Here is a 121,896-nt window from a genome sequence, read left to right on the forward strand (position 1 = left end):
CTATGAGGGAGAAGAAGAAGAAGGGTACCAGTAGAACAGAGATTGAAGACGCTGCCCATAGCATAAAGATAAGATAGGATAGCTTGGAGTGATAATCAGACTAATCTTTGCCACTTTGAAGTCAGGACTGAACAGGCCTCCTGAGAAACAATAAAAGCATGCTAGTAACAGAGATACAGTAAGTCTCCCATTGGGACAGAAATGTATACAGTATACTGTAGTGCTGACTTTATGTTGAGGTCTTTTTAAAGCATGCAGAGCCATTTTAGTGTAGCCTGTGTATTCATAGTGCCCTCACATGGTCATTCTGGGTCCTGCACTCTTAGCTGACTGATGCAGAGGTTTAATAACCAAAATAACAACACCATTAAAGAAATATTGTTTCTATTTCTGAACTGATATTTGGAATCACGCAAAATGAAAGTAATTTATTGCTTACAGTAACAGAACAGAACAGGATTTTTCTGCCTTTTTGTGGCTTGATGCAGAGTGCAGACCTATTTTTCAGGATTTGCTGATGAAGGGCTTTCTTAATGATACCAATTTGTCTTCTCCTCTCCAGCACCAAACCCCTGACAGATTTAGAAATTTGCTGGAGCAGAAAATGGAAGATGCCAGGATTGACACATCTGGTTCTCTGCACTCATTGATGGCCTTTGGACTAGAGACTTTATTAATGCAGCCTTAAAAGTTTTTGCTTCCAAATACATCCACATCACTTCATGTGCGTTTTAATATGGCACAGAGGGTAGCATAAAAATGACTGCTCACTGTTTAATTAGCGAGCGTCTCAAATAAAATCTGATGTGGAATGGTTTCAAGGCCAGAGGAAAAGAAGGGGAAATGTAGTAAGTCTGTGCAGATGGATCAGATAATTACTTACTGAACTCGTGTCCCTTCTGGCTTCTCTTTACTCAGAACTGCTCGGCCATGTTGCCCCAGATCTATGCAATTGGGGAACACATCCTTCATCGGTGGGGACATGTATTCCCTCCCTCTCTGTCTCTAAATGTCGCTCTCTCTCCCTCCCTTCTGCTCAATGAATGCACCAGTATCACCAGTCGGCCAGGCTATTTTCAGCACCCAGAGAATGAAGAGTGTGTGTAGTGTGTGTGTAGATGTACATACGTATGTTTGTTTGTTGGTTTCAATCCTAATGATGTGTACAATTGATCTATACTTGTGTTTATGGTGCAGAGAAAGGACCAGAGGGAAGGAAGAAGACAGAAGATCTTAGATAGAAAAGTGTTTGATTGGTTCAATCTGAGAAACCTTGAGAGGAAAAGCTTTTCTCTGATCACAATAGAGCGAGTCATCAGTCCATTCATAGTAAACACAAACTGGAAGGACAGCCACCGTCACACTGTCAACTCCAGAGAGGCAGATTTGTCATATTTGTGGCGTGAATGACAGAATATTTGCAGTCAAATGACTGTAATGCGGTACAGTTGTTCATACGGTTGAGCTACTAGGTGAATTAATGTTCCAATTTTTGTCATAGGCGAACATAAAGACATCGTCACACCTTGTCTTTTTCTTTGATGACGTGACTGTTTCAGTTACATTTGTCATGAGCGCACAGAAATGTCTGAAGGCATTATAGTTGCATTTATGCTGATGTCTGTGAATGAACACACAGGGGAAATTTAGTAGAAAAGATGTTATGCAGTTAATCACTTTTGTTAGTTTTACCCCTGTGGTTGGAATTTTCCACTTGTTTTATGATGGAAGAACATAGTACTATAGTATAGAAATTCACAATGGACAAGCAGGGAGACGTTTGGTTTGATGATTAATTGTTCGAAAGATGTATGTTCCCCAAGTAGTGTCTTCAAGATTAATTTCATATTCATATTTTCATAAATAATTTAAAATGTAGATTTTAACGGGACCTCCCCCCTATGTGGACAACCCTTATTAAGCTGCCCAAGAGGGGGTTGTCAGCTGTTGTATCTCCCCTGGTCACTCTTAGCTCACTTTGCATGCTCTTTTCTCAGTTTAACATGATTCAGCAGCAATTTTTACACATCCATACCATCGATTTCCTGTAACCGCTTATCTTTATCAGGGTTGTGAGGCGGCTGGAGCCTATCCCAGCCAGCACTGGGAAAGAAGTGGGGTACACCCTAGACAAGTTGGCAGTTCATAACAGACACATCTATCTATACATTTGTTTACATTGCTTATATCGATCTAACTCGACTGTTAAAACGAGTTACTTTTCAGAATGCTTTGCTTAATTGGCAGATCATAGAAGCCACTGAATGACACGCCAGGAGAACAATTTAAATGTGACAGCAGGAAAAGCACAAGTGTAAATAATGAGAGTAATGATGGCTGAGGTTAATTTAGCTGCATCAATTTTCAGAGCCCTGGTGGCTCACTGTCACACTGTCATGGTTTACTGGGACAAACAAAGTCATTGTTATATAACACCAATGCTTTTTCTACTATGACAGGTAAAAATGTGTGCTGTGTATCCCTGTTCAAATTTGGGCACACACACTTCATTGTCAGTGTAACTGGGTCCACGAGTAACTTTGCTGTGTGCTTTTCTTTCTGCCACATCATTATTTATTTTCATAATACAGTTATTATTATTATTATTATTTTCCCAGTGAGGGGCATCACATTCTCACATCTTCCACATATCAGCTTTAATAGATATTTTACATATAGTAGAGATATTCTGACATACTGCAGGAAAAGCACAGGTGTAATGTGTAATGTATGATCATTATAATGACTGCATACTTTTTAATTCAGCCAGTCACGATGGCTCCCAGTCATACACGTGCTTTCACCTGTGTTGCCTGATTAGATGCCTTCTCAGGACTGCGTCTACAGACAGTGCTTGATTTAAGTTTCTATCTCCTTACTGTCACTCTTGTTGCGACTGTTAGGGTGGGACAAATGAAACCTTCATCATTTTTATTAGAAAACGGAGCTTGTTGACAGCACAGCACATCCCAACTACAACCCGAACAGATGTCTGATCAGTCAGAATAAGTTACATCACCTCAAAATGAACCATCCACAATCGTATTAGTTCCACTTGTGCTTTTCCTGTTATGACAAATCGAAATGTTTGTTAGAAAAATAAAAACATCTAGTCCAGTTTCAGTGAAGCCATGTATAAAGGAATATAATTATGATAAATTATTGATTATTGATTTAATATACAACTTTAAGGGGTGCAATGGTGGTTTAGAGGTTTAAGGCTCTTATCAAGAACACCATCATGCCCAGAGTGAAAAGCTGCTGTCAACGCACAGGAGTTCTTCCGTGACAGCCATCAACACACTTCTTGGCCAATCCAAGCCAGTGTTTACAGGCACACATACACACATGGGCTGACACCGTCACCTTGTTGACCAACTGCTACTTCCATCCAAACACTGCAGCTGATGTACAGAGCCAACTCTGACCATATGGTGCTTTCTGTTTACTGTTGTTTACGCTGCAGTAATGATGGGCCAGAGTATGACCAGTGCTCTAAGTGTGCGTGTGTGACTGTGTAAGACATGCAGAGACAGAGATGGTAGGGAGACGGAAAGAATGTCAGGAGTAAAAGATAAAAGCAATGAGAAGAGGAAGAAGTGAGGCATGGCAGGAAATGGAGGAAGAGACTGAGCAGCTGACTGTTGGACTAACTGCCTCCTAGCTTCGTATTTCTCTGTTACACCCCTGCATTGCAGCACTCCCTGCAGGAGCTGAGAGGGTGCAGTCTTTTCCACATCCTCTCTGCTTTGCTGCCTCAGAGGAGACAAATCATTTTGCCCAAAACGTCCCAACACAGCTCAGCACGGATACACGTCAGCAGCAGCTGTTTTTTGCACATGTTTGTTATCTGGGGCTTTGATGGTTGTTGTGTTGCTGTTATTGACATCCCAACGCAGAACAGTCCTGAGGCCTGACTCATCCTTTCTAGACAGGGCAGCTAGCAGAGCGAGAGAGAAAGGGAGAGCTTTACTCATTCAGAGATGCTCTGAGGAAATGAGAGGGCCAGGGAAGGACTGGAGTATCCCACAATGCACTGGGAGTCCAAGTGAACCAATCCTACTGTACTACCACTGCTTCGGTTTATAATGCAGCTGCATTGTGACCTTGCACTAAACTCTGCCAGGCAACTAAGCTGCTGAGTCAGTCGTGAATTATCAAATCAGCTCAAGAACATTAGCTGATTACATCTAATGGCCACATCCAGAATAATGAAATATTATTTTTTCATTAATTTGTAAGATTACTTTTTTTTTTTTTAAAGGATTTGAAGAATTTAAACTTATTGTTTATGCTGCATTTCTTGTTAAACTTCAAGGCGGCTATTAAAATAAGGTTATATAACCTATACATTCATGAGCTATATGAACAAAAACGTATTAAAACATTTTAAATCCATTAAACACATCAGCATTGCAAGATTTTAAATAAGTTTTACATTTTGAAGGACAAAATTCATTTCCTGATTAAATATTGATGCTTTCTATTTTGTAATATATATATTTTATGTTGTTTTTTTAATTGTTTTATGTTAAAAACATGGTACAAAACCTAAATGCCACCCACATTTTTCTGAAGAGCTTTTGTGAAGCCCAGAATGTGGTGGCTCTGGCCGCCACCATCTTGGCAGTCCGTCCTCTTCTGGCTCCCCACTAATCCAAAAATGGGCAGAGATGTAGAGCGTGGTTTGTGCTGAGGAAGGCTGAATGAAGCCTGGGTGCTCAAGCAAGCCACCTGCAATGGCATCCAACTGTCAGTCAAAGCAGCCACGCTGTTAATTATGCATAACTTTAAGCCTTTATGTAATCTGAATGGTGAGTTATATAAAAATTCACCTTCAGTACAGTTGTCATGAACGGGGAAATTATCTAAAGAGATCAAAACTGTTTTTTGTACCAGGCTGTAAATATGTTTATTTCAGCTGTTAGGTTGGGCAATTTCACATGGGGGCTTATGGAGATTGACTTGTTTTGTAGTCAGGCTCAAGTGGCTGTTCAAGGAACTGCTTAATTTCACAGCCACAGAGGTTGGCGCTTGTTGAAGTGACACAAAGCCTCCTGTACACCCAGTGCTGAAACTTACAAGAGGTTTTCTGCTTTACATCGCTCTATGTGCATTAACAGAAATGGACTGAAATCTATTTTGCCAAAAAAATGTCATTCAGAATATTTGCTATTAAATACATCAGACATCTCTTGACTTTCTCTCTCTCTCTAGAATACTGCTATCCGGTTTGGCTCTCTTCCATTAACATTTTCACCATTCTTACTTTTCCCGTTTGCAATTTATTTCACAATGCAGTCTGGGTTTGTCGTGTCCTAAATCAGCTTTTGAGTGAATTAAGTCATTGTTGTTGCCAAATCTGCTCCTCTGACAATGCAGATTTACAGTGAGTGCTGCCACACTGAGCATTAAATGCCATTCTATAATTACTGACTGAAACTTTCCATTGAGACAGCACAATAGATCAGTGAGCAGGGATCGTGTCCTTTACCTCCTGAGCTACTCTGCTGTACTACAGCTGACCATAGCCTCTAAAGGTGGTCTCTAAAGATGCGGTTGATGGCCTAAGTAGTCATTCCACTTTTACGGCTTCCCGCTCTGCGTGTCATTCCTGGCTAACAAAATAAAAACATCTAGACATCAAGAAAGGTAAAATGTCTAGCTATGTCTAAAGGTAATAAAATCTCCCTTCCAGCACTCCATAATTTCACTTATTAACACAATTAACTTGAGTAAATCACTGAGAATGTGACACTGCAGCTACAAGATAACATACAATTGGTGTGGGCCTTAATTAGTGTTAGACTTGCTTGTAGTTTCTTACCTTCAGTTTCCACCTGTATGCAGTTTTCATGCTAGAGTTGCACGATACCCACGGTATACACGGTACTCCGCGGTTCGTACTATACTATAAATTCTACATGGTGGTACTACCATGGATTACGATACTACTGGTGCCAGTTTCCGCTACATAGTGGCCACCTCTACTTTAATCTCGGCTTCTCACTACATGCTACTCCCTTGTAAACAAACACACATGGCAACTACCGCAACCGAACTACACAGCTGCTACAAACAACAAGCTAAAGTTCTGTCTCGCGCACGGCTTACAGTCACAAATACGAGACAACACACTCATCATGGCAGAAGCACCGCGGCGTCGGCGTCAGTGGCACCACTAATTTTAACTCGTTGTTTCAAACTTGTTTCAGTCTAATTCTTACTTCACCAGTATTATGTTTATCATGCACCAAACAACATTATAAGTAACAAGTAATAAGTATAAGTATAAGTATAAGTAAGTATTTATAACTTGTACAAATTCATTGCAGTTCATAAAAATAATAATAATAATAATAATAACGATAATAATAAAAAAGCTGCAGTATCGCGATAATACCCAGAACCGTGATACTTTGTCTGGTATAGTATTGTGGTTAATCATTTTGGTATCGTGACAACTCTACTTCATGCTAAGCTAAGCTACAGTAAATGCCTCCAGGCTCTGGGTGGAAGAGACTTATTGTCAGTTTATATTCTTGTTAATAAAACTGCAGGGCAAAATATTAAAAAGCAGCAGAGAAGGAGGGACGATGCAGTGACAGCTGATACTTAAAGTCGATAAGAAACTATAAAAACGGACTACCTCATGTGGGCTGTTAGCTAGCGCCACAATTTATGTTTACGACCACCTCCACGTTATTATATATACTTTATGCTTTTTTTATTGCATCAGGTGAAACTCTCAGCAAGAAAGACAATTATTTTCCAAAATGTAAATGCATTTCTTCAAAGCACATCAAAGTTTCAGATGTGGTTTATGTTTTTTTTGTTTTTTTACTGTGACAGAAAGCTCCTTCAACTGAAAGCCAGCAACATTACCCTCCTATCTTCACCGTGCTGCTTTAGTTCTCCCTCTGTCTGCCTGTCATCCCTTTCACTCCCATGGTGTCTTCACCTTACTCACCTCAGTCTGTCAGAATTCACTCATTTCTAATTTGAGTTGTGTAGCTCGCAAGTCGATAGCAAGGTCACTCAACGCTCATGAAAATGCTTGGAGACTCTGATAAAAGAGAAAACCATTAAACACAGCCAAAAATGTATAATTAAGAAGCGAGTGAGATATCCAGTCTTAATGAAGCAAAAGTCCTTGGTGATCTTGAACAGATTTTGTTCAGAGTTGCAGCTATAAGTTATATTTGTGAGGAGAAGTCTTTGTCACTTTTATGTTTGGGGAAAAAAAATTGGAAGCATCATGTGTTCATAACTTTGCAGTATATTGTTAAAAAAGAAAAAAAGAGAAAAAGGGACTCTGTGATGCAGCAGTTTTGTGTGAGATCCCTGCCCCCCACTGGCAGAAGAAGCCCATTGCACTGTGAGTGAAGTGAGAGGAGCCACCTCACAGCGGCTCCTGACAGCTGCTAGCTGAACATGAGCACACAGAAAGGTATTTCCCCAAGGAGAGTGAGGAAGGGAAGAGGGTTTGATCAGCAAGCAGTGAATGCTGGAACTGAAAGGGGCTCAAATATGTGCAGAAGTAACACTTTCATGCGTTTGCTGATTTGAAACCAGTTTATCTTTTAGAATGATCATAACCACAGACTACGAGGGCATTGTCACATGCAAACCCTAATGCTTTTGTTTCTATGCGTGCAAACGTTTTTCGTTGACACGGCAGACGTTATGTGATGGAACGGTTTGAGTTCAACACCGTGGGCTGCATTTTTTGTTTGTGCTGTAATTGGAGAAGATGCTTTGCAATCTGCTCGCTTCTAATTATCATTGACAAGTCTCCTGAGGGATCAGTGAAAAGCAGACAAGTTGACCTAATCATTCTTGGTGTCAGTTTCTGAATGGCTTTAACAAGGAAGGGTCTCCTCGGAGGTGTATGTCACACTTCTGAGATCAGTTGTTGGGATCCGTTTAATTGCATGAGCTCAGTGAGATACCAATTGGAGCTGATGTGATGAAGTCAGCGCACCTTTAAGAGTTCAGTCAGCCATCCTACTACCCACCTTGCTTGTTCTCCATCTCTCGTCTGTGCAAACTGTGGCTTTATGCAAACACTCCCCCACCCTCTCCCTCACCCCAAAGCTTGTGAATATTGATCTTTTACAACTGCCCTCCTATGCTAGACCAAAGAGTGGCATGCTGCAATCATCTGTGTGAGCAGCATCACAAATGAGGCTGGGGAAAGAGAGAGAGAGAGAGAGAGACAGGGAGAGAGAGAGACACACACACATGCATGGAAAGAGGTAAAGAGGCTGTGTGCATGAGTACACTGAGGGAGAGACAGAGATGGAGTAGGGAGGTGTGTGATGGGAGGGTGGAAAATGGGGGAGATGGTGTGCATTGGAAGCGGAGGAGGAGGTGGAGGAGGAGGAGGAGGAGGAGGAGGAGGAGGAGGGTTGTAGTGCTGCAGTGGAGAGAAGTGAGAGGAGACTGCAGTCTCTGCTTATGGGAGAGATCGGACTATGTTACCACAGCTCTGAGGCACCGAAGCCCATACAGTTATTGATATTGGATGGGCCACCTCACAAAGGGGAACACTACATCTGACTGGTGAGTTTTGTTTCGTAGATCTTTATTTTTTTTAATTATTATTTTTTCCTTTAATGAAGCTGCAGTTATGATGTGACATGAATAAAATCAAAATGTACCACTAGCTATTTAGGATCTTCTCTGCATTTTTCAAACTAAGTGAGTCATGAAACTATTACACTGGAGGAGTGTTTTATCTGTACCTGTATATCGCCGTGAATCAGGATGTGTCCGAGCCTTTTTTTTTTTTTTTTTTTTTTTTTCTTTTGAGGCTGAGTGATGTTGGCCAGTGATGAGGTGCAGAAATCAGAGGCAGATAAGGACTGAGTGCTAATGGCACAGAGGTAAACACTAAGCTAAAACAAGCCGAACAGGGGCCAGCTATGGATGTGTGTTGGTGTATTTTGCATTCAGCCACAATCTTTGCTCATATGAATGCCAACTGAAGACATATGTTAAGTTATGAAAGTTGGTAGTTCCCGAGTTGGGTCAAAAATGCTCAAATTATCCAGAATTTTGTGTTTATCGCAGCTGCTGACATGTTTTATTAGAGGTGATGATTTCCTGAGTGATGAAACATAAGTGACTGTTATATTTTTGGGAGGGACCCCTGCTGCGGCTAAAACTTTAATTATAATCGTCATACATCATAGCAGAGTAGAGCAGTCGACATTCATAAGCATGTCCATTCCCACCGCTCAGACAATGACTTGACACTGGCCTTGAGCCAATTGGTTATTTGATTGGCTGGTCACCTCGACTATAGGCAGGTTGTGGGCAATTCTGGATAGCTGATAGACACTATCAGGATTGCTTAGCAACAATATTCTGCTGGCCCACAGCACACGGGCCTTTACACCGTACTGTATGTGCACACATTTGACCACAGATCCTACGTTACAACGAGACAAAGGGTGTGAGTCCGTGATAAAATACACATGTTGGGCTGCAATACTTATTGATCTGTGGCCTGTGAGTCAATGAAGATGAGGTTACATCATGATTGTGTTTGTCAGACGTTGACAGAGAGGTCTGATCTTTCCCTTTAATGTTATGATACTCACATGCACGGTGAGATTTTTTGACAAAAATGTCTCTACAGTTAAAAGAAATAAATTTAAAAAACTCACTGTATTATTCTTACTTGACACATAAAGATGTTTGTGTTTGTGTGAGTGTGTTTGTGTTTGCATCTGTGAAACCCTATACTCAGTTGTTGTCCTTGCTCATTTAAACAGTGGGTAGGAATTGTCTGTCTTTTAAACTGAGACAGATCATTTTCTTTTAGTGCTTTCAGAGGAAGATAAAAACAAAGATCCTCTGGGTAGCTCTGAACATTTGAGAGCTGTAATGATACACACACACACACACACAGTGCCACAGTCACACACTCAGGCACAGTGTTTTGTCCTTTTTTTATTTTATAGTTCCCTTTTCTCTTTTCATGCTGTATGCCTATGCTACCTCCACATGGCGCTTGCTTAAACAGTTGCAGCTGCGATATTTTTTCGATTCACGACCTTTCCTGCAAAACACTTTTCTCTCTTCACTCTTGCCCCTGAAGCAAAAAACAAACAAACATGGAGATGCTATAGCTGCAGAACAAGTAAATGGTTGCTAAGTTGCCAATTATTCTTTAACATAATGTTTGAGCTGGCAGTAGGCAGAAAAGCATGAAAGCAGCATCCAAATCACAGTAGATCTGAAAATAATACCAGCTTATCAGGCTAGTGACTCCCAAAAAATTATCATACTGCAGTAAAAAATATTCTTGCTGGTAGAATCGAAACCATTAAACTATTTTTGCTCTTATTACTGCCTGTTTTAAGTAATCTGATAAGTGACCGCAAAATGAAGGATTTCATTCCCTCTACACCAAATTAAAACACACTGATTCTAATGAAATCCAAAGCGAATTGATGCCACACTTGTCAAATGTGTCCAGTTATCTGCAACATATGTTTTTTTTCCTGTTTGGTGAAAAATAAAACACAGCATGCCTCATTTAGACCAGAACATCAACATGTTTGTGCAGTAAATGCTAATAGTATCCCGGTGCCACTCATAGTTAAGCCAGGAGAAAAAAAAGGTGAATAAATCATCTAATTCTCATTTGAGGCTGGGAAGTAAATTGATCTTTTCAGCTGTTTGCAGTGGATTGAATTTCCAAAGGATAAAAAAGGTGAACCATTGTGAAGGTGTCGCTTCATTCATTTTATTATTCTCTGATGGTGGTGACACCGAGATCAGCTGCAGCTTCATTATTTGTTTGTCAGCATTACAGTTTAGTTTATTCCTCTTAGGGCTAATGATTAATCTACAAATTAATTCCAAACCCTTAAAATATTTAATTTACAGTCAAAATAGGCAAAGAAAAGCTGAAAATCCTTATAAATGTGAAGCTGGAACCAGAAAATGTTTAAAATTTGTGTTTGTAAAATGACTTAAAAGATAAATCAACCCCTGATAAAATACATTTACCTGTCAGCTATTAAATCAAATTGAAGCATATTCTTTTTTTCATTTTTTGCACGCTTCAACTGCTTCTTCAACATTTCATTCACACACTCCATACCAGCTTATTCCTATTTACAGTCATGAATAAGTAACAACTGTCTATCCCAGAGCATGCACATTGTAGACGGCAGCAAGCAGGATTGAAACTCAAACACATCAAACATCAAACAGCCCAAAAAAATAAAAAAAATAAATCATTTTTCTTGCCTAAAGTTTGATAAGATGGATAACAGTCTCATGTCTGTAGGGAGAAGGGACAGGAGACGACCAAGGACACTCATGTTGTGAGGTGAGACAGTTAAAGGGGTAGTTTGACATTTTGAATCTGAATGAGAATATGAGAATAAAATGAGAATAAGGTGGGAAATATAAATTCGCTTCATGACAAAAGTTAAATCAGAAGATGGATACCAGTCTCGTGTCTGCAGGAGTCAGTTAGCTTGGCTTAACATAAAGACTGTAAAGGTGTTTGAAATATGAGCCAGGCTCTGTCCAGAAGTAACAATATCTGCCTACCAGCACCTCTACAGCTCACTAGTTGATACATCGATACATACATCTCATTAGTGTCATTTATATAAAAAACAACGACAACAAACAGGCTGTTAAATGTAGTTTGCTTTGGACAGAGCTATCCTAGAGTCTTTCCCCCTGTTTCCAGTTGTCAGACTTAGCTCAGCTGGCTGTCTTCTGACTTTAGTTTCATATTTAACAGACAGAAATGATGCCGTAAAGGTATCGACCATATCTACTATTCCCCTAACAACTGAGCCACCATCTACCTTGTTGTACCCGTTTAAGGGAGAACTCCTTTAAAGTAACACTGTGTCACTTCTCTACCATAAAATAACAGAAATAGAATCACGCTGAATTGTAATCAGGTGAATGTTGTCTCACACCATGTAACTCGCTTCGGTTACGATCATCTGCAAGAAGTACGTAACACTTCATGGCGCTAAGTCACACACCACCAGCTGTTTCACTTCATTTTGGTGAAACTGGATCATATGTAATGGAGGACAAATGTTTTTTTTCTGCTTTCACTCTGATACTCAACACTCAGTGATTTACAGAGTTTGTGAAGAAAACTGCTGCTCTCTTTGGGTCTCCTTCAGTTCTGGCAGATCACTGTGTTCAGATGGAGGGAGGTGGTGGTGGGGGTGTGGGGACACACTTTACTTTCTGCCCATCCTTCACACAGACAGTAAATTCTCACATCATCAGCATAATGGATGTGTTTAGTCCCAACTTTCACGGCTTTTATATCCTATGAGATTTTCTCAGTGGAGAATTTGCGATCATTCATGGGGACGATTTCTGTTTAAACCTTCACTAACGATGAACATCGTTGATTGTGATGACTCCCAGGCTGTATGTTTATACGCCCCTCCATCTTTCACACAGTTGAGGAGCTTCATTGCGGCTCTTGATCTCATCATCTCTCAAACAAATGGGAGCATATTTATCAATTAGCCACTTACTTAAGGAGCAGCAATACATCAGGAATGAGCGTACGCTTTTAAGTAGGACTCATTTTCTTTTTTCATCATTGGCTCATCTTTTTTGGTCAATTTTTTTGCATTTTTGCTTGAAGGAATAGTTTAGTGGTATTTGTGAAATATGTTTATTTGCTTAATTTCCAAGAGTTGGAGAAGATCACTCTCACCTCTTTTTAATTATGGAAATGAATTCGGGAGATGATTAATTTAGCATGAAGATTATAAACAGAAACAGCTAACCTCACTTTAAAGATGTGTTCACACAGTGAGTGAAGTTCATTTTCTCTTTACACTGTTCCAGTTTGACCCCTGGACTGTTTGTGCAGTCAGTGTGCCACCTGTCCAGACATTAGGTAACACAAAACGTTTCTTGTGCTCAAGTTAAAACATTTTTAACTCATGCAGACATATATCCACCCCAGTTTGCTGACTGAACACACCTGAAGGCTCACTAACAACTTAATGCTGTGTCTTCGGGTGTGGTTCGGAGGTAGAGTGGGTCGTCCACTAATCAGAAGATCGGCGGAAGTGTCCTTGGGCAAGATACTGAACCCCAAATTGCTCCCGAAGGCTGTGCCATCGGTGTGAATGTGTGCGAAGGGGTGAATGAGATACGTACTGTCAAACGCTTTGAGTGGTTGGAAGACTAGAAAGGTGCTATCTAAGTACAGTTCGTTTACCGTGTACCATCTTCATGGAGTCTTTCTGTCTTTGTGAGGTTGCCAGGTAACCAGTGCTATAGCCTGTAGATGATACACAGATGGATAAACTGCACGTAACTTATCTCTTTCACATTTTAGGTTGTTTGATGACGAAACAAATTTATTTGTGAGCTTTAAAAAGCTGGTAGACATATTCTTTCTCTCAGGAAAAAAACAGCTAGCTGTTTCCCCGTCTTTTTTCTTCTAGTATGTAACACTATGTTTAAGTTTAAATAATGACAATATGTTGTGTGTGTGTGTGTGGGTGTGTTTGAAGTTCAGTAAAATAAGGAGAAAGTATGTCCAAGAACTGAAAGTAAAATAATCCACACAGCGTCTAATCCACCCCTTTCTGTGTGTTCCTCAGGGACGCTGCATCTAGTCTTTAAGAATGAAGTTCAACCTGTTCAGAAGGCCACAGGCCGTGGCAGCCGCCGAGCCCACCGGTGCCACCACAATGACCATGGCTCCCACCCAGGGTGCCATCTCCACCTCCGCGCCGGAGATCTCTGGCTCTGGCAATAACACAGAGATCAGCAAGAATGACATGTTTGAGGAGATCAAGAGCAAATTCTTGAATGAAATTGATAAAATCCCATGTGAGTAATGTCACATTACAACCCCCACATTCTGCTGAGACAAAAATTACCTTTTTTTTGTGGGAAACACCAATGTAAATCTCAATTTTGTGTCTGTTTTTTGAAACTGGCAGTGCCTCCGTGGGCTCTGATTGCCATCGCTGTGGTGGCCGCCTTGCTCATGCTTACATGCTGCTTCTGCATAATCAAAAAATGCTGCTGCAAGAAGAAGAAGAACAAGAAAGGAAAGAAGGGAAAGGATGGCTTCAACATGAAGAACATGCAGGGTGGAGAGGTACGATGTTTTGTGCTACTTACATGCGTAACAGGATGTTATGGGTGATATTTTGCCTCTTCCTTTCAATAATAATTGATTATTCAAATGTTATTGTCCTTTATGCTATTTATTGCAGAGTTTTTATTCATTTAAAGATGTCTCTAGCTAACCAAATTTGATCTTTTACCAGCAGCTTTTATAGCCCAGGCTGTAGAGGACACAAGGAGAGCTCTCTTCCCCTCCATTTATTTGATGTTGTTGTGGTGATTGTTTAAATGTGTGACGTATTCCATTGTGGCCCATGGTGAAAAATGACACACTTTGCTACATGGTAGAGAAGAATAATGAGCACTATGAAGTGAAAAGAACAAAAAGCTGTTCTTTATAACTGAAGATAACAAATGAACTCCTGAGACCTGCAGAGATATTGGGAGATTTTGGAAGCAAAGCACAGTAAATCAGAGGAAGACTGTTGGTACCAATCAGCTAACATCACCATAGATTCCCCTGAGCGCCAGTTAATTAAAGCAATCAATTACTTGTGTCCACACCAGCCGAACACAAGCGCGTCATTTCTCATCATAACTGTGGTGGTGGTGGCGTTGACTGCCTCTCTTTTTGTAGTGTGTTTGGTGTCTTGTGAGTTGAATCTCTTCCTCTCTCTGCTCTCCTCCTTTTTTTTTCACGCTTTGTGTCTGTCTTGTGTGTGCCTCGTGTTTCTTGACTGTGGTGGACTCCTGCTCTACGGTAGGTGGATAGCTCACGTTGATGCCTCTGGCGGAGGGGGGTTTCATGGAATGAGAGTCGTAGCTTCCTTTGCTTATTTTTATTATTTTTTAAATTTTCTTTAGGCCCCCCCCCCCCCCCCACCACCTTTTTTATTTTTGTTATGACAGCTTGAGAATGTAACAATGGAAAGCTATGATGTTCTCCATAAACCCCCAGAGAGGAGAGTCTAACCATCTAACGCATTGTTCATGGGACAATGTAACAATAACTCACACCAATATGGAAAGTATTGGACTAAGAGATGTTATGCAAGACACTTTTTTAACACTATTAATCTATGCATGTGGTAAAGGGCATGGTTGGTTGTTTGGGAGACATGGAGACGGTGATGATAAAACTGCATGAAGAGCCAAACACTCGCAAATCTTTCCTTTTTGATTGTGACACTCGAGGAGGAGGTAGGATGTGGAGACACTGGATGGCCTGAAAAAACATGTCAAAGTCAAGGTCACCTTGGCTTTAATTTAACTACAATAATAACACTGCAGCAATAAGACTACATTATTCAAATAGCTGGCTGTGCCCTTTAATCCTGAACCATTTATTGTAATAATGGTGAGCTTTTTTTTTTTTCTGGTGCCACATAAATTTAGAAATGAGACGAGACATGCAGGTTACAAAAGTTTGGGATATATTATCTTGAGTAGGTTACTTGAAAGCCATTTCCTTGAACTGAATATTATGTCTTATTTGCCTGTTATCATTTGGCATTTGCTGTTGTGGGCTAATTCCTTAGGGGTTTTTAACACCTTTTTCCGAAGCCATTTGACAAACTAGAGTACCGGTAGTTGCTAATATCTGATTTCATTCGGAAACTGTTGCATTTGTTACCCCTCTTAGTGGAACTAAGCATGCAAAGCCTCCACTGACTCTGGCTGTCACTGTACTGCACAAGCATGTCGAAGGAATTGCCCAAAGATCCAAAAACTCAGAGGACAAGATGTGCAGAAAGAATAAACATGTATTTATGTGTTACCAATCAAGATTTCTCACTTTGTAAATGATAAATCTAAGGTTATTATCATCAGGTGCTGTACAGGTAAGCAGTAACCAAAACATGTATCTCCCACGTAAAAAAAAAAAAAAAAAAACTCCTGGAGCTCCAGTGTCTGTGGCATGCTGGCTGTTGTGGGGAGCCCTGTATTCTGATCCCTAATGCCCTGACCTTTAACACCATGTCTTGTCTTGTTACGTTCACACCACAGAAACACCAGGACGATGACGATGACGAGGGAGAGACTGGACTGACGGAGGAAGAGAAAGAGGAAGAGGAGAAAGAACAAGAGAAACTGGGGAAGCTGCAATATTCTATAGATTATGACTTTGAGAATACAAAGGTCTGTGCTCGCTTCTTATAAATACATGTTTTCATGCTTTAAAAGAAGTATTCGTATTTTTGAAGCATAATGAACAATTTCATACATGTAAAAAATATATTTCTTAGAGAATGTTGCACATTTTCCACTATTCTGATATATTATATCTCTTCTACAATACATTTTCCAATATTTGGAGAAAAAGATTGATACCACTATCGTGTTTATAGGCTGAAAATGAAGGTATGGCCAACAGCCAGGTATCTTATCTCAGCATAACGAAACATTTGGCCTGGCTCTGTCCAAGGCTAGCAAAAATCCACCTACCTGCACCTCTAAAGCTTAAAGCTTGAGATAATGTGTGAGCTTTAGAAGAGTTGGTAGTCAGATTTGTTTACCTTTGGATAGAGTCAGAGTAATTATTTCCCTCTTTGCCTTTATGTTAAGCTAAGCTACCTGGCTGTAGTTCCATTTTGCTATTGAGTAGTATTGACTTTGTCATCTAACTTTTGGAAAGAAAGCAAAAAAAGCCTATTTCCCCAAATGTTCAACTACTCCCTAATGGCCTGATCCTTGCAGATTTATAGTGAGCTTCTTTATTTATTTATTTATTTATTTTTTTGCAGAAAGGCTGAAAAAGACAGGAAATTTAAAAGGAAAGACTTTTACTTAATTTTTTGTTATAACTACCATGCTCTCAGCAGCACATGGGCACAGTCGCATAATTAAATTCTTGTTTAAATGACAGGAAAACTACTAAGTAAGTCAACATAAAACAGACCAGAGATTAGAATAAAGGTGCAAATACTTGTTTCTATTCTCTATGTCCCTAATATACTTACACTGAAACATATACACACATATATATATACTGTACAAAAAAAAATATTAAAGGGACAGAAAAAAAACAGTTTTCAGAAGTTATCACCCTCTGCCGAATGTGTGACATTGAAGAAAACCCTCTGATATTCAATTTGTCTTCCGTTGGGCGAGAAGTCTGTGGTGATTGATTGCCTGGCTTAAGTTGTCAGATGATGTTACATAACCAGTCTCTGCAGCAGTGACCCTGACACAAATAAACAATCTTATAAATGTTGGATTTTTTGGCTTGACAAAATTGTGTCTTTACTTCTCCTATCCCTTATATCATGCTCACATCTGCACACAGCTCACCGTGGGTATCCTTCAAGCTGCTGACCTCATGAGCATGGATTCAGGTGGTACCTCCGATCCATACGTTAAAGTCCTGCTCCTACCTGAGAAGAAGAAGAAGTATGACACCAAAGTCCATAAGAAAACACTGAACCCTGTCTTCAATGAGACATTCGTATTCAAGGTATGTCTTGTCAGTAGGTGTGTTGGTAAAATGTGTCGACTGTCGGAGAGTTTAGTGCAGCAGAGGTGTGCATCCTGCCTTAATATGAATTAATGCAGCTTTAAACACAAAGAGGCAGAATTCAAACATTTATGAATGATAGTGAGCAAGTCTGCATTTTTATATAAAATGAGCTGCACAAATAATCTGCTGCTGACTTGTCTCGTATAATGTGTGAATGTAATAGGACTGTGTCTTGTCAGGTTTCTCAGGATGTGTGTGTTCACTGGGTTGTGCAGTCTGCAGTACATGCTGCTCTTTCCTTTCCTGGCTAATAAAGCCCACAGAGACTGTACAAGCGGCTTAGGGTCACGCTGGAAGCTTTGCCTGTCTGCAAATTTGCAGCAGCAGAAAAACAAATCTAATTTAACAGAAGTGTTTTCTCCCACTTCATTGCATTACTTTTCTTTATTTGTTTATTTTTTCTATTGATTTCACATATCTTGATGGAATGTCTACAAAAGATTAATTGTCCTTACCATCATTTCAAAACATGTCAGTCAGCTGGATCCTGTTAATATCTTTCTTAGATATTCAAATCAGAGATTATCTGAGAAGAGAATTTGTATTTTTTTCCAACTTTGTTTTGTCTATTTCTTGTCAGCTTTTAAGTGTTTAATATCACCATTGGAATGAGGTATTGAGGTATGAAACAACCATGCATTGTTCCTGTCTGTCGATCAGGTGCCCTATGAGGAGCTCGGTGGAAAGACTCTGGTAATGTCGGTTTATGATTATGACCGATTTTCCAAACATGACGTCATTGGTGAGGTGAAGATTCCCATGAACACCATCGACCTCGGACGGCCGATTGAGGAGTGGCGGGATCTGGAGAGCGCCGATCAAGAGGAGGTGCTGTTAAGATACATAACTGATCGAGAATATATAGTTAAAAGAGATTTTTTTGTAAAAGTGTACATTAAAATTTTTTTAAAGTGATCAAAATCACAATTTTCTTATAGTCATATAAATATTTTGAAAACAATGCATAATATTACAGAAATCATCACGTCATCTCCTAAAAGCCTTGAGGTTCAAAATCATTCTTTATTCTCAAGAGCTTTTTGCTTCAGCCCATCATCATATCCTCAAACAAGCAATTCTGATGAAGTGAACTTGTGTGCTTGTCATTTTTGTCTCTTCCCTCTGTGCTGACCACTCAGCCGGAGAAACTCGGAGACATCTGCATCTCCCTCCGTTATGTCCCCACCGCTGGCAAACTTACCGTCTGCATTCTGGAGGCAAAGAACCTGAAGAAGATGGATGCCTGTGGATTATCTGGTAGAGAAATGCCAAAACCAGTTTTTAGTTACAAATACGTAGACAATTACAAGTACAACATAACCTCACAAAAATTGAGGATAAACCGGTATAGAAAAGAATCAGGAAATTGAAATGATGGACAGACATATCAGTATTTGATAAAAGGGATGTAAATATTGGGAAAATGAACAACATTACAAAACTTCCCATATTAATGCCCTTTTCAGATCCTTATGTAAAGATCCAGCTGCTGCAGGGGGGTAAGCGTCTGAAGAAAAAGAAGACTACAGTGAAGAAGAATACCCTGAACCCTTACTATAATGAATCCTTCAGTTTTGAAATCCCTCTGGAACAGATGCAGGTAAAGTACACGTCAAACCAAACTATTCCAGTAAGTTAATGATATATCTGTGAGTAAAACAATGTGTTGTTTCTCCACTTTGCAAGTAATTTATACTCATATTTTGATCAAATAACAACAATTTGTTGATGATCAATAACAGAAATGACACTCCTTCTCTTTTGGTCCCTTCTTAGAAAATCTTGGTAGCGGTCACAGTGTTTGATTATGACAAGATTGGTAAGAATGACGCCATTGGAAAGATCTTCGTGGGCAGTAAGGCGACTGGCCTAGGTCTGAAGCACTGGTCTGACATGCTGGCTAATCCTCGCCGTCCCATTGCCCAGTGGCATCCATTGCAGCCAGAGGAGGATATCGATGGTCAGCTGGCGTCCTTGGCTGCAAAGAAGTAACGTGCTCCACCAACCAGCTAACGCACTAACTCAGAAATCCAACCCCTATCCCTACTTTGCATGAAACCCATGACTTAACACATGACTACTTGTCATGAAACCTGCTCAGCAAAAAAGAGACATCTTAGAATATCCGCTCATTCATGGTTAAGTCGAAAAAACTCTTTTTAAGCATCACATTTCACACATTAGTGTATGCTGAGAAGAGTGGCATTGAGTTATCGGGTGACTGGTTCATGAAAGATCGACTTTTGGTCTTTCTTTCATTTGAAGAAACTTAGAAACTGATTCTTAGGGTGCTGACACTGAACGAAAGTCTTGGTGAAGACAATTCTGGAAATAAAGCTTTAGTTTAGTTTATAGCGCATGCTTTACTTACCTCCCCATTGCTCTGCATACACCATGCCCAGTATTGTATCTTGCTAATAAGTGTGCTATAACTTGCAATAGAAAGTACTGTAGTATTGGGTTATTTCCTGCATAGAGTCTGTTTAAGTCCATCAATGCAAAAAGATTTAATTGAGAATGAATGAGGCCAAGGTCACTGAACGCAGCAATCCATGTTCAAATATATTTTCAAGAGAAATCTACGTAAATGATTGCCTTTATTTTATGATCTCACATTTGAGAAGGAGGTACAGTACAGTATTATACAGTATGGCAGTGACACCGTTGTCTGATCTAAGTTGCTTGTTTTGTGTTGCCATGGAGGCACATCTATGCATTTAGGTTCAAAATACATTTCTGCATCTACAGACAGATCTAATATAGGACAGGAATATAAGGGTGCCTTTCCTGATGTGACACTTTGAGAAATACATTAAGGTTAATTGTTTTATTTCAAAGGAAAACTTTGACAGAGTGAATATTCAAAAGTCATCAGGGACTGAGAATGTGCCATTTGCAATCTGTCTTGAGCTGTGTTGACCACTTGGATGTAAAATCTTACTTATCTGTGGACAAAGTAAGGATACCAGAAGGCTTACCAATGATGTTCAAACCAATTATGACTATGCTTCTTTAAATTGCTTCCTGCAACAGTGCCATCTAAATCATTTTCTTTTGATATCCATTGAACAGATTATATGTCTTTCTTTGACAAATGTTGAACCAAACATACCTAGTGCACCTCTTCCTTTATTAGCTTCTGGTGAAACAACATGAGGATTTCTGTCAAAGACGAGATGTTTTTATAGAGAATCAGATTTGAAATGTGAGATGTAGCTGCACTTTTTAAGAGAACGTGAATTCAAGTACAAAATGCAGGTTTGTAAATCTCCACAGTGCTTCATGAGACATATAATACAATAAACATATCTGGGACCATTTGCTTGAACCGAACACAGCTGCAGAATCTAGCATGTATCATGCCTCACAGTATTTCATGTTGTTTGGATCGCCCACTCATCAGCCACACAAGCTTTGTAAACCTGGAGTGCTGCAACATGGTGATGTTACAACTTCATAACAGACATCCTGCTTTACTGTGATGTGCACAGGTACGGAGGCAAAAATATGCCATGAGGATTTGAATCGAAACCTAATTGTGAAGTTTAATCACTACTGAATACTTAATGCTGAAATTTTAATACCACTGAATTATACATGGAGAAATATTTAATCTTGATATTCATGTGGTGGATATGAAAATTCAGCAATAATCAATCAAGCCTGAACCAAATGATCAGACCTTTGTCATATAACAGTGAGTTTTAACCAGAGGTGTTTGTAACGCTGGGGTTACTGGTATGTTGAAAGACTGTGGAGTAGTGTAGCTATTATAAAAAAAGAGGGAGAGAGAGAGGAAGAGAGATAGAAAAACTATGATTTGATACAAAGAAAAATGAATAAATCCCCACACTGTGCATCTATGAGTAAAAAAAAACACCAGTAACAAAATAATGAATAGTAAGACAAGTAGTTTGTATAAGAAAATGACTGAAACGTGCAGCTTCTATTACTTCAAGTGATAATGACACTGATGAAACCAAACCTAATGAAAAAAAAAGAATATATTGAAACAGTATATACTTTAATATAACTAATACAATAAAAATAACAGCCAGTTTAAATGACCTAACCCTGAAGACTTATTGAGACAGATGAAACATAAAATTAATATTTTCAGTGGTATTTAAATGTCAACATTAAGTAGATTCAGTAGCGGTTGAATTTAATTTTTCAGAGTTAGGCGCTCCGTTGTGTATAAAATGAATTACAGCCTTTCTTTGCTTCAATAGGAGGCCATATTGTCACCAGAATTAAAATAATTCTGCAGGAGGGTGAACAGCAGCACACTGATTGGTCCATTCACAATACTACTTCTTCCTATTGTTAACATTATGCATCGCGCAAATTTGTTGACAGGCTACGGCATGTATTTACAAGATGATGTAAATAGTAGCATGTTTTAAAGAGGAACCATAATTATATTGTGTATGTGTGTTTGTGTTCTGTGTCATTTTTGATAATAAAACGGAGTAAAAAAGAGTATGCACTGACTGCAAAGTGTATGTATTTTTGCTGAATGGGACTGAATGTATGTCTGAATAATCTATGTTAAAGGTTCACAGGCTCCTTTAACGCCTTGAATTAAAGCAGGGTTGCTTTATGTATCATATGTAAAAATCCCACTTAGTTTGCCATAATGCTGCATGACCGTCTGGTTTTCTGTCATCGTTTGTATGTGTCCTCTGTGCTGAACTCAGTGTTACAGTAGCGTGTGCTACAAGTCATGTTCTGTCAATTATTGTTCATTCCTGCTTGCACTTGTTATACAGTGTGTCTCTTACCAGTAAACTGTATATATTTAAAAAAGAAAGAAAAAAAAAGAGGAGAACATTTGCTGGCTCCTTGATTTTCTATCTCAGTGTACCGTAAGTGTTTCCTTCATTTACTCCTGCCAGATGGGTGTCAAGTCTTAGTTTATTAAATGTAGATACAGTGGACGACTTAATCGACTTGTAGCCCCCTTTTTCCTTCCGTACTTAAGTGAATGGTACCTTCTCATCTTATTGCTATTCAAATAAACCTGCTCTCATATGTCTTTATGATTATGCTTTTTAACAAAAGAGTGTGAGAAGTCAGTAATTTCCATATTAAATAAAACTCTGTTTTTAATGTGAATATACATTTTTTTAAAATTATTATTTCTTTGATGAAGAAGATTATTTCTTTGCTGTGAAGTAAAATTACTGCATATTATTGTTGCAGTTCATATAACTAAGCAATCAATAATCCTATCATTACAAATGCCACTTCATGAATGAACAATTTAACTAATGGATGACAATGGGATGAGCAGGTGTTTGTGTCACTGCATGTTCTGAGATATCGATATATTGTGTCTACCATGACATTTCTAATGTGGGGATTTGTTTATCCCGTCTGTTCTTTTTGAGTCACTGTCACTTTTACTCTTGGATAACAGAGCATGAAGATGAACAATCCTAATCTTCATGACAATCCATCTTTTAGAGTAAAATGTAGATATCTCTCTATGTTCAAGGGGATGAGAGGACTACATATCAGACACATTTTCCATTTTTTAATATTGAGACTAATTTGAATTCATTCAGATTTTATTGTGGAGGAGCACCACGTTACATCCTTTTTCTACAATGTGTGTCAGGTCATCCTTCCCTGGGGTCACCCTCATCTACGTATATGAGCTGCCATCAGATTCTGTCTGCTATTATTATGTATTTTTGCAATAGGACCAACAGAGCCTGTATTTGTTTATTGGTGGTCTGTTAATGGACTATATGAGTCGGTCACATTTCTGCAATGCAGGCAACAAAATCCCCGTCTTCCTGGGTCTCATAAGCTATCTTGAACACAGAGCAGACCCAAACAGCGCAGAACAACATTCGCAATGCAATACTGCCAACCTGCTGCTTCAGTAATGGTTCCTCTTTAGTCCTCTTACGTGAACATAGCCATACAGAACACCCAAAGACTTCAGACATCATCGTTCTCCATCACGTATTCACTTTTCCAAGCAACACAGACAAGGGAAATGCTTGAACGTCTTTCTTGACTCTTCTTGTTTTTGTCTTGCTGTAGAGGTGTGTCAATAGTTGTGCCTTTTTGTGAACTGCATGATTTATTTCCGTACAAAATCCATGTTTTTCAGCAAAAGAGGAAAAAAAGGGAACAAAAAGACCAACAAACTTGTACTCATATATCACATCATATGTAGAACTGAATTACTCAAGGGAACCAAAGTACGGGATGTGGTCAGGACATAACTGTGTGTTGTCAAAATGTAATCATAGGAAATAAAGGCATTTTAAGTAGCCTTGTCCTGTGTGGTGTGTAAATAGAATCAGAAGATGCTTTCCCACTTCCGGTCAGTGGGTGGCATCATACACAGCATGTGAAAAGTGGGAAGCAGTGTTGAGTCGCCATTTGTCTGATGCAAGATAAATGCGACAACAAATCATGGATGAGAAACCTGCAGAGTGATGAACTGTGACGAAGTCTGAGTTTAACTGGATAGTACAGTGTCATTTTATTCGTCTCACTGATTTTTTGGGCCTCGAATTATTCATAATCGATGATAATCAAAATTAAATACAAAGAGAATTGAAAATGAAAGCTCAGTTTAGGATTGATCCTGTGAATGGAAGATTATAAATGTGACTCATTAAATCTTGTTATGTGAAAGTATGAGATAAATTTTAGCCAGCGTGATGCTTATTTGGTGGGTATTTGTGTTCAACTGTGATAATCATGAGATTATATTGAAATTATTGGGCTATTTTTTAACAATAGTTTAGATTTAAGTTAAAGTTTAATTTAAGTTCTATCTTTAAATGTAAAACAGCATTTGACAGAACAATCTCATGTCAAGGTTGATTGAGTAGCTGTTTTGGAGCTTTACATCTCCATGAGGACTTTTCATTTATGTTAGCTTTAAAATTGTGGTTCATTTTTTACCTTGGAAGCATGAGCTGACAAAACAATCCCATTTTCTCAACATCAGTTGATAAAGATCCCGATCTTTATGTGATGTAAGCTCCGGAGCAGCTAAACTGACCTTGAGTTGAGGTTGTTTTGTCAGTTATTAATACTTAATAATGAATACGTATTCATCCTAATTAAAGAGAGAATCTGAATCATCATGAATTCGTATTGATTCGAATTTTCTTTAATGCTGACAGTTATGAGGAAAAATAGGGGGTCTTTTCTTTACTCTTTGACCACCTTTTATGCATTTGATTGTTTTTATATTGCAGGTTAAGAGAGTCTGCCATTTGTGGCATCATAATTCAAGGCTAAAGCTCTTAAATCAGTGATGACACTCCCACGTTCCTGAGAAATGTAGCTCATCCATCATTCGCTGTCCCTAGTAACTCTGAGCCAGAGATTTTCAAGGTCTGCATATGGAGCAAACTAAATATTGCCGTTTCCATGGTAATACCTCAGTGGAAAATACCTGCAATAGTTTGTCCATTTATGTATTCGGAGATATTCTTGATGTGATTCCATAGTTTTATAAATCTTCCACTCCTGGACAATCTATCCATGGAAACACAGTAAGGAAAAAAAAGGTTCTGTTGCATTTTCCTTTATTTTTTATGTAGAAATATTAAACTGAATATACAATATGAATTTTAATGTTGTGTCTGGGAATGTGTCACTACCGTAGATCTAATACAGTAACAGAAAGCTTTCATAACTGATGTGAAATGTGTCTTTATCCCTGCAAATGTTTGTTAATCAATAGACAATGGGGGAAAAATGCTGAGGCAGGTTTCTGAAATGACTGGAAAACTATGTACAGTACATACATACATTCTTTCTGGAAAATTTCTGTTGATAAGATGAATGTAGGAAGAAAAACAGCTTCTGGAATCCGTCCCTCTTCTTCTCATCCTCCCTGTCTCACTTGGACAGTTTAGAGATGACCCGGATTAAAGCTCCATTCTCATCCTTCAGTCTCTGGTTCTCCATCTTAAGCTCTGCTTTAACCTGAAGAAAGAGCATGAGATAACTAAAGTGGGCACAGATATAAATTACATCCTGAAGGGCTCATTGTCCTGGGTGGAACATGTCTTATCTTTTACTTTAAACAGACACTACAGGTCAACGTACATGCTGTATGTTAATTTTTGCTACATGATAACTGTACAGGGTTTGGGTCATTTTGTGGATTGTGAGTTTTGAAGTTAATTTGTACTACTACTTGTAGTATTTCAAATGCTTGCTGTCTACAAATTGTTTTGATTCCTAGAAATTCATCTCATTTTTATCAAAATGAAGTTAACAGAGTTCATAACAAACGTGTTACACTACTACTTCAAAACAAAGGCATGCTTTTGCATACTTGGTTTAATCCAGTGGTGGGTGAAGTATTTAAGCATCTTTTACTTAAGTAAAAGAAGCAATACCACACTGAAAACCCGATCAACAAAATTTACAGAAGTATCAAAAGTAATAGAAATATGGCTCCTGTAGTGTTTCACTATACAATTATATTTGTTTCAGGATTAATATTATGTTTTAAAGGTATATTTCAACATTTCCTATGTATATTTTGTTTAACTATGTACTTCACATTATCTGAAATGTTTCTAATAAACCCTTGAGAAATGTTATCAAAGGTAGCGTAGGCAATACATAACAAAACAACGTCTCCCATGATCCCACACTTCTTCACAACGTGCCATTGTTATTGTTTAGACTTTAGAGATCCCCTAACAGCAGGACTTACATCCTGTATAAATCTGTATGTTGCATTTTACTGGCGCAGATGTTTAAGGTTGTGCGCCGTTAACTACTCTTTACTGAATACTGTTGGTAGTTTGATCTACAACAATGCTTCATATTCTGTAAGACATCATACGTTTGAAGCTTTGCTATATAATATCCTGCAAGAGCTCAGAAAAACAGCCCTGCTTCCAGCTTTGTGACAATGCATGTTCTATGTAAAAAGAACAAACTTTGCCCATGCAACGTCAAATTACGCAGTGATTTCCAAACTTAAATGCATGATGAAGTTCATTTGAAGCTTATATTGAGATTTATCAGTCCTAGACAGAAAAACTAAATGGGTATTTTCTAAGCGTTATGGATTTAGTTCCCCATCAATTACTGTACAGAAAACTTTTAGGAAAGGATCTGGTCATGGCATATGTAGACCAGAGGAATGGTTACAACTCGTAGCTCTTGGAATCAAATAAACATGTGAGTATATTCATTTAAATATATCAGTTGCAATGTGTGAATGTACTGTATATGACTGCACCTGATAAAGGGAAAGAAAAGAAGCTGCTTCTGTTGTAAATCAGTAAAGTTATTCCAACTTTACTGTTGTGGTCTTTAAAACATGTGTATGTGTATTTTTCTGTGTACTATAGAGGGTGAGGCGAAGGTGTTGGAATCCACTGAATCCTACACACTGGTGAAATTCTCCACAGGTACGTTGTTTTACATTCCCCCCCATCTGTTGACGACTCCAGAGAGGAAATCAGCTACACAAAAAACTCTGCTCTGATCTTTATGTATTACAATAAAACAACTGCATACACACAAACACACAGAATGTTGTACCATTGTATACAGTGACACACATCCACAACTGGACTTGTTCAGACTTGTTCATTTAAATACTTGTAACAGTGCCTCTCTGTCGTGAATGTCCATTTTTGGATCCCAGACTTGTTCAGAACGCTTATTCACAGATAACAGGGTTTTGTTTGTAACCTCTTAGAGATAATACAGCAGACATTTGTGAACATTATCCTGTCGATGAATACTGGTGGCTCACTCGCTGCAGCGTCAAAGTGTTCACACATACCACAGCCAACAGAGCATAATGGTGACAAATGATGTCAGCTAAAACCTCCGTAGACGGGGCAGCAAACACTGCGTCTCCAAGTCCCACAGACACTTTCCAGTGTTTGGATTTGATTGTTCATTGTTTTCCTCACATCATATGAGCTCAACTCTCTCCTTGGAGATCCTGCTATGTTGTTAACTATTGATTTTTTTTTTAAGGAGAAAATGGAAGTAAAAATAAGGTAAATAACAAAAAGGACTAATGTATCTGAATTACCTTCAACTGTTCTTCCATATCTGATATCCTCTTTTTTAGACTCCAACTTTCCTATAAGGAATAACATTTAATATAAAAAGAAATCAAGATAAAAAATAAAAAAAAAACATCTTTTGAGTGTAATTTGAGTTCATACCTTTTTTTCTGTCTCGAGCATGTTAGACGTACAATCTCCTGGCTTTCCTTTCTGCAACAACCAACGGTTATTATGAAAAGTATGAGTAGAAAACCTTGCATTTCATCATGCAACAGTGATCGCATATATATATATACATAGTTGAAATTCAGACCTGGAAACTAACATAAATTACATTGCAGACTCATTGTATAACTGCTATCATTCACCTCACATTTCTGTCACTTTACAGCATATCACCTGATGTCATCACAAGTTATATGGGAGACATTTCAATGTGTACTAACAAGAAAAATCAGAATGATTTAAATTATGACTTAAGGAAACTTTTAGATACTTTCTCATTTCCTCTTCAGCAACAGTTTCCTTCACTTCTTTCACTCTGGGCACATTAAGTGTTTACTCATGTGAATCCAGTACCTGTGCTCTCTGTAGCTGGTCCTGAATCATGGTGAGTTCCTGTTTACTTGTTTCCAGCCTGGACTTGAGTCTTTGATTGGTGGCCAGTGCCTTTTCATACATCTACAAAATGAGCATCTGTCAGGAGTGTTTGAATGGATTGACAGAAAATGCACGACATTCACGATCCCAGGATGAATTATAATCACTTTGGTGATCCTCTGGCTTCTTCTGTAGCGCCATCATGAGGCCATCTAATTCTAACATTCTCAGCTTAACTAAAATGGTGAACAGGATAAACATACCACAGGTGTTAAATGTCAGTATGTCATTATTATTGTTAGCATTTTGATGTTAGTATTCAGCCTCAAACATAAGCCTAAATAAAACCTCAGAGAGCTGCTAGTGGCTGTTAGTCTGTTTTGTAATTAGTCTTGTTTTGACTGACAAATGAATCATTTAGTATATAAAAAAAATTCAATTCAAATTCCAAGAAGGTGCCTTCAAATAGATATTTCTGTCCAAACAACCTGAAGATACTGAATTTACAAGCATATAAAACATAAAAAGGTACTGAAAATGAGCAATTTATCAAGAATCTTTCCCTCATATATTTTATACTTTAACAGATGTATTTTCTGTCGACCAACTACTGAAATTACTTTCCCAGTCTTTCCCACTCTATTGTTTAATAACATTTTGTTTTGTAATTTTCTTAATTTGTAATTTAAAAAAATGTCTGTGCATCCTATAGACGCCGACAATTGTGTCTAATTTTCATTGGATAATTAGCAAAGGTTCAGCCATCTTGTTATGTATAGGATGGGAGCTGAAAATGATTGCTTGAATGACGTGTAATGAAGTCTTTAAGTAGGTTTGTTAATTGTGTTTTTTGAACACCAAACAACAGTTGCTCTAATTCTTACCAACATGCAAAGTGCATCACCTGCCTTTTTATAGTCATTGTTTGCCGTCTCTTCTTCCGCCTTTTTCCTTGCAGACAGTCTGTTCTCCCTCCGTAAGAAGTAGGACTCAGCGTGGTTTGTCGACGTGTCATTGGAGGCATCAGTGGTTCCGGACGAGTTCAATCTGAAAGAGAGAGGTATTAGTTTGTCTACACTGAGGTCAGTTGCTGAGTTCATTCAAAGTTCATCATCAGAGTCTTTAATTCATTGATTCCTGTTTGTCATTCTCAAGAGATAATTGAATTTCTTTTGTATGTATTAATGCAGTGAATTAAATCAGAAGGTGCTTACCTAGACAGCCTTTCATGCTGAAATAGAGGAGAAATGTTTTAAAACTTGGAAAGCCAATGTGAGGTTTTTTATAAGGACATTCCTGATTGCCTTACATAAAGTTTCATTTGTACTTGTACACGGCATAAACAACTCATTCAACCCCTTCATGACCCATCCGTCTGTTTTACTAGATGCTCATTACTGGACAAAAATGACATCACACAGCTTGGCTTCACCAATTGCTTGACAGGCTATTTAGTCGTAATGAGAAATTTATGAGGTACAATATGGAATCAAATCCACAAAGGAGGTTATATTTTGTACCATGTTGACCATTTCCTCTGCATGGTATTGTAACCGTCCAGTTTATATGCACACAGGACATATTTTATTACATGTACAATGTCAGCACGTCCATTCATTACCACTACATCTACATGTAAGCAAAGTTCAGTGATCCTTCGAAATGACATAAGCAGAAATTCTTTATGAAAACCCTTTTTTTTTTTTTTTTCAGTTTTCCAAAGAAAAGATTTATGGCAGTCTGACATACCAAGCCAAGTTAAAGAAAGCGAGAGGAAATGATCCCTTAAATAAACTGACAAGCACACATAAGTAAACACATCCAAAAATGGTAATAGCTCTGGCAGTGGCTTTCACAATTTGTTCATTACGGCCTGCTGACGTTGGAAGGTTTATACGGTGTCCTTGATGAGAGATATTCGAGTGGCAGAGCAGAGTCAAAGGAAAGCTAAACAACAAAAGCTCACTCTCCTTTAAAAAGAGGAGCAGAGACAAAGGTTTAAATCCTACATCACCAGTAAGAGTAGGCCAATTATGAATCCCAAAGAAATACTTAGATACAGTTCATACAGTATGCAAGGCAACATTATTCATACAAACCTATCTATGTTTATCAATTTTATATATTATCATGGATTACATTGTATTCATTTAAGTGGGTCACAGCATACTGTAATTATTAGGGATAGCGGACTGAAATATCTCAACAACTATTTGATGGATTGACATGAAAATTTGTACAGACATCCATCGTCCCCAGAGGATGAATCCTAATGATTAATGTGATCCTCAGATTGTGTTCTCTTTGCACCACCATGAGGTTTATATTTGTGGTTTTGAATGAAGTATCTCAACTATTGAATGGATTCCTGGCCATTCTAGTTCCTCTCAGGATGAATTGTAAAACAATAATAACTCTTTCTAGCATCATCATCAGGTCAAATATTATTTTGTCCAATGCTTCATTGGTTTATGACTAAATACCTGCAAACTAATGTGCAGTGTTTTGTGTTTAGTACTTACTTAGCATCAGTATGTTATAGCATCGTTACTATGAACATGTCAGCAGGCTGGTGTTAGCATTTAGCTCAAAGCACCACTGTGCCCTGGTGCAGTCTCATAGAGACACCAGCATTACTGCAGACTTGTGTCTTTAGCACTTTTTTTTAGCAACAAGGGAATTCAAAGTGCTTTACATAAAATAAAAATGGCATTAAGGCAAGACATAAAACAGTACGCACAGTTGACAGAAATCCCAGAGATGCCATATATCCTCTCTGAACCTGCTGAGGCTGTGCTCTCCATGCTTAAATGCTCTTTCATCATATTCATCATAGGAAAAGCTAATATGACGCAGTTTGATTCACCTCACCAATGCAAACATTCAATATGTACCAACTAAGAGAGGATTATCTTGCCTATAGCAATTACTTTTGCGTATATCAGAGAAATATAGATTCACTGGACTGCCTGCTACTGACATGACTTCTACGAGTTCCATTTTGCATTGTACTTTATACTTGTAGCCATTTGAAGCAAAAAGGCAGACTGGTTAAACAGTTACACGTCTGACTAAATCATGAAGGGGATTCCTGTAAAGTTTAAGTTACAGACACTATGTGTAAACACAGTGATATGCCTCTGCTCAGACATTTACAAGATCTCTGGATCCACACCAGACTCTGATGTCAGCTCCTTCAAGGCTCTCTCTGGACACTTGGATGTGCTTGGTAAACAGTTATTAATGATATACAGTCTTATATATCAGACTTGGAAAAATCACTGGTTTAGGTTAAGCGACAGCACATGTAAACAGATGTGAATGGAAACATAGGCTTTTGTGACATTTTATCCCATGTATGTGAGCGTCTTTGTCACTAAGCTGTCCTCCAGCCTTTCTTGATCCCATGAGGAACGTCATGCCTGCTGACCAGCTATTCCCAAGTGGAAAATGTGAGCTTTCCGTAGGACTAGCAGAGAGATAAACATCCATAAATACTGCGTCTGAGTTCCCACAGGCCAGTCCTAAGTACTCTATCCCTCTTTCTCTCTGTTCCCTGTCATCCTGTCTTTGCCGCCTGTTTTCTTTCTCTCTCTCTCTCTCTCTCTCTCTCTCTCTCTCTCTTCGTACTCTCTTCCTGTATCCCTCTCTCTGTGTCTCTTCATTTATCCTTCCCAAGTGGATTCTTAGTTTACATAAACAGATATGACTAACTGATCATTACAACTTCGCCTCAGTTTCACTTGCAAGTTTTGTTCCTTCATGCTTATGCACGCCGTCATGCAGTTTTTGTGAGATTTTACAAGCCTTTATAAGCAAGTGTCGTGAGAGAAAAAAAACAACAACCTCTGATTAGCTGGGATGGCATAGTGGCCTAGGGGTTAAAGATGTATATAACATAGTAGTACTTTAGTACACTTTTAGGAACAAAGAATCAAACAAGAACAAATTCATTATCTAATAGATTAACATGTTTGTAAAGTTTAAAGTTGAAAAGGGTCTTCAAATAAGGAAGTATAGTGCATGATTTGATAAATAATGCCAAATGGAAACAACACCATCTGTACTTCTTTTTATAATATTCATTGGCTGTTAAAGTATCGAAATAAATGCAGAACATTATGTCATAGCTCAGCAGTAACATTTGAAGAGTCACTGATGACACTGTTTTTTGAGAAACTCTTTTTACATTCTCTTGATTCCTGTAAATTATAAAGGAGGAAAAACTTGCATTCCAACAGCTGTAATCTGTAAACAGTGTTTCCCCCAAAAGGGGACTCATTCCAAATGAGGCAGTATGAGCTCATGTATGGCTACACACAATTTTCCAGTGATCATAGAGGTTATAGCATAAGTGCAGATGTAATTATATATGGCACAAATTCAATGACAAAGTCTACAAACACACAGGAATATCTCTGTGGCTTGTTACATTTGTTTTACTGTGACTGAACTTTAATGTTAGTGTTTGAATCATGTCAGCCATGGCATTTCCTCTAACTAAACAGACAGAGGAAAGATTAAAAAAAAAATTAGACCTTACCCTCAGGCTCTTGGTGGTGGCACTGGGTGAAGTTGGAGAGGCATCAGAGAGCGACTTTCTAATGCGCAGCTGATCTTTGTTGTGAGAAAGTAGAGATGACATCGCTCCTGAGCTGATGTAGTCTGCATACAGCTGTAATGTGGTTTAAAGTGCTCCCAAAAAGTTTTTATAAAAGTTCTTCTTAAAACAGAAAAGAAGATGAAAGATGAGTACAAGAATGGTATAGATCATCCAATGATTCTGATGTGGCTTTCCTTAGTTAAAGTGAAAAACCATCATATGAAGTGTGATCTTCATATGATGGTGAGACATTGAATATCTGATGAGAGCAAAAGAGCTGCACAAGTGTGAGAGCAGTGGAGGAAGTGGTGGGACTGTGGAGTAGGCGGGCAGTAGTGTGTGTGTGTGTGGACACAAGGATATGACAGCAGTATTGTTCACAAGGGCTCTCAAGGGACTCTGCAAAAAAAAAGAAAAGAAGAAAAGCATCATTAGTCTCAATAATGGTGTTTTATGGGGTACATTCTAAAGATGTGAATTTAAAAAAATGTTTATTAATTTGGGTATCATTCTGTTTGAATGCAAAAGGAAGTATACTATACTACATATACAGTGGTGAGGATGAGATAAGAGTGTATAACAACAGATACAAAAAATACACAGAGGTGAGGGTGAGAGCTATCTCCAGTGTAATCAAGCTGGAGGCTGCATGTTGATGAGCTGAGACAAGCTTACATACCTTTCATTTATGATGTTAGCACAGGTCATTTGTTTGAATTTTGTTGTCCTAAAAAGGGAATCTAACCGGGTGCGATATTTCTGTGCTACTTATGTGGAATGCGACAAGTTTTAGCACAAAATATTTAGTAAAGGTTCAACACGCATCTGTGAATGTTGAAAAGAAAATGTTGGTGGTTTCAGGTGGCGATCCACATTTTATGTCTCAGTTTCAGAGATTTCAGAGATGGCTGTCAGAGCAAACCTCGCCCGAGCCTGCCTGTATTTGTGGATTTATTTAATGTTCTTGCTGTACAAACATGATTCTTGTTTTTTAAACCCATATCTTTAGCTAAACATGTAGCTTTTGTATGTACTAGTAAAATGTAAGCACTTCATCATATTAAAGATGTAACAATGACGCGTTTAACTTTAAACAGTTACACCTCCAATAAGATTTTGCTTTGGCAGCAACATTAAACATATACCTGGCCATCATGCACCCCTTTTGTTGTTTTGTCCTTAGGAATTCATGTAATTAAAAATTCTTCAAATTAAATGAAAAAGAAAATCGACATTAACAGGACCACTGGTCTCTAGGCTTTATTCAGCAATCTCATAGGAACTAAGAGTCATTTCAAATAAACGACATGTGGTTAATGTTGCTTTTCAATCAGTGTTGGTTCAGACGGGATGTCACAGAGGGTTAGGTCTGCACAACATGATAACATATGCAGCAAGTTGTTAGCTGAACTTCAATTTCTTCATAATTTCATAACCAAGACAAAAATCACGAGACATTAACACGTCTCCTGTTTAGAAAGAAAGTTCTTTTGGTTCCTCTAACACATTTGTTGGTTACTCTTCATCATTGTGGTGATAATCAGGCACCACCTGCTGGCAGAAAACAGTTTCACAAAGGGGCTTCATGACAAGAGAACAGGATGTACCAGTAGCAACACATGTACTTACATGTGCACAGCATGTTGGTGCCATAAATAACTTTACAGTGAGAGGCACTATATATGTACATGTGTCAGTCACAGTCATTTACTCTTTCATATAGTTTCAAATATGTTTTGTCATGCCAATTTTATAACAGAGTCATTGTGAGTTTGTTAAAATTACTTGATATGAACTGTCATTTCCATCAAACTCTCTGTAACCTGTTCATCTCGTGCACAGTTACAGTCTTTTTCAGGTCTGATAAAGGAAACTTTTTTCCCCCCAGTCTTTCCCATTTTTCTACTGACTGTACATTTCGTATTGAACAGCAATTATACCTTATGTCAATACTTGTTGTCAAGACTTAAATTCATAAAAGTAATTTCTAATGAGGCAATATATATGTTAAAGAGAAGAAAAACCCTAAAAATATGGAATTACATAGGTACTTATCAAAGTTTAAAATTCTTCATGCTTTTCAGTGACCAACAGCTCACTTGACAAAATCTGTGTCGGACAACCACACAAGTAGAATAAAACAAATACTACAAATCAGCAGCTGGTTAAAAGAAGTGTGCTGCATGGTTCCCATTTATCGAAATAAGACTTAAAATCACAGTCTTAAGTTGAGGAAATAGCGGTAGACATTATTGATTTACAGATGATCAACCTATTGAACAACTAGTTGCACAACTACTCGTCCTCTTCATTTTCATCAATGAAGACCTCACTGTTTAATTCAGCTGACTCTTCTGCTACAATCTCACCAACTTCTTCAGATATCTCCTCTTCCAAAGACTCCATAATGTCCATAACGTGACCATCTACAGTCTGCGGCTCACGCTGTCCTGTAATTTCCTCATCTTCTTGCTCTTCTGGCGTAATTTCCTCTTCCCCCTCCAGTTCTGCTTCAAGTGGCTCTTCTTCCTGCATTGCCTCCACTTCCTTTGCCTCCTCATCTGCTTCATCTTCAGCATCCTGCTGCTTGGCCTTTTCTTCAACATGTTTTAGCTTATCCTGAAGCTCAGTGGCATTCTGTCCTGTAGTGGAGAAGAACTCTTCTGCTGCTGCTGGATCGTCCTTGAGATAGATAGATAGTTTATTATCCCTAATGGAATTCAATAGCTGCATCTTTAAAAACAATGTGCTACCACAAGATACTTTAAATGATGAGGTATCTTCAAGAATAGTCTTATTAAAAGCAGCAGGGTTATACCTGGGTGTGGAAGGTCTGCGGCTGAACCATGGCACTGCTGTGGAGGGTCTGTGAGGTCAGAAACTGCTCGTCCAGACTCCTCTGCACTGAACTGAGCATCACTTCTAATGCCTGGGCACCCACAGCCTGCTCAGCCTCCTCAAGCCCACTGATAAACACACACACAACATAGATTTATGCCTTAATGCCTGTCTTTGGAAAGTCAGCAAGTTCAACAAAATAAGACACTGTATAGACGTGCAGATAAATTCAAACTGAGCTTACTTTACTGCAGCTGTCTTCTGGTTGTTTGTGTGAAGTGCAACATTATAAAGGTGCATTGACTCTTTGAGCTCATTCAGCTCTGAGACGTGTCCCTCTAACCGTGCATTAAGACCATCCATTGATGCAATCTGCTCGTCAACTCTGGAATATGCACTTGCCACAGCATTGGTTAGCCCAGTCACATTTTCAACCAACGCTGAGCTGGAGTTCAAACTGGCCACTACGCTCTCCTTAAAGACTTCAAACTCCTCACTCCGGCTCTTGAATATGTCCTGGAGAGTTGTGAAGGATAGGGAGACCTGCTTTATCTCAACCAATCTGGTGTCCATCTCATCGTGGAGGTCTGAAAGCTGCAAGTAGATGTCAGAGTTCATCAACTTCTCTGATGCTGCCAGAGAGACCGCAGCACTCTCCTGAGCCTGTTTTTGAGCCTCCTCCAGGGCAAAGATCCTCTCCTCCACATCCCAGTCTGTTTCAGTCTAAAGAGTGAGAGAAATTATAGAATAAAGGTGTTTATTATGTGGTTTGACTCAGTTGAAACATTTATGTCAGACTGAGCTGTCATACTGCTGTAGCAAATTGAGTTGTGAGATATGAAAAATACTGTAGCCTACCAAAAAAAGATATGAATTTATCAACTGTCAGCAAAATTCAAATATAGTTTATACTGTGGTAGCTATTATTTGAATATCTCTAGGTGAATTCGGCTGTTGTGAGCAGTGTTACAAATCACCCTATAGCAATACTAGATGTTTATATCATTTTTGTCACATATTTAATGTCCTAGATAAACCAGTTTCAAACTACTATAGTTTGCGATACAAAATAACCTACATGTATCATTTCACTAAAATTACTTTTTCATGATTATATGTGACAAATACATTGAATTGAATGACAGACTATAGTAGTAATAACTGCTTTTAATTAAAGCTATCTGGCATGATGCGTATTTCACAATGAGGGCCTGAGAATGTGAACATGAAGCTATTCACAGTCCTAAAAAAAACAACAGGTGTTACTATGTCAAGTCAGTCACTTTAACATGTCTTACAACGTAAGCTTTTCAAAATAACCTCCTGACTAAAACTTTCATTCATGTTACCCTACTGTATACATGGCACGAACTACAAATGAGGTCGGTTTGTTTCGTTATACACACACTAAATTGTTCATTCGTTCATGTTTACACACTCAACAAACTCACAACGTAGTTCATTGTTTTATTTTGAAGGAAAAATGCCAATTTCCGGTGCGTGACGTTCTCTTTAACTAGCTTACACACATTTTACCGCCCTCCCGTCCTGCAAGGCTGAAATTATGTACTCGAATGATATTAGATATCGACTCAATTTCACTTTATTACACGATAAGCCAACAGAAAAAGATATTTTTTTAATGAGTTTTCCAAACGAGCAGAAACCACAGGTGAGAAAGTTAAAGACTTACCTGTGCGTGCGTCATCACCATCACCTGCTGCAGGCTCGTGATTCTCTTTTGCATCGTTGTACAAGACTCTGACAGCTGGGCGAGGCTTTGCTGCTGTTGTACACAGAACCATCCCATTACAGAGGCCCCGACAGTAAAGATGATGAACAACAAAGCTGGAGAAGCATGGGAGTTCCTCTTTCTTCTGGACTTTGGTACCGATGAGTCCAACAAAATGGAAACGTCATCTTGTGGCGGCTTCTTGGACTTCCGCCTGGACATGACTTGAAGAGGTATGTGCCTTCACAGCAAAGTGTGGCTTCTGCTCTGGTTTTACTATCACGTTGTCTACAATGCCAGACCCTTTGACCTAGTCAGTCATTGGACCCCCACCCCATAATATTCAAAGCAACTGCTGGGGGTGAGGGGTGTGACAGCATATTATGTAACTGCAGTTATGGTGCTCAGACCCACTACTCAAATGAAATATCAGTGTAATAATACTTAATTGAATTGAAAAGTCCTGCATTCCTAACTCATATTTTGCTTTGTTTCATTTACATTTAAATAATTATCATTCGACACAAAAACTGGCAACATAACATGTTTTATTTCGCAGTGTATGTGATCACATCTCTAGTAAACACAAGCCAGATGATTTCATATCTCCAAAGTTTAATAATGCAGCATATAACCTTATTCCCAAAACACACAATTCATGGGGCGGGTGTGGCTCAGGAGGTAGTCATCCACTCATCAGAAGATCGGTGGTCCGATCCCTGGCTCTCCTAGTCCACATGCCCTGTTCTCGGGGAAGATTTATAAGCTTTCTAAAGTGTGTTACAGTAAGTGTTTAAATAGCCGTGCATCACACTAGTGGGAAATTAAGTAGCTTAAAATGAACATAAGTTGTCACCAAGTCAAGGTATAATTAATGGTTGGTTAATTTCTGGTCAGCAGCTGCATCTCTTCTTCACTCTGTAAAGGGACATATTGATACTCTCAGGTTGTTTTATCATCATACTGCACACTTGAATATTTCATTAGTTTCTTTACTGAAAAATGTGTAATTCTTAAAACTTAACCAGGCATAAATACCTCTGACATTCAGCATCATTGAAGACTCAGACGTCCCCAGTTTGTTCTCAAGCATGACTTTGTATTCCCCGATGTCTTTGGGTCCCACCTTTAGGATGAGCATAGAGCAGACTCCACACACATTGGTGATGTAGTAGTTTGCATTCACGTTCAGGCTGATGTTGTTGCGGTACCATGTCACACGTGGAGCTGGATTACCCTTAACCGCACAGGTCATGTAGCAGTCGTAACCCTCTGGAGGTGTACGCCTCTTCAGGCGGACGATAAATGATGGAGGTGACTCGAGGTCCAAGGGTTTTCTCTCTCGTGTGTTTAGTTTGAACTTTTCTGAAATGCAAAGAAATAAATGTATAAAGTTTAAGGTTTTACACAATTGCAACGACTGAGATTACAAAAGTGGACAACTTTCCCTAAATTAATGTAGAATCACTAACAATGCTTTTGAGAGTAGAAGTCATGTTAACGGTTGTTTCTCAGACTAAAAGTAAAAAGCGACTTTTGCCTCTCTCTCCGTTGCTTTTCAGAATTCATCACTGAACAACGTTTTAGTGAAAGTGATAATTGATTCAGATATAATTCAACCGGATGCACAAACCTCTTTGCTTCTTGGTTTCAAATGGAGGGGACACAGAAGGTGGTGAAAGACCCATATCATTTTTAGCAAATACTCTGAAGTTATACTCTCGTCCAGGCAAGATGTTGACAACTGTGAACTTATTGTTGAAGAGGTTGTCTCCCACTGTCCTCCAAGTGCGTTTGACGGCGTCCCGCTTGGATATCATGTAGTGCAGTCGGTCATCTCTCTTCTCATCTGGAGAGGAAGCCCAGGACAGAGTCACTGTCCCAGGGATGTTCTCATCCAGCTCAACTGGCCCTGGAGGCTTCGGATCATCTACAAGATTTAGAGTAACAGAGATGCAGGGTTAGTATGCTGATTTTCAATCTGAACCCTACCATTGTTATGTAGAAAGGACATGAAGGTTCTAGTCAGAACAATGATGTCCTTATATTAGCTCGAAACAGATGGCAACAATGTTATGGTAAATCATTTTTACTAAGATTTTAACTAACATAACCATGGAAACATATTTTTCATGGCATTTTTGATAATATAAAAAACTTTGTCATGTTATAGAAGAACCTAAAAGAAAACTGTCCTCTGTTATCTGTTGGCACTGAATGTGCTAGATTACTTGAGATTATATTTAACTGAACTCTTTCAGTCTACACAATGACAGTAGACTGATAGTTAACTGCATGAAAAATTACTTTTAACTGTGCATTTAAAAAAACAAAACAAACAGAATAATGATTTTGTTAAAAGTATAAAACAAAGGAAATCTAACCCAAAAGAATCTTTATTTAAATATGTAAATTCATCTTGAAATCAATATGTCTTAGAGCTTTTAACCAGAACATTTCTCATTTAGTGCTTAGTTTAAAGATCATCTTTCAACAGGGGTTACCACACGTATATGGGGGGTTCTGATGACAGAGATTGGTACCCTCCTTTCTTTTAGAAGCTTGTCTGTAGTTTATTTTTGTTGTTTCCTTTCTTGTCTTTTTGTGTGTTTTAGTAGGTTTCAAGATTGTTGAGAGAATGACGTACATGTCCTGTATAACCCCTATTAACCTCTCATGTCTAACCTCCGATTATGTCTATGTGAAACAATAAATACTTCTTATATCATACTTTTCATAAATTCATAACAATCATGTCTGTCCCTGAAAAAAGGCATTATTGTTTACTGCACTAAAATAGTGAGGAAGGAGGAAGGAAGGAATAGCTAATGAGGTGTGTCTGTGTGTAATATCTTTTTTTACCAGGTCATGAACATTAGTAGTTCATGGTCACACAGTGATATTTACCTGTAACTCTGACTTCAACATTGAAGCTCTCCTGGCCGACAATGTTCTTGACAGTAATGGTGTAAATGCCAGTGTCAGACCGTTCAGATGTGGGGATTAACATTTGAGAACCTTTATCAGAGTTGGTAATTGTCACATGTTTGGGCACAGGGACACCATCTTTTAGCCAAGTGATCTCTGGCAAGGGACAAGCCTGTTGACAAGAAGAACAGTATCAGAAATCAATCAAAAATCTGGTAATGGTAACTTGAAGGCATACACAATTAAAAAAAACAAAACAAAAAAAACATTCTCTGATGAATGAATTAGTAAGAACGTCTGGCACAGTACCTCAAAGATGATGTTCAGACGGACGGTGTTTCCAGATCTTACCACCACAAAGGTCTTCATGTTGTGATCTTTAAACTTTGGCCTGACTGTGAAGGTGAAATATAGAAACAAATGTTAAGGTTCTTATACAGTTTAACAAACTGTATGGTAGTTTTACTTATTCCTATTCCTATTATTCCTATTCCTAATTTGGCATAAGACATTTTAAAAATTGATCACAACAGTATCTGTATACAGTAAATCCAGATCAATTTCCGATTCTTTATTTTATGTTATCCATTGTCCTCTCCAGGTAGAGCAGCTATTCAAAATAACACAATGTGATCTGTTACTGGAACCTATTTCTATCCTACAGTGCTGCAAACGACTGAACTGCAGGGTGGCAAGACTAAATAAACAGTAGCCTGCAGTTTCAATACACACGTATACGCAGCCAGTATCAGTGATGTGCATGAAACTCCTTTGCTTAAAAAGAACAAAAACAAGTTGCTTTGCCTCTGTAGTGGTGTTTTCATGTTTTACTTTTTAATGAACACCTTTCCCATCATAACTGTCTTGTCACAATCCCACCCTTTAACTCGGAAGAAATGAAAGGAAAGCTATTGTGCAGGCTATTTTTTCTTGGTGCAGAGCTATGCAGTATTTTTCACAGCTGTAGGGCTATTTTAAGGCAGGGTGCAGTGTATAGATGTATCATGGAAAGAAAACTAATTTCCTATGCCTTTATGCAACATTTCTAACAGATTAAACTATTATTTCTTTACAGTTTACCAAGCTGTCATGTTCTTGATGTTAAATTTGAAATCTTCTCACCAGGAGGAGGCATGGCAATGATGTATTTGTCAAAGGCCTGAGGTTCTCCATCACCTCCATAATTGGTGGCAATTACTCTCACCCAGTATGTGGCCATTGCCTTCAAGCCAAGCACGGTGTGGGAAGTTCGAGTAATTGGCGTGGAATTACAGCGGGTCCATTCAAGGTTTTCTATTGGTCTGATCTCCACGTAGTACCCTTGGGCTTCACCCTCTTCCCCTTTCATGCCTTTAGGTTTACTCCAAGCCAGTGAAAATGAGGTGTAATCGGAGGATGTTAACTTCAGGTCTGTGACTTTGCCTGGAGGTTCTGAAATTAAGTAATGTGAGATTGTTGGCTCAGCATTGCTGTGCTTTTATATTTCACAGAGCTACATGCAGCATTACATTGCAGGTTCATTATAAAGGATAATTATCAGTGAAGACAACTGTAGTAAAATATAAAAGTGGACTGGCTTACTCATTGGATCTCTTGCGATGACTGTGTCACATGGCATACTAGGATCTCCGGCACCAGATAGGTTGATAGCAGACACTCTAAATTCATAGGCTGCTCCTTCAATAACATCTTTCACTGCACACTTTGTACCTGTGGAGAAAAACAGTTCACTCACTAGAAATATTCAGTGATGTAGGCGGTATTCCTGCAGCTTGTCATATGACTTGGATACCTGTAATAGGCCCTTCATGGTTTACAAGACTCCAGTAGTTAGTGCCTTTCTTTTTCTTTTCCAAATTGTATCCCACTATTTTGGTTCCTCCAGTGTCACATGGAGAAGACCATGCCAGAGTGATGCAATCTTTAAAGGCACTGACCACTTTAGGTGATGATGGTGCTCCAGGGTAACCTGTGGCAAACATGACATTATGTCTATTCTATGTTACTCTGTTCTCCTCATTATTACCTCTAAAATTCACCAAATCAAATGTAAGTCGGCCATTACATCAGACAGCAAAGCCTAAATTAGGCTCCAACTAAAGACTTACGTAATACACCAGCTGATATGTCCTCTGTCTGCAGGTAATCACTGATGCCTTCTGCGTTCCGGGCTCTGATCCGGTAGGAGTATCTCCTTCCAGGATCCACATCTGAATCTTTGTAACTGGGGTTGCTACCAGGGATCTCACCGAGTTTTGTCCATTTATTGCGCCCTACTTGTTGGCGTTCTATCATATAGTTTGTGACTGGGCATCCACCACTATCTTTTGGTGGTTTCCATTTGAACTCAACAGATGTTACAGCACTTTCCATAATATCCACAGGTCCTTGTGGAGGAGTGGGTTTGTCTGTTGAGGAAATAAAAATAATTCATACTAACAGCACATGCATTTATCTTTACATTACAGTGTAATGTGTAATACATGACCAACTTGAGACTCGTGTTGTCAACTCACCCAGTACAATAAGTTTGGAAATTGCCTCTGTTGTACCGAATTCATTTTTTAGTTTTATTTTGACCTCTCCACTATCTTTCCTTTGGCACTTAGTAAGGCGTAGTTTGCTCTCAGTATCTGATGTGTCAATCTTCACATTGGCAGCAGGGAAAAGCTCGTCATCATCCTTGTTCCACTGTATATTCATCGGTGCCCCGCCTGAGAATGGCAGCTTCCATTCGGCATTTTCACCTGCCTTTACAATGACTGGCTTTGTGAATTTTCCTAGTGCGTCGGCGTCGATTTTTGGTGGGTCTTCAATGTTAGAGAAAAAAACTGTTTATTTAAAATCTAAAGTCTGGGATAATTTATCAGTTGATACCTAATCATGTTATTAATTTTATTCTGACCTTGTATATTAAGTGTCGCTTCTGATTTACGGCCTTCAGCTTCAAAGCGGTACACAGCTGCATCATCTTCTTTACAGCAATCAATTATCAAGCTGTGACAGGCTCCATCTTTGATAACTGTTACCCCATCCTTGTTGGTTAACTTGTCAGATACAAATATTCAGTATTCATAAGATGAATTTGATAAATTAATGTGTTCAGTAATCTCTAAAATTGACCTTTAAAGTTTCACAAACTGAAAAACAACTATAATATATGCATGGTAGTACTCTATAATGTATAACTATAATGTAATCATAATTCTCCTTGAATAGTTGACTTACCAGCTTCCCATTTTTAAACCAACGTCCCTCAGATGTGTCACTGCTTAGTTTGCAAGACAGCTCTGCCCGTTGACCAACATTAGCATCCGTATCTGACAGCCCACTAACAAACTGAACACCACGATCTGCAACAGTGATAACAAAGTAAAAAATTAAGTAATAATCGAAATGACAGTGTGCGTTCACTGTCTCCAAACAAAGTCAGTGTAGCATTTTAGCTAAGTTTAGTTCATTTCTGTGTAGGGAAGAGCAAACAAAGAGAAAGCATGTGAGCATGCAAGTTTCTATTTTTTAAGCATAAGCAAATCAAGCGGCAAAAAGCAACAATATCCCTGTTCCTATCCTGCCTTAACAGGGTTTGTTTTCTTGTTTACAATATGTCCTCCTCTAGTGGTCAACATGCAGAACCACAGTGTTTGAGATGAACTCCATTATAATAGTACAAATGAACAGTTTTTGCTCTAAATATAGAAGGCCATAAAGTGCCCATTAAATTATACTGTGGGCACATTTTATTTATTGATTTTTTTTTTTGGTACTTAATGTGACTATGTACTGATTTCTGATGTTAGGACCTACTTTAACACAAAGAGCAGTTGTTTTTTGTAATGTAGGCCTAAATTATCTTCCAACTGAAACTGATAATACACATCTCTTTACTTTTACTTTTCTCTGGAATACAAAGCTTTCCACTGTAAGTACCTCTCATATTTTATTCTAGGTAGGGACCAACCTTATTTCTAGTCAAATTTGGATTAATTCTGAGGCACTTGGCAAATATGTGCCCAGATAGCAAAGCTGATACAGTATGCAGTAGCAGAGAAATATTATGGAACTAAGACCATTATCTTACTTCCAGATGATTCACACTTCACACAGTGCAAGTGGTTTTACCTTTAGCAGTGTCCGGTACCAAAGGGCCAGTTCGTGATCGCTTCTTTTTCTTATCAGCTGCATCATCCTTTTTATTTTCATCGTCTCCGTCTGTAAGGAGGTTCTTCTTGCCATCTCCTTCACCTTTGTCTCCATCTGTCTTACCATCAGTCCCATCACCTTTCCCGTCACCCTTGCCATCATCCTTCCCATCACCTTTCCCATCATCCTTCCCATCACCTTTCCCATCACCCTTCCCATCATCCTTCCCATCACCTTTCCCGTCACCCTTCCCATCACCTTTCCCGTCACCCTTTCCATCACCAGAATCATCACCAAAACCATCTTTTCCATCTTTACCATCTCCACCATCCCCTACAAGAGCTTTAGCTGCTGCATCTGCAGCGCCTTTTTCAGTCTGTCCTTCTCCGTCCGCCTCCAAGTCGTCTTTCTCTTTTTGAAGCTTGGCCTGCTTTTTAGCCAGATCATCTTCAGTTTTGGTGGCCTTACGACGTTTACGAGCATTTGGATCAGCTGAATTACAGTGAGCACATATAAGTAGTGTGAATAAATTATGTTTTTTGTTGAGACACTTTTTAAATAAGCAACAAGTAGTGTAAATGGTGTAAATATCCCACCTTTAACTGTGAGAGAGGCCTTGCTGGAAGTTATCCCGGCAATGGCATAGTATGCTCCATTATCTGCTACTTCACAGTCTTTAACTCTCAGTGTGTGAGTTAGTTTGTCCTCTGAGACAGTGATCTCATATTTGTCCTCATCATCAAGTGATGAGTCCTGTTTTGACCAGGTAATTCTGTTGAGAGGTGTTGACAAGACACACTGAAAGACGGCATCCTCACATTCACTGGTCTTGACATCCTTAATCTTGGATGTGAACTCCACAGCAGGCACTGAGAGATGAAGAAGTGTGGATGTGGGTTAAGTGGTGGATTGGCTGACACTTCTAAAACTACCTTGAATTGTCTTGCCAACTGACAATACAGTCACGTTGCACCTTACCGCTGAAGTCAGTTGTCAGGACATTCGCTTCTTCAACATCAACCTGGTAAAATCCAGCATCTTCTGGCCCAGGGTCTTTGATGCTGAAAACATACTTTGTCGCTGTTTTCTTAAGGCTGTGCTTTGAATTTGGATCATTAGTGTATGGAACCAATATTCCATCCTTTGGAGAAAAACAGACAGATTGGGTCAGATTAGGTTTTTTTGATTTCTTGTTTTTATTTGAGCAGCAGTTGATTATAAATTGTTTATCTTGGAATGCATGTTAACTTACCTTGTATAAGTTTATCGTACTGTTTGGATCCCACAGTGTCATGTCCATGCTAAATTCAGCTCTCCCGTGGGGCGTTACTTCTATTTGTTTGACATTGCTCAGGTTTTCCACGACCTACAAAAGATGTGTAGATTTTTTTTTTTCTGAACTTCACAGCTTAAGCCATGGCATTTTGAACTTAAATGGGCTTGGTTACAGCATGGATCTTTACTTGTTAAGATGCACTAGGCTAGCTAAGCCTCAGGCACAGCTAGCCTCCATGCACAGGAAAAAAAAAAAGTCTTGTAAATGCATCTGCATGTAAAAAGGAATTTAACACCCCCAGTTTTCATTTTTTATTTTTATTTTTTATCTCCAGTGGTTTAACTTGCTGCAGTGTTGCACAATTGTACTCCGGGACTATAGGGTATGGTCAAGTGCAACATAGCACACAACGTGCAGAGGTGAAACGTGTGAGACTTTTAACCAGAGGACACTACAGTACTATACAGACTAGTGCTGAGTTGCTCTTTAAAGTCAGACAAAAACAAGCAAAGCAGGTTGTTTTTGTTTAAAACCGGATCTGGTTTTCAAAAGTTATGTGTAATTGTTACAAACCTTTGCCTGCTCATCTTCCCTTTCCTTTTTCATCTGGTTGAGTCTCTTCAACATCCAGCGAAAGTCCGTAACACCAAAGTCAAAGCAGATTTTTTCATAGTCCTTCTTTGGTGCACTAATAAGCAGTTCCCAGAGCTTGGGATCAATTTCTCCTTCTTTCTTTGGGGGGAGTTGTCTTTTTCTGCTGACAATAACACTGAAAAAAGGAACAGAGTCATATATATTTTTGGGGATTTGCAGCAATATGTATTTATAACCTCAAAAAAAAAAGAACAAACTTTGAGCCTGAGCTTACGTTTTCTTGAGCATGGCCCTGAAATCCTGTGGTGGTTGTCCATTTGCTGAAAGAAAACAGGATGTAAATTGGAAGAAAAGTCATGAGATACTTTTCCTTAATGGCAAATAACACTTTGATTTGATGGTAGAATGAAAGACTTAATCTCCTTCATAGTCCTGTGGTAAATGTCATACCTTCCTTGCTTTTCTTCTTCAGGCCACCTGGAAAAAGCATGAAGACAATAGCAAACAAGAAATCACAATTGAATAGTCTAAGCCACATGTGATGAATTTACAGTGAACATATTGATTGTTTAAAATCAGTCTTTTACCTTCAAGAACTTTGAGAGTTGCAGTGCTCACAGCCTGTCCATATTCATTGGTGGCGAAGCATTTGTAGGTGTCAGCTTGATCTAGTTTTACATTGGCTATCTGGTAAAAGCGATATTGTCATAGTTAGATTGTATCAGAAGTGCTGAATATTAGGTTATGTCCTCAGGAGACAGAACATGGAGTGGATTGTGATATATTAGTATGATAGACTGCATGTTTGTGCTTTACAGATTGTGGAGGTTTTTATTTGAAGGTGGGGTCATAAAGGAAATATTATTGTTGAGTCTTATTCCTAGGTTGCCAGATGCAGGTGCTTTGAGTTGGTGGCTCAAAGCTAGTTGATAGTCCAAGCATGAATGCTATCTTCTGTGTCGTGTGGCTTGCTCCAGTACAGTATGACTGACCTGACCTTTAAATGTCTTTAAATATTCTTTTCTTACCTCAAGAACGTGCTCACGAGCTCTTTCATCAAATCTAGTTTTGTACTTTTCTGGGTCTTCGACATTGCCATTATTACGTGCCCATGTTACGGTCGGTGTTGGCTCTCCATTAACCACAGCTTTGAAAAAAGCTTTTTTACCTAATCAAAATAGAGGCACACAACAGTGATACAGTTGTTGATGTGTTTATAATCATACTTTTACTTTGTAGGTTTGTTAATTACCTTCTTGAACAGTCGTAGCCATTGGCTTTCGGGTGAAGTCAGGTGTTGACTTCCCAGGTGGGAGTTGCTCAACATACTGAGTGATTATAACACCAGGAACTCTGGACCTTTTCTTGATAGCCACTATTAGGACACGGACAAATGACAATAAAACTCAATTGAGTGTTTTTGTTAAAGCAATCACAGACAAAATAAACAGAAAACACGACTGTTAGGAATTCTTTTGTTTCAATAGATGTGCACTCAAACATGCCAGAGCAGAGCGTGGGTTTGGATATGGATATGGAAAATGTTTGAACAAGTTGAGCTGCATACTTTTTCCTTTAGATATTTCAAAAGTGATCACAGCATTTAAACATCCAGTTTGTGTTACAGCAATAATAATATTGTTGCCATCCATCATATCAGAGAGTTGTTAACATCTTCAGCAATGCTTTTGCTCCTGTTTGCAGTTACACTAGAATTTCACAAGAGGTCAGTGTTTCCTTTCTCTTTGTTAAAGCTTCTACAGTTGTTTAATCTATTTTGGATTCATTTTTCTATGAAGGCAAATATACATAGTAAAACATGGTTATTTAGATATTAATGGATTTTAATATACATCCCAATGGATTTGTGTCAGATGTTTAAATAACCAGATATTGGTTTTGCATTATATGAATAATATTTTTAGCCATGCCTTTGCAATTCATCGTTACAAATAACTTTACAAAAGGTCAGACAAGGCAATGTAAAATGCCCATGTAAAACAAACGTATATGAAAATGCTGTTCTCTGAGTAAAACTGCAGCACAACACAGTTGCAACAGTATCAAAAGAACTATCACTCTTTTCTCTTTTTAGCCCAGACCTTGAAGCCAGCAGCTGGGTGACACAGATTTTCAGCATTGTACCTCTCCTGCCTGGGACTTCAGCTGTAGGATGACTCAGTACACAGCTGTTCACCCAACAGCTGGTAAAATTACAAACTCAAAATGCTTCTCCTTTTCTGCACAAGCGTCATACTTCATAATGACTCAGAGCTGCTTCATTCACCCTGGAGCTTGAACCTTTCTGCTGCATAATATAGACAGGGCCAAATGAGTAATCACTGTGTAACTGTGTGCAGAATCAAATGTCTCCAACAATTACTGTAGTAAAATCAGGACTTAAGCCATATGGAATTATTGTAGTCTTGGGGATTCATTAAAATGTGCTATGTAGATAGCATACCAAAACTTAAATCACATTCTGATGTATTTAATAAGAAAACACTTATTGGCTGCAGTTTGATTTTTAAATGGATGTTGCAGACTTTGGTGACTGCCACAAAAGCTACTTTTATAGAAGATATTTAAACCAAATACCAACAAAAGCACAACTTAAATAACCTCAGGTTTGCTCTTCAAGCTGGTCTGTCCCAGCAGTTTGGAATGAGGGATGACCTCAAATTAATAATTCAAATGCAGCCCATGAAATTAAGTCAATCACAAAAAAAGTTGAACAATCTAAGATTCATTTTTAACGAACAGCACGCTTCATTTTTGTTCAATTTTAAATATGTTACCGACATTGAAGTATGAATCTGCCCTATGTATCTCACTGTATTTATCATGTTTCTGCAATAAGTTGTTTTAGGGCAATTCACACTTCAGGGCTAACCCAGGGCTAAACACATTCCTAGACCCTCCTTATCCCAGGCTAAGAAAGGTTTCACACTGGCACAATCCTGTCACATTCCAAAGTGGGCTAACTTGGACTAGCTCTGGAGCAGGGACAGTCCCAAGTTTGTGGAGGTTTCCCCTGAAAATCGAATAAACTAAACATCAGTGTAAACATTAGTCATGTTTAACCCTAAAGCAGTGCAGTGTGAATAGTATAGCCCTGGACTTCTGGTAGCCCTTGGTTAACAATGTGTGTGTATGTGTGTCAAAAGGGACTTTGAGACCGTCAATTCTGTGTATCCATCATCAGTTTTCAATTGTGTATATATATATGTTTGATTTCCCATAAACAGTTAGATTATACATTTTTCTATTGAATAGCACAACATGAATAAAAGTTACTTGGACAATAAAAGAATGCAGCTATGAAAAGAACTCACAAGTAGCTCCTCTACTGCACTGACATATACAGTAGTAAACTCAAGTGTTGGCTTATTCTTTTCACAACTTCCAATATGAGTTACTTTTAGATTACCAATTCTTCATCACCTTTCAGCAGCCCTGCTCCAGTTAGAGGGCATATATTGAATATTCATCAAACCACATGTGTCATATCTCAAGGGGTTGGTTTACGCACTTATATCATCTGAATGCAGGCAGGATTCTTGTACCCTTGTTCCGCAAACATTGATTCACACATAATTCAAGTCTGGTAGGACACAGCAAGTCATTTGCCTCTGCATACCAATCACTCCTACAAGAACCGTCAAATTGGACAACCAGCAGACTCCAGGAATGCCTTTAGTAGGAATTTGTTGGTTGTGCAAAGCTGATATCCCTTTTATAAACCACTCTGAGCCAAAATTACACAAGAATGGGTATGAATGGTTTCAGACATGATGGCATTTGTTGTATGTAGAAAATTAAATTGGTTCACTTGTTGTCCTTCATATATATCCATGATCAACTTTACTCTATTTCATGTACTGAAGAAGTGGTCAAAAAGTTACTTTCTTTCTTCAATGCCTTTTAAAAAGAATTAAAGAAAAACAGATTTTATTCATCTTGATAAAAGTGCAATGTTTGTCAATTCATGCCAATATATATTTAAACATTTGTGAAGTATTTTGTTTGTAAGATTTATGTTTATGTAATAATACAATATGGTATTTAAATTAATAACCACTCCATATTTCCACATACAATAAATCCAACAAAAAACACACACAATAGTTGTCCCTCATATTTTCCAAACTTACCTTTTGGGTCTTTGTTGGCTACCGAACTCATTGTGCCACTGTCAAGTGTTTGTTTTGATCACGTTGTGGCTGAAACATAAATAAAAACAGTCACAATTGTACATATCTACCATCATCCATGTGATTATATTTTTTTTTTTACTCAGGCTTAAGAAAGAAACATGAACAGTAGTGTGCAAAAATCAACTAGGTTTTGTTCGTTTGCGGTTACTTTTGGAAGACAACAGTTAAAGGTGAGCTATGCAATTCTAGATAACTTGACTGTAATCCGAATTATTTTTTTTCTAATCGACCCAATCCCTCATCACAGTCTGCTAGCTTTCCGCTCTGTGTATGTACGGAAAAAATGTGGGGTTTGTACAAAGACCTGGCTCAAGTCGATGGGCCACACAACACTCACTTGTTATTCCAGCCAGGATTTGTGTGATGTTGGACACGTAGCTAACTAACTAGTTTGCCAAGATATGTCGTGATGTTAGCTATAGTAGCAGATGAGTTGTGAGTATAGCTATGTGGAGCTGGTGTGCTGGCTCTGGGAAACCATCTCGTCCTTCCTGCATGTTGGCTTCACAGCCTCACCTTTAGCGGCAGTTTGCAAACCAACATCATAGCGTTACTTGCTCTATTGCACTATGTCATGGTATTGGTCATAGTATTATCTCAGAGTCGCTTACCACACATTTTAATGAGGGAATCATGGAAAGCAAAAGCAAACTTTGTTTTACTGCAGTGAATATTTTGAACAGATTTTACATTACCATATGGACCTCAGGGCATGTTTCTTAACCTTTTGAGCCATAACTCACGAGGGTCTATTAATATTAAATATTCTTCTTACTGTAAAGCAACTAAGCAAACCAAGGAGAAACAGAAAATGATACAAAAATAATGAGGTGGAAAAACAGAGCAAAAAAGTAACGAAGCATTTTACCACATAAATATTTCTAGAAAAAAATAACTTTAATAAGTATACAGTATAGATTTTCAAATAGTTATTTTCATTATGAATTATTCTGTGATTTTACTTGATTGAATGCTTGTTCGGTTCACAAAATGTAAAAAAGTAACAAAAATTCCCACTGTTTCCCAATTCAATTAAACTGTCACACATCATAGTGAACTCAGTTAATCAATTAATTAAGTAACTGTTTCAGCTAGAATATAGTGATTCTTTCTACAATTACTTGGAGCTCCTTCCACAGTGAAATATACCCAAAACCTCATGGCTCAGCTTCAGGACTCTATTCTGTAACTGCTGCTGTCATTTAAACTAGATGACCTACACATGAGGTTGTAGACCAGAAAAGGTTGAGAACCTCTCCCTTGGATGTTCTCCTCATGTGTCATCTCTGTTACCGTATGACATCAGTCTGTCAAAGGCAGGATGCCTTGACTTCTGCGTGACTCGTGCAGACATTTGGAGACATGCTGGGACACTGTAAAAGGGGAATGTGAAATCCCACCTACTGGCTGACTCTGCCTAACTGCCTGTGGAGTCAAATGGCTGTGCCAGCATTTTCACTGCTCAGGATCCAAACATAGACAGGGGCTGAATGTCTTGGAATCAAACTGTTGAAACCAATGCATGTATCTGTAAATCTATTTTGAGTGATTAGGTCAATTTGTTTTGTGTTGGAAAGCACAGACTGTGTACTCTGTTTGCTAATTTGAAAAACTAAACCTCTCCAGAGAGTTGATATAATATACAAAGACTTGTTTTATCCAAGTCGTCATCGTTCAGGCTGTAAACGGGAGATGACTTTGACCTACTTTGGCTGTTGCTCGTAAGAACTTTGAGTAGATTTTAATGACCCAAAAACTGCTAATGTATAATATTTCAAACCTAACAGTAATTTTTTTTAGTGTCTTCAGAGCTGAGAGGATTTTAATAAGAACAAAATGGGTTGTATATCAAGATTATGGCCATAAGGCTTTTTACAAGGCCCTTTTTAATTTTAAGGACCATAAGATCAACAGTGGAAAATGTGAAAAGGGGTATCTGACCTTGAACACAAAGTATTTTATGAAGGCTTTGATTTGTCACACAGTCCAAACTGATCATAGTCTCATGCTTAGTCTGTTGATAGGCATGGGAAGTCTGTTTGGAAGGTCACATTCCTCACTATAATATGGCACACAGTTGAGATCTTCAGTCGTCAGCATTACAGGCGGATCTCTAGAGGTCCATTCATAATTTTCACTTTCTTTTCTTTGACATGCAGGGTGTCAAGTCTTGAGACTCTTGTGGTATGAAAAAGAAAAAAAGGTTTTAGGTTTAAGGTTTACTCTTGGATACAGCACTCCTGGGCATGTGGCGTTCGTTTTGGCCCAGGTTAGTGAGGCTATGCTAACAAACCAGCCAGTAACATTTTAAACAGCTATATAAAATAGCAACATGTCTGCAGGTCATAAAATAAAAAAACATTTGTAAAAATGGTTCTCTGATTGTAGGTTTTACCTTTTTGTCAGGGTTAGTAGATTTCTGCAGGTTGACAACGTATAAACCCAGCCTAATGCTCGTCTATGGTAAATCCTAGTACTTAACTTGGATTTGGACTTTTGAATTGTGGACAAAAAGTATTACATTCATAACGGTGTCTTAAAATACACTAGGGTCATGAAGTTAACATTTATAGAGCTGGGGAATGTATTGCAGCTAACCTGTTTGCCAGCCTTAAAATTGGCATCTTTCAACAAATAATGCTTTTCTGTTGTCTCATATTTAAAGAACTGTCACTCGGACTTGTGCCACTTTTTGACTGAAACCATCTTACATGAGTTTCAGTCTTGTCATATGAAATGTCGCTTTGGGTTAGTACATTCATTCGGTGACGATTATTGACAATTGGCATACAAAACAAAAAAGACTTACTTTTAGTTCTTCAGTTCTACGTTCAGCTATCCTTCTTCAGCTTGCACTCTTCTCTCTATCTAATATTTCAAAGGAGACACCCCTTTTTGTTCGGTGATAAAATTTTGGAGCACGCGGAAATCCATACATGGGTGAAATGTAGTTGCTAAAAACCCATATTACAGCAGTGGTAAAGAGTGGAGGTCCTCTTACCCATCCCTCGCAAAGCGATCACTTTGCAGCTGGCTCTAAAATACATTATGACTGTAATTATAATCTGGTATTGGACATATCCAGCCAACACCAGTACTGTTGACAATATAAAAACACCAGGTGCATTATATACTACTATCAAATTCACATGCTTTCGGATTAACACTATGACATATTTGAGCTTATTTTTTTGTTTTTATTAGGTATAAATATTTCTCTACTTGATGTTCATGGTTGAGGTTTTATAATTCATTGATCCACCATGTACAGTATCTCGCCAAAAGCTTTCGATTGGCAGCTTCCCAAGGTCTCTGGTAATATGATCGCTGTACTGTGGTCTTTACTGGCCAATAAACACAAACATGAGACATTTTATTTAGTAAAACAATCTCTGGTTGAAATGAATTGGCCGTTCCAATTAGCCTCCAAAAGTATCAACGGAAATTCTCACAGCATGGCTGTGCTATGTGAGTCACACTGGAGCTACGGTGGCATTATAAAAAGACGGTGGCTCATAGTGTGGTGATGTGTTGGACTCACTGGGCGGTCTTTTGGGTTCACATTGTCAGAGGTTAAACAGGCCTGACTTATCCAGACAGTTTGAATAGTCAGCCCAGACTCATAAAACAGGCTGTGACATAACTGCGAGAAAATCCTGATCACACGTGTGCAGAATATACACAAATATCACCTCTGACCCGGTAGAAGAAGTGAAATAAACACTCTTACATAAGAAGAGCAATAATGCGTTATCTAAGTCTTATCAGTGGGTATAATGCAGTCACAGAAAATGAGTATCTTGGTGCTATGCATTTAGTCGAAAGGATATATTCAGTGGCTATTTGAGTTTATAGATGTCACAGTATGAATTTGACAGTAAAATATAATATGCAATGTGAAAGTATGTATTTCAGATCTATACCGCAGCTTAACATAGCTGTCTCACTGAAAGGTCTTCCTCTCATGGTTATTTGACTGTAGATACAGAAAAACTAATTAAAAGTTTGCAGCTGAGGATCTTCTTATAGAACATTTAATGTGGAGATCAGGTGTTTATGTATACTGTATATATGGAAATGCAATGAAAACAGGCACTCTGTTTATGGGGGCTTAATGTATGCACACTGCGATGCACATGGTCTCATGGCTTAGATATTGGAGCCATGTGCTACTGTACACATGTGTTGCTTTTACGATGGCCACTGAGTTTGTTTTTGTCAGTGAGGTTAGTGAAGAATATTTGCTGATAGTTACTGATGAACGCAGAATTCAGTGACAAAACAAAAGCACAGTTGTCAATTTGTTTATTTATTGCAGTTGTTACAGGGGCTTAAAAATTTGACAGATGTCTTTGTGCGATAGTTTGTCACTTCTCTCGTGCTTCATAGTTATTATTTATAACAATTGTAAATCATATGCATTTCAAATAAATTAAATAAGTTAGTATTTAGACCATTTTAGATGGGTTTAACCAGCACTTTACATAACTGTCACATGCTGTCTATGCAGTGAAACAAAACATTTATCTTCCTTATTTTCCAGAATATCTCAGTGAAAGGAAAAGCTGCATGGAGCCTCGTGTTGTTTTAATCTGGGGAGAGAAAAGCAGAAAGAAAATTAATCATTGTAAGAAACAACCAAAATGGGTTATTCTGAAGAATTCCAAGTCGTTCCTTAGTTAAACCTTACCTTTAACGACAAGTTTAGTCGAGCACTCTGCCTTGCCAAGACAGTTGACTGCAACAACTTTATATTCACCGCTGTCAATTGATCGGACTCTAAGAATGTACAGGGAGCACACACCAAATGAATTGGTGATGTAATAGTTGTTGTCCGAGTTGATGCAGACGCCATTTAGGTACCAGGATACAGTGGGCGTAGGGCATCCTCGGACAGCACATGTCATGTAGAGTTGGTAACCTTTTGGTGGTGTGTGCACCTTAAGAGGTACCAAGATGGATGGAGGCCTCTCAAAGGACACTCCCGTTGAATTAACTCCATTTGTGGTTACTGGAACTTGATGGGAGAAACCAAAGAGGGAAAGGATTGAACTGATCATTTAGGTCACATGATAATCTTACCGACAAGGATCCAGAAATGGCTTCAATAAAGACAAAAACAAAGCTGACACCTTGAGTGAGCAGTGTGTCTTATGCATAGCTGCAGCTGCGCTTCATCTAGAGATTTGGCATTTCACCTATTTTTCATGTGTGATTCACATGGTTCTCAGCAAAAATAGAAAGTGATAATGACCTGATGATAGTCATATTATTATAATACCAGCTAAATTACACCTTTGACTACAGTTTCAGTGTCTATAGCCTAGTTGTAGAATATGTCACAGACATTCATTTCGGCACAGTAGTCATCACACACAGGTAGAGGTAGGCAGTGTGGCCCAAGTTTAAGAGTCTATAGCTATTTCAGCAATGTTTGTTTATGTCAACATAGCAATATGCTCATAATTGACTGTAAATGCAAGACAACAAACAGCTGAGCATGATGGGAATGATCCTATTTTTTAAGGTATTTGGTTAAAAAAATAATAATAATGAATATTTTTATTGGGAAAGTTTTGGAAGTTTTGAACTGTTAATGGTGCTAGACTAAAAATCATACGATAACCAAAGTGTTCAGTATAGATCATCCAGAAATCAAATTTTGCACCAGTCCTGATAGTAGATGTGGAGATATTTCTTATGTTGGAAAACCTTGACCTGCAGGTGGTGCAAGATGAGAAGTCGAGGGATTACTAGTCATTAAGATTTATCTTCTGCGGATCAGGAATGTCTGTACAAAATTCAAGGCAACTCATCCAATATTTATATTTCAGTCTGAAACAGGGGTGTACTCATCGAGTTATAAACTGACCAACCATAGAACCACTATTTTTATTACATGGCCATCCTTTTTAACATACATTTATTCCAAATATGAACTGTAGCCAGCACTCTGATGTCTACCATCTTTTTTGGCACTCAATTTACACTGAGTGCAAATATATACACTGAGTGTATATATTTGCAAAAGTTGATCAGTTTGAACATTAAATATATTGTCTTTATTTTGTATTTAACTGGTTATAAGTGGAAATGATTTGTTAATCACATTGCATTTTCTATTTATTTATGTTTTACACAGCGTCCCAACTGTTTTGGAGGGGCTGTATAATAAGAGCTGTGGTGATGGTAGAGTTGCAGCATTACCATAACCATTTTGGGATATCATGTTATTATTAGTATTATTATACCATCAATTACAGTGACCCTTTAAAGGAATGAAACAGAAGGGGTTTGTTTTACAGTATATTATGTCCTGTATATTTTTAACAACACTAATATGTTGGAATTTAATGCCGCAGATAAGCCAGTGTACACAATATGATAACTGTGAATTTTCATACCACAGTATACTATGATATCAGTATACCGCTGCAACCTGTGATGTTCAGCAGTATAAATACGGTATCTATTTTGAGTATGTCATGGAAATGTATATGTCTGTGCCATATTTGTATGTCACATTTGTCTAAATAGATCCTGAAACCCTTGATGTTAGCTATTCTATAATGGAATCATACTTTACTACACAATCCATAGTCAGCCTACTTGAAACAGACTAGATCTAACCAACAAGTATGAACTGTACAGGTTACTTTAATTACATAATCAAACAACAAACAATCAAACTGAACTGTAATTGCCCACCTCTGTTGCTGTTGACGCCCCACGTTGGTGACTGAGATGGATCTGAGAGGCCCATATCATTCTTGGCATAGATCCGGAAATGGTACTCTATCCCAGGAAGGATGTTGTTGGCCGTGTATGTGTTTGTGAAGAGGCGGTCTGCTATGTTCTTCCACACTCTGGTGTTGGAGTCATATTGAGACACCACATAGTACAACCGGTCGTCAAGCTCCTGGTCTGGAGAGGGAGCCCATGATACCACCACTTTTCCCTGGACTGTTTGCTCCAGCTCAACTGGCCCTGGAATCTTTGGTTCATCTGGCAACAAATATAAAAAGATGCTCAGTATCTTATTCAGAGAGGAATAAATCAATTACTTAACATTGCTCCTACTTTCCTCCTTTTTTATGGAGGGATTTTCACTAATGTCTTTGTAATGAGGCTGCTTTGAAACTTTATACAATATTACCTTACTCAAGAGGCATTTCACTCCTATGTGGGTGTTTGCCAGGATTTCATTTGCATTTGACAGTTGTTATAAGTTAATCAAATCTTATCACTGCACGTTACACAGTAAGAACTGTGTTTCTGATTTCATTTAGAAGTTGTTCAAGCATTTGACATTGGGTTGCCAATATATGAGTGTGTCATTGGAGTTTAATTGGCTAAATATTACCCAATTAATGTTGTCCACTGTTGACATAAATTATATTTTCCTCTGGCCAGAGGAACACATTGCAAACAAGCAATCAAGTTAAAATCTGACAAATTATTTCCTTAGGACCTAAGACCTTGTCACATTAATATGCATTAATATCAACACAAAATTGCAACCAGTAGTTAGTAAAAAAACACACTACTTTTCTTTGCTATTCATTATTTAAAAGTCTGTTATTTGTCCTTACCTGTAACTCTAACCTCAATGTCGAATGAAGCTTCACCCACAGAGTTTTTGGCTACAATAGTGTAAATGGCTGAATCAGAGCGCTTTGATGAGGGGATAACAAGCTGAGACATTCCCTCTGTATTGATGATCTGAATCCACGGGGATATTGGCTCATCATCCTTCAGCCAAGTGATCTGAGGTGGAGGTTCAGCCTGGAGATATCAATATCCGATAAATGAGATAAGGTGTGAGGTTTACGCAGTCATGTCACGCTGTGGTAAACTCATCACTCAAGAATCTGACATGGCTTGAATTGAGGAATTAAATACAAAACACAGGATGGACTGACTAGAAAAGATAGATTTAGGCTCATACTATAGAAGAAAGGCTCAGAAACACATACCATCTTTTATTCATACCTCATAGCAAATTTTGACGCGTGCAGAATTTCCTGCTCTGATGACAATGAAGTCTTCTGGGTCTTTAAAACATGGTCTCACTGGATAAAACAATACACAAAACATGAAACAGACATCTGTACAAATCATGTATATGCACAATGAAAGAAGTAAAACACTTACTGTTGGGATTCTTTGCACACACCATTGCAGAGGGAGGGCTTAAATCTCCAGGTCCTGACTCATTGATTGCCGAAACCCTGAACTCATACTCTGTTCCCTCAGTCACATCCTTAACTGCATAGTTCACGTCTGAAAACATGATTTTTAGCATTGTACAGTATAATGAAAACAAAGCTTTAATCATACATAATAAGTATGTGCACATGTATTTCTGACAAACCTTCAATAGGTTCATTAACTGCATTCAGGGCAATCCACTGATTTGTGTCCTTCTTTCGTTTCTCCACTTGGTAACCGATGATCGGTACCCCTCTGTTGTCCTCGGGAGGTGTCCAGGTCAACTTGATGCAAGTCTTAGAGGCACTCACCACTTTTGGGGCACCAGGTGGACCGGAAAGTACTAAAAAATGAAAAGTATAATTAATCATGTAACCTCATTATTATTAATTAGGGTAGTAATTAAAGACATTGAATAAATTAAGTACATATATAGATGTTATTACTGCAGGATATTGCAGACTATTCCTCTTGGAGATGGAGAACTATTACAGCAAAGCTAAAAGGTGGGCATTTTACAGTGACTAAATAGTGCCAGTGATAAATGATTTGAAGCAATCACAAAACCTATCATCAGAGGCATTTTCATTTATTACAACCTGAGGGAGATTAACGTGGGATTTGCTGAGGAATGCTAAATGAGACTTTTTCTACACTCACTCATTATGCCAGCCATAATGCTATCAGCTGTCTCCAGGGCATCACTGAGGCCTTCAGGGTTCTCTGCGTAGATGCGGTAGTTGTATTTCTTTCCATGAGTCACATTTCTGTCTCTGATGGAGGTCTTGTCAGCTGAGACGTCCCCAAGTTTTGTCCACAGACCCTTTCCAACCTGCTCCGACTCTATGATATAGTTGGTGACTGCAGAGCCTCCATCGTCTTTTGGAGGTTTCCATTTAATCTCAATCATAGATGAGGTAGTTTCAACAGTCTCCACCGGACCCTCGGGTGGACCTGGCCGATCTGTTAAAAAAAAACATGGTGTCAAATACTAGTTCTGTAACGCTCAGTAAGGTGAAAAGTTGTGTTTATGTTTGGATGTGGTGGTGAAGGTAGAGGTAAACAAATACTAGAAATGCCATCTTTATATCTCACAGTATTACAGTGTTTTCTCATTAGATTTCTCTGTGTTTTTGTACCGAGCACAATAAGTCGAGATGTGGCCTCCACAGCCCCAAATGGGTTTTTGAGTTGGATCTTTATTTCCCCTGCGTCTGTCCGCAGGCAGTCTCTGAGAAGCAGCCGGCTGTGATTGGGCTCCCTCACTATCTTAACTCCTCCTCCATCTTTGATCTCAGTGCCATCCTTAAACCAACTGACAACCAAAGACTCCTGAGGAGGAAAGGGCATCTTGAAAGCAGCGTTCTGGCCCACTCTTACGATCACAGGTTTGGAGAACTTGTGAAGGTCATCTGGGTCAAATTCAGGTACATCTGTGAAAAACAGTTTAATTCAGTTTAAAACGCAGGAACTGTTTTATTAATTCATTCTACAACAGAAGGGAGTGAATTATACCTCCAACAGTGACCTTTCCTTGAGTACTTAGATCCCCTGACACAAAACGATAAACTCCATTGTCATCATCTTGGCAGCTTCGAATTGCCAGCGTATGAGAGGTTCCATCTTTGGTTATGGTGATTCCAGCACCTGATTTTAACTGAGCAAATCAAAAGTAAATGGGAGACTTACATTACCAAATTAGCATGAAGAACAAACTCCAATGAGACACAAGCACACCATTTGTTACTTTAATTCTTTACAGTGGATTGTGGGAAAAAGATTTTTTTTCTCTTGCTCTTACAATGGAGGATGTCAGATAAATTTTCCATTTGTAAAACATGCATATTGTAAGTACTGTACATAGAAAGTTTAATTCATGGGCTTTACTTTCTCTCCATCTTTGAACCAGGCACCATCGCTGTCTATGCTCATCTTCACAGTTAATTCTGCCGGCTTTCCACGAAGAGCATAAATATCAGAGAGTCCACAGGTAATTCCAGGCTCTGGGAAACATAAAACAAAGTTACTCTCCACTTTGCATTTTCATGTGCAGCACTTCTTCAACTTAGACTATATATATGTATGTGTGTGTGTGTGTGTGTGTGTGTGTGTGTGTGTTTTTTTTGTGTCTGTATGTATATATATCTGACCTATAGTATATACTATATATATATTATTATATGTATTCGTATGTAGTAGTATGTATGTATGGCTATGTATGTATTAGTATGTCTCGAATATATATCTATAATATATGTATATGTATATATATATATATATATATTATTATACTATCTATATATATATATATATATGTATGTGTATTGTGGTATATATGTGTGTGTGTGGTGGTGTGTGTCTATATATATATTATTATATATATATATATATATTATATATATATATAATTAGTATGTCTATATATATATCTTATATCATATATATATATACTATAATGTATATATCTATAGATATAAGAGCGAGGTATGGTTAATAAAATAATGCTCTGAAACACATGCTTTCTTATTTGTACTCATTAATATATTTGTTGAGATAAAAGATTCAATTGTTCATGAATATTAATGATTTCTTGTGAATAATGACATGAACAATGTGGTTAAAGAAAAAGGTTACAGTGAATGGTGCATATATTAGAAAAATAAATATAAACATATTAGATAAAAACAATATTAAATGTGGCCTGGTTAAAAGGTTATAATCAACATTAGTGACAAAGCAAGTTACGAACATTAAAAGGAAGCGCAATGACAAGCAGCAAACATAAACGTTAACAGAATCCCAGTGGGCTCACAAGACATTGTAAGAAGACATAAGCAAGTTTGCACAGTGAAAGTCAGAATCAGTAGTATGTTAAAATGCTCCCATACGCAGGTTGTGTTACACTATGCTGTTGTGTTATTTCACATCTTGCCATTTATTAGCTGTCATTTGTCTTAGGAGAAACTATGGAAACTAATATGTTAAAGAGATTATGATGAGTTGATTAGATATTGATTTATTAATTTAAAGCTCTTGTGTTTTAATGCAACTTAACAAGTTATTGTATTAGTCTTTCATTAGTCATTTAATATTGTGTTACCATTATACTTTTAGTATTCAATATCTGGCATAACACCTCCTGAATCTGCAAGTGGTTGATCAAGCCTTTCACCGCTGCCGGCCTCCTTAGCAGAGTGGCCTAATAGTAATGACAACAATAAGTCATGTAAACTTGATTTAGTAAATGGTTCCCAGTTTTATATGCTCCACTGTTGTCTCTCTTACCACTTCCCGAGTCTCCAGCTGCTGCTGCTACTGTGGATGTTTTGTCTGAATGACCTATCAGTGATCAGGCAGTATGAAGACCTTTTCGATTTTTGTCCATTTGCATAATGTGAGGTTTCGAGGGCTGCTGAAGTGTAAGAAAGCCATCTGGCTGGCTCAGAAGAAGTTTTAGCTTAGCTTTAACTGCAAACGTTACAGCCATTACCGTTATTGTAATTTCTTCCAGAATCATGCTGCTTTGCAGTCCAATAATTTTGTGGCTGTGTTGGCTAGTTTTCTTTTTCAAAACAGCCGTGATGGAGGGTGGGATACGGTTCGATTCACCTCCACATTATTATATTCATATATTCTCAAATGCTCAGTGAGGGAGGAGAGATGCTAATGCCTTTTCAGTTGTTTGAACATTTTTTTTCGTAGAAAAAGAAAACTGCACAGAATATTATTAATTATTAACTATTAATGTTTCTGGAGGGGAGTGTGAAAAACAGTACTGTAGGTGATCCATGTGAAGCTGTCTGTCTACTGCACCAATTGGTATGCACATACATGCATGCTGTGCAAAATGGTGTACGTGATTTGTATAAAAATGGGCTAAAATATGCAGAGCACTGGTACCTTCTTTGCAAATTACCTGTTGATGGACCTCAATAATGTGGCTTTGGAGAGTAAGGTATAGACAGGTGAAATATTCTGCATATATTCAATGAATTTTGAGCATATTTCAGGGCACGATATCAAGAAACAAAAGACAAAACAAACATTTAATCATCATGGCAACCTGTCTAGCGATCCTAAAAATATTGATTATACTAAATCTAAACTAAACTAAATCTGACATTAAACAGGCAATCACATATTAGGGACAACACAATAAAAACAAAACATTACAGTGACCTCGACAGCGATTTAAATGTTTGTGTCAGCATAAAGAAGTTTAGAACATGGGTGTTAGGTTTCTTACCAATACTTGCAACCTCCACAACTGGTGGAGCTTCTGGTTTACCTATCATCCATTAAAATGAGTTAGTGTTAGCCATATCAACAAATGATCATAGCAAAGTATTACATGCAAATTATGTTACAATTAATGAAGAAAAAAAAAACATTACCACAAATAAATATTAATGTCTAGAATATTACATTAGTATTAGTCTTATTTAAATTCAGCAGTTTGGATTAGGTTCTGCTGATGTGTCTCGTTATTTGTGAATTTACTACTGTGTTTCATAAACCTTGTAGCTGGCATTCTTACTTGGTTGGGGGTCTTTCGGTTCCTGAGGTTCAGCCACAGATGGAGCTGGAGGGGATTCAGGTGGAGGTGCAGCTGCTGCAGCTTCTTTCGCAGCTTTAATCTGTTCTTTCCTTTCCCCTCTCTCCTTCTCTAATTTTGCTTGTTGCTCTTGGGCAACTTTCTGCAGATCCACCCCAGATCCTCCCGCCCTTGTCGTCTTCCTTGCTGATTTCTTGCCCTTTTGGGCATCTTTATCAGCTGAATTAAAAAGGAAAAAAAAGAAAAAAGGATTTGCAGTGAGTGCGCACTTGGAAATGCCATATCATTACAAGAAAAGCAATTATTGGTAAGAAGAATCAGGCTTTGTATTCGTTCTCATTAGTATTACATTAGAAACCATTATCATGATCTATTATGGAATATTATGAGTCTCTTGGTGGAGTATAATATCTTACCTTCAACGACAAGCCATGCATTGCAAGATTTTATTCCTGCGCAGACAGAATAAATTCCTTTGTCTACTACCATGCAGTCTTTGACCACCAGCCTGTGAATAAGCTTGTCTTCAGAAACCTCGATATCATATTTTTCCCCTTGTTCCAACGGCAAATTCTTGCCAAACCACAAAGTCTTGGAGAACGGATTTGACAGAACACACTCAAAAACTGCATCTTCTCTCTCGATTGCCTTCACTTCCTGAATTTTCACCAAGAAATCCACCATGGGGACTGAAACATAAAAAGCAATTCATTTTAGATTAACATCAGCATGAATAATAATTATTAAAAACACAAATGATGTTATTTATTTTAATTAGGGTTATTTTTCTTCCTTTGATTTAATTAGAGCTACTAAATATCATGTGTGCAAGTGTAAACCTTACTTTTAAAATCAGTGGAAAACATAGTCACATCATTCACATCCAGCTGGTACAATCCAGCATCGTCTGGTAACAGGTCCCTCATACTGAAAGTATACTTTCTACCCACTTGTTTAAGGGTATGCTTCATTTTATCTCCCAGCTCCTTTGTATATGGAACCATTTCACCATCCTGTGGGGGAAATAAACGATGTAATTTCCTTTTGAGATGCTTCAAATTGTGCTTGCAAAACTGAGATGCAATATAATAACTGGAGAAATGCTATTTAAGTTAAAATGGAAAACATCATAGAAGGACTTCATCAAAACATTTTCAAACTCAAAGCCACGAGCTCTGTACTATACACAGAGATCTCTATGTATCTCCTGAGAAGGTATCTCGGAGGTATGATTTTACAATTTGATGTGCCCAATGATATTCGTCCATCTGTCCAGAACTTACTCTACCATATCTTGAGGGCCTGAGTACTAACCAGATTGCAATTAAATGGACTATGTTAGTTAAGGGAACCCAGAGGATCATTTCTGTTGGGAAAATTCCTGATCTGTTGTGTAAGTAGCACTGTTGTTGTTTTCACACTAACCTTGTACAGAAAAATGGTGCTGCTTGCGTCAATAAGGTCCATGTCAATCTCAAAGGATGCACTACCATCTGCATTAACCCGAATAGGCTTCAGGTTAGACAAATTTTTGACAAACTGTGGAAAAAAACAGAACAAGATCAGTGAATATTGGAAAGCAAATGAGCAGTATTTCAAATTAAGGGTTCTTATACCAAGTATGTCTGCATCAAATCTCCATGCAAATATCACAAACGACAAACCATAGCTTGTTCTTCCTCCCTTTCTTTCTTCATTTCATTCAGTTTCTTGAGCATCCAGCGAAAGTCAGTCACTCCAAACTCAGCACAGATACTCTCATAGTCTTTCTTGTCAGCGCTAAGTAAGAGTTCCCAAAATTTAGGATCAATCTCTCCCTCTTTTCTCTGAGGTTGTTCAGATTTCGGACGGATCTTGCTGGAAATTAAAAATAGGTAGATAGTTGAAGAACCACAGAATTGTGTGGAACACAGAAGTCCATCGACGTAATACAAACCTACCTTTTCCTTTTTAATACAGTCTTAAAATTCCCACCGATGGCTTCAGTTGCTTGTTGCGGGGGGTTCTTCTTTTTATAACCAACTGAAAGCAGCAGAGGGTGCTCCCATTATTATTATTATGATTATGTAATTAACATACAAGAGGGACTGCAGAGTGCTGTACTGAATGAGTGTAATAGACACAAGGGTATGAAGGGTAGTAAAGTGTCAAATTTGGATCCAAGTGTGCTCAATTTGAAGTAGATTTGACACTTGGCACATAACACTTGAGTCTTCATGCCAAGTGTGATTTAAATTACTGCATAATATCACTTACATTCATTTGTCATATTCATAGCAAACAAACAGACCTTACCTTCAATAACATTCAGGACAACTGTGACTGTGGCTTGTCCATATTCATTTATGGCAAAGCATTTATAGGTATCAGCTTGATCTGGCATAACATTTGGCATCTGGAAGATATAAGACATACTAAATATAATGACGTAGTTGGCTTTTATACTTTACAGCAGTGGTTCCCATCCTTTTTTTGTCTCATGTGACAGCCCTGTCAGACCAGCTCAAACACCCAGTGATTTAGATGATGAAAGTGGATATTGGATATTATATATTTATATATATGTATGTACAAACAAACGTATTCCAGTAACATCTTGGATATGACAGACCAATTTGATTGAAATAGTCTATAATTACAACTCTGCCCACTGTTTGATTAATAGATGGCCTTCTGATGTGTAACTGTGAGCCTTTTTATTTTTCATTTTTAATCTCAAACTGCAGTGAGTTGACAGGATATGGGGTTAGTCCAGCCCATTTCATCAAACTGACTTTGTTAAGTGTGCTCCTCTCCGGATGAATAAAAACCCTCATTGTAGAAAAAGTAATTGGCTGAGCAAACTGATGCGTCAGAAGACATTAATGTAATCAAATAGCAGCTTTCTCTCTCTCTCTCTCTCTCTTCTTTTCTTTCTATTTATCTATTTTTCCCTGTGCTATTTTTACCACTCCTTTACATCTGTACGTTGCTGTATAGTATCACTGCGATTTGATAGCCTGTATCACTTGCCTCAAATGTATGCTCATTGGAAATGGGATCATATTTAGTCTGGTATCTTGACGTATCAGACACATCTCCATTATTTCTGCTCCACGTTACGGTCGGCTGTGGGTCTCCAGTGACAATGGCTTTAAAAAAAGCAAATTTTCCTGTGAAAAAGACAGACAAGGTCATCTCAACAGAGGAAGTAGATGCAAATATATTTATTTAAATATTTTTGGTGTTTTGCATGATTCGCTTTTTTGTTATATACCCTAATTACATAAAATGAATGTACATTGAATGTACAAACAGTGGAGAATTTACTTTTTGCAAAATGATAACAACATAGAAATATGATAATCTTATCACTTTTCCTGGTTTTAAATTGAAGTCAGTGTGTTTAATTTTATCTGTCTGACACAGGAGTCTGGGTGTTGAATGGCAGGGCTCTGCTCCCACTGGCCCATTGTACAAAAGTCATGCATCTAATCCATTATATAGAATCATGCAGAAAGTCCACCTTGGAATATTTTGTGGTTATTAATGTTAAAAATTATTCTTATTCTATATCCTACCCTCTTGGATGGTCAAAGCAATCGGCTTGCGGGTGAAGTCTGGATGGCTCTTTCCGTCTGGCAGCGTCTCGATAAACTGTATAATCATCACCCCGGGGACCCGAGATTTTTTCTTGATCCCCACTGTCAGCATTGGAAAATGAAATGTCAGCGACAATACATTTGACACTTATGAAAGACTGTAAAAAGAAAAATCTGTAGCTGTTTTGAAATCAAATCATCATCCACATAAACCATGCTGAACCACATTCTAATACATGACGTATTAGAATGTTTAATGTCACGCACTGTATCAGTTTATTACTTCAGAGCTGTAAACACTGTGTGTGCTTCTGGTGTAGAAGGCTCTCTTATCGCATGTTCAATACATTTACATTTCAATAACTTTATCTTATCCTTAAGAATTCATGCCTAAAATTCAATAGGAGAACAGATATGTGGCGATGCACCTACATATCTACGCACAACATATATGTGCGCTCATACAGTATATTAAAAAATACATTGCATATCAGTTCTTCATGCCTTCATGAGCAGTCAGGGTAAAAAAAAAAGACAGCTGATGACGGCTTCTCTGTTGTCCCCTAAGCCTACCTTCTTTACCATTGCAATTCTCTGCATCAGGACCTGATAAGGCACATGTTAAAGAGCATATACAGCACATGTCAGCATGGCATCAGAATTGGATTCTCGGTTAGGCAGGAAAAAAAATACTAGAGCAGCAGTTGGTGGCTGAACGGCTACATTGTAAGATGTTGGCAGAAGTTAAACACATGGATGTATTACAAAACCCAAAGATGGTGCATATTCGAGAGAAGTCATCCCTACACGCATTCACCAAAAAAAGTTTTCTAGCTTCTGGTTTACTTCCTGGTTATATAGTCCACTAAAAGTATAAAAATCACAATAGATTTTTCTCAGTTTGTTTGCAGTTTGAGGTGTCTTGTCAACAGTTTCCGAGATGCCTTTTTTCATAATGGTGGTCTATATTTGGACCACATTGGATTTTTTTGCTGCAGTACTGCAAAAGACATCGGGGCAAGCAAGACTGTGTCTACATGCTGTTGTACAGTCAGTATTGCTGGTAATGGACAAATTGCAGGCTTGAACGTTCTGAATAAATTGATTTGAACTATATCACCAAGAAAGACAGCTGAAGTTTTTGTGGCTAATACGTAGCCCAGACAATAGCAAGTGATCGACCAATTTGAGGCATCAGACAGACACAGATTCTCACAACAGTATACACAGTTATCAGATATATTCATACATCTTCCTGTAGCTTCCTCAACCAATAAAGGAGCCACATCCTGAGTTTGCTCGATGATGGAGTACGGTACAAATAATGAACATTTTGTAGCTGTTTTCTAAACAAAGAGAAAAATATATTCGAGATGATGTTCCTTTAGATTGAAGAGTTGATAATATACACTAATCCTATCAGAGGATTCTCTGTTTTCTCTTTAGGTTCAGATTACTGGTTTTATTTGATTACTTGTCGCCTCTGTGTTGCAATAGATTTTCAGAATTTGGAATGAAAGAAGAAATATAAACCGTTGAGATGCAACTAACTTGATATTCTGCTAACAGCTTCTGTAGAAAATAAGATCACACTTCAGTGCTTACCTTGGCCAGTGGCTGTGCCATCAGTCACCACTGATTTTCTGAACATCTTGGATCCTTTGATTCCTGGTTTGATTCAGCAAGATTTCCCCAACTGCAATAGATGATGAAAGGTATTTAAGCACAATATTTATGTCCTACAAATGTACTCAAATACTAGGAGTATGAAATAATTCTTGGCAATTAATAATTCACTGGTAGCTTGCTACAAAATGAAACAGTAAAGTCTATTACAGTTGCAAAAAAGTTCTCTGCCAAACAGCACCATTGACCATGATTTTCCTGCAGACTCTCAGTATGCGATAAAAGGCAGAAAACATGGATAAGGTTCAATACCTGAATGAACAATGATTTGAGATTCATCAGCATTATCAAATGTTCTAAAGAGCAATTAAAAAACTGATGCCACAGTGTCGTTGATAGAGTAGATACACTGAACTTTTATTTCAGATATGATTGACTACCTGTAACCTCTCTGGTTTAAATTATTTACACCACAAGTGTGTGATATTCTACGGTGTCGATGGTCTGCTGCGGTTGGAAGATGATAGGTCTGACTGACATCGTAATGCTTATAATGCTTATAAATCAGTGTTGAGCCTCAGTTGGTGCCAAGAAAGTTACTTTGGCGTTGTTGACATAGCGCCATGGTTGGCTGAATTTGCTGTTCTCTTCTAGTTTATGCTGAGATACTTTGGAGATTGTAATGCTAAGATTAGTTGGATTTGTCTTAATTGTTGGGATTTGGAAGATCACAGAGGGGCTGGCTGTTTGAATAGAATAATTCAAAAGAAAATTGCAGCTTCTCTACAGGCACATATGTTACAAAATGAAACAGTGGAACTTATAATGGTTTGAAAAGCTCTGCCAAACAGCACCATTGACCGTGATTGTGCTGCAGGGTCTCAGTATGTGGTAAAATATCTATGGCTGCATGTCATGCAGCTGTTTGCTGTATTCTGAGCGTTATCACATTCCCCAAATGTAAAATCCTTGTGAAATTAGAACTGGAGCATAAAATTTCACATTAACCCGATGATGTAATTTCTTACCAGGCTTTAACTGTCATTATTTAAGGGTATTTGTTGTCATTTTCAGCTGTAGCATGCTGGCTTGGCATTCAAATGACTACATGCTCATCAAATAAACTTTTTTATGACTTTTTTTTATATCTGTGAGTTTCATTCGCAGCAGGGATCTCTAGTAGAACATAGCAATATTTCATTACCCACATGGTGTCTAAACTTGGAGTGACAAATGTCACCTCACAAAAATAGATTGGTGGGACATAATTGTAATGGCTTCAGTGTTGCAGGGGTTTAAGTGGATTTAGAGAAATGACATTATTTGTCTACAGTACAGTAGTTGCCAGTTTTCCTGCTATATTAAAGTTATTTATTCTTAAGGTTACATTTATTTTGTTCGCTTGTATCTACTTAGTGAGCTCTTTCCAGACTCCATCATCTCCATCAGCTTTTTGGTGAATAACACAATGTAAAAATAAGCTTTGTCTGCAAGAAAACTTGAAGAAAACACCTTTAACTGTAGTTTGATCTTTGCCTTCTGAGTATGGATAGCAAACAACAAATGCTAGATGTTAAGGTAATGTTAACACAAGTAGCTATTAGAGCAACCTGCCTGCTAAGAGCTAACACCCTATTAATCATTAAAGCAATCATGTTAACATCAAAATCAACGTAGTATACATCCCATGATCAGGCAGGGTAGAAGAAAATATTACATTTAAACTATTGGTGAATTCAGCTGCAGTAAATAGCTTCAAAATGTTCCCAAGCCATTCCCCATTATTCTAGAATTTACATATTAATCACAGTGTAGGTTCAAACATTACCTTTGTTGTAAAGGTGACTGTAACAACAAGAGCTGCCTGGAGCTTGAATATATTTTCTTGTACAATTTCCTGTTATTCCCTGTCCTGTTCTTTGTCCCGTGTCTTTGGTACATCACTTTAGTGGAGACATACTCATGTTCCCAAGTATTGATTGTAATCTGCACTCGCCACTAACATCAACACCACACTCAGACATACTGTATATTTGTAACGGTTTGATTGAAAATGGATTAAAACAGACTGAGTATACTCCCCAGGTGCATAAGGTACTGCATTTCCCTACCAGAATGTTATTTCAGAACTAAATTCAAGAACTCAACTTTACATCATTATAACATAGTTACATAGACACATTAATAAAATAATTCAGATCAGTTGTAATCAGATTATTGGAGTAATTTCATAGAGCTGTTGAGTTAAACCAAAATAGGGTCGGTTTATTGAATAACCTGAATGAACAATGACTTTATTGAAGCATTATTGAAAAGATGATGTCACACAGTGAACTTGTATTTCCAAAATGATTGACTACCTGTAACCATGTAAAGTATTTGCAGCACCCGGTCTAGGCGCGTGATATTCTAGGGTGTCGACGTTCTGCGCCAGTTGGAAGATGATTGTCATCTGATAGGTGTGTGACTGTGAACATCTTATTATGCTTATAAATCACTGTTGAGTGAGTCGTTCTACGATGAAACATGCTCTTTAAAGTTTAAACACTGTGCGTTATCTTATTCTGATGTCCTGAGACACAAAAAGAATATGTAATTCATCTTTATTACACCCAAACTCTTTTTTGGCTCTTTTTGTTTTTGATTTGTACCCAACCTGGTTTGTCAATCCAGAAACTTAATGAGTGTCTAAATAATTTCACTTTTTACATGCTGCTGTATATGGTAGCAGAAAAAATGCTGTGCTAAATATATTGTAACTGAATACAGTATATCCTAAATATGATGAGTGCTTCACATGACCACGAATTGCACGCTACTGAACTTCCATCACACAGTATGTTTTTGAATGTTAATTGTAAGAAGGTGTTTTGTGCTAAACTAACATTTTGAGTTGCACTCAAAGCAAACTGTTTCCCTGTTGTGAAAGTTAGTTTTTTAAGGTTTCATGTGGCCTGTGTTGCATTCTGCTGTTAACACCACCAGCTGCTCATGTGACCAGTGATGAAATAGAGCACGGCGCAGTGTACTCAGAGAGCATCATAAAGATGATTAAAAGCAGGACGCTACTAAAGGCATGTTTAGATGTGTGTGTATGTGGCTATCTACGGAGTTGATGTTGATGCTGCTCATGTGAAACAGCTGAGAATGGCAGGTTTGCTTAATTTGGGTTGTTACCAAGCTCTCTTTTTTTTTGCCTTAGTTACAGTGGGAATTTATGGTTTTGCAGTGCTACTTTCAGTAGAAATAAGAATTGGAGGAACAAGTAAATAGGTGCAGCAAGAACTGTACAGTGTTGAAAAAAGAGCCTGAAAATAAAAGGATGCTGCTAAAAAGCCCTAAGCCAGGAAGTCATCAAATTTACATAGCCCCAGCTTCTATGTTTATTAGATAACTGTGTGTGACAGGACATACACATAGGATAATGAATATTAATGAAATATTTTGATTTACCTGCTTGACATAATAAAGTGTGGTTAAGATCTTGTGACCACACAAACTTTAGCTATTTATCTGAACTGTTGTAAGAAGCCAGCAGAAGTGTAAATGAGCAAATATTTGTATTTCAGACACAGTTCTCTTAACTCAGAAATTAAATTTGCACAAACCATAAACATAACACTAATGCAGAATTTTTTAAAAGAAAATTCACATTTGAGTAAACCAGTAGGCAGCCACCCTGTTTTAAAGAATGAATGACTGATTGTGTATAGGCAGAAGGTTTTCACAGTGAACTTAGTCAGATTTCCGGAGATGCTTCTGCTTTTATAAGAGTAGAAGTCTTTTATTATTATCCACAGGCTTAGTTTAGTATTAAAGATTCCAGCTAACTTTATAATGCTGAACATCTCCATCTGAGAGTCAATGCAAGGTGAATGATGAACTTACCTCTGCACTCCTGTGATCCTCTTGAGTGGTGCTGCTTCTCAGTCTGATATTTGAGTGTTGCCTCCCTGGTCTTAAAGCCATTAAATCCGTACAGGAATGCCAGTGACTCTGCGACAAGCACCCACGTTGTCAAACATGGTGCCTGCCAAGAAAGGAGATTGCTTTTTTGTTTTTGGCATAAATCACAACCTCTAGCAAGGGGGAGGAGGGAAAGCCATGGTGAGGCTACAAGCCTGTGGCTACAAGCCTCCCAGTGGGATGACCAAGACTGCAGCTTCTTATTCACAAATGTATGTATTTCTTCAAGAGGGTCCTAAATGATATGCACTTTCTGTCTGAAACATGTAATTAAGGCAATTCTTGCTATGATATCGCTATATAGATTCTCTAGTCTGCTTGGTTAAAATTTGAATAGTTTCTCCTCATGGTTGATTTTCGGATCCTTTCACATGACCATTTACAACATAAGGAGATCGCCTTAGCACCTTGTGTCAGTCAGTATGAAAGTAAAAACATGTTTGCAGTAAGAAGGAAGCGTTGACAGCCGAACATGCTCGTGTTGACACTTTCAAGAAATTACGAGAACAACAAAACATATTAATGTTTAGTTTCACTGATGTCTCCTATTGACACCAACTAAAAATACAATGTGTTTATTGGGTGTCTAAACAGTCATGAAAGGCGTCTTTAAACATAATACATTGATAACAGTGTGAGCCCAGAATCCTTCATGAAGTGTAATCTTGTAAATCCTCTGACTTGTGTTTGGAGGTAACGTTACAAAAATGTTGGTCATCTTAGCATTAATGTATTACTTAAGGGCTTTAATATGGGAAGACTTATATTCTATGTGTCTGAATACTCAATTGAGATACTTTAGCCTCAGCTATCATGTTTTTAAGGCTTCACATCAAGTCTGTCCTGAAATCAGCAAAAAAGAAAACGGCCAATTGATTAAACATTCGAACAATGTTTCATTGACAGGTTTTTTTTTTATGCATGACTATTTGTATGCGCTTTCTGTGGGAATATCTGACTACCTTGGGTCGTATGATGCTGAGCCTTTATGAATAACAAAGTGCGAGAAAACAATTTGTTCTCATATTAGGAGATGGCCAACAATAATCTGTTATGTAATAATTGCCATATGTTTGTGCAGTAAAGCAGCTATTACCCATTCAAGCTGTATTTTTCAAGTATGTATTTGTTTGTGTTCTGTACGTGTTATTAGGCACAAAGACTAGGTTTTATCTGAAACAAATTTAAATGTAAATTTGGTTCTGCAGAGCGTTTCTTGTATACTTTATGAATCAAGGTATTCTATGAAGGACCAGCCTCACTGTTGACATTAAAATGCACGTGGAAAAAAACACAAATACATCCCACCACATGTTCTGTATCTACAGATGGCATATTGCAGGTCAACTAGTATTTATTTTGAGTTTAATTAACCACATGGCTGTGCAGTCTCAATTTGATTAACCTGTCAGTTATGACCAGATGTGAGTAAACATACAGCATTTTTTAATGTTAATAGATGGCTGAATTAATACAGTGAAATGATGATGAATATGTCACGAGTCTTGTGGAAACATAATGTTGGCGAAATGTAATGGGGGTGGTTTCGAGAAAATGTGAGCACATCAGGATAAAAGGTAGCTCTTAGTATCTTATCAACTGAAATAAAAGCCACATCAGCTTATAAGCATAAAAAATAGCCTTTAAATCAAGTTGGGTTTCTTGCTAGGATTTATTAAATTTAGAAATATCCAGAAGAAATGCTAGTATGAGGAGTGCTGTAAACCCTTATCACCTTGAGGATATTTACTTACATGTGAGAAGTCTTTCAGATTCCTCATGGAGTCTGGCCTCCTGGAAATTTAAACCCCCGACTCAGTTATTGTGGTCTTAGTAATAACAGAGCTATGCTCAGTTTGAGCACGATTGTGTGTGTGTGTGGATATTTCAAGCAGTAATAAAAGCAGATGCGTGGCACAGGAACTATGACTGTTCTCTGGCATGGGAAGCTGATATGAGATGCTTGATGTTCTTGAAGGCATTTATTGCAGGAGGTCACCCAAGTCAGGAGCTGTGAATTCTACCCTGCAAAAGAATGACAAAACATCCTGACATTACACAACCTAATGCAACATGGACAAAGGTAACCCCATGTGTGTGTGTGTGTGTGTGTGTTAAATACACTACATGGACCAATTGATTCTATAAATAGTTAATTCATTTAACTACAGAAAAAATGGCTATAATGTGTCTTTTATTTTGTTAAATCAAAATAAACCGCTTTTGTACAGCATATTAAATAACATTGTATGTATTGTTGTGATTTTTTTGTTAGAATATGACTAAAGGGAATTGCTAAATGCTTTTGGCATGTGGTTAAAGGCTTTTAAATGTCAAAGCATGCTCCTATAAACTCCCAGTAAAGACTACAGTAACAGGTTGCCATGTGGCTACTGATAATATTTGTCCATCCCAGGACTTTACACAGGAAGATGCACAGTTGTTTGAAAGGTTGCACTTAGTCATGCACATGAAATGTTTATCATTTATGACTTTCCATAATATCCTCTGAAAGCGTGCAAACACATGTTCGCAGTAAAAGAGTAATCTGAAGCCATGTGACAGTTGGCAAAGTGAAAGAAGTGCACGTGAAGTTACAAAATGGAAAGGCATAATAAATGCCTCACAGTATGCCAGGGTGGTAAACAAACCTCTTCATAGTTAAATACTGGCTAAATATAGCCAAAAAATCTGATGGGCATAATACATCAATCATTTTTTAATGTACAAAACGGGGGAGGCAGAGTAGTTTTATATTTGCTATTACAGAATGATGAAAGGTTGGATTGTACCTGATTGCCACAATATGGGCAGATACATTCTCAAGACATATAGACTCAAACACTCAGGCAGTGCTTGAATCTGTACACTGGAGCTCAGAAATTGTATCCAGACAGTGTTTGTTTTTCTTTGCCACATTAAAAATCCACCACTGCAGGCTGAGATATCTAAACAAATATTAGATGGATTGCTATTAAAATTCAGACATTCATCATCATTGTGAGAGGATGAATCCCCCTGACTTTTTCTCTAGCCACCAAGATGAATTTCTGGTTATTACTTGACAGAAATTTGATTTATTGGCATGTAATTTATTGAAATCATCCTTAGTGCACAAAAGATGAATCCTAATAATTTTGTTGATCCCCTGACCTATTCTTTAGCGCCATCGTGAGATTTGCATCTGTGGTATTGAGTGAAACATTTGGAATGATGCTATGACTGCAATGAAATTAGGACATTCATCCCTAATTGTCATAACTTTTCATCTTGCAGCTCAATGTTTTAGTTTGTTCAGGATTTTGATTTATGACTAAACTAGTTCCTCATTCCCCTCTGCCTCACCTGTACCTTGTGGTAATACACAAAATGATGGTGAAACTGGTAAACATTGAACATTTGAACATGAACATTTTCATTCTGAGTGTTAGGATTTATCTCAGAGCACAGCAGTGCCCAAGTACAGCATCACAGAGCCACTAGAGTGCCTGCAGACTCTCAGTAAGTGACAAGCTTATGATTAAATTTAGGTTAAAGATAGGCAAGCAAGACACTTTGCTTTTGGACAGGTGGGATTTATTGACATTTTGGCATAATGATTAATAATTCAAACACTAAAACATGCTCTGTTATAGCCGTATTGTCATATCAATTTTCCATAAAAACAGCTAGAAGAAACTAACTCTAATCACAGCTCACGGAAAAATAGCTCAATAAATAAACATGCTTGGGTTTCAAGATTAGCATATAATTAATGTTGACTCTCAGATGTCCTTTGCATCCAGTAGATAAATTGAGTTAAATTTGTGCTCGAATACAACAGAACATGGTCTGAAGCAGTCACATTTGTTATTTGGGATTTTAAAACATTTATGGATAGTTATCAAGAGCCCATCTTTACTTAATCTCTCTCATCCTTTATTTTCTTCTTCACAATTTACACATTAATACATACATTTCAAATGGCAAAATTTCAAATTGGCAAATCCTTTACATTTTATTCATCATCAGGAGCTCAGGCCTACAGCATCATCCTAATCTGAAAGAGAGAGAAAAGGCAGGAGATAAAGCATATAGCCAGAGGAGTAGAATTCAAGATATGACATAATTTGAAATGTGTTTTTACCTTTGACAACAAGCTTAGTCGAACACTCCACTCTACCCAGAGAGTTCTCTGCAATGACTGTGTAATCCCCGCTGTCCTTGGGCCCAACTTTGAGTATCACCATGGAGCAGACCCCACATGTATTAGTGATGTAGTAGTTAGTGTTGGTGTTGAGGCTGATGTTATTTCTGTACCAGGTAACATGGGGTCTGGGGTTTCCTGTCACTGCACAACTCATGTAGCACTCATAACTCTCTGGACTGTTGTGTGTTTTCAGTGGAACAGAAAATGTGGGAGGCGTCTCAAAGCTGCAGTCCTTGGAGGCAGGAAAGTTCAGAGAAAATGTTTCTGAAAGGATGCAAGAAAAAAAAGAGATCAGTCAAAAGGTTGTTATACATAATGATGAATTATTTCCTTGATCCTTGAAAAAACAGCCATCACAGGTGATATATTTAAATTCTTTGATTTGTCAAACCAGCATCCTCATTTTCAGAAGTTGATTAAACTGAAATGATTAAACTACATAAGGACTGCAACTAAACAATTATTGTTACTGTTGACTAATGCATTGATTTTCTTTTATTCATTTTGTCTAGTCGATGAAAACTGAAAACAGGGTTTCCAATCAGAAGTTTTAAGAACCCAAAGTGACATCTTCACAGGTCTATTGTTGTCTTTTCCCTGACTGAGAGTCCAAAAGCAAATAATTTTCATATTTAAAAAAAGGCTAAATCAGAAAATTTTTAACATTTTTGTTTCAAAATGGCTGCCAAAATTTAATTCTCAATTGTTCAACTAATTGAATTATGGACTAATCGTTTCAGCTCTATATAACACTATTTTAAATCTCTTTTGTTCAACCTGCCTTTTTTTCTCCTCACTTCCCAGGTTGGTGACTCAGAGGCTTTGGAAAGACCCATGTCATTTTTGGCATAGACCCGGAACTGATACTGCCTTCCAGGCATTATGTTGATGGCAGTGAACTTGTTATTGAAGACGCGGTCTGCCACAGTTTGCCAACTACGCTTAACAGAATCACGCTTGGTGATCGTGTAGTGCAGCCTGTCATCTTTCTTCTCATCTGGAGATGGAGTCCAGGAGACCGTCACTGTTCCTGACACGTTCTCATCCAACTCCACAGGGCCTGGAGGCTTGGGGTCATCTACAGAACAGGTAGGAAATGATTATTAGTGTTAACGTGATGTTTAATATTACGCAGATGATAATGATGCCTTCACACCAAATATGTACCTGTGATTCTTATTTCAACACTAGAGGTCTCCTGACCAACAATGTTCTTGACAATAATTGTGTAGATCCCAGTGTCATGGCGCTCTGATGAGGGGATCATTAGCTGCGATGATGTGTCTGAGTTGCTCACTGTCACATGCTTAGGTACAGCATGACCGTCTTTGAGCCATTTAATAGATGGTATTGGGGAGGCCTGTTAACAGGAAGAGATACAAACATCTCTAATAACACTTTAGACAGGGCATTAAATAAAATGCTGCTTTTTGTGTGAATATTGTACTGAACCTGGAAGTTGAAATTGATTCGAGTAGAGTTACCAGCTTTCATGACCATGAAGTTCTTTATTTTTTTGTCAGTGAATTGAGGTCTCACTGTGACAACATGGGAAGAGTGTTAGACAAGTCATTGAGAAAAACAGTTTAAATGGAGGTTAAAAAACTTCTGACTGCAGACACTTGACATTTCCACTTACTCACCTGGAGGAGGCATTGCAATGATGTAGTTGTCCAACTCTTGAGGTTCACCGTCTCCACCCTCATTGGTGGCTACAACTCTTACCCAGTACATGGCCATAGACTTCAGACCCATAATAGTGTAGGAATTCATGATGATAGCACTGGAGTTACAGCGTCCCCATTCTGGGTTTTCTGCTGGTCTGAGCTCCACAAAGTATCCTTTAGCCTCGTCTTGAACTCCCTCCTCCTCAATGGGTTTGGACCAGCCCAGTGATAAGGTGCTGTAAGTGGAGTCTGTAACCTTCAGGTCAATAACTTTACCAGGTGGCTCTGAAAATAAACGTAGTAGGAAATAAGAAATAGGGATATAAGCAATTAACCATTAAGATTATAAGAATATAGGTTTTATTGGCCTGTTACTCACTCTTTGGATCTCTTGCAATCACAAACTCAGAAGGTGTACTTGGCTCTCCAGCTCCAGAAATGTTGATAGCTGATACACGGAACTCATACTCAATGCCTTCAACAACATCTTTCACTGCGTACTTCTTCTCTGTTGGCATTTCAAACAGTATAGTTAGGACGATAAAATAGTAAAAGAAAAGCACATTTCAATTCAACCTGTTATGAAATATGTTAAATTTTAAACATGGTCTTACCTTTGATGGGCTGATCTGGAGGGTGCACAAAGCTCCACAGATTACTTCCGTTCTTGCGTTTCTCCACATTGTATCCCAAAATGTTGGTTCCTCCAGTATTACTGGGTGCAGACCAAGCGAGATTGATGCAGTCTTTGAAAGCACTTACAATTTTTGGTGTCGAAGGAGGTCCAGGGTATGCTGAAATGAATGAAGAAAAAAAAATGTATATATACTGTTTCCACTGTCACAAATACATTTTGTTGTGCTTGTAAGAAGGCTTACCCTTTGTCCCTGCCTGAATGTCATCGGTCTCCATCATTTCACTGATGTCGTGATCAGTTTCCGCCCTGATGTGGTAGCAGTATTTTCTGCCATGATCCACATCACTGTCTCTGTATTTAGGCTCTGGTCCAATCTTGCCGAGTTTCTTCCAGCTGTTTCGGCCAATTTGTTGGCGCTCCATGATGTAGTCTTTGACAGGGCAGCCTCCATTGTCTTTAGGAGGCCTCCATTTGAACTCAATGCATGCTGAAGAACTTTCAATAATATCCACAGGGCCAAGGGGTGGTGTTGGTTTGTCTATAGTAAGACAAAAGAATAAAGAACAACCACATTCATATCTATGTGTTATATTATGTCTATAACTTTCATAAAGGCTATACATGTCTTAACATGTAGCATACACACCTAATACAACAAGCTCTGTGATGGCCTCAGTTGTTCCGCATTCATTTTTAATTTTAATCTTAATTTCTCCACTGATTTTGCGTTTGCACTTGGTAAGCACCAGGCGGCTGTGTGTGGAGGACCTCTCAATCTTGATATTGCTGTCCTCCAACAGCTCTTCACCCTCATTGTACCACTGGATCTTCATGGGTTCCCGACCAACAAAGGATACCTTGAAGGCTGCATCTTTCCCACTTTTGATTGTAGTAGGTTTTATAAACTCTGCGAGGTCGTCAGCATCAATTCTTGGAGGATCTTGGGAAAAACACATTTTGTGTGAATTATTTTTGAGCTGAAAAGATTATTGTTTTACACATTACACTGCCAGTTTGTTTTGTAGCTTAATTTGATTCTGAGTACAGTACCTGCAACCTTTAGTACAGCTTCTGTTTTACGGCCATCGGCTTCGCATCGGTACTTTCCGGTGTCTTCTTCTTTGCAGTTTTTGATAATCAGTTTTCGATAGGTTCCATCTTTAACAATACAGATATCATCTGTAGCTGTTATCTGAAATGCACACATAGAAAACACTTAAAACTTGGAAGGTTAACAGTGAAAGCTGTTACTCAATCAACTCATATGTTTCTCACCTCTTTCCCTTCTTTGTACCAGACTCCATCACATTCCTCACTGCTCAGCCTGCAGACCAGCTCTGCATCAGTACCAATAATGGCGGTTACATCTGATAGTCCACTGGTGAAGTATACTCCCGGGTCTAAAGTAAATACAACCTTACTGTTAACTGGGAACAGAAATTTATGAACAACAGAGCATTAATTTAATTATGTTCTGATGTATCTTACCAATGACTGTCTCAGGGACTAGTGGGCCTGCTCTCACTCTCTTTTTTGTCCCTTGAACAGGCACCTGTTCTTCAGTTTCACCATCTTGTGCAGGAGCCTCTCCCTCCTTTGCTTCTCCCTTTTCCTTGGATTTGGCTGATGTAGGTTCACCTGTTTCAGACACCACTTCCCCTTCTACATCTTCCTGCTCTTCATCTTCTTCATCCTCATCCACGGTTCCATCTGCATCTGCACCTTCTCCTCCTTCTGCCTTTGTCTTTGTCCCTTTCTTTGCCTTTGCTTTAACCTTCTCCTTCTCCTTCATCTTTGCTATAGCTTTAGCTTTGGCTTCGGCTTTGGCTTCGGCTTTGGCTTTGGCTCTGTCTTCTGCCTCAGCTTTTGCTTTAGCTTCAGCTTCTGCTTTTTCAGCTGCTGCGGCCGCTGCAGCTATTTCTGCCTCTGCCTTTGCCTTTGCAATCAACTCTTCTCTCTCTTGCTGTACCTTAGCATTTTGCTCCTGAGCAATCCTCAACAGTTCCGCTCCACCACCACCTGCTCTGGTTGTCTTGCGAGCTTTCTTCTTTCCTTTTGTGTTTGGATCATTGTCAACTAATTAAAAAAAAAAAAAAATACATCTTTCAATGACTCAATATGTTTAAAGCTTTACATTTTTTACATTTGATAAACTTGTGCTGACTAATTTAAAATATACATACAATTAAACATATGTGAACAGTACCTTCCACTATAAGCCAGGCACTGCAGGACGCCATTCCAGCCACAGCTGCATAAATTCCTTTGTCCAATGGCATACAGTCCTTCACCACCAGTGAGTGAATCAGCATGTCCTCTGACACAAGGATGTCAAATTTGTCCCCTTGCTCCAGTACAGTATTCTTTCCCTTCCAAGTTATCTTTTTCATGGGTTGTGAGATGACACACTCAAACACAGCGTCCTCTCTTTCCTCTGCTTTCACGTCTTCAATCTTGACCAAGAATTCTATAGGGGGAACTAAAGGAAGCATAAAATTATAGCATAACATGATCTCTTGTATTTCTTGTCACAGGACAAATCTTTTCAACCATTTTTTGGCATTGTGCACATGTTACAGTGAAAATGTTTAGATAATTTGTTTGGCGCATCGTCTTACGCTTTAAGTCAGTCGAGAAGATCTTTACACCGTCAACCTCCACTTGGTATAATCCTGCATCCTCTGGGTCAACACCATTGATGCTAAACACAAACTTCTTTCCCACTTGCTTCAGTCCATGTTTTACTTCCGTGTCAACATCAAAAGGAATCATAACTCCATCCTGTTAAAATGTAAGCAGTCATAAATGTTTGAGCAACATGTAGCGTGCATGCGAATGGGTCTGTGTTACAGATTATGTAGTATGACCTTCAGTACATTTGTTTAATTTACTCACCAATGAGAAAATATTCAAAATGAAATTTCTCACCTTAAATAAGAAAATTTTGCTGCTTGGATCTTTCAATGACATTTCCAGTTCAAACTCTGCATCACCATCATCCCTCAGTTCAATGGGCTTCAGGTTGCAAAGTCTTTCAACAACCTGTAGTAATTGGAATTATAAAATAAGAAGTTTGACACTGAACATGTTTGCATTTCTGGCATTACAGCATTCATTCATCCTATTGTAGATGTTAGGTTGTGTAGGTGTATATATTTTCAGATGAAGCTGTAACATACCCTTTCTTGTTCTTGCTCCCTTTCTATTTTCCTCTCACTTAGTTTCTTGAGCATCCCACGGAAATCAGTGACACCATACTCAGCACAGATGGACTCGTAATCTTTCTTGTCTGCACTCATCAACCGTTCCCAAAAGTCTTCATCAATTTCTTTTTTCTTTTCTTCTTTTGGCTCAAGGTCTACCCTACAAAAAGAAAGAAAGAGAAAAATAAACAACAACAACAAAAAAAAAACATAAAAACATTATTAAACATTTTAAGGTATTAATCATACATGCCAAGTAAAACAACAACAACAACAACAACAACAACAACAGAGATCCATTTATGTGATACATACCTATTTTTTAAGGCCTTTTTGAAGTCCTCAGGAACCTCTCGGATAGCTACAATAAAACCAGCAGTACAATTACAATTTTTATTCAATGAATGCTTGATATCATCACTATAGATTAAACATAGATTGTGTACCTGTTCTTGATTGTTGCATGGCTTTGCCTTTTTTAAAACCAACTAAAATGGGAGAAATGAGAGTGAAGTGAGACAGATTTATAGTAATTAATCTTGATAATTAGATTCAATTTATTGTATATAAAAATAAGTAACTGACCCTCAATGACATTAAGCACAGCAGTTACAACCGCTTTTCCATATTCATTTCTGGCAAAACACTTGTAGGTGTCAGCTTCATCCCCTGTTACGTCAGGGATCTATCAATCAAGGCAATGATTATCAGTATTTTTGCAAAACCATTATTCCAATTTTGCTTTATTAATCTTTTAGTTTTCTTTAAGTTTTGTTGTTTAGTTAGAAATTATAATTATGATACGTATTTCTTATGACACATGGTCAGTGATCTTACCTGTAGCTGGTATTCACCAGAACTTTTATCGAAGACTATTTTGCACCTTTCTTCATCAATTTCTCCATTATTTCTCACCCAGGTCACAGTTGGTTCTGGTTTTCCAGTAATTACTGCTCTGAAGATAACATTTTTTCCTACAGAAATGGCAAAAGGAATGTATCTTTTAAGTTATTATCTAAAAAAATGACTCAATCAAATCATGCAATTAGAGCTAGTATTTTACCTTACCTTCTTGAATAGTTACAGCGATGGGTTTTCGAGTGAAATCTGGTGTGGACATTCCTTCAGGTAGTTGTTCAACATACTGGGTTATCATAACTCCAGGGACCTTTGACCTCTTTTTAATTTTCACTGTTACCGAATGAGATAAATTGCATTATTTACAAAAGTTGCCAAGATTTGACAGGGTTCATACAATTTTTAAGTTCATATTATACCTCAGAAAATACTCTACAGTATACATTTAGTTTTAATCTAGTATTCAAGCTCTGGTTACTTACCCTGCCCTGGAGCAGTTGGCTCCTCATCCTTTGCTTTCCGTATTTTAAACATCTTGAGAGAGACTACAGCTTCTCTGTTCATGTAAAAAATATTATGACACATTTTTTAAAGCACTTAATATTTAAGAGGAAATCATTGTTTACTTAAATACCATCACAAATAAATGTAAACTTATGCTTGGATTGTATAATAGGATAATTTTTTCTCATGTTAATGCCAAACATATCCTAGATGTCTGCAGCTGTTAGCATGGCTTGACCACTGTTAGTAACCATGAGAATCCCCATCTGTCTGACACGCAGTTAATCTCTTCCAGATGGTCTGAATCTGCAACTTATCATGATTTTAACTAGTGGGAGTTAGGGCAGCATGCCTACTTTTACAACAAGATGTTGATGCGTTTTTTGAGTAAAGCCTGGAGAAACAGTAAAGATACAAAGGGACACAATTTATTCCTCCCTACAATTACGAAAAGTCGGCTGAATAATGTTATGGCTTATGTTGCATTGTGGGATGTCTGTTTTTAACAAACTGTGAGATCTGTATAGCAAATGGTGTTAGGACACCTGAGTTGGTAACTCTATCTGTGCTATAAATGAAAGAATTCCTGTGACCACAAAATACTTAACATTCCCCTTGAAGATTCCTGCTGATCAGAGTAATTTTGCCGACAGTAGGTCACATACCCCATAAAGTGATCTGTCATAACTCAGGAACTGGCACAAGTGTCTGATGGCAAATGTAATATAGCATTCAGGTTGGGTTGCTTTTTTTTGCTACCTCTGAATTATCTGGAGGTAATAGCTGGTGATAGATACAATAGAAAAAAAGTACCACCACATACAAATGTTGGGTGGTTAAAATAACCACCTTTTTTTTTTTCTATGGTTGCGTCATGAAATGAAACTTCTGAAAACGTATGCTAAAGTTTGTAATTAGTTTGGTTCCAGACTTCATAGCCAATATTGAGGAAAAGCTTCAGTTATGGCATGTCAAAATAGTGTATGTGACAAATCCAATAATCTCAGAAGCATTCGTCTTTTTATATTATTTTTCTAAGTATATTATATAATTATATTTCCATATTTTTTAAAAGTCTTTTCAGTATATTTTTTGGATTAAATATATTTAAATATTGTCTCTTTATATATGTGATTTAAATGTCGTGTTTATCTTATCTTGAATGCTCAACTAATGTTAGCATTCTGTCGTCACCGTGCTTCTGTTCATCTTAATCTTTTATTTTTATGATCTAATTAGTCTAATGTACAGAGCCTTTTGTTTCAGAATTAAGTTTGACAGCCACTTTAACTATTAATATTAATTTTAAGCAAAATAAATTATGCCGAATTCTGTTAGTTGATTAAGTACCTGCATATTAAGCAGTTTTGCACACTTGCGCTGCTATATTTGTCTGAGGATGAAAATAGCTGCACCCAGGGTGTTAAGAGTGAAGTGATACACGGATAACTTGTCAGATATATGTCCTGTCAGGTTATGCCTCAGAGCTGAAATTTAGTTTTAAATTTTACTTTTACTTTGGCGTGTTATTGTGATGAACTATTAAAAAAAGCTTGGTTACTCACTGTAACTATAGACACTGTGCAGGAGGAAAGTGTCAGACAGATCTAAAATGACTGTTAATATAATTTGACTATCATCACCAGTACTCCCTATATTAAACATTAGTGTGATATTATCATTATCATTATTATGTCCTATTTGTATTATTTCAACTGTGGCAATTCTGTTTGTCTAAAAAACATATATCATGAACAACATTCAACATTCCAGCTTATATTCACTCTTCATCACATTAAACTTAAGAGATACTACAGTCATAAATTGCTGTCAACATTTCATTAAGAATTTTGGCTGCATAATTAGTGAGATCTCATTACCGTTTGTACCTCTGGTTAATATACGGCAACTAGTGTCACATTAGCATAAAGCATATATATATATATTTGCAAACAGTAGCTTACATAATTAATAAGATTTTAAAATGATATCCAACCATGTTACCTAATAAATATAAATGTACTTACTATTTTTTAAGTAAACTGCTCTTCTTTGTGTGTGTCGCCAGCCAGGTTCCAGTTGAATCTTGACTGTGGACTTTTGAGAGGCAATAAAGCCTTTCAGAGACACGAAGAGCAACCCAACCTTACTGCTTTTTCACTGTGCTGTTTAGGGATAGGTTTACTGGCATGCTCTTTGGCCCTAAAATGCTATAGGTTCTTGAAAAGGGGACACCAAAGGAAATGCACCAGTGCTTCCTAATCCCTCCCTCAAAACTGGAGTTTCGCCTTCACCACTGCAGCAGTTTGCTTTTGGCCGCTCTTATTAAAAGGTCTCACAAGTACTGAGTGACATACGAGGGTCATGGGTTTATCTGCCATTATCTTAATTGTACATGTAGACTGGCTGAAGTTCATCCCAACATTTAACGAGAGGTAAGAGTCAATTAAATTTAGATTCTTTTTTTTTCTTTTGATTTTAGAAATGTTTATAAAATGTGTTTAGAAATTAATGAACCATAATTTAATTCTGAGAGCTTATCCCAAAAATGAGACAATTTGCATGAATGTTCTTATTTACTCTCACACTGCTCTGAGTGTAAGACACAGAAAGCAAACAAAGCAAACCTCATTCTAATACTAATGAGCCTCAATTATTTGTTACTGTCTCATCAGACTGAAAGAGAACAGAAATAAGCTCCATAGTCACATTTATTTTAGCATTGTAATATGCACTTATCTTTGAAACTGAGAGGTGTCATCCTGCACTGGTCACTCATGTTTTAGCTCTGGGTGTAACTGTTCACCACTGACTCTAAACTTGGACAAAAATCTGACCCCACAGAAATGCTCAGAGGTAATTCAAGAAGACTGAACATAAATTATTCACATAAACCTTCATGGAGGTGAACAAGTGAATGAATTTTGATACTTGTTTGCCATGGCAAGCCTTGACCCAGGGTGACAATATATACCCAAGTCTAACCCCATACATATATACATTTATATAAATTTTGTGTTGGCTGTTTTGGTACATGCAGGCTGGATTTAAAAGTCCCACATCACAACTGCAGTATGAAATATTTATTTACACCAAAGCCAAACATATTTTCAAATGTAGAACAGACTGTAACAGTCAGTATCATATCAATTTTTCATGTCAGTATTTTTTCTCATTTTAGTTTCTATTGAGGCGACATCTATAATTCACAATTTCTGAAAAACAAACACGATACACTTGAACAAAAACCTGCATCTAAGAGTTAATTGAAAGCCACAAGCAAATAATTCCATAAACTTAAAATAGAACTTTAACAATCAATAAATCACTGCTACAGTGCCATGTGCTGTAAATATTTTATATGTTTAACAGGCATATTATTACAGTTAAAATATGCAAGATTACACACATACATTAGTATTTGAAGCTTCAGTTTTATTGAGATTGCACATTTGAAATCAAAAGAAACAAAAACAAGTTTGGGGCTTTTATGTCAGCAATATGTGCATGCCTAACACCTTATTGTGACTTTAACTTTGAATAAATGCTTAGCTAATCATTATGATCATAGGCAACGTTAACTAGTATTTCTACATTTTACAGGGGTTGCTTAACTCTAAAGATGCAGTATGTAAATTTCCAAGGACCTCTGCTATGATTTTCTAAGCAATTTTTATATCTTCTGTGTTTATTCTGAAAAGAAAGGGGGAAAAAAAGACAAAAGTGGTTATTATTTTCAGATTTAAAAAAGAACATTATAATGTGCATAACATAAATACAGGTACACTCTAGCTTATCATTTACCTCTGACTGCCACTTTCGTGGTGCACTCTGCCCTCCCCATTGAGTTTTCTGCAACAATCTTGAACTCCCCGGTGTCTTTAGGTCCAACCCTCAATATGAGCAGAGAACACACTCCACAGGTGTTGGATATTAAGTAATTAGTGTTGGTATTCAGGCTAATATTGTCGCAGTACCATGTCACATGAGGTGTTGGGTCACCTTTTACAGCACAGCTCATGTAACACTCATACCCTTGAGGAGCAGTGTGCATTTTCAATGGGAGAATGAACTTGGGAGGACACTGGAAATTACAGCCCTTTTGTTCTGGCATGTTCAAAATGAACTTTTCTGGAAGAAAGCACATATTACATTGAGTTAGTAATCATCATAATCATCTAACAGTAGAACATTGGCCTGATGGTGGCGCTACAGGTACAGTATGATTTGAATTATATATATATGTGTGTGTGTGTGTGTGTGTGTATGTATTCTTGGCATAAGAAAAAAATGTGATAAAAAGAGGTGGTGATGCAAAAAAGGGTTAAGAGATACAGTCCAAAACAAGGGCTGAGCTTTAGACTTATGGTGAGGCTTAAAGGCTTGTTGTACCTGTATTGGTCACAAAATGTGAACCTGCAATTTTTATACTAGCTGATGCACCAATTTGTGGGCTTCTACATGGGTGTTTCATTGGAGAAAAATACATACCACATACCTTTTTTGTTAGTAATCAACCATTTTGTTGATTCAGAGGGTTTGGAGGAACCCATGTCATTCTTTGCGTAGACTCTGAACTGGTATTCTCTTCCTGGCATTATGTTGCAGGCTGTGAATTTATTGTTGAAGATGCGATCTGCAACGGTGTGCCATTGTCTTTTACTTGAATCACGCTTAGTCACCATGTAGTGCAGCCTGTCATCACGTTTCTCATCTGGAGATGGGGTCCATGAAATGGTCACTGTGCCAGGGACGTTTTCATCGATATCCACAGGACCAGGTGGCTTAGGCTCATCTGGAGGCAAATACAATTTCACTTTGACCTACAGTCCAGTGCATGGAATGGAAAATTAAAAGTAGGTACAATATTTCTCACCTGTGACTCTGATTTCAATGCTGAAGGCCTCTTGGCCAACAACGTTCTTGACAGTAATTGTATAGATTCCAGTATCTACACGGTCAGCGGAAGGAATCAGAAGCTGGGACCCGGTCTCTGTGTTGCTGATGGTCACCTTTTTAGACACAGGTGATCCATCTTTCTGCCAGATGATATCAGGCCAAGGAGAAGCCTACAAAAAATGAAAAATATATATCAATTCGTCAGATATGTCAAAAGACTGACTCACTAAGTATTATTGTGCAACCATAGGCAGGCAACCATAATTATTTCTTAAATTACCTCAAAGTTAATGTTGAATCGTGCAGAATTTCCTGCTCTCACCACCATGAAACTCTTGATTTTGGCATCAGTGAATCGTGGTCTCACTAGTTAAAAAACAGGTTGAAAATTCATTAATTGCTATTAATTTATTATTAAAGGTACCCCAGTAACCCAGAACAAAGAGACAATTACATTGCAAAACTACTAAATAAATGAGTTATTGTATAATATAGTACTGTGTATTTGTATTTGTATTTGTATTCATTTCACCTGAAATGGGATTTATTTCTGATACAACCAATTGAAATTGAGTGTTTTGAAAAGTATACAAAACATAGTTATCTTTTTGCAAATGTAAATATCATATTTTGATTTCATAAACCATGTTTGCAGTTTATCAATTCTCAATTTGTGTTACATGACATAGTGTTGTTGTAAATGCTGTAATGTATTGCTTGTCAGTTAGATAACCACTAACCAATAAACATAGTTGTGTGTATTTTTTAATTCAGTAAGTTAAACTTACAATCACAATATTAAATATAACTGTCTGACATAAGTAACTTGTGACATGTATTTTCTTACCCGGAGGGGGCATAGCAAGGATGTAATTATCCAGTTCCTGTGACTGTCCCTCTCCTCCATCATTAGTAGCAATCACTCTCACCCAGTACATGGCCATTGACTTCAAACCTTTCACTGTATAGGTAGTCATGGTTATCAAATTCGAATTGCAGCGATCCCATTCTGTGTTTTCTGCAGGCCTGACCTCCACATAGTATCCTTTGGCTTCATCCTCAACCTCCTTAATGTCCTTGGGTTTGGTCCAAGACAGGGACAGAGTGGTGTAGGTGGAATCTGTCACTTTAAAGTCTAAGACTTTACCAGGAGGCTCTGAAACACATGATTCATAGTCAGTGCTACAATTTGTAAGCTGTGTGACGTATTGATAAAATAAAGACTGTGAACATGTCTACCTACTTTTAGGGTCTCTGGCAAACACAAACTCAGATGGTGTACTGAATTCACCCGCTCCAGAATCATTAATTGCTGACACACGGAATTCGTACTCCATGCCTTCAGTCACATCTTTAACTGGAAATCCTTTACCTACACCTATATATATATATATAGGGAAGGATATATATCAGGATTGCAACATTCATTAGACTTTCACTTTCGGCTGTCTTAATGCAATTAAACATAAATAATGTATGAATAATAGTAGAATAACCTCTGATCATTTGTTCAGGTGGGTTGACTGGACCCCACAAGTTGCTGCCTTTCTTGCGTTTCTCAAGGTTGAATCCCAGAATACTGGTTCCTCCAGTATTTGCCGGTGGAGACCAAGTGAGGGTGATGCAGTCCTTGAAGGCACTGACAACCTTTGGTGCCGATGGAGGTCCGGGATATGCTGTATACATAAAATATTAGGATCTGTAAAATATTTCTTAGTTAAAAAGTAGATTGCAATGTGGAAAGAAAATATCAAGATGTTAGAAATACAAAGGTTTGTACCAAAGAGTCAAGACCCCGTGACATCAAAAAATGGCACTCCAATGCAATTTTCTGATATAAATGATTGTAGACTCTTGGAAATTGTGTTTTGCAAACTGCTCTTAGTTGGTGAGCTAATGGCTAAAATGCTTGCAAGCTGGAAACACATTAACTCACCAAGCTTCTTTCTTATTTCTCTGTGGCATTTACTTCAACCAGGGAAGGAGGGTTAATTAAAACTAGATGGTGCAACACCACTTGAAGTCTACAATAGCATACTGCAATTTGGCATGTCTGTTTCTTTCAAAGGTCAACACTGTCGAGATGATTTGCTGTCAGTCAGTGGTGAATTAGCTGTCGAATTGTGATCAATTTGTGATCACCAAGGTTGAACTTGATGCATGAGATCCCTGAGGATTTTCTTGAAGTTCCGGACTGAATCTACCAATTAGTCATACAATTTAAAAAAAAAAATTCTCATGAAATTTGTCCATTTTAAAGTTGAGTATGAGTTTACCTTTTGTACCAGCCTGAATGTCCTCTGTTTCCATCAGCTCACTGGTGCCCATTTCAGTCTCCACTCTGATGCGATAGCAGTACCTCTTACCGTGGTCTACATCAGAATCCTTGTATGTGGCCTCTGGACCAATTGGCCCCACTTTCTTCCAGGTGTTGCGGCCAATTTGTTGTCTTTCAAGGATGTAGTTGGCAATTTTACAGCCACCGCTGTCTTTTGGGGCCCTCCACTTAAATTCAATTACTGAGGAGCAGGCTTCAACAATCTCCAGAGGTCCCATTGGAGGAGTGGGTTTATCTGTTAAAAACAAAGAAGTATGTAGAATATTAATCTGTTGAACAGGCTATTTACTGCACAAATACATATTATAAAATATAAAATACTGCATAAGAAATATTTGCATATATACCCAGTACAACAAGCTGGCTGAGGGCCTCAGTGGTCCCAAACTCATTTTTGAGTTTCATCTTGATTTCGCCACTGTCCTTGCGCTGCAGCTTGTTTAGAATCAGACAGCTGGAACTCTCTGAGTGCTCTATCTTGATATTTGTTCCATCTGAGAGCTCTTCACCGTCAAGGTACCACTGAATCTTCATAGGTTCTCTTCCAACAAAAGGTATTTTGAAGGTAGCTCTGTGTCCTTTTTTCACAGTCACAGGGGTTTTAAAAGCCTGCAGTTCTTCAGCATCAAATCTGGGTGGATCTAAAATCATTGATTAAACAATAGAGACAGACATTTTAAGCAGGGCTATTATATCTAATTACATCTGTTTATGTTCTTAATTTATGCATATAAGGTAGATGCATATATGTATACTATATTGCAGTACTTAAAAATCCATTTTCATCCCAATCATGACTTGCAGGCACTCTAATGAATGATACAACCTCTCTGTGCAAGTAAGTAATTTCTGTAAGGAACATTTTTTTTACCTTCAACAGCAATCACAGCCTCTGTCTTCCGTCCATCTGCTTCAAATTTGTATTTTCCAGCAAATTCCTCTGTAACTTTGTGAATTTTCAGCTTGTGGAAAGTGCCTTCTTTTGAAATGGTTATACCCTCAGAGGATTTAATCTGAGAAAAACAAACACATAACACAAAAAATATCATCTGAAGCTCTAACATATACAAATACATGATGTGAATAAATTAATTATCATTATGCAACAAAATGATCACATTTAGACCATGGGCTTACCTCCTCTCCATCTTTGTACCAGATACCCACACAGTCTTCCTTGTTCACTTTGCACTCCAGCTCTGCTGCTTCTCCAATATTGGCTTTGCAGTCAGAAAGCCCAGCATGAAAGTGAACTCCTGGGTCTGAAGATTTATCAACCAGTAAATTAGTGAATGCACGTGGCCAACAGCTGACATCTGCATACAATGTGTTGTTTAGTCGATTCAGTTTTTTGTAATTGTAGATCTACAATTACAATCAAACATCCATGTATGGATGTGTACACACTTACCTCACCTTTTAAACAGTCAAACATCACAACCTCTTTCTGCATTTGTGTTGATATCATGTATTTTGTAATGGCATTTCATTATAAAATACATGTCGAAATGCAATTTGAAGACTCTAAAGGGGTGTGAGAAGAGTACAGTTTGCATTGATTTGAAACTTGATGAAGATTTCTTCTTGGTTAATATATAGCTTGATTCTCTTGTTTGGTAGTTGCCTTCTTCATCTTGAAAGTATGCAGCGTTGACTTGTCACAGCTCATAAGAATATCATCTTCGAAACTCTGTTCACATAGTTATTCTTGAAAGAAAATATAAAATATCCCACCCAAGACCACTAGGGCTGTGGTCAGTGGAAGAAATAAGATTTTTGTCTCTTTGATCTGAATTCAGTCTTCAGCGTGCAGAAATTGATTTAGAGCACGGCCTTCTTCCAAAATCAGTTCGGGTCGTCTTGGAAGAGTGTGTCTACACAAGAACACGATCAGTTCTGCAGTTTCTCATTGAAATAATTAGCCTCAATGCACCGACTCATCCTGAATTATCATTTTAAAAAGCAAGCAAGCAAGATTGTTAACATAAAGCACAGATGCAATTAAACCTTACTCACACACAATCACACAGTCTGCAAACATAATACATAAGAGACACACAAATATTCAACAATCGATTGTCTGCTGATATTCAACCTGTAGGTCATAAAAGGGAAATTAAAAGATCTAATGCTGTTCTGTTGTCTACAAAACATGACTAAAGAATGTTTTTATCAATCTATCTTAATGGAAACTGAAGAAATTATTATTATTACTGTTAATGTATCAAATCTGATTAGCATTTCTTAGAGGCAGTCTGAAGCTTAAATCCATTGTGTCTGTACTCTCTGATCATTCTAAAAGGCCATTTAACCAATTGGAGATCAAATGTATCATTCAGCTCAGTGGTCACACATTTTATGTTAACCCTCAAATTACTGGAAAAGTCATCTGCTCATCAAATGACTTTGTTTAGTGATAGTGCTTCCCATGCAGCAAATAATGCAGTGCCAGTAGTCTTACCACTAACTGTCTCCACGATCAATGGGCCTTGCCGTGCACGGCCTGAACGCTTGCCAGCTGCGGCTGGCTCACCCCCATCTGCACCCTCACCATTTTCAGCAGATTCATCATTGCCTGCTGTTGGCCCAGTGCCATTATCACCACTGGCACCACTCACTTCTCTGTTTTTTGCTTTTCAGTTTTAGGAGGAGGGAGGGAGGGGGGAGTATCATCGTAATTACCATCAATCCAATGTTTCTCATTTGCTGTTGGATATGCCTTACAAATAACATTAATGAAAACAGTAACAATAACAATTAAAATGTCAACATGAAAACAAGATCAGCAGCAAGAATAGAAAGAACAAACATCAGCTTAAATGCAGAAAAAGAGGGTTGGGGGAAAGCTGTTTCATGGGTTTCATAATGGTGTCTTTGAGAAGTGAGTAAAGGTCAAGGTCTTGTGGGTTAGTATCATGTTCCTTTTTTTTTTTAAATACCAGTGAAAAAAAGTGCTGATATTTCTCTAATTCTTCTCTAATCTCTAGTTCTGTTATGACACCTTTCATGTCCTCAACTTTTCCCTTTTTTTACCCTCCAACAAAACAAACTTGCACATAAATTGAACAAGGCGTTGACTGAAAGACAAACATGAAAGCACACTTTTTAAAAAACACAAAGAACACAAATATAGAACATATCTATATTTCTTTAAATACACGATAGAGGACAATGCAGAACACAGCATAGCATATAGTCTTCAGGCTATATTGCTTACTGTTTCTCAGAAGAGGCACAAAAACAAACATGAAGATAAACAAATATAAAATTAGGTTTTCTGTTTAATTTAGCAAAGAGTTAATAAGTTAATATGTAAAGTTTTTGGACTGAATCAGGCTAAACCTGTAGACTGGTTCTCAAAGTTATTACTCAAAGGTCAGAACATCTCTTGTGATTGGGCTTGGACTTAACCAAGGCAGACAAGGCTCAGACAGTAAGTCCGTACTCATTTATTCTTTAACAACTATTTTCCAACATATTTAATGTATTTTGAATTGAAAATTGCCTTTATACTGACTTTAATGTTGTGTCTAAGACATTATCTAGCCAGCCCACCCCACACTAATGCTCACGCCGTGCACAGCCTGAACGTTGTAAGATCAAACAGCCATGAGAATGATCTGTCTTTGTATAATCATGTGACCATGATCTCCCATTTCAGTAGTACCTCAGTACAGTGTTTATATTGATAATATTAAATGGTGATAATGTATAAAAATGCCCCGCATCAGGGGTATGTAACTTAACAGAGTAACTTGTGACTTGCTGTTTATGTGTAGTTTGTGTTTTAAAATGTTGCTTATAGTTCTGTTTTCTGAGTATTTCTTACTTGTAGATGAGTCTAAATAAAAAATAAATTAAAAAAAATGGTGAAATTAGTCATCAGGACCATTCCTATTGTCTACTTGAGAAAACACATTTTGTATCTGTGATCTGCAAATTCACTGCTCTAGCAGTTATCATTGCCATGATGACAGTGTCAGTGAATTAAAACCATTCATCTTGGAACTTTGGATCGTTTGACTAGAACTTTGAGAAATGACGAATGTTTTGAAATTTGGCCAGGCCGCGTGGAGCTTTTGTCTATTGTACAACTGGCAACGCGAACCACTACAGAGTTTTATAACGTATCAGTGGCTTAATTTGCTCAGTGTTATTTACGAATTAAGAGTTAATGTCCGTAGCTGCCTTCAGCTGCCTCTAAGTTAGGAGACATTTAGAATTTTCCAGAGTTACGTAAGAAAAGGCAAAGCTATTGTCATTCCCAAATGACTTCAACACTACAGCATGCATCCTTTGACATCTCTTACCAACAACAGCTTCTTCAACCTCAACATTTTTCTTTTTTGGACGTTTTCCTTTTTTCCCAGATTTTTCACCTTGTTGATCTCTGGTTTCCTCATCATTATTATCTCCTATTTGTGATAATAAAGCAACTTTATTCAGAATGCCATTATCAAATATATCATCATATATAATAATCCCCTATCATTGTATTACTGTCAACCTAATGATGATTTGACTCTGATTAATATATAATACATACTAGAGTTTAGGTTGTCACAGTACCCGAATTTCGATACAAGTATAATATAAATACTGAATACCTCTGCCCATACTACGCCAAAAGAAAAAAATAAATAGTTGCTTGTTCCCATGTGGTGCTGCTACAGAAAAAGCACTTTGGTACTTTAAATAATATCGAATCATAAAATTGTATAATTTTAAACGTATCGAAAAGATATTTCAGCATTGATACTTTTGACAACCTTAACTGAAATCCTCTCTGCATACTTTGAGCAAATCCTTATTATAATATATAATTCATTTCTAAATGTATTGTTTTTTTTATTGATTAAATATATAGATATAGAGATACTAACACTGATACTAAAAAATAATACACATTTAAAATTAATCTGGAATTTGACAAAAAAGACAAACATACACGCTGGTAAAGAAGTTAATTGTAAAATGTAGATAGAAGAAATAAAGAGGAGGAAGCATGAAAACAGAAAAACATCAACAACAAGAAAATACAAACACCTTCTACTGTCACTATTATCATATATATAGGCTATATTCTTTCTAAATCTGGTCATGCTGTATTGGATCCTGATAAACAGGAGGAGATAAAAAAGAAGGAAAACAGACATATTTTGGATCTTGATTTCTTACCTATTGCTTTCTCTTCAACAAGTGGACCATCTCTCACACGTTTCCTCCTTTTCCCTCCTTCTCCTCCCTCTCCTCCTTCTCCTCCTTCTCCTCCTTCTCCTCCTTGTCCTCCCTCTCCACCAACTTCTCCTCCTCCCTCAATGTCTTCATCAGAATCTTCAAATGAATCATAGTCGTCTTCTCCCTCAAAATCTTCTCCCAAACCTTCGCCTCCAGCTCCACTTCCTGCACCACCACCAACTCCAGCACCTGCAACTTGGCCACCAACAGTTCCATCACCCCCTACTCCGCCGGCACCTCCAGCACCTCCGGCACCACCAGCAGCACCTCCGGCACCACCAACAGCACCTCCGGCACCACCAGCAGCACCTCCGGCACCACCAGCAACACCAGCAGCGCCTTCGGCACCACCAGCAACACCAGCAGCGCCTCCGGCACCACCAGCAGCAGAGCCTTCACCGCCTTTCTTGGCAGCTGCTGCCTTCTTTGCCTTTGCAGCGGCCTTAGCTGCAGCCTTGGCCTCAGCTTTGGCTTTATCCGCTGCCTTTTTTTTTGCCTCTGCCTCTGCTTGGGCAGCTGCTTCTTCAGCTTCTCTTTCTGCTTGTGCCTTCTTCATTTTTTCTTCCATCTCTTTCTGATATTTTTCCTGCTGTTCCTTAGCTATTCTGATGAGCTCTTCATCATTACCACCTCCAGCCATAGTAGTTTTGCGAGTTCCCTTCTTGCCCTTTGGATCTTTGTCAGCTATAAAAAGGTAATGAAATTTAGTTTAACATTCATTTGGGGTCAGGGAAAGAATTCACATGAGAATCCATATTTATATATGCAACCGGTGTTCATACTGCATCATGACAATCCCATAAAAGCAGGAATAGGTCATTTTCTCACCTTCAACTACAAGCCAGGTATTGCAGGATTTGATTCCTGCCACAGCAGCATAGATACCACCGTCCAAAGGCAGACAGTCGCGCACAATCAGCTTGTGGATAAGCTTGTCTTCAGATACAGTGATTTCATATTTCTCACTATTTGTCAGTGGAGCACTTTTGCCATACCATTTGACCTCGTTCATGGGTGCAGTCAGGACACATTGAAAGAGGGCGTCCTCTCGTTCTGTTGCTTTAACCTCTTGTATTTTGACAGCAAAGTCAACCTCAGGTACTGTAGATTTACAAAAGAACACAAAAAAGGAAAGAAGCAGAGACTATTTAATAAATCAATATATCCCATTTATTTTCTAAACTACCTATTCTGTACAGGGTCACTGGTGGCTGACCTGTATCATTGTGTGTATTTAATTAAAGTACACTAACTCCAATCTCAAAAGAAAATCTTTATTGTGAACAACAATACATCAGTGGTCTTTGGAAAGTAACTTTATGTCCTTAAACCTTCTAATCTGAATCACTTGTAGACATACCTTTAAAATCTGTGGCGAAAACGTTGACGCCCCCAACATCCACTGAGTAGAGTCCAGCATCTTCTGAACCTAGTTTTTTAATTTTAAAGATGTATTTCTTGCCGACCTGTTTCAAACTATGCTTCAGTTCTTCACTTTCTTCTTTGCTGAATGGAACCATGACACCATCCTGCAAAATTCAGGAACACTTCACCGTTTTAATGACTGATAATAAAATGCAGCAAGATAATACTGAGGTTAGTAATAAACCACTGCCTCACCTTATATAGAAACAGTTTGCTGTTGGGGTCCTTGAGGTCCATGTCCAATTCAATTGTTGCACAGTCGTCATCGCTGACCTCAATATGTTTCAGTTTAGTGATATGTGAAACAAACTACAGTAGAAATAAAGGCATAAAAAGTATGCTGTAAGATAGACACCAAAACAAACAGGCTACTAAAACAAGTGACATAAAGAGACGTTAAAATAGTTTGGCTGGACATGCTTATGATTTAAAATAATTAAAATAAAAAATTATTTTAAAATAATTAAAATAAAGCAAAAGGTAATATACCTCTGCAATCTCCTCCTCTCTCTCTTTTTTAAGTTCACTGAGTTTCTTCAGCATGCCGCGGAAGTCTGTGATACCGTATTCAGCACAGATACGCTCGTAGTCTTTCTTGTCTGCACTAAGGAGAATTTCCCAGATCTTCTCCTCCAGCTCCATCGGCTTTTCCTCACGCGTTCCATCAGGGTTACTATAGAGTGAGAAATGTTCAACAACTCTCATACTGGTATGGAGAAATTACTGTAGGAGTCACTTTATTTATACAGACTTTATTTGAACAAACCGCTAAATATACAATGTTTCACTCACCGTTTTTTGAGTTTCTTTCTTAACTCTGTTGGATCTGAGAAACCATAACAAAAAAAAATCAGTCCATCGCTGAATTTACGTGTCTTTTACAAAAGCTTTTAATAAGCTCAATTTCTATTGAGCTTGACAGTGTACTTTTAATTTGGTACTGTAACAATGGCACACCATTTTTTCCACATAATAGCTAATAGAGAAGTGTCCATTCCTAACTATCTACCTACCATTCCTAATTGGTACCCCATAGAGGATCGCTGTATGTCCTCATACACATTATCCGAGTGATCAAAGATGTACAGACGTCTTCTTAATAGTGCTCAGGCCAGATCAACCTGAAATAACTGGACTGATAATCTCTTAAATCCATTTAGCATTCATGGGCAAAAATGAAACTATAACAAAGGTGATTGATCATAAACTGTCCAGGTTGGTAAGTCTGAGCACTTTTGCTGATGTTTGCATTTTTTTCAGTTGCTAGGAGAGAGACATTAATGTGTCAAGTGTCAGTGCACAGTGGGACTGTTGCTGATGTGACAGATCCACCGTGACAGGCAGATTTTTCCCAATATTTCCAATTAAGGAATAAAATGTCATGTTGTTATGAGAATATATGGGCTAGGCTGGAGCACAGAGAGAGTGAGCTGCTGCATCAGTCCAAGTATTGATGGCTTAGATGAAAACCATCAACCTCTACTCATCTTTGTACACAGATGGGTGCCCAATTCCCTAAGCGATTTTTGTGAAAACAAAAAAATATATAAATGTGTTCTTAATTGCAGTGCCAGTTTGTCTGCTATTTGTGTCTGACAGGGGCAAGGACACTGTATATTAGCTATGTTTATGTGATAACTTTGGCCTTAAAATGGTGAGCTAATGTCCAATTCACACAAACTGCAATAACCAAAAAAAACAAGAAAAACAACAACGTAAAATTAGCATCTAAATGTATTTGAAACCTTACCATCTACAAGCATCTTTTTTTGAAGTTTGGCCTTGGAGAATCCAACTGTAAATAAACAATGAACTTAATTTCCATTATCTGTCACATTTTAATACAAATAACTTATCAAGAGGATATATAATGCAACTATTATCTAACACACTTATAGGAATAATAGGAATCCTACCCTCGAAAACATTCAAGACAACAGTGCAAACAGCTCTTCCATGTTCATTTGTTGCAAAACACTTATAGGTGTCAGAATCCTCTGCAGCGACCTTTGGAAACTAATGGGATGCAAACAGAGTTAATGCCACTTATTATCACTGAAACCATTTTGACACCATTTTCAAGCATTTTTGTTTAAGGCATGGTCACATTACATTTCCAGGATATGAATATTCACTCTGTCTCAATGAATTTATATACATTTATATATCACCTTTTTCTACAGACCACTCAAAGCTGTTTTACAGCACTGTCACCCATTCACACATGCATTTATCCACTGATGGCAGAAGCTGCCATGCAAGGTGCCAACTGCTCATCAGGAGTCCTTCCTAACTAAAGCACTCACACTGGTACTAAGCTCATCCATACACACACACACACACACACACACACACATTCACATACTGATGTCACAGCCATCAAGACTTTTCAGTGTCTTGCTCAAGGACACTTCGACTGGACTGGTGGAGCCAGGTGTTGATCCTCCAGTTACTAAAAGCACCTGAGCCACAGCCATCCTTGTTTCCTGTTTCTTATTTAACCAAACAGATCTGCTCAATGCTCCGCCTATAGAGAAACGGATACATTGTGTTTGGAGTTATTAGTTATTAATCCAACGTGTCCTTTCTCTACATTTATATAGAATAGAATATCAGATTATCAGAGCACACACTGCAGTTGTCGTTCTCATACGATTACAACTATGATTGCTCTGATCTGTTTATGTATTATCTGGCTTAGCAGTGTGATGTGATGTCATTCTTCAGGGGCCGAGTGCAGGTAAGTTTCATTAAACAGAAACATAATGTGACCATGCCTTTTGGGTTTGTTGCTACATGTAAAGCTTACCTCAATGGTATGTTCTTGAGTTGTCTCATCATACTTTTGCTGGCACACGTCTGGGTGATAATGTATTTCTCCATTTGCTCTTCTCCATGATACACTAGGTGTTGGGGTGCCCACAACTTTGGCTTTAAAGACTGCATATTTACCTGGAATTGGATAAAATGAAGATTTCCTTCTTAGAGAGAAATGATTGATTGCTATATATAATTTTAGTAACGATCACTATGTTGCAGATACATGGCACATTTTCAAACTTTACCCACATTCATGCATTTGAACAAACATTTCTTTTTCTTTTTTTTTTTAAACATAACTGCACGTGGTTCAGCTCTAGTCAAGGAGTGTCATCTCATCACGAAAAACTGGCGGTGCTTATTATTTTTGCCCTGATAATAAACTACATCAGTGTGCACAATATTTTAAAGGTTGGGAGGTTGAATGAGCCTCTAAGGCTTCACCCCACACCACCTTCCTCTTTGGTTCATGTTATGAATAATGTATTCTCAACATACCGCACAGCAATATGCAACCTGTAGACTTCTGGGCAGCTGACTATCCCTCCTGGAATCTACCAGTTGGTTATTGCTATGACTCAATTATATCCTTATTTATATATATATATACACACACACACACACACACACACACACACACACACACACACACATTCTCAGAGACATGAAGAATTACCCTCTTGAATCGTCAGAGCGATGGGTTTTCGGGTGAAATCTGGAGTTGACATTCCCTCTGGAAGTTCCTCTTTAAACTGTGTTATCATGACACCGGGCACTTTCGACCTCCTCCTAATGCCTAATCAAATGAAAAAACAAAAAACAAACAAAAAAAAAACAAAAAACAATCAGACAAGCTTAACATATAAAAGCATAGAAATGTTAATAACTTATTTTGACGAGCCACCTCTGTAAATCTGTGAACTGAATAAGTGCAGCACGTTGCTGAGGCTGTATAAAGATTGAGTTCAAAAGTACCCAGTGAGCATTTGTCAGTGTAAATTTTACTCATATTCACAAACATTTATCGAATGTTGAAGAGAGCGACATGTTTTGGTTCAAACCTCTGAAGTATTCTGCTGCTAAGACAAAATAACTACCTTATGGTGAACTCAAGTTGATGTGATAATGCATGTAAGTTCTGTACCAAATTATCATGAATTTCTCCCTAAAATCTGACTCTGCCAAAGGTTTGTTGTGCTTGTCATAATATTCTGAAACTATTTCTCTTTTTGCAAGAACAGAATGCAAGTGAGTTAATTTCCATCCCCACCTACTCTACATCTCCTGTGTGTTGGCTTTACTTCACCCTCACAACATGGAGCGCTCGCACATTATTAAGAGTGCTCATGTGCAGCACTGTAAGGCCAGTAGCAAGGTCAACAATCCGAAACCTTTCCATAAGGAATGTGAATGTCTAATTTATGTATTTAGACAATATTCAAATGTGTAAAACATGATTTTTTTAAAAAATTCTGTAAAAGAGTAGCAAAGTTTTCTGTAAGTACTTTTGGACTCTCCCACATCACGGGCCTCCTGATATTAGTAGTGAGTGTTGAATCTTGATATGAACATGCACCTCAAAGTGACTTTATTGATGTGAGTAGCAGGCGTAATAGTCGGTGTTGTAATAACTTTGGTATTCTTGACATAAACAGTAATGTTTATGTCGTGTTGAACACGTGAGAGGTTAAATTTTAATTAGAATAAAGGACCATTTATATTTAATTCTAAACATATTAGGGTTTACTTGAAGATACTATATACAATGTTTTCCTCATATAAATCATATATAGAGCTTTTTAATTCTAATAAAGTATTACAAGAATTTGTTTATGAAGGAAAATAATATTACAAGATTACATGAAAGTTATTTTTCAGCTAGTCATAACGACAAACTTATGCAACCTCAACCTTATGCTGTGAACAGATGATTTCAGGTTTAATTATTAATTAATTTTAGTGTTGATGATTGTAGTGCAGATTTAAATGATAATATATTTTCCTTTTTAAATCTCAAGAAGCAGTTGTAGAAGATGTGCTATTTGCAATGTGGACATATAAATGTCTGCAACAGTAGCTTTGAGAAATATATTTATGTACTATAATGACGGTTGACACCTGTAAAAAATTAAACTCTCTATGCTCATACTGTAGCTTTACAGTACTTATTATTACTTTAGGCACAGTTCAGTCTAAATTGTGATCATTCAAAGACCCAAAACAAGGAAAATTGGCCAGACTTTTCTATGTGTGTGGGGGGTGGCGGGACTGCCCTCTGGAGTTTCTGTTAGTCCAATGAGACCTACTTAGCTCACTTGTTGAGCTATTTAAAACTCTTAAAAATTAGACATTAATGTAGGTTTAAGTGCTTTGCAGAAGTCCAAGAAACCCTGAGAGTACCAATATGGACTAACCCACGGCAATCACGATGGGGGCATCACTGAATGCTGATCACAGTTCAGCTGGTCCAAGGACGCCTGGTCTTTAATTATTTTCTCTTGGCATTCAAGACCTGTAATAGGCAGAATATAAACTATAGTATATATGGAGAAATAAAGCAGGATACCCCAACATTTAGCAGTCTGAAGCGCATGTGGCAGAACGCTCATAACGTTGCATGAGTTTTGCTGCTGTTAACAAGCAGAACGTTCACGCTGTGGAATCATGAGGATGACGCGGACATCATTAAAAGCCATATCTTTGCATGGAAATATTGATCAGCCTATTAATGTAGAACAGCAATTAAAGCTGCATGTTCAAGCCAGGCATTGATTTTATGGGTCAGTCAGCAAAATGTTTTTGATGGAGTATAATTGCCATAAATTTGGTGGAGAGCGATTCATAAAGATCTTTCCTCAGCAGGTTTAATGTGACTTATGTGCCTGGTAAATGTATATATTTTATATATGCATGAGTCATATTAGATCTGCTTTTGTAAACATCACCAGGCTCTTGATATCTTATTTTCTAAGAGATCTCGACAGCTGTCAGATGGATAAGGGTTCACATGGGCTGCAATCACAAAAATATCTAAAGGTTTTTCATTCATCCTCTCAAATGCTAATGCTCTGAAAATAACTTATTTTATCATGTTTCTAATACAGCTGGATGAGTGCTTGTTCTCTTTAAGAATTCTCTACCTACTATTTTTAATGTCCCTGCTTTGAAATCATTTTTAGCCTGTGCATCGTGTTTTAAATGATCACCTTTGTTGGAGCTGAGCTTCATGAGGATGAATTATCAACAGGACAATGTTGCGTTTTATTGGAAATAGGTACAGAAAGTTTTTTTTTTAAGTGCTGGCTAATCCTTCATGACTCATTCATTTATCTGTTTATCAAATCTACTAGTCTACAGCACTAAATTTATCTGTGGACTCACTATTTGGGACGAGGCTTCACAGAAATGGAACAAACTAACAGGTTTAAGTTTTCTAACTCTGACTACCTTTAAAACTGAATATTAAGTTTTTACACACTGTACTTGAGCACTGCACTTTCCTCTATTCATTGCTCCGTGCTTTCATCTTTTTAATTTATTCTTGCTTTTTACATTTTTCTTATTTCATGTCTTTTATGGCTTATAAAGCACTTTGAGATGTCTTTGTGTATGAAAGGTGCTTTGTAAGTACACCTGGCTTTCCTTGCCAAATAAATAAATGAACAAATCAATGAATGTGTGATAAAGAGTACATTCAGAAAGCTTTTCAAAACCTGCTGACTCAACAACATGTTCCCACTGTTGTTGTGTGATGCTGTGTTTATTCTCATCAGTGCGGCTTCAGTCATTTGCCATTGTTGGCTGTTAGGACTTTGCAGTAACTTTGCTGTTCTTTGCTTCACTCACTTGTCCAATTTGTAGCTGGAAAGCACATACGGCAACTAATGCAGAACTTTTTTCATTTGTTTATGTCCTAATGCAATTTAAGATGTGAAATAATGGCTAGCTTACATTGTTATTTCCCTTTTTTAATTCACGGTCACGATAACAGAGAAAGCTAAGTGCTATCTGCGTATTGATTCTTATTTGAAGCGTGCATTGTGTACTTGTGTTGCACAGAATTTGTTCAGAGTGTGTCACAGAAATACAAGAAATCAAAAGATATTGAGAGTTGGGTGAGGCTTAAGAGCTTCCAGAGGTCATGGTGTCATTCCAGCTGGTTACCTCACAACCTCAATGTTCTGTGTTAACTTGACAGCACATGGTTCTGTTAGACCTGCTTTGAACTTGTAGGATCATAGAAAAATGCAATTTCGAATCTGTGACAGTCGTGGTCGTCACAGTGAAGCCAAGGATAACATGTGGGTCAGGCATGAAAAGGCCAAGAATCTCAGGGGAATACAGAAAGAGGGTGACTCATTTTGTGTTGGTGTTTGTTGTATAATATTACAGCCTCAAATATGATTTACTTGTATGCTACAAGTAAATCAAAGATATTGGTATTCAATAATACCAAATTCAAGCTGTTTGTAGTTCATTAATACTAAAAGTTAAAGCTAGGGTAGGTAATGTGTTTCAGAAGCATTTGTTGGAATTCTCTTTACATCCTCGACAATAAATCAAATGCTCTGAAACAAAATGCTGGTATCTATGGCTGTCGCATGCTTGTAATAACCACGTCCAGTCAGTCTGCCTTTCTACATTCCTATCAGCACACACTGCCTGTGTACTCATTGTGCATGAAAATGTGTTTTGTGGAAGTGATTATAGAGGAAAGTCTGAAAGGAGGTAGTCCAATACTAATACTTTCAGAATCTCCAGCGTTACCTACCCTAGCTTTGATTAAGTCTTAAGATTTGTGTGATTTTTAAGGGGGCACTGGGGTGGCCAGTCAGATTAGCTAGATTTTAGGAGGATCATGCCACTCTTTGGGGATGTTCCTGTAAAGAAAGTTCACTTATTGAGACTGAACTGTGCCAACATACTACACAGGACTAACCAACACGTGGACATACGTTTTTAAAAAGTGGTAAGCTGAACAACAAGCTAAAGTCGAAACATGAAAATCAACCACAGTGCCGTCTAGCAACAGCCTTGAGCTAGTATTCATATGAATGATGTTGAGAGTGTCACAATGAAATGCATCTCTTGTGACACTGAAAGTTTAGTCATCCATTTCGGATGACACCTTTCAGGAGTGATGAAGACCACATCATACATGCAATTCACCCAACATGTAGTCATGCACTTAACAGAAGGTGAATTGTTTGTGTAGCTTGATTTCTTGTTTGCTCGCATACCTTTGTCATCTGGGTGAACTCCCTCAGAAGCGTCGACTTAACACGCAATGTGACAGCAGGAGAGGGAACAGGACAGGTAAATATTAATCCTGACAAAAGCACCACTGCAGGTTGGAACTTCGACAGGATTATGGATACAATAAACATGAAACACCACAATATACGGTATATCCCAGGACTGGGAAGCACAATCACAGACACAACTTTGGCAGAACAAAATATTCAGAGACAACGAACAACAAAAATGGTTAGTCATAGACAACATATGAAACAGTAGGTTAGCAATATGTTGTCACAGCAGCATGTGAATGGATATGCTGTGCAACAGAGCTGAGTAGACTTATCTGTAAGCACGCTCAGGCATTTTCTCATTGCTGACATCTCAGGATGATTCCTGCGCAGTGCTTGAGAAAAAAATATTTGCAAATATTTTGTAGAAAAGCAATTTCTTGGAAATCAATTTAAAATAAGCCTTCATTTTGTCTTCTATCAAACAATGACACCATTTCACTTTCAATTTTCTCTTCAGTTGTAGCAGCAGCTAGTGACTGTTTCATTGATCCTCTATGATGATTCTCTTGCTCATCAGCTGTACCTTCTTCATGTAAACTCAGAGTAATTTGTCGACAATTTTTGGTCATGAAGAGATTTTCTTTTCACAGCATGCTCTCGTTCAGTGAATACAGCTTGTTTTTCATGTATTTCATTTGATCTTCATAATCACATCTTCGGGAAGCAGAAGTTGATGATGACCAGCGAGACACTCAAACTTGTTGCTGCATGTTTGTTTGTTTTTCCAGATAGCAAAGAAGGTCCGTTGAAAAGTGGCATCTGCTTCCTTGTTGACAAGAAATGGTTGGTCTTGACATAATGGATGGCATACTGGACTGTTTCCATTTGACAAAAGAAAACGCTGTGGTGCTTATCTTCATTTTCAGCCTTTGGAATAATAGCTTTATTCAGAGTAGTTCCACTTCTTCAAAAAAGATTCGTTTTGCAGACACAGATAGATTAAATCTGTGATACGGTGAGTTTTTCAATCCCAGGTGATTTCTTCTCTTGAAGGTTTTTCTTTACTTGAATGCGATGGCACGTTAAAATTGATTTTGTATAAAGATTTATTTTCTAAGTGGAATGTATCCAGTTCAACGTCATTTGTCAGATAAGAGAAAATACAGGCGTACACCTGTGACACCAACCCCTCGTCTGACCTAACTACAGAGGGTGTCCATCACCCTGCACTTACCCGCCTGCCCCTCGGCAGTTGGTTCGGTCACCTTTGACTTCTTCCACATGTTGGTTTCCTCTTGAGCTCTGCTGATTCAGAAGGCTCTGCAGCAAAAAATAAAAATAAATAAAAAATAGATTTAGCATTGCATACATGCATACTCAAAAGCAAATCAATGATATTGACTGAGAGTCTCGAAAGAGTTTGAGGTGTCAAGATTGGTGCTTTTAGTTGCTCATTCTCTTTATGAAAATTTAAGCAGATGTCACTCAAAGTTTTTTCCGTGGTTTATTTATTTATAACCTTTGGAGGAAAATCAGCTGCTTTAAACAGCTCAGATGGTATTTTTTCAAAAGCATACTGCAGTTACTCGTACCAGTCAGTAAGAGGCAGCAACCAATGATATTTGCACTAATTGTTGGCCTCAACATAGGGTGAATATCTATTTCAGGAATCCTTCAGAGGCATGTGTTAATTAAGCAAAGAACTTGTTTAAGCCTTAAATAAACCAGGTGAAGACTTAGTTTTATAATAATACTGTACACATGACCAATGCTACAGCCTGCTTGTCCTGATCCTGTCGTAAAATTAGTTAATCTCTGGTCAAATTTGGAATTATGTTGCTTACACCTGCATTTCTCTTTATTAAAAATAAATGAATGATATACATTTTTTTTTTTTTTTAAGAAACCTGGATCATTTATTCGTTAGGTTAGACACTGAAGGAGTGTAGTGAGTTCAAAACATCAAGTGTGTTTTGACATTTATGAGGATCACAACAACTGACTCACAGAGACTTGTTTAACTGTTACATGAGTCATAGCTTCGCTCTGTTGTGAAAGGTCACAAGCATCACTGTCTATCATCATTACTATTTTTTGTTCTTGTAAAACTTGACCTAATGACTCAAAGTCAGAGGTCTTAACCTTCTCATTGGACAGGGACTCAGAGTAGGTGTGGTTACATATGGGTGATTAATAATATTATTGTCATTATAACTTTGCAGCTGAACAGTGTCAGAAAATTGACATGAAGAGGTAAGTCCTGTTTGAATTCTGCTTTTAGTGCTGTTTTGTGTTTGCATGGATGATGTGATAATATCACTGCACATTCCCAACAGTGCTGTATGATAAGGATTTTGTTCATGATTAGGAATGTTTTAATGGCTACAGCATCAGGTGCTGTCAGCTAGTCTATAAACAACAGTGCTTGCTATTGTGTTCAGCTTGCTCTGCATGAAAAGGCCTAGTGTTTGCATGATTCTGATTTGTCTTCTACAATAGATAGACATTGTGATGTATGCAACCAAATTTACCAAAGGTTTTGCATTTTACAAGCATTCTAGCAGCATGTGCACTCAACCTGCTTCTCCCCTAAACATTTTCTTTCTGTCTATAACATTAAAATTTCATGACTAAATAAGCAAAAAAGAAGACATTGGTAGTTATTATTAATGAAGATTTTGACATTTTGACAAACAATTGTCAATCTGTGATGAAATTGTCACCAGTTGCTCCTAATAAGAACTGTTTGAGGGGGGGCCTTAAACAAATAGAAAACATGTCTGGTTTTGTTGAAGTGACGCCTTCTCTTTTTGACTTGCACCATATTTTGTTACTAAATCCTAAAATATTTCATCTCACATTTTAAATATTTACAGTCTGACCTGATGTGCCACTGAAAATTAAACCTGCTGCATTGGAAAATAAGTGTTTTATTTTTAGTTGTACACATGCTTCAGCATATGTTCAGAAAGGTTCTGGGCTCCAGCAGCACTCTTGGCTCTTGGTGCATCTTGAAAATGAATTACACATCACATATGGTAAAAGCAAAACAGCCTGCAACAGGAGACATCTTGGCAGGAATCCCTTTACATTAATGGACACCCACTTCTCTTCCCTCCCACTGAATACTTTTACCATTTTAGCTCATTACATTTATAGTTTAATGTTGGCTCGCATCTATATGAGTTCTCATTCGTTGGAGAGGGAACGTTGTAGACAATATGACTGTCAGTAGATCCCGAGCATCTTTACAAGTCACTACCCCTGAGATTTTGAAGATTGTTGTTGTAGACATCATTACAAATAAACACTTCTCTGGCTTTAAAAACAAACAAACAAAAAAAAAGAGCCATACTTCATAACATCATTACATACTGTATAACCAGCATGTAGGCAGGCTGACTGTCACTGCAAGCAACATAACAAGTCACCAAGCTTAAAATTAGAGTTGGGCTATCTGAAATGTTGGACCAGTGTAGCAGAAAAATAAATATCCATCTTTTCACCCTCAGTCTGCACTCATCTTCACATGACTTACTTTTACTTTTTACTCTTAACCATATATATATATGCATTGATATGAATATGACAGATGAGTCTCTATTTTTATAATCTTTATTATAAAGATCCTTGCTTTCCGTAGTATTTTGACAGTTTGTCCCAGCGGCTTGATTTAACCGTGACATTAACAGAATGCTCAGTGATTTTGTGTGTGATTCCTTCAGTATCCATGCATGGTCAAACCCTGTGATGTTTGACTGTAATTTCATCTTTGCATGTGTACAACACCACATCCTTTGTCATCGCTTGACGTTGACCACTTCTCGCATTAACAACTGTCTCTCAAGATGCCAGTCAAGGCAACTGAAGTTTGTTCTAAAGATATACTGTACAGCAGACAGACAAATTAAGCCTAATGTGTAGTACGTGACATCTCCCAGTGATTCTCAGCCACCCACTGCAGATGACTGCACCACTGATCACATACTCTAGAAATGGCATCTGGTAACTTCTCAAATGTCCCTCACCGAATCTTTACACGTCACTGGCAGCAGACAGAAAGTGGCTGCAGCTGTGTAGCTCACACAAAACTAGGCCTGATGACAAGGCCTTTAGGTGTCAAATGAGCCCTAATGGTGCTGTTTCTTTCAAATCTGCATCTCCCAGTGGTGTGCTTGTTAGTTACATTGCTGTAATAGGGCTGACAAGTTGATGCAGACATGATGTACAAACCATATAAGAAGCTGTATCATGTTATGTTTGGCAGTATGTGTTTATTCTCCCCTCGCGTCTTATCTCTTAAATTGATCGTGTTCTCTCAGATCCATCTGCCTTGAAGATAACTGCAAACAGTATCAACCACAGTCTTGTGGATTTCTTTAACGTAAAAAAGAAATCCTATTTTCTGCCAAAATACAACCCACACCCACCATGCAGCTGAGGCTACATATTGATTTGAAACCTCCATCTAAAGTTAGTCATCACCCAACAACCTCACAGCTCTGACCTCACGGCTATGATCCAGCTTCCCAGATTTAAAACCATGAAATTCAAACTGAGAAGCCTGCATGCCTTACTAAGGTGATTTCATGCACCAACTCCAATTTTACATGTCCCCTGTGTAACTAAACACTGTATTTATAACATATATATCTGCATTATTAATATGGCTGCATACTCTGTAATTTGAGCAACAGAAATTAGATAGCACATCAAATTGCTGTTTACTGTTAGTCATGTTATTGCACTTTATGCGCAGCAGGTTCAGCTCTTTGTAGAGGAAATTAGAAGCATGTCCTCATTACATTCAAGCATGCCCAATTTAGTTTTTTTTTTTTACTGGACACATTGTGCACCTACTCTCAAAATGCTGACTTTAAATAGGCTGACTGTAATCCATTTCTCCTCTCTGCTCTGAGCATTTTTCTCATCCAGCTTTCGTTTTGAGGACCACCTACCTGCTCACAGTCCTCAGTGCTCTCAGCTCTGTTCCCTTTCAGGCAGCAGTCTGGTCACACTGTGCCTTCTCCTAATTTTTTCAATGTAATAGATCCTTCCAGCAGCTTGCAACTCTGTGCATGAAGGTCCTCTACTGAGTAAGACCCAGTGACTGCCAAAAGCTGTTTAGGCTTTTTTGTATTTGTGTTGACTCCAAAGACATTGGAGGTTGAGTGGGCGGTGATGTAAGCAGGGGCCCAGTGAAGGGTGGGTCACAGACCAGGTTAAATACCTCTTAAAGAATCATTTGTTCCCATGAACCAGATGTAGTGACACAAATGAAGAAGAAGTTTGCTCATTTAGGGGACGGAAATCTAGATGCATTGGAGTTTACAAAGGATTTAGAATTGGATTAGGTTTGCTATGTGCAGTAAGTGTGAATGCTAATGTGATTAAGTTTAATGTCCTGATTCATAAATGTGTTCTCTTATTACTCTTCATCAAATAAAGGAGGTAAAACTCTCAGGGCAACCAAACCCTTGTTGTTGTTTTTTTTTGTTTTCCCAAGACACATAATAAAGGGTGTTCATCACCTATAAGACACTGGAGAGATCAGATATGATTAACAATGCACCTGATTATTTCACTCACTTACAAATCCCACACATACACACCTCAGGTCTAAAATAGGGTGTTAACCTGATGCCCATCATGGATATTTTTACTAATATCATCAGTGTCAGGATGCTGTCCAAAGCTGTTTAGTGTCAGTGTCTAGTGAAGGTAAGACACTCTTCAAAAAAATACCTAGGACATTTTAATTACCATCCTGCCAACTTACATTAACAAAGTAATGAATTTCTAAACAAATATTGATTTGACAAATATATAATTATTGCATATGAAGTTTGATATCCAGGGCCAAGTGTCCTCTTTAAGAATTGTTATTTATCACATATTATTTAACAATAGGTTATCTTAGAAGATGCTATTCTGGATTTGGCTCTGAATGAAGTCTACATATGGATATAGCTGCATCCAAATCATGGTTCAAGGCTGCAGCCATTGAATGCTGCTGCCTCTTGTCTTTTATTACAGACTCTGGTATTCCAGTTGCATGCCCCGTCAAGAGTTGTTGTATTATTTTAAGACACGCTATAAATGTCGCCAGCCTCTGTTCTTAGAGGCTTGAGTAAATGTGATGTGTAGATGTGTCACATTGTCCGCTCCTATCGCGTGTGGTGCCAAAAAGGGGGCAGCTGTTACGAGTTTATGTTCCTATGAACATCTGAAACATGATCAAGAGTATCAACAAGTGCTAATGGCTCCTAACAAAAACATCCTTACCAAAAATATACATACTGTACAGTAAATTGTGGTTGCAAAATAAATGCAGATGATGGCATGATGATAAACTTAGTTACTAATATGAAGTTGTACAATTTATAATTGAGTTTCCAATAGTATATGCTTATATTATTGGAATGACGTGTACTTTAAAAGGCATCTGCAATTTAACTATAAATGTTGATTTCCTGTGGCAAATGAATACTCACTTAATGTATATCTTAAAGAGACAGTTATGTCAGACCTTCGAATGTATTTTCTACTACATGCCAGTCCTCCTGACCTTTTTTGCCCCTGACAGTAAAACCTGTGATCTTTGCCTTCTGCAATAACAACAACCATAAACATGTCACACTTAAAGAAATATGCCTGACCTATCATTTTCAAACAGATGGCCCGGGGTCTCTAACTATTTAAGTCATACAGTAAACATAATAAATGTCTAGATCTGTTTTCATGTTTTATTTTTTTAATATCATTTTGAGAGAGAATTTTTTTATAATTTTATTTACTGGGAAACTTTTATTTCTTCTTCTTTAAAGTTTAATATTTACTTACTCTACGTTTTACAGAATTAACCACAGTAAGACAGAAGTAGCTTACATGGTTCTAGTTGTCAGTAAGACATCAGCAGCTTACATGGTCCTAGTTGTCAGTAAGACATGAGTAGCTTACATGGTTCTAGATGCCAGTCATCAGTAGTGAACATGTTTTTAGATGTCATACAATCATAAGTGCTTAATGCTTAAGCATACATAGAGTTTCGCCAGCTACTTAACTGGCTTACTGGTGCACTTACATGGGAAGGCGACACCGAAGACATGTTCTGGTTTATTAGGCGGAGGTTTAGCCATGTCAGCTGGTCAGGTCGAGGTCTGGGAAGGGTTGATGGCGAGCATAAAAACTGTCCCATGCTTTAATTGGGTTACTGTAATATTGTAAAACATGATTAATGCATTATGGTGTCAGTTTGAGTTGTTATGTTTTTAAACCAGTTGTAGCACGTATCACTTTATTGTTTTGCGTAATTAAATCTGACATGAGACTTGCTTGTGTTAATTTTTCATTTAATTCAATACATTTTTTTTGTCTCCAAGCTTAATTGATTTTAAACAACATCATTAATTACTTAAACAGTAGACACATGTACATATGCACATAGCTAAAGTAAAGACATATGCACTCAGTTCCCAGTTTATAAAGTAATAATAAACTAATTCATTCTACTGCTTCATGAAGGCTAAATGTTATTATAGAGGTGTTGATTCAACTGTATGGTTATTTTGGAGGCTGCAGTTTGTGCTGTTGTTGAATTTGATTGCATTATCAGATTGCATTGACAGGTGTTCTATTACTTTGTCATATATGATTTGATAATGTGATAACAATGGCATTAAGATACATTAGGATTAGAGGAACAATTCTAGTATGTTAAAAGCTCGTTTCACATTTTCTAGTTATGTCTTTAAAGGGTAACTTTTGTATTTACCCCATTTTACCATGTTTTTATGTCAAAGTGAGCAATTGGAGACAAGAAGATTTTGAGCCAGTGTTAGGTGAAAGTGCTGCAGTCAGTCTACAGAGAAATAAAATGTGTTTTGTACCTTTGTACCATTTGTTTTGGTCTGTGAAATCTTTTCTGTGGCCACTGGATCACACCATAGGGTCACAGGACCAACAGGAACACCACCAATGTCCTGAACTTCACAGCATTGCTGGCTGCAGTGCTCTCACTCAGTACTGGACCAGTTTCAAAACGTGTTGTACCTTTAGCACAATAACATTGTAAAAATACTGGCTACACTTTAAACAACAGGTTCACCACAAGTATATTGAAACTTTGATTCCAAAATAATTAAGATGCAATGTGTAAAACTTAAATGAAAACAGAATCCAATTATCTTTTTCTATTTTTGACCAATCAGCAGAAAGACGATATATTTATTGCTGAAACTAATAAACTTTATTGTTTTCTTGTAAATATACACTTATTCTGAATTTGATGCAACACATACCCCATACCCCAAGTTGTGAAATGCTCAAAAATCATCTGTTTGTATGAATGTTGAAAGGAGGATCCTAAAAAGTCATTCACAAGCAAAGATGGGGCCTGCAAACTACATGGGCAAATAGTACAAAACATTTCTCAGCGTACAATTGTTGGAAATTTGGGGATTTCACCATTTACAATCCACAGTGTCTTTTAACGTTTCAGAGGATTCGGAGTACATTCAGTAATTCAGAACTCTCAGCACATACTGTAAGGGGCGACATTGAATGTCTGTGACCTTTGACACCTCAGGCAGCATGCATTAAAAATCGACATGACTGTATAAAGGATAGTACTACATTAGAAAGCTGTTGTCAGTAGCATCCAGAAACACAGCAGACCTCTCTGGTCTCATCCGAGATGTACTTATGCAAAGTGTAAAAATGTGCTGTGGTCTGATGAGTCCCCAGATTTTTTGAGGACTGAATTGACTAAATTGAGGTTGTACTTGAAATGGAAAAGATAAAAATTACACAGTCCTGTTCCTAAAAAAGTATTCCAAAGTCTGTGGCAGAGTTAGGAACATTTTGTGGTTTTCTTCTAAAGTTTTTTAGTACCAAAATCCCTGTTTTGTTTTTCCTTGCTGAAATGCAGTGGATGAATAGTAACAAAAAAAGAGAATTTGCTCTAAAAAGACTGCTCATCTTAGATAACAATGCATTTCCAAAGTCTCCCCTCATGGACCATTATTCTGCTGTTAATTGTGTTCCCGACTAAAGCTTTCAGGTGTATGTGTACAGTGATGTCTTGGTATTCTCCAAATTCCTTGACCTACTTGCCAACTGGTTCCTTACAACTGTCTGCATCTGTTTCTAATAGTCTCTCTCATCATTCACACTCCACCTCCTCTGGCTCCCCATTGCCTCCCTTCCACTTCATTTACCACCCATATCTACCTATTCTTTGATATTCCAGACCTTCCTTTGAGTATGCTCCCTCAAGCAATGTATTATCACGCTCTTTCATTTTGATCCTTCTTGGTCAATGTTGAATTTTACCGCCACATTATTGCCAGACACTGGCAGCTTTATTTTATATTTGTCTGTGAAGCATTGGCATGAAATGCTCTAAAAGTTTCCAATTGCATTTTTTTTTTCTTTTTCAAATCAGTATCAGAAAATTAGTATGATGAGGTTACATTTTCCCAGGTAACAGTGCAGGCCACCAAGTCGTCTCCTCAGATGTCTGTGGCTGCACTATTTTCATCTGGGTAATTTGAATAGTGTCAGAATCAGAAAGACATTTTTATCAACTTGTGGAGCTTCAGGGTGAGCATCACGTGATCAGGAACGGTAATGCCCTCAGTCCTTGTAAGAGGCAAGTGGCTGATGAGGTCACACCATGTGTCTGATTTACTGCTCTGCAAGCTTTGCTATGCTGATACAGCCCGGTCAAAACTCAGCCCACAGCAACATACTGTATGTCAAGAGAGATATTTGATACCTTTGGATGTAGAAGAAGTTGTCAAGATGAAAGGCAAGGTTTCAGTTTTTCTCCTTTTTCATCATGAGTTCATACTGAATACTAAGTTCATGGATTTGCCTGTCAGGGAGTTTTTCTAAGCTCACTAAACTTTACTTTCCTCTCACACACACACTCTCAAGAAGGTGATATGTGTTCATATGTTATTTTCAAGTTTCTAGGAGTGTGTTTTTGAGATTCGGCTTCTAGCTGACCTCTGAACCGGGATGTTCAAGTAAATAAAACCTTTTTCAAAACACTTGTCACTTTAAAGCCTTAAAGCTCACACACATCCAACCAGTGAGGTAGAAGAGGCAGCTAAACTCCTTACTATTCCTCTGGAGTAATTGAATCCTGACTTTTCACACTTCTCTGACTCGAAAGTGGCGTTCATCATGTCCTCGTCATGGACTCAACAGTGTGGAAAACTCAATTTTGCCTGGTTTATACTTTCAAAGGAATACCTAACTGAAAAATATACTAAGAGACATTGACTGGTGTCAATCTCATGGCAAAATACTTATCACATCCAGAAAACCTGTGGTCTGATGTTAATCAGAAAGAAGAAGCAAGTGTACTATACATGTGGTATTACTTTCACCTGATTGTATACTGAAAGTTAGCAGGACAGATTTCAGCTGCCATCATAACTCTTAAGAGTAGTCAGCCTTAAATTGTATTACCACTGTGATCAATGGAGCATTGAGGAACATGCTGTTCAGTTCAGTCGGATAGATGTGAAGCTACTGAGTGGACCCAGTCATGTGAAATCTAAATATATTAAATATTACAGAATGAACTACAGCAGGGTGTCTCATTCTTCCTATAATACAATAAAACACAGTTATAAAAGAAGTACTTAGATTCTTTCCGTAAGTAAAATTAAGAACATCTCCATGTAAAAATGAACTTATTTAAAAGGACATTGGTTTTCTCAGCTCAAAGTATCAAAAGAAGAAATATGTAAAATGCATTTATAGATGAAAGAAAAAATGACACAGTCCTAATTGTAACAGCTTGATATATACTGGGAAGGTTTATCTGTAACACTAGTACTACATGTATAGTAGTAGTATATGTGTAAGTAACAACATTAGGATATTTTGGCTCAAAGGTGTGTGGGATCAAATAACACAATCATGATCCTAGACATCCAGACACTGAGGAAAATTAAGCAAGTAACCCAAAGGTAAGGTACCCAAATTGCACTATATTATATTCTTGTTTAGGCTAAATATGGCACAAAATATAATACATATATAATAGATAATAAATAAATATATTGCACATATTTAAATAAATAACTTTTCCAAGGTGTGAACCATTGTATTAATCGCTCAGCTGCATGAATCTTTTATTCTAATGAGGAGAGTGTGCCGCAGTATCTGAATCCTCTGGATGTATGGCCCATACACTGCTCTGGCATGGTGCAGTTAGCAGATGGCTGAACAGACGTGTGCAGTGCTTCGATATGAGGGATGATAACGTCTTCATGCATGTTAATTGACAATTTAGCAGGGGTGTGAAACAGTCACATCTTGGCATGTTACTGTCAAAAGAGTGGGATACGGTGTCAAACTTTCAACACAGCACCATTGAGCTAAATTGGTTTTCACGGAGCGCTTGGCTCAGAGATAAGGTTTAGCATAGTCAAAATTAGGTATTAATTAGGTGGGTGTATGCAAGGTTGTGGTAATTATATATTCCTTAAAAGAGCAGTCATTATATTGAGCTTGAAGCAGTACGCATGCTTTTGGAGACTCATTCAGAAAAAAAACAAAAAGTAGTTTATCACCATTAATCCACTAGGAAAGTGTTTTGAACCTGAGTCACTGACTCAACAGTAGAAATGGATCTGGGTCACCTGTCACCACATGCAGGGGCAGGGGTGATTGAGTTTGACCTCTTCTGACATGTCTAGAGTTTGCCCTACATATTTAAGTCACTACGGCTTCATCCATCACAAACATAAATGTTTTCAAAAGTGATACTTTAAGTGATAACTATATTTTTGTTGATCCATGATCCATCATTTTCACTCAGAACTTGAATTGTGGTTGAATGGAGGAGGTTATGCCGGTTTATTTTGGTAACTACTGTATTAGCTCATTTTGTTGCAGGTCACAAGATTTAAAAATCGTGATTGGTTGAGATTCTTTGGGGTGGTCCTGGCTTGAGTCACGATCAGAGGCCCTTTTAGCTCACACAGAGTCATGAGGTCGAGGTGAGTGTGGCCTCCCTGGAATTCTCTGTTCATCATGTGATTCGGCTGCTGAGGGAGCGTTTGAGATAACTGAGTTGTCTCTATTTCCAGCTGAGGAGCAATCTGCCTCATTTCTTCACACCATGATCAAAAAAGAGAGAAAGTAGTACCTAAAGCTGTCACACAGCATCTGGGGATTCTTTTTTCTTAGATACATTTTCCTTTCCTTGTGTCTCACACGTTGCTTTATCACACTTTTACCGTCTCGTCACGTCTTGACATTCAACTTCTGTTCTCTCTCCCCTTTACTGTGGTGATAAACCAATAGCTGTTGCTGTCATGCAACACTCAGTGCACTCATAAAGGCGCCACCTGTTGCTGGTGCATGCCGGGACGCTTAACTTGGAATACTGCAAACTTGGCACTACTCAGTCATTTACCCCCCACCCACCCCCACTCCAGTATCCCTTTACTGGTGACGTACCCAATTAATGCTGCTCGATTCCACTGCAAGAAGAAGGTAGAAGGTAAAAATAATTTTAAAAATTCAAAAAAGCAAATGGTGCTGATTCAGTGCCACGAAGTTTAGGATCGACACAATGTGTGAATACTCTGTAGTAGGCAGTCTTAATACTAATGCCATCTTGTGGATTGTATTTAAGTTTAAATAACAATAATACATGTATAGAGAGCTTTGAACTTGAGGTTACTCTACTTTAACACCTCCGTTCCACTCCTAAAAAATGGTTGTTAAATGCATACTTTTAGCATACAATATAGAAATTGGGGGTATCTCTGATTCTTCTTTTTTAACTACTTCTGCCAAACTGTACCTGATAATCTTACTTTAATATTGTGTATTACCCATAATACTCTTTTCATAACTTTTCAACCTAGTGACAGGGACTTTTCATTATTTCCCTCTTACTCAAGACCTTTTCCTTGTGTCCTATCTTTTGTTACCAGGATATTGAAATGTGTTTACTTAGCAAGAATATTATTATATTGATCTGTGATCGATTTTAATGGACCTCATGCATCATCTAAAAGTTGGAGGTTTAATACTATATTTCTGGCAAACCTTCAGTTTATTGAATTTATAATCGTACTTTAATAGTCAGGGATCATCATAGCTTTTTATTCCTCCTGTAAAACCAAATCCAAAGATGAATAACATCATATTAAACAAGAAATTAAAAAGTTAGAGAAACTTTGTTGTTTATCTGAACACCCCATTTGCCAGCTTGATAACTTGAAACGAAACCAACACACATTTTCTGTTGAATTTAGTATTTTAAAAGCAAAGCCAATGTTTGTAGGACAAGGTGGGCAGGTCAGTCTCTGGCATAGTAAAAAAAAAGGATGAATGAAAAGATCATCCCGTTTTACAGATAGAAGGTGCTGATGGTTGTGTAACAATCAATGCAATGTTGAATTGTATAGGCAGTTTTCATGTCCTTTTTCATTCTGTGATTTCAACCTGCTTTGAGAAAACACAATTTCTCAGCCCCTCTATATAGCACTTACTTAAAAAAGAAAGACAAGGTTTCTTGTCTTTGTCTCCTGTCTTAACTCTTGTCTTGAATCAGTAGCCTGTACTTTACTATTCATTCTGACCAAACAGGTTTTGTTCAGACTTGTCTTTTGTCTGATACTGTAATATACGTTGGTACTTTGATAGTTTTTCTCACACTATAGATTGAATATAGATATACAAACTACCCCCATGGTGGCTATATCTATTGATGCTAAAAAAAAACAGTATAGTAGAATGGAAATATTTAATATCTTAACAAGGTTTAATTTGTAATCATTTCCTGGATCCGTATCATATACTGCTCCCTGATGGTGTTCGTCTTTCAAACTATCACAAGGCTGTTCATTGTTCATTCTCTCCATTATTACTTGTTCTTGCTATTGAGCAAGGTATTAAAACTGATGCACTTATGACATTATTTCAATATATGCAGATGATATTTAACTTTACCTTACATTGAATTCCAACACGTTTCAGGTAATGCACCAGTTTGGCGAGCTATCTGGTTATAAATTCAACTAGTCCAAAACCAAGATCATGCAATTTCTAATTTCATTTTGGATTCATATTTTTTAAAAGGCAACTTGGTCTTCAGACTATATGAAATGCTTGGCAATATACAGTTCCAGCAAGATAGAAGAATTAGAAGAAGAATTAGGATGGTTAGAAGAATTTATTGACAAAACCACAAATGATCTGAAAATAATGAACCTACTCTCCATTTCTCTACCCATATATCTTAATTAGTTTCCTTCCAAATTCCCCACCACCACCACCTTCTGCTCCTTTATTTGGGTCACAAAGTCACAAAGAACTAGTTTTCAGGTCTGACAGCGCACACATAACAGGGGTGGTTTAAATGTGCCAAACCTTAAATTCTGTTTTCTCTCAGCTTACCCAGATTGACCAAAAGTTCTCTATCTTATTATGTGCATGGGCAAGAGTGGAGTCCCTTGATATTCTTCCATATATTTATCTCCTTTAACTGAAATCAGTTATCTACCTTCTAGTCACTTATTCAGGTTTTTCCAAATTCGTCATATAACACAGATGTATATAAAAGGGAGTCTTGAGGAAACCAGAACTTCCAAAACAGATTGTCCCATCAACAGGTAATTTCTGTCAGATGTTTTGATCCTTGAATAGCATTTTTTAATTATTATAGCACTATGTTTAGATATTCATATCACAAAACCTCCTCACTTGCGTCTTCCTAGCACAGGCAATAGGGACCCATAGGATGGATTTCATAAAAAAAAATATATTGACCATGCTCTGAATGCTGCAAAGGAAGTGCATTACAATCCATTGGAAATCTGATTACCCTTCTACAGTATCACATTGGTTAAATTAAATCACTGGCTACATTAGAACAATAAAAGTCAGGATTTTTAAAAAAAAATATGGCAATGCACATAGATATTTTGGCAAGATTGACAGCTTTGGACTGATGGTTGATGTTTTACTTGTGTTACTTGTTGTATGCACTTGAAGAAAATATTAAAATCATTCTTGGTTTTTAGCCCCAATCATTTTTTTTTAAGTAATTGGTTAAGTTACTTATTTTTGTTTATTTACTGATCAATAAATGCATCAGTGCAAACTGCAGTGCAATGCAGACCTGTTTCTGATTGGTTGAATGACACACTATAGCCACTTTTTAAAAGTCGCTAACAAGAAATGCTAGCAAGAAATTCACCATGTTGGCAACACTGGTCTTTCTCGATTTTGTGTCTAAGCACACACGTGCTGTTTGAACATTTATCAAATAAAATGATATGAATACATACAGTCTAATAAGTTAATTTGTAGTAATACATTTCTTTGCTGTCCCAGAATTGTCCCAAACACCACATTCTTTTGTTCCAGGTTTGTTTTTGTTTTTTTGGTTTTTTTTCTTTAATTAATTTCGAGCACTGCTTGGTTGGGACTGTCATGAGCAGAGGTGTTTTTAGCAATGTCAGATCTAATAGCTCAGATTTAGCAGGATTGAGCGACAAACCTTGTGCCGCAAATATATTGTGTAGCAGAACACTGTTTGTAGATTTGCATTGCTTCGTCCTTCCATAACCTTAAACAAGTACTTATTTTTTTATTTTAATTGGTGATTTTAAATCGCCCGTAGGTGTGAATGTGACTGTCAATGTCCAGCCCGCCTCATGCCCAATGTTAGCTGGCAATGGCTCCAGCCCCCATGACCCAGATAAGGAAAAGCAGTTATCGAAAATGAATAAATGAATGAACTATTGCTTACAGTATATCTTTCCCTGATGCTTCTGACATCCCTATTTAGTCAGCTCAGTGTTCATAATATATACAAACAACTCTGTCTCACAGACTGCACTGATGTTGCTGTAATGTAGTGGTTTAATATTTTAATGCTCAGTTGGCTCAGTGATTTTAACATTTATACTTGAGATTATATTCTGCTAAATTAGTTTGCAAAAGCTTTTTTGCAATGGGGGAAACATTTTTTTGAAGATGAATTGGGAGTTGAATTTCTATTTCACAGTTGTTGTAAAGTAATTATGAATACATTAGGTCATTTCCTCAGTAGAAATGTATGTTTACAAATGAAAAGAGATCTGAAATGGCTCTCATAATTCACCCCTTTGTTGTGTTTCTGTCACATTTGGTCGGTTTATGAAGTGCACTTGATTAACTTGTGTAACTGCATGTGAAATCTTGAACTTAAGATCCTCAACTTAAATTGTGAGCTCTGTTGCCTAGTGTCAGTGATAATTGCAGTATTGGATCCCCTGACACAAAAGCTAGTCATTCAGTCACTCTGTACAGATACTGTAAAAAA

General features: G+C 37.8%; 7 protein-coding genes across 17 annotated transcripts in view; 1 reads left to right on the top strand and 6 right to left on the bottom strand.

The window, feature by feature from the left end:
* Positions 1-22,443, top strand: part of syt2b (synaptotagmin IIb) — a 27,797-nt gene extending 5,354 nt beyond the window's left edge. For 2 of the 4 annotated variants that reach the window (XM_027279102.1, XM_027279104.1), the window contains 8 exons: positions 13,629-13,860; positions 13,974-14,134; positions 16,111-16,242; positions 17,390-17,557; positions 18,281-18,448; positions 18,760-18,877; positions 19,087-19,220; positions 19,397-22,443. In XM_027279102.1, the coding sequence (XP_027134903.1) occupies positions 13,653-13,860; positions 13,974-14,134; positions 16,111-16,242; positions 17,390-17,557; positions 18,281-18,448; positions 18,760-18,877; positions 19,087-19,220; positions 19,397-19,612 (1,305 nt within the window). In that variant the 5' untranslated portion in view covers positions 13,629-13,652 and the 3' untranslated portion in view covers positions 19,613-22,443. Of the gene's footprint in view, positions 1-8,392; positions 8,566-13,628; positions 13,861-13,973; positions 14,135-16,110; positions 16,243-17,389; positions 17,558-18,280; positions 18,449-18,759; positions 18,878-19,086; positions 19,221-19,396 lie in introns of those variants that run through there. The other 2 variants (XM_027279103.1, XM_027279105.1) reach the window with 2 other exon arrangements.
* A 2,735-nt stretch (positions 22,444-25,178) lies between these two features.
* On the bottom strand, positions 25,179-33,030 carry LOC104918392 (protein phosphatase 1 regulatory subunit 12B). 2 transcript variants are annotated; one of them, XM_010730131.3, is made up of 7 exons: positions 32,795-33,030; positions 29,466-29,482; positions 29,160-29,298; positions 28,231-28,332; positions 27,811-27,861; positions 27,675-27,725; positions 25,179-25,588 (listed from the first exon to the last, which is right to left on the bottom strand). In XM_010730131.3, the coding sequence occupies exons 1-7, from the start codon at positions 32,894-32,896 to the stop codon at positions 25,502-25,504; spliced, it is 549 nt and encodes a 182-aa protein (XP_010728433.3). In that variant the 5' UTR covers positions 32,897-33,030; the 3' UTR covers positions 25,179-25,501. The 2 variants fall into 2 exon arrangements, with proteins under 2 accessions (XP_010728433.3, XP_010728434.3); XM_010730132.3 differs by lacking the exon at positions 27,675-27,725.
* Positions 33,031-34,005: 975 nt separating this feature from the next.
* On the bottom strand, positions 34,006-37,654 carry LOC109141608 (neurofilament medium polypeptide). The gene is made up of 4 exons (XM_019272626.2): positions 37,386-37,654; positions 35,937-36,415; positions 35,673-35,820; positions 34,006-35,536 (listed from the first exon to the last, which is right to left on the bottom strand). Exons 1-4 carry the CDS (start codon positions 37,644-37,646, stop codon positions 35,150-35,152), a joined length of 1,275 nt encoding a protein of 424 aa, XP_019128171.2. The 5' UTR covers positions 37,647-37,654; the 3' UTR covers positions 34,006-35,149.
* A 335-nt stretch (positions 37,655-37,989) lies between these two features.
* LOC104918393 (immunoglobulin-like and fibronectin type III domain-containing protein 1) lies at positions 37,990-53,538 on the bottom strand. 3 transcript variants are annotated; one of them, XM_027279096.1, is made up of 25 exons: positions 53,392-53,537; positions 50,520-50,588; positions 47,618-47,740; positions 47,394-47,533; positions 46,953-47,052; positions 46,816-46,842; positions 46,640-46,685; positions 46,345-46,540; positions 45,748-45,861; positions 45,474-45,636; positions 45,092-45,364; positions 44,754-44,987; positions 44,475-44,633; positions 43,581-43,705; positions 43,258-43,399; positions 42,869-43,162; positions 42,461-42,760; positions 42,145-42,321; positions 41,934-42,062; positions 41,475-41,783; positions 40,662-40,747; positions 40,332-40,524; positions 39,058-39,354; positions 38,463-38,789; positions 37,990-38,342 (listed from the first exon to the last, which is right to left on the bottom strand). In XM_027279096.1, exons 2-25 carry the CDS (start codon positions 50,548-50,550, stop codon positions 38,338-38,340), a joined length of 3,990 nt encoding a protein of 1,329 aa, XP_027134897.1. In that variant the 5' UTR covers positions 50,551-50,588; positions 53,392-53,537; the 3' UTR covers positions 37,990-38,337. The 3 variants fall into 3 exon arrangements, with proteins under 3 accessions (XP_027134897.1, XP_027134896.1, XP_019128165.2); XM_027279095.1 differs by having other exon boundaries at positions 44,742-44,987; XM_019272620.2 differs by having other exon boundaries at positions 44,475-44,987; positions 53,392-53,538.
* A 1,364-nt stretch (positions 53,539-54,902) lies between these two features.
* On the bottom strand, positions 54,903-72,498 carry igfn1.4 (immunoglobulin like and fibronectin type III domain containing 1, tandem duplicate 4). Of its 3 annotated transcripts, XM_019272634.2 has the most exons (25): positions 72,444-72,498; positions 68,535-68,625; positions 67,503-67,535; positions 66,909-67,031; positions 66,361-66,500; positions 65,644-65,743; positions 65,289-65,370; positions 65,013-65,205; positions 64,774-64,887; positions 64,193-64,361; positions 63,765-64,037; positions 63,331-63,567; positions 63,040-63,081; positions 61,930-61,992; positions 60,681-60,796; positions 60,309-60,450; positions 59,933-60,226; positions 59,454-59,756; positions 58,957-59,136; positions 58,737-58,865; positions 58,575-58,654; positions 58,175-58,367; positions 57,291-57,587; positions 55,273-55,599; positions 54,903-55,174 (listed from the first exon to the last, which is right to left on the bottom strand). In XM_019272634.2, the coding sequence occupies exons 2-25, from the start codon at positions 68,578-68,580 to the stop codon at positions 55,170-55,172; spliced, it is 3,681 nt and encodes a 1,226-aa protein (XP_019128179.1). In that variant the 5' UTR covers positions 68,581-68,625; positions 72,444-72,498; the 3' UTR covers positions 54,903-55,169. The 3 variants fall into 3 exon arrangements, with proteins under 3 accessions (XP_019128179.1, XP_010728437.2, XP_019128178.1); XM_010730135.3 differs by lacking the exon at positions 67,503-67,535; XM_019272633.2 differs by lacking the exons at positions 61,930-61,992; positions 63,040-63,081.
* A 3,591-nt stretch (positions 72,499-76,089) lies between these two features.
* igfn1.3 (immunoglobulin like and fibronectin type III domain containing 1, tandem duplicate 3) lies at positions 76,090-85,770 on the bottom strand. Of its 2 annotated transcripts, XM_019272624.2 has the most exons (24): positions 85,607-85,770; positions 83,558-83,631; positions 83,286-83,408; positions 83,055-83,191; positions 82,803-82,902; positions 82,664-82,705; positions 82,533-82,578; positions 82,194-82,377; positions 81,943-82,056; positions 81,633-81,795; positions 81,221-81,493; positions 80,503-81,090; positions 80,290-80,414; positions 80,065-80,206; positions 79,661-79,954; positions 79,256-79,552; positions 78,992-79,171; positions 78,757-78,885; positions 78,354-78,662; positions 78,163-78,248; positions 77,878-78,070; positions 77,492-77,788; positions 76,648-76,974; positions 76,090-76,560 (listed from the first exon to the last, which is right to left on the bottom strand). In XM_019272624.2, the coding sequence occupies exons 2-24, from the start codon at positions 83,607-83,609 to the stop codon at positions 76,556-76,558; spliced, it is 4,206 nt and encodes a 1,401-aa protein (XP_019128169.1). In that variant the 5' UTR covers positions 83,610-83,631; positions 85,607-85,770; the 3' UTR covers positions 76,090-76,555. The 2 variants fall into 2 exon arrangements, with proteins under 2 accessions (XP_019128169.1, XP_027134895.1); XM_027279094.1 differs by lacking the exon at positions 76,090-76,560 and having other exon boundaries at positions 76,830-76,976; positions 77,493-77,788.
* Positions 85,771-86,993: 1,223 nt separating this feature from the next.
* Positions 86,994-110,698, bottom strand: igfn1.1 (immunoglobulin like and fibronectin type III domain containing 1, tandem duplicate 1). Of its 2 annotated transcripts, XM_027279092.1 has the most exons (25): positions 110,510-110,698; positions 106,786-106,871; positions 100,976-101,095; positions 100,289-100,431; positions 99,396-99,495; positions 99,230-99,274; positions 98,272-98,305; positions 97,969-98,152; positions 97,675-97,788; positions 97,415-97,583; positions 96,883-97,155; positions 95,995-96,738; positions 95,127-95,231; positions 91,954-92,078; positions 91,688-91,829; positions 91,164-91,457; positions 90,755-91,051; positions 89,975-90,154; positions 89,722-89,856; positions 89,326-89,634; positions 88,759-88,844; positions 88,456-88,648; positions 88,078-88,374; positions 87,384-87,710; positions 86,994-87,272 (listed from the first exon to the last, which is right to left on the bottom strand). In XM_027279092.1, exons 2-25 carry the CDS (start codon positions 106,832-106,834, stop codon positions 87,268-87,270), a joined length of 4,470 nt encoding a protein of 1,489 aa, XP_027134893.1. In that variant the 5' UTR covers positions 106,835-106,871; positions 110,510-110,698; the 3' UTR covers positions 86,994-87,267. The 2 variants fall into 2 exon arrangements, with proteins under 2 accessions (XP_027134893.1, XP_027134894.1); XM_027279093.1 differs by lacking the exon at positions 95,127-95,231 and having other exon boundaries at positions 110,510-110,696.
* Between the last annotated feature and the right edge of the window lie 11,198 nt (positions 110,699-121,896).

Source organism: Larimichthys crocea, chromosome VI (genome assembly GCF_000972845.2).
Source record: "Larimichthys crocea isolate SSNF chromosome VI, L_crocea_2.0, whole genome shotgun sequence".
Classification (NCBI taxonomy): Eukaryota; Metazoa; Chordata; class Actinopteri; family Sciaenidae; genus Larimichthys; species Larimichthys crocea.

What these genes read in the sequence shown, in the direction of transcription:
- igfn1.4 (XM_019272634.2), bottom strand. Translation starts at nt 68,580, where the DNA reads ATGTTCAGAAAATCAGTGGTGACTGATGGCACAGCCACTGGCCAAG. An exon ending in CCAATGAGCATACATTTGAG is followed by an intron (nt 65,744 to 66,360) that starts GCAAGTGATACA and finishes TATATCTTCCAG; the next exon opens with ATGCCAAATGTTATGCCAGA. An exon ending in GTTTTCCACTGATTTTAAAA is followed by an intron (nt 64,038 to 64,192) that starts GTAAGGTTTACA and finishes TTTATGTTTCAG; the next exon opens with TCCCCATGGTGGATTTCTTG.
- igfn1.1 (XM_027279092.1), bottom strand. Translation starts at nt 106,834, where the DNA reads ATGTGGAAGAAGTCAAAGGTGACCGAACCAACTGCCGAGGGGCAGGCG. An exon ending in AGAAAGAAACTCAAAAAACG is followed by an intron (nt 98,153 to 98,271) that starts GTGAGTGAAACA and finishes CTCACTCTATAG; the next exon opens with TAACCCTGATGGAACGCGTG. An exon ending in GCAAACTGTTTCTATATAAG is followed by an intron (nt 97,584 to 97,674) that starts GTGAGGCAGTGG and finishes TGAATTTTGCAG; the next exon opens with GATGGTGTCATGGTTCCATT.
- LOC109141608 (XM_019272626.2), bottom strand. Translation starts at nt 37,646, where the DNA reads ATGTCCAGGCGGAAGTCCAAGAAGCCGCCACAAGATGACGTTTCCATT. An exon ending in TGGTGATGACGCACGCACAG is followed by an intron (nt 36,416 to 37,385) that starts GTAAGTCTTTAA and finishes CTCACTCTTTAG; the next exon opens with ACTGAAACAGACTGGGATGT. An exon ending in CAGAAGACAGCTGCAGTAAA is followed by an intron (nt 35,821 to 35,936) that starts GTAAGCTCAGTT and finishes TGTGTTTATCAG; the next exon opens with TGGGCTTGAGGAGGCTGAGC.
- igfn1.3 (XM_019272624.2), bottom strand. Translation starts at nt 83,609, where the DNA reads ATGTTTAAAATACGGAAAGCAAAGGATGAGGAGCCAACTGCTCCAGGG. An exon ending in GCCAACTGCTCCAGGGCAGG is followed by an intron (nt 83,409 to 83,557) that starts GTAAGTAACCAG and finishes ATTCGGTAACAG; the next exon opens with TGAAAATTAAAAAGAGGTCA. An exon ending in CTTCTCGACTGACTTAAAGC is followed by an intron (nt 81,494 to 81,632) that starts GTAAGACGATGC and finishes TGCTTCCTTTAG; the next exon opens with TTCCCCCTATAGAATTCTTG.
- LOC104918392 (XM_010730131.3), bottom strand. Translation starts at nt 32,896, where the DNA reads ATGTCATCTCTACTTTCTCACAACAAAGATCAGCTGCGCATTAGAAAG. An exon ending in CAAACAATGACTATAAAAAG is followed by an intron (nt 28,333 to 29,159) that starts GCAGGTGATGCA and finishes CTCATTTTGTAG; the next exon opens with ATGTATGAAAAGGCACTGGC. An exon ending in ATATGGAAGAACAGTTGAAG is followed by an intron (nt 25,589 to 27,674) that starts GTAATTCAGATA and finishes CTCTTTCTTCAG; the next exon opens with GTTAAAGCAGAGCTTAAGAT.
- LOC104918393 (XM_019272620.2), bottom strand. Translation starts at nt 50,550, where the DNA reads ATGAGTTCGGTAGCCAACAAAGACCCAAAAG. An exon ending in AGCGACACTTAATATACAAG is followed by an intron (nt 43,163 to 43,257) that starts GTCAGAATAAAA and finishes CTAACATTGAAG; the next exon opens with ACCCACCAAAAATCGACGCC. An exon ending in CATTGCCATGCCTCCTCCTG is followed by an intron (nt 40,748 to 41,474) that starts GTGAGAAGATTT and finishes TCACCTTCACAG; the next exon opens with TCAGGCCAAAGTTTAAAGAT.